General features: G+C 44.0%; 3 protein-coding genes across 7 annotated transcripts; 2 read left to right on the forward strand and 1 right to left on the reverse strand.

Annotated features, from left to right (window-relative positions):
- The first annotated feature begins 10,354 nt into the window (after nt 1-10,354).
- On the forward strand, nt 10,355-26,949 carry LOC137384838 (SE-cephalotoxin-like). The gene is made up of 5 exons (XM_068059391.1): nt 10,355-10,438; nt 12,289-12,597; nt 14,319-14,558; nt 15,394-16,038; nt 20,260-26,949. The coding sequence occupies exons 1-5, from the start codon at nt 10,390-10,392 to the stop codon at nt 22,662-22,664; spliced, it is 3,648 nt and encodes a 1,215-aa protein (XP_067915492.1). The 5' UTR covers nt 10,355-10,389; the 3' UTR covers nt 22,665-26,949.
- Nucleotides 26,950-39,158: 12,209 nt separating this feature from the next.
- On the forward strand, nt 39,159-51,305 carry LOC137385027 (regenerating islet-derived protein 4-like). The gene is made up of 5 exons (XM_068059767.1): nt 39,159-39,212; nt 41,285-41,382; nt 43,867-44,004; nt 48,434-48,548; nt 51,104-51,305. Exons 1-5 carry the CDS (start codon nt 39,191-39,193, stop codon nt 51,169-51,171), a joined length of 441 nt encoding a protein of 146 aa, XP_067915868.1. The 5' UTR covers nt 39,159-39,190; the 3' UTR covers nt 51,172-51,305.
- An 18,712-nt stretch (nt 51,306-70,017) lies between these two features.
- On the reverse strand, nt 70,018-119,308 carry LOC137384839 (peroxisomal succinyl-coenzyme A thioesterase-like). 5 transcript variants are annotated; one of them, XM_068059395.1, is made up of 13 exons: nt 119,180-119,305; nt 115,718-115,809; nt 114,483-114,615; nt 109,407-109,607; nt 107,903-108,002; nt 106,260-106,450; nt 102,714-102,889; nt 100,580-100,699; nt 98,573-98,655; nt 98,139-98,232; nt 82,093-82,173; nt 81,841-81,982; nt 70,018-71,065 (listed from the first exon to the last, which is right to left on the reverse strand). In XM_068059395.1, the coding sequence occupies exons 3-13, from the start codon at nt 114,574-114,576 to the stop codon at nt 70,932-70,934; spliced, it is 1,416 nt and encodes a 471-aa protein (XP_067915496.1). In that variant the 5' UTR covers nt 114,577-114,615; nt 115,718-115,809; nt 119,180-119,305; the 3' UTR covers nt 70,018-70,931. The 5 variants fall into 5 exon arrangements, with proteins under 5 accessions (XP_067915496.1, XP_067915494.1, XP_067915497.1 ...); XM_068059393.1 differs by having other exon boundaries at nt 115,718-115,830; XM_068059396.1 differs by lacking the exon at nt 115,718-115,809.
- Nucleotides 119,309-141,494: the final 22,186 nt, after the last annotated feature.

Below are 141,494 nucleotides of genomic sequence, written 5' to 3' on the forward strand. Positions count from 1 at the left end.
AGTTCCGATTTTGTTGGCTCAGTGAGATGTATTGAAAAGAAAAAGAGAGAATTTGCATTTATACAGGGTCTTCGATATCCTTACGATGCCCTGAATCACCTCATGGCCAATAAATTACTTTTTGATTTGTGGTCACTGCTGTTATGTGGAAAATTTGCACACAACAAGGGGCTGAATTTTACCAGCCCCCTGATGTCATGAGCCATGGCAGGGGTTTGGTGGTGGGGGGGGGGGGGTCGGGGTCTGGAAAATACCTTCGGGAGATGCCTGCCATGTTCCCGGGCCCATATTGCCGGCGGCGATGAGGCCTTGGGGCGGCACCCCGCCACTCGGTGATGGGAACCCCATTTCAATATTCAAAGTGCTACTTACCTTGCCGCATTATGCATCCCGCTGTCTCTTCCTAAATAGTTTTGCTTATTCCAGTGAACGTGCATCTCTCACTTCCCACTCCCGACTAATATAAGCCGGCGGAACAGATGTTGCAATGCTTGGAGCCTGTGAAGGTTAGTCTTGCAAGATGGGGGCACAACTCTACATACGTGTGTAGAGAGGTAGGAGGGGGGATGGTATTACTGGGGGCACAACTCTGCAGGTATAAAGGGAGCAACTGCGTACCCTCCCTCCATAAAGAGGGGCACTCTGCGCCATTGAATGTGAGTGAACCAGCAAGAAAATTGAAGAAAATCTGGCTGGTGGGCCAATCGATGCATCTGCTACAATCTGAATGTGGTCATGTGTTCCTTACTTAGTGGAAGCTAAGACCAGCAATGCCATGCCATGCCATGCCACATAGTTGATGCATGAAAGCACCTGATGTACCAGTCAACATCAATCTCTGTCCAAAAACAAGAAATGCTGGATTCACTCAGCAGGTCTGGCAGCATCTGTGGAAAGAGATGTTAGGTACCTTCAAAGAAGTGAAGGAGTCAAGTTTAATTGCAACTTGGAGATGGAGATGGTACACTCTATATTAATTGATCTGCTTGTCGTGGGAGTCATATGCGCTGCAGGCAAAACCAAGAGGCAGGTGCTGTCCACTTAGAAGCCCCCGGTTGTGAGCAGCAGCAGCCCTCAAGGTGAACTGGCCATGACAGATCACCGTGCATCTACAGTTTCTGCATGACATACCTGCAGATGTTAGAGCGCCAGTGTCAGAGGCGACTGCGGATGTCGAGATAGGCAGTGACACACCTCTGTGCCTAACGATAACCTGCAGCCGATGGGCTTTCTGGACATCCTATGCCTGTGGCCCTCAAAGTGATAGTTGTTCTTAACTTCTACGCCTCTGCATCATTTCAGGGACCCACCGGTGACCTATGTGGGGTAACATAGTCAGCAGTGCACTACCCCATCAGGGAGGTCACTGATGCCCTGCACCAGAGGGCCGTTGACTATGTCCACTTCAGAACAGATCCTGAGAGCCAGGCCCAGAGGGCCATCGGTTTGGCTCCATCACAGTTGCAAGAGGTCGTACATTGCACTCATGTGGCCATCAAGACTCCCACCGGGCGACCAGCTGCATATATAAACCAAAAGGGCTTCCACTCGCTCAACGTGCAGCTAGTATGTGACCACCGTAAGCACTTTATGCAAATCTGTGCCCACTTTCCAGGCAGCTGCCATGACGCCTTCATCCTGCAACAGTCCCAGGTGCCCCTGCTGTTCACTGAACTGGCTCAGATGGAGGGGTGGCTTCTTGGAGATGTGGCTCCTGACCCCAGTGAGAAACCCCACCACTGATGCAGAGGAGAGATACAACGCCAGCCACGGAGCTACAAGATCGGCATGCTTAAAATGTGCTTCCACTGCCTGGATGATCAGGTGGTGCCCTGCAGTACGAACCGGAAAGGGTAGCTCGTATTGTTGCTGTTTGCTGTGCTCTGCACAACTATGCACTCAATAGTGGGGAGGCCTTGCAGGATGAGGAGAGATATGAGCAAGACTCATTCTCAGACGATGAGGACGCTGAGGACTTACAACCGGAAAGGCACAGGGAGGACAGAGATCATTCAGGCAGCACATGCAGGGCGAGCAGCAAGCTAGGGAGGCACGACAATGCCTTATTGGTCAATGGTTCTCCTCGCCAAAAAAAACACCATGTGCTGTGCAAGCCACACAGCACTCTTGTTCATCGATTGTGCAGTAGTCCGCATCTGCAATACCTTTGTCTCCACCATTACTGGCAGCAGCAGACTGGGTCATTGTCCATATTACTGCATCTTCATCGGCTGGCTGGGTGAGTCCTGCATCAGCGCAGAACTCTCCTCAGATGTCGTTGCTGCTGGAGCTTGACTCACCGGCGGAGGGGCCAGTGTCCACATTGAAATCTCCTTGAGGGGCGACCATAGATATGACGTGCAGGGTCATTTCCTCCATCTCAGGGCTCATTAGAACCCCTCTGCTCTTCTGGAAAGGACCAGGGGCAGAGACAGTCTCCATGCCCCAGATCCCTCTTTTGCCTTGCCAGTGATTTGAGGATCTAATGGCCTCGGCGAGGGATTGCAGGTCAGCATGTATTAATGGAATCTGTCTCACCAGGAGGGCCACCGTCATCTCTATGTATGACGCCACATGCTGAAATGTCTGGGACATGGCAGCTGTCATGACCTGATGGATTCCCTTATCGTCTGCTCAAGGCTGCGCATGGCCTGTGGCATCTCCACCAGATGTTGCCACGACTGCTGCTGCAGCTCCAGCATGCCCTGTGCTGTCCACAACAGAGGGTCATCAGTAGCCTGGGGCTCAGCATGGGCATGGTCACCCACAGCCCTCCGACTGTCAGAGGCTTCGGCTGTCTCAGCCTCAGTCAGCTGCTCGGGCGCGTACACGGTGCTTTCACCAGCCTGTGACCCAGACTCTAAGGCTGGTTGGATTCCCACTGAGGTGACTGTATCTGCGCTGGTGGAAGGTGTGGGAGTATAATGGAATGCTGTTTCCTCTGAGGTGTAGGAGGAGTCCTGGGCTGCTGGGTTTGATCCAGATGTTGACCTGCAAGATACAATGAAAAGAGCACACTGCCAGTCTTTATGCACATAATGATTATGACAGTATTGTCTCAAACCATAAGATTTTCACAGTGATTATTGTGGATATCAGATGGCTGCATGTTCACCCAGGACCCTGAGCTCAACGTCACTGACTGATCGGTACACAAGTATCACTGCCAGTTCCAGGGCATCCTCCTCAGCCTGTGGCTGCACCCAGAGATCTGGCACTCCTCCACCAGTCCGATTTGGCTCCCGAGCACTGTGGGCCCTCTTTGTCTGGAGGACCAAGGAGGCAGAGATTAAGCATGGCAAAGCAACAACAGGACACATGTCACAATAGGAGTGCTGGACCCAAAGGTGGGGAGGACTTGGTCTGCACTACTGAGTGAGCCACTCATGTAGGTGCCATGCTCCGAGCAGCAGGCAAAGGTGAGTTCTTTCATACTTTCATCCATTCATGTCATGTCATTGCTCCCTGCCTAATCTCCCTGTCTTTGGCATGGCACTGGCACACACGTACCATTCTGTGGGGACACCCAGGTTCAGTGGAGCCATGATACAAAGTGCCACTTACTTTTGCAGTGTGAAGCAGATCATCCATCCTCTTGTGGCATTGGACCCAGTCACGCCAGATGACCCCATGGCTACTAACCTTTTCTGCCACCTCCACCCAGGCTTGCTTGGTCAGGCGGGAGGGCCTCTTCTTACCATCGTTGGGAAAAGGACCTCCTGCCTTGTCCGCACAGCCTGGAGGAGAATGAGTAAGGAGGCATCACTGAACCCTGGTGCCACCCTAGAGCACCCCTCTGCTACCTTTGGATTTTTGTCTGGTCCTTTAAATGCACAGGTTATTCCACAGTCTAACTGCCCTCACTTTTGGCTGCAAGGTTTTTTTCAGCTTCTTAAACTAATCAGGACTGGCTGCCCTTTAAATAGGGCCTGCACCAGCTCATCATCTGACCCGCCCCGACTACAGTGCCGGACGTCCTGCCCCCTCCATGTCATTCGTGGGGAGGGGGTGCAGCGTGTCGCGCTTATGATAATGAGCCACTGCGTTCAATCTCGTGTTGGTTCCGCGACAGGTGGTCCACACGGGCGGACTGACATTTTTAAAACTCATCACCGAGATTTTAGATTTAGAGATACAGCACTGAAACAGGCCCTTCGGCCCACCGAGTCTGTGCCGACCATTAACAACCCATTTATACTAATCCTACACTAATCCCATATTCCTACCACATCCTCACCTGTCCCTATATTCCCCTACCACCTACCTATACTAGGGGCAATTTATAATGGCCAATTTACCTATCAACCTGCAAGTCTTTTGGCTGTGGGAGGAAACCGGAGCACTCGGAGAAAACCCACGCAGACACAGGGAGAACTTGCAAACTCCACACAGGCAGTACCCAGAATTGAACCCGGGTCGCTGGAGCTGTGAGGCTGCGGTGCTAACCACTGCGCCACTGTGCCGCCCTTGGTAGTGAGCTCGTAAAATTCAGCCCAAGATCCCATGATCAGTGAGATAAGTGACATGTTCATCTGTTTTTTGCTTTTGTTGGTTGGGCCTGGCACACTTGGAGAACTCATTTGCTCTTCTTCAAATAGTGCTATAGGTTCTTTCACATCCCATCTGAAAGGAAATACCTCCGATAATGCAACATTCCTCAGTAGTGCACTGAAGTATCAGCCTAGATGACATACTCACACACTCACAGCCCTTAAAGCTAGAACATCATTTGACTCAGAGGTGAGAGTATTACCCTGAACCCAGGCTAACACTGGATCAATGAACAGCTGAACTGTACAAACACTTGAGCTTACAGACAGTAAGGACGCTGAGTATGTGTTCAGTAGGTGTGGCTATCATATAAGACGTGTAATAACCTGCAAATAATAGGGTGGTCCAGCAGATCAGCCCTCAGTCAACATGAACAGATGTTATATGTCATGCATCTTGCAAACACAATCAAAAAAATTGATAGCCTTTATCTCAGAATCTCCTGCAATGCTATCTACTTTTATTATACTTCGAATAACAAGACATAACCATAACCAAAGGATCAGATCTAAGCTCCGCAGTCCTGCCACATCCAGTCATGAATGGTGGTGGACAATTAAACAACTAACTGGAGGAGGTGGCTCCACAAATATCCCCATCCTCAATGATGGGGGAGCCCAGCACATCAGTGCAAAAGATAAGGCAGAAGCATTTGCAACAATCTTCAGCCAGAAGTGCCGCGTTGATGATCCATCTCTGTCTCCTCCTGAAGTCCTCAGCATCACAGTTATCAAGAAACGACTGAAGGCACTGGATACTGCAAAGACTATTGGCCCTGACAACATTCCGGCAATGGTACTAAAGACCTATGCTCCAGAACTTGCCGCGCCCCTAGCCAAGCTGTTCCAGTACAGCTACAACAATAATATCTACCCGGCAATGTGGAAAATTGCCCAGGTATATCCTGTACCCAAAAAGCAGGACAAATCCAACCCACCAATTACTGCTCCATCAGTCTACTCTCAATCATCAGTAAAGTGATGGAAGGTGTCATCGACAGTACTATCGAGCAGCACTTGCTTAGCAATAACCTGCTCAGTGACACTCAGTTTGGGTTCTGCCAGGGCCACTCAGCTCCTGACCTCATTACAGCCTTGGTTCAAACATGGGTAAAAGAGCTGAACTCAGGAGGTGAGGTGAGAGTGACTACCCTTGACATCAAGGCAGCATTTGACCGGGTTTGGCATCAAGGAGCCCTAGCAAAACTGAAAAGTCAATGGGAATTGGAGGAAAACTTTCCGCTGGTTGGAGTCATACCTAGCGCAAAGGAAGATGGTTGTGGTTGTTGGAGGTCAATCATCTGAGCTCCAGGACATCACTGCAGGAGTTCCTCAGGGTAGTGTCCTAGGCACAACCATCTTCAGCTGCTTCATCAATGACCTTCCTTCAATCATAAGGTCAGAAGTGGGGATGTTCACTGATGATTGCACAATGTTCAGCACCATTCGTGACTCCTCAGATACTAAAGCAGTCTATGTAGAAATGCAGCAAGACCTGGACAATGCCCAGGCTTGGGCTGATAAGTGGCAAGTAACATTCGCGCCACACCAGGCAATGGCCATCTCCAACAACAGAGAATCTAACCATCTCCCCTTGACATTCATGGCATTACCATCGCTGAATCCCCTACTGTCAAACATCCTGGGGGTTACCATTGACCAGAAACTGAACTGGAGTAGCCATATAAATACCGTGGCTACAAGAGCAGGTCAGAGGCTTGGAATCCTGCGGCGAGTAACTCACCTCCTGACTTCCCAGAGCCTGTCCACCATCTACAAGGCACAAGTCAGGAGTGTGATGGAATACTCTCCACTTGCCTGGATGGGTGCAGCTCCAACAACACTCAAGAAGCTCGACACCATCCAGGACAAAGCAGCCTGCTTGATTGGCACCCCATCCACAAACATTCACTCCCTCCACCACCGATGCATTGTGGCAGCAATGTGCACCATCTACAAGATGTACTGCAGCAACGCACCAAGGCTCCTTAGACAGCACCTTCCAAACCCGCAACCTCTACTACCTAGAAGGACAAGGGCAGAAAATGTTTGGGAACACCACCACCTGCAAATTCCCCTCCAAGCCACACATCATCCTGACTTGGAACTATATCGCTGTTCTTTCACCGTCGCTGGGTCAAAATCCTGGAACTCCCTTCCTAACATCACTGTGGGTGTACCTACCCCACATGGACTGCAGCAGTTCAAGAAGGCAGCTCACCACCACCTTCTCAAGGGTAATTACGATGGACAATAAATGCTGGCATGGCCAGCGACTCCCACATCCCATGAATGAACAAAAAAAAATTATAATTGTCGTGCAGGCCCCCACCTGCCAAGAATGAGGCACATTAATTTCACCACATGGATATTTAATTTCAAGTTGTTGCTGAGATGAAAAGAAGGCCTATTACAAGGGGGTTGTCAAGCCCCTGGCTGGAAGGACATTTTTTGCATATTACTAGCAGTCAGTGTTGGAACAAAGGAGTTATCCCCTGCTCCCAATACACAGAACAGACGTGGTCAGACCAGTTTAGTCACATGACTAACTGGCTGTTGCAGAGTTTTAACTGAGAGTTTTAAATTGGAGAAACAGTGTTTGAAGGCAGAAAGCTCTTGGCTCCTGGGTTGGAAAGACCTCCTCTGCTGTCTGCTCCCACCGCTTTCTCACAGATCTCCAAAAACCAACTGAAGACGCATGAACCCAAGAGAGAAAAGTCTCATACAGTGTACAATGTTTAAGAAGAATACTGGGCCCCAACGAAAAGCAAGATCAACCTACAAAAGGACTCTACAGTGAGCTCAAAGAACCATAACAAACTCTTCAGATATTGCCTCAAAACTTTCCACTTTATCTTTTCTTTTGCTCTTTTCTGTTCCGATCTGCATGTTTGTATCATGTATGCATGCTAGCGTGGGCGCTTCGTGTATCCATAGGTGTTAACCGAAATAGAGTTTTAGTTTAAGTTTAATAAATTTCACTTTTCTTCTTTAAATCTAAGAAGGCCTGTTCGTGTTCATTTCTTTGCCTTATAATTGGAAAGCAGTGAACAAGGATTCACCAAGGGGAAGCGCAAAACATGATGTGTTAAAAATCAAAACCATTACTGTAAGATCAGGTAAAGGCTGAGAGGGACCCCTAGACCCCTTTCTCACCTGTTGGTAACAATAACAGTTATTGGAAGGAAGAATGTGATACAACAGGAAAAGGATTCACCTCTCAATCCTCTTCTGCCATTGAATCAAATCGTGGATGATATGTTTCTCAACTCCATTGACTCACCTTTGCTCCATATCCCTTGGTACTCTTACCCAACAAAAATCTATTCATCTCAGTCTTGTAAATTCCAGTCCTTCCAGCATCCACAGCCATTTGGGAGAGGAGAGTTGCAGATTTCCACTACTCTTTGTGTGAAAAAATGCATGTTAACATCACGCCCAAACAGCCTAGCGTTAATTTTAGGATTGATGCCCAAGTTTCTGGATTCCTCCACCAGAGGAAATAGTTTCTATGTCCCCACCCTATTGACTCACAGAGTCATTATGGCACAGAAGGAGGCCATTTGGCCCGTTAAGTCCACGCCATCTCTGTAGAACAATCCAGTCAGTCTCATTCCCCTGCTCCAATCCTGTAGTCCTGCAAGTTTATTTCCCTCAAGTGCCAATCCTTTTGAAATTATTAATTGTCTCCGCTTCCACCATCCTTGTAGGCAGTGGGTTCCATGTCATTGCCACTCTTGAATCCTTACATCATTTTAAACACCTGGATTAGATCACCTCTCAACCCTTTAAATCTAACCAGTTTTTTATTGGGACAGTATAAAGGGATCTTTACTCTGTATCTAATCAGTGCTGTACCTGGCCTGAGCGTGATTAATGGGACAGTGTAGAGGGAGCTTTACTCAATATCTAACCCCATGCTGTACCTGCACTGTATTTAAAGAGACAGTGTAGTGGCAGCTCTACTCTGTATATGACGCATGCTGTACCTGCCCTGGGGGTGTTTGATGGAAAGTGTAGGGGGAGCTTTACTCTGTATTCAAATTGTGCTCTACCTGCCCTGGGAGTGTTTAATGGGACAATGTAGTGGGAGCTTTTCTCTGTGTCCAGCTCATGCTGTACCTGGCCTGTATTATTTGATGGGGACAGAAGAATGAACTTAACCTTACAATTAATCCCTGTTATGCCTGACCTGGGAGCACTCCGCTGACATTTAAGAGACAGCTGTCAAGTGCTGAGAGCACTTGTCTACCTGGTAACCCAGCTTTAACCCTTAGACTGCCAGCAACAGTTTTGGGATCACACTCCATAACATTAAAGCAATCTCCATTAATACAGTGAAAGGCTTACTGAGATGAAGAGTGAAATATTTGATTAAAAGCTGGTTGATTGATTTTCAACAGTTGAGCGGATTATGGTGAGGCAAACAGCTCCAGTAGTAAAGGCAATGGATTTCGAGAATGTAAGTGACAATTTTCTGGAACCGTATGTTTTAGAAACAAGAGGAGAACAGGCTATACCAGATTTAAGGATGAGGAACAAACCAAAATTAATCAACAATTCAACGGCAAGGGCATGGCTTTTAAATAGCAACAATAATGTGACAGAATTTGATAGTAGGTTTGACCGGAAAAGTTAGAGTCACAAACTAAGGTTTTAAATTTAAGTAAAGCAGATTTCAAAGGAATGAGAAATGAATTGATCACAGTAAACTAGACTGAACCAATTCCACATCAGGAAGGAGCTATTGCACCTCCTCAGAAAACATCAGGTGATTTGTGTATACCCATGAGCAACAAACCAACCACCTTCCAGGATGATGTTCATGCTCAACATTCTAGTGTGAACTTGTTTATTCTGACATAAAGGACAAAGTTGGACTTAAAATTCACAAATCTCTAGGACCTGACAGTTTTCACGTCAGGGTATTAAAAAGAATACATAAGGAAATCGCAGGTGTTTGTCATAGTTTTCCAAAGCTGTCTAGATTCAGGAATTATCGTCTTGGATTGGAAAATTGCAAATATCGCTTCATTATTTAAGAAGGGATGGACAGAGAAACCAGATAATTACAGGCCTTTCAGTTTATCGCCATGTGTTGGGTGGTTACTGAAATCTGTCATCAGGGACAAAGTGATTGAGCACTTGGATAAGTATCAGCTGATCAAAGGGAGTCAGCAAGGATTTGTGAAGAGTGGTTCAGGTCTGACTAATCTATTTAAACTTTTTTGAGGAGGTCACAAGTATAGTGGATCGGGGAGTGTTTATGCTATATCGATATAGAGCAAAAGTGTGTAAATGAAATTGATGTACAGACCAGCCATTACCTGCTTGAATAGTGGAACAGGCTCGAGGGTCTGAATGAACTACTCCTGATCTTATGTTTTTGGAAGGAAGCATCTTAAAACCAATCCCAAGAGTGGTATATAATACAGATTGTATATTAACACATTTCTGAAAATAATCAACTTCTCCACGAAGCTCAATTCCTGGGACACAATATAGACCAAAGTCAAAGGCAAAATGAAAAGAACAGGATTCACATCAAATACAACCCTGTGATCCTGTTTATAGGTAACTATAACTATGTAGCATAATGGTGCATCTTGTCTGTCTCTGTCCTATTATTTATTGTCTTAGTAACACATTGAACGTTCTGAGTCACTGGGGCACTGTGGCCAGGTGTCTGGTACAATTGCTTCTGTTTGGCTCTGGATCTCCTCGTTGGTAACAGGTTATCTAGTAACTTAGAGGAAATGGGCAGGGCTGGTTTCAGGTTTGATGGGTAATAGGCAGTTTGTCTGGTGATTTCTGATGAGTAACTTTACCATTGTGTGACATGGCGATATTATTTTGCCTTTTTCTACAGCTGCTGATCCCGTTTACAGGTATGGGACCCAATGATAATAATTTAATCAAAGTTTTAAATGTCAAAGCTAAGGGAGCAATAAAAAGGCTTGTTAGTAATACAAGGTTAGTCAAGGTAGGATTACTGGGAGCTGAAAGAATGAAACTTGTAGTAGGGAGTGAGGGAATGGCAGAGATACCAAAGAATTATTTTACCTCGGGGGTTCATGGTGGTGGGGTGGGGGGGGGTGGGGGGGGGGGTGGGGGGCTCGATATTGAAATTGTAGACCCACTGGAGGTGTGTGTAAAACAGTGAGTGGAGGTTACTATTCAAACAGAGATGGTATTAAAGACATTACTGAAACTGAGGAAATCAGATCAGAGACCTGCTGGTTTACATGCGAGGATCTTGAGGGAAGCTGGGGAGGAAATAGTAAAGATCTCAGTATAATTTTTCCAAAATCCTGTGGAAAGGAAAAATTGTGCCAAAGATCTAGAGGAGTGGGATATTGCCCTTCAGAAAGGGAGACTAGCATCAGTCAAAAAATGAGGATAGGTCAATTGTTTGAAAAGTACAATACATAATATGGAGTGAATTTGCAGATCACTTGGAGAGACACAAGTTAGTAAGCACAGATTTCTACAAGGCATGTCGTCATTGACCAACCTTGTCATCTTATGCAATGAAATCAAAGAGAAGATAATGCTAATGTCATTTTTATGGATTTTCAAGATGTATTTTTTGAATCAGCGTAACGTGATGAGTGGTGTTCCCTAGTGAAATCTGGAAACAGATTCATTAGTAACTTTCAAAAAGGAATTGGATATATACTTGTAAAGGATAAATTTGCAAGGCTATGGGGACAAAGCAAGGGTAAGGGACTAAATAGACTAATCAGAGAGCCAACATAGCCATGATGGAGGAATGGCCTCCTTTCATGATGCAAGATTCTATGATTCTATTTGATAAGGCAGCATGACAAAGGCAATGCATCTGGAATTAAAGGGAATTGGGCCTCAAGGATAAAGAGATGTTTTGGAGGGCAGAAAACAAAGACTAGGGTGGGGAAAGGGAAGACTGAAAATATGTGGCAAGTGATGTTTTACAAGGGTTTGTAATGGAGTCCCTCTTATTTACAATAAACATAAATGATCTCAACTTAAGAATTTAAGGGAACATTATTTAAATTAGTTGATGACACCAAATTTGACAGCTGGGGGAAGGGGGGGGGTGGTGGGGGGTGGGGGGGAGGGTGCGGTTTGGGAGGGATAGGCCAAATTCTAATGAGGTTTGTGAAGGGACATAAACATTCCTGCAGTATAGTCATTTTGGTGCCAGATGTAGCTCAATGTGTAAATAGCGAAAGGAAGGGGACCACAAACAGCAAAATTGTAAATGCAGTAGAAAAGCTGAGGGATCTTGGAATGCAGATGCAAGGTCATTAAGGGTGGTCGAACAAGTGTATAAGGCATTAAAAATGGAAAACAAGAATTCCTGATTTTATATCTACAAGCAGAGAATACAAAAAGAATGAGTTAATGTCAAATATTTACAAAACCTTAATTTGGCCTCACTTGGAGTATTGTATTCAGTACTGCATTATAGGAAGATAGTACTAAATACTGCACTGGGATAAAATATGTTAAAACATTGACTTGGTTGCTGCAATGATTTGACCGGGTTAATATTTAATGTTCTGAATTTCGATTGGATAAAAAGCAGCTTTTAGCACAATGTATCTGCCAGTTGGAGACAAGGCTAAATTAACGAATGGCAAGGATTGGCTGCTGCCTTAGTGAACTATCTCTGTAATATACGCATATTATCCTGATACTTTTAGATTGTTCTCAATGCTAATCCCTGTTGTTTGTCCTCATTTTATAATCACAGCTCATCCTTTCTCTCGGGTATTTGCATCTACTCCCGAAGGAAATGCACTTTCTCCGCCAGTGAATATCATGTGTTCAGCAAACACTTTCTACAAGGGACCCATTAAGTTGACATTTCAAGCGAACTGCCTGACTGACCATGACACCTCATTGCTACAACTCTTTGATGGGAGCCATATCACACAGACAGTGAACGTCTCCACTGGGAGCTGCACTGAAGAAGCTGAGCTCACAGTGTTGAGTCAACACCTAGCACAGCAGTCCAAGATGAACACGTCCATTCTCAAAGCTACAACCACAGCCAGGGGAGGTATTTGTACCTAGGCTATTGCAAATATAAAGTGCAGCTGGCCTCCTGAGCAGGGTGCTGAATTGGTGTGACGTTCTTTATCAAAAGGAAAACTTTGGACCGTCACAAGCTGCTTCAGTAACCTATTGTGGAGATTGTCCAGTAAAGTATAACAAACTTCACCACACAGCTATCCAGTGTCAGCTTTGGGTCAGTGGTAACACTCTTGCCTCTGAGTCAGGAGGTACCCTCTCACCACCTTTTTTTGATACAGGTGGGGTGTGTTGTTTGGGGGCGGGTGGTGCGGGAATTCCCTCTACAGGATGGCCTTTGGCTGCATCCGCACCCAGGCAGGCAGGCTTTGCCTTTAGGCCTGCCTGGAGCACTGGTGCCCCTCAGCCTGCCACTGGGTGGCTGCCTCCAGGCAATTAAACTGCTTCAAATCCCATCTTTCCTTATAATTTAATACTTTAAAGCCCTGGTAAATCTGGGCTGTACCCAATTCAAGGCCCAATATATCTTTCCTGAGGTTCAGTGCCTAGAATTGGTGGAACTGGGTCCTGCCTCAAATGCACTGCCAATGCTTCCTGCAAGCCCATGAATTCCAGGTTGTAGGATCTAAAAAACTTTCAACATTCTAGACCCATGAAAAACAAATTGTAGCCAGTTCTACCAAAGCTCTGTACCACTCCCAATATTCTGAGGTGTGTTCCTGACAAGTGGTGCTCTCTGTCAGGAGTGACAAAATGTGACCTTAAATCATTACCTGTGATTACCATTCCATTGGGGTTGGTGGTGGGGTGACTCTCACCCATTGTGGCTGGGAAATGAAAGGAGGAAAGAAGTGGAAGTATTATAATTGTTATTAGTAACTAATTAGCACTGTATCCAAGCTCTGGGGCAGAAGAGACTTCTCTCACATTCATTCCTGTCACCACTGTTACTCCTTCCTTCATTGGGATCCAGGCCTGGAACAAAATGTCCATTTTCATGCGATTCTAGAGGTGTAGGAACACTGCTCAAGATCACCATTAATAAAAGCGGTAACAAGTTAAATGGGGCTAGATTTTTGTCTCTGTCAATTGGACAGTATTCTGATAGAGCGGATTGTCTGTCCGTTATTGAACCTGCCTGGTATGTATGCCATTGATTTCTTTGGAATGAAAATTGAGTGGTTTCTAAAACAGCAGGCAATCCAGTCTACCAGGTTACAGCCTGGGCAGTGAAGATAGAAATCGACTGCTTTATGTCTTTCCCCCTCTTTTCCCTAAACTGTTTAAACTCTATTTCAAGAGGGATGGCAATGCTTAGATCAGTTCCAAATATGACCATTTACTTTCGATATTCCACCACTCTTCATTCACATTTATTTTGTCACTAAGAGGAGCATATACTGAAATATTAGGCCCTCGATAATTTGCATTCTGTAAATGAGTGCATGTGTCTGTAGCTGCCTAAGCCCAAAGCTTTGGAATTTCCTTCCTAAACCTTTCTGCATTTCCAACTTTCTCCTCTTTTAAAATTCTCTTTCAATCTTAACTTTTTAACCAAGCTTTTGGTCACCTGTCCTAATGTCTTCTTTGGCTCATTGTCAATTTTGTGCCTGATAACATTGGGTCATTTTACTACAGTAAAGGCACCATATAAATGTGAGTTGTTGTAGTTGACCTCAAGGCATCAGTCTGATCCAGTTGGATTTTATCCCTGTGTTAATTCTCCTTGCTGTTCTATTTTATAACCAGCTCGTCCTTCCCATTGGATGTTTGAACCTGTCCCAGAAGAAGTGGCTTCTTCCCCAACAAATACGATCATTTGCTTGGAAAATGGTCCCGATCCAAAAACTGTCCGGATGAGTTTTCAGACAGCCTGCCTTAACCCCAGCTTCGCTAGCAGAGAAAATTCCACTTTGGCAAGAAATTCTGATGGAACCTACAACATCTCAGCAATTATGGAAGTTGCCCATGAGAACTGTACGAACTGGGGTAATTTCACCAGTTATATTATATTTTCTTAATACGCATTTTCTTAATATAATATAAACCTATGGAAGCCATATTCGTACCAGGCTACTATATTTATAAAATGGAACTGATTTCTTGAGCAGGCTGGTGAACACCCTTTATAATGGCGATACTTAAGATCATCGTAAACCTCCCTCGTGACTAGGTTTTATGCAAAAGCTTTCCTCTTGAGCTGACTTTCTGTTTAAGAGGAAAGGAATCACAGTGCTAGTTTTATTTATCTTTACTGTTGTACGTCTCTCAGTCTTTGCTATTTTCCATAGTCTTGTGACTTCAATGTTTTTATCTCATTATTCAGCCACCATCATCTGTCACTTGGTGTTCTTCTCATAGGATTCCAGTGGTATCACTGCTTCTTAATCCATGTTGAAATTTGGTTGTGATTGTAAAAGATAGAAATATTCAAGCCTTAACAATATCGTCCAGAAGTTTCATCATTAAATAGATATAGAAATGGCTATGCCAGAATCATACAATGCAGGAGGAAGCCATTTGATGTATCATATCCATGGCTCCTTGGAAGAGCTATCCAATTGGTCCCACAGCCACTACTCTTTTACCCCCTTCAGTAGTGCGTTTATGATCATAACTCACTCCACCAAAAAAATTCTCCTCATCTCCATCCTCATCATCCACGGGAGATGTATAATGGGTGGCTAATGTACATCACCCATTTTACGCTGTTGTCCAAAGTTAGAATTACCCACGATGCGGCAATACATGACTCTAACTGAAATTATTCCCTGTATTTTATACTGACTGAAAAAGCTATAGCTTTTTTCTTTATTTCTTCCAGATGACCAAGTGAAGATAGAAACTGAGCTGGAGCTCATTGAACTGACCTTGCAAGAGACAAATCGTCAACATTCAGAGAAGATGCAGTTTGTAACTGATGGCATGAACGTGGCTGATTACCAAAGTCAAACAGAAATATTACAAAAACAACTTGAATTGGTGGACTTTGCTTCAAATATAGAATCAGCTCTTCAAGTAATTCAACCCGCTGCCACAATAGCCAATTTTATTTTTTCCCACATTATGCCGAGCGAGTTGATTCTAATCACGGATCTAATTCAAGTAAGGTTCAATCAGATCAATGAGAAAATGGACAAGTTGTTAGATAATTTAAACGACATGGAAACTAATATCAAAGCTTCAATAGCACTTAACACATTCATGTCAACCTACATCAATTGGGAGTATGCCATTAGGAATGGGATGGTGAAACTGAGAGATATCAGACAGCAGTTGGGACAAACGCAAGACAAGAGGAGACAGAAGAACCTTGCTTTAGATTATATAATGTTCCACGATAACAATCAGCTGGAGGGGAAAATGATCAACTTGTATCGCATTGCAGTTACAGCAAAAAACCCAACCAACCGAAACCTGTTTGAGCTCTTCATTAACCAACACTCCTGTGACGTCAACCAATTATCAGGTGCACAGTGCCACTCCTATTATTTCTTTAAGTGAATGTTCAGCAGATAATAGAGGGATAAATTCTATCCTCCACCCCCCCTTTGGCTCTCAAACCCCAAAAGGTTTTGCGCACAAAAGTGGCGATGCAGGTTCTGAACAGGCCCAAACCCGGAGGGAATCAAGGGATAAGGGGATAGGAAGAGAAAGTGGAGTTCAGGTACAGGATCAACCATGATTGTATTGAATGGCAAAGGAGGCTCCTTTTTCTTGTGTTCTTATGAACTGGGAGGCCCAAGGCAGGCCCAAAATTGGGCTTTGATTCTCATGAATAATAATTGGGTGAAATGCCAGCACCAGTCTCGCAGCTCAACCATTTGACGAATTGATTATCTGCTCTTTGGCGTTGAAGAAGCCTTGCTCTTTTTGCGAAGCAAGTCATACTAAAACATTGAAGAAACCAACCCTTGTAGTTGCTTGTGCCAAAGTTGGGAGAGCTGTCCCACAGACCAGTCAAGCAACAGCCTGACATAGTTATACTCATGGAATCATACCTTACAGACAATGCCCCAGATTCCTCCATCACCATCCCTGGGTTGAGTAGACCCACCAGAGGTGGCGCACAGTGTTATACAGTTGAGAGAGAGTTGCCATTAACTATGGACCCCATAAATCTCTTAGCACCAGGTCTAACATGGGCAAGGAAACCTCCTGCCGATTACCACCTATGACCATCCCTCAGCTGATGAATCAGAATCCTCCATGTTGAACACCACTTGCATGAAGCACTGAGGGTAGCAAGGGCACAGAATATACTCTGGGTGGGACACCGCCATTGTCTTAAATGGGAAAGATTCAGATTGATGAGGCACTTGAGGGCCATCAGCAGCAGCTGAATTGTATTCAACTACAATCTGTAATCTCATGGCCCGGCATATTCCTCACTCTAATATTACGATCAAGCCAGGGGCTCAATTCTAGTTCAATGAAGACTGCAGGACAGCATGTCAGGAGCAGCACCAGATATATCTAAAAGTGAGATGCCAACTTGGTGAAGCTACAACACAGGACTACATGTATGTTAAACAACAGAAGCAGCATGCAATAGACAGAGCTAAGCAATCCCACAATGAATGGATCAGATCAAAACTCTGCAGTCCATCCAGTTGTGAATGGTGGTGGACAATTAAACAAATAACGGGAGGAGGAGGCTGCACGAACATCCCCATCCTCAATGATGGAAGAGACTAGCATATTAGTGCAAAAGACAAGGTTGATGCATTTGTAACCATCTTCAGCCAGAAGTGCCGAGTGGATGATCCATCTCAGCCTCCTCTTGAGGTCCCCAGCAGCACAGATGCCAGACTTTGGTCAATTCAATTCACTCCGTGTGATATCATAAAATGGCTGAAGGTACTGGAAACTGCAAAAGCTATGGGGCCTGACAACATCCTGGCAGTAGTACTGGAGACTTGTGCTCCAGAACTAGCTGTGCCCCTAGCCAAGCTGTTTCAGTACAGCTACAAAATTAGCATCTTTCCAACAATGTGGAAAACTGCCCATTTATTTCCTGCCCACACAAAACAGGACAAATCCAATCTAGCCAATAATTACCCCATTAGTTTTCTCTGAATCATCAGCAAAGTGATGGAAGGTGTCATTAACAGTACAACAACTGGCACTTATTCAGCAATAACCTGCTTAGTGATACTTAGTTTGGGTTCTGCCACGGCCAATCGGCTCCAGACCTCATTACAGCCTTGGTCCAAACATAAACAAAAGAGTTGAATTCAAGAGGTGTGGTGAAAGTGACTGCCCTTGACATCAAGGCAGCATTTGATCAGATGTGGCATCAAGGAGCCTTGAAGTCAATGGGAATCAGGGGAAAACTCTCCAATTGTTGCTGTCATACCTCGCACAAAGGAAGATGGTTGTGTTTGTTGGAGGACAAACATCTCAACCCTGGGACATCGCTGTAGGAGTTCCTCAAGGTAGTTTCCCAATCATCTTCAGCTGCTTCATCAATGATTTTCCCTCCATCATAAGGTCAGAAGTGGGGATTGCACAGTGTTCTGTACTATTTGCAACTCCTCAGATACTGAAGTTGTCCCTGTCCACATGCAGCAAGATGTGGACAATAGTCAGGTTTGGGATGATAAATGGTAAGTAACATTTGGACCACACAAGTGCCAGGCAATGACCATCTCCCCTTGACATTCAAGGGCATTACCACGTTGAATCCCCCTCCATGTGATATCAAGAAATGGCTGAAGGCACTGGAAACTGCAAAGGTTATCGGCCCTGACAACATCCCGGCAATAGTACTGAAGACTTGTGCTCCAGAACTAGCTGTGCTCCTAGCCAAGCTGTTTCAGCACAGCATATCAACCTCCTGGGGGTCACTGTTGACCAGATACTTAACTGGACCAGCCATATAAATACTGTGGCTACAAGAGCAGGTCAGAGGCTGGGAATTCTGTGGTGAGTAACTCACCTCCTGATTTGCTAAAGCCTGTCCACTAAGTACAAGGCACAAGTCAAGTGTGTGATGGAATACTCTCCACGTGCCTGGATGAGTGCAGCTCCAACAACACTCAAGAAGCTCAACACCATCCAGGAAAAGGCAGCCTGCTTGATCTGCATCTCATCCACCACCTTAAACATTCTACAGCAGCTGTACAATGGCAGCAGTGTGTACCATCTACAAGATGCACTGCAGCAACTCGCCAAGGTTCCTGTGATAGCACCTTCTAAATCTATGGCCCTTTATGGGCCAAATGGCCTCCTTCTCTACTGTATTATTGCATGATTCTACGATTCACTGGTTCTGCCTTTATGAGCAGAGATGACCTCAATGTAGAGGTTGTTGGATGGGTGGCTGGCTAAAGAAGACAGAAATGTTCAGTGACGTGTGATGAAAATGCAGCTGCTCTGACACGTCAAAGTAAATAGGCTACGCAGATGGCTTCTTAGGTAATCATGGGAGCACTGAGCTCTCCTCCAGCGCTGGCACATCTGACTGCAACATTCCTCTTCGCAAATACAAAGGGAATTCCCAATGTAACAGCCACTCTCTGCAAAGAGAGCTGTTGCCTATTTCATTTAAATTCTGTTTCGTTGTGAAAAAGGACCAAGTTTTAAAATGGCTGAATAAAAATGAAACACCAAAAAATGCTCTGAAATTTTTACAAAAAAGGAACTCAGAATCCTCTAAAAAAATTACTCTCCAAAAAGGATGGAGCGCACTGCCTAAGAATGCCAGGACATGCCTTCTCCTAGTTGTAGGCCAGTTAACAGTACTTTGAGCCCCTTTATACAAGAGCACAGTGTTTTCGTGGGACGAGGCAGTAAATGGTCAAATGAATCTTTCATGTAGGAAGAGCATAAGGCTGCTGTTCATTCAACACTGCAAATACCAGGTAGTGAGCTACCAGTGCATTTCACATCTCCTCCTCATTTTCCACCCCATGCAGCCATCTGTACCAATGGAGCACTGGCATGGAAAATGTACTGTTAGTTGCCCATGAATTTCACTTTGGGGGAACACCAAACAACAGTAACATCTGAATTGTGGTAAGTGTACATGTTTGGGAGGACTTGTGGTTCCCAATGCTCTCCATCATTGGGTTTTCCTCCTGACATTTCTGAGTCTGTTCTTGACTAATTGATAGAGAATAATTGTTAAAATTAGTCAACAACTCCATTAGTGTTGTATTATGCAATGACGAGGATGATAGAAGGCGAACTAGATAATCTTTTTCCATTTACCAATTCCCATATTCTTTCAGAGCATAAAGTGCTGGATCTTGTCAAAGGTTTTGGAGATGTCCAATGCACTAACAATAGAGGTGTGTAAACAAGCTAAGAATATCACTAGTGAAATGGACAACCTACCAGCTGGAATGACGTTCATGGATTCCTTCCTGATATGTAGGATTCAGTCTCACAAGAAGGGTAGATTTTAAAGTCAATGAAAAATGAGATAGATGAAAAACAGGCTGCTGATCTACGATTATCTGTTTTACCCTACCACACAAAATCAAAATCTAAGCATGGGCTAGATAACATGCAATTGTCAGTGAATAGTGCTGTATAAGATGAATCATAATGAAAATGGAGATGTGCGTGTTATAGAGATAGAGACAGATAAGGATTAAGAGACAGTCTCCTTATCTTAAGGATTAAGATGTCTATTGCTTTCTTCATTTTTTCCCTTTGATTGCATTAATCTCATCTTTTCTAGGCCTCATGATCATTCTTAAAGGCCTGATGACAAGTGCCGCCCAGCAGACCCTGACTTACTACTACTTCAAGGGTGAGAAAACTCGCGGCAAGAGTTGGTATGAAAAAATAAGAATGTATCTCTACGAAATACGCCAAGAGTTCCAAAAACGTGTCTATTCCTGCAAGAAAAACTCAATCGACAATGCAAAGAATGAAGTGGTAAAGATACTGGAAAAAAACTTTCTCCCCATGCCTGAGGTCTTGGTGCAGCTTATATTACAGAGACTGACAAACCTGTTTCCCTGGTACGCCTGGGGAGTTGCTGAGTTTCAGAAGATTGGTGGGCCATCTTGCAATTCAGAATTGGAAATTAAAGGCTCTAACTACTTCACTGTTAAGAACTATGGCGAGCAGACGAGAAACATCCTGGTAACATGGCAGGATGCCAAACAACTCTTGAGCTGTAGTGACATTAGTCAAGTCAAAACACTAGTCCCCTACCAGCGCTGTGATATGTGTAATAATAATCATGTCGCTGCTTCACAGAATATCCTGACCCAGAACGACTGTCCACACAGTTTAAACTTACAATGTTCCAGGAATAATCTAAACGTGATGGAGCAATTGCACTGGGATTGGATTGCAGTTGATGCTGAGGCACACAGTGATAGGTGTCATCAATGGCAGGCCTGTAGTGGACACGGTAGTTGTTTCTCTGTCCCTGGTACAAATCAATTCATGTGTATCTGTCGTCCACTGTATGAAGGTAAGATTTGTGGGAAAAAAATAATTTCCAACAATAGGATTTTAAACCACATGACTACACTGCGCACAGAATTCATGACTGCTAATGGGGTTCCTACTGTAGTGGACATTTACTTTGAACTACAGCATGGATTGAAAACTAGTTTGAACAATCTAAAAGATGCTGTATCGCACACACAGGCCTTGGTAAAACACTCAGACATACTGTACAAGGCCAGCTATATCGTGCAACTTTTCCTTGACTTACGACAAGGAAAGATTAATCTTGATACATTTGCAGAGATGTTGGAAACATTTTTGAAGGTTAATTCTGAGAATTATATTATTTTCAGACTGAGAGGGATCTTGCTTAGTGATGGGATAGCAGACGTAGAAGGAGAGGATTTTTTTAACACCTTCAAGAAAAGCTATGCTTCTAAGTATACCAATGCATGTACTCAAACATATTTCAATGTAGTAAACAATTTGAAAACAAATCTGGCTTATCTTGATGAGGCCGTTGGTGAGGCATTCTTAATGCTTAAACATTGGAGGATTGAAAAAGGAGATAGTACTGCAATGAGGGGTCTTGAATCCTTTGTTGAGAATTTCAAGACTCGACAGAAGAAGTATCATATTTATTGGAAGAGGACAAGTTGTCCTTCTCTAACAGTTCCAAATTTAATTCAAAATTACTGTACTGAGGAGCTTAGTTATGAAAATATGGAAGTCAATCTCAGTTGCTCAGATCACAAGGTCCCATCTCCCAGTTCAGTGCGATGTGTCAGGAAGCAAGGTGAACTTGTGTGGAGTGCAATTCCAAAGTGCAGTTACCAATGGGCTGCGTGGGGAAGCTGGAGTGCCTGTCCTCATACCTGCGGTAGTGGTAAACAGTATCGTACACGTAGGTGTACTGGCCATGAGACACATCTCTGTGGCCCACTGTCCAGACAGGAAAAGGTCTGCAATAATGGGAAGTGTTGCTTGTCAAGCGATGGAAATTATAAATGTTCAAATGGACAATGTATCCTTCAGTCACAGTTGTGTGATGGGAATAATGACTGTTGGACTGGAGAGGATGAGTCCAGATTGAAATGTCCTCAAATAATCCAATCTGGTGACACCATAGCTCTCAAAAGCTCCTGCACAGAAGATCACTGGGTGAGTTGCTACTGCCAGTATTGTCCACTTTGGTATAAATGCAAGGTCCACTCTTGTCCAGGACTTAAAATAGAGTCAGATGAATGGGATCATGGATGTTTGCACGAGAGGTTTACCATAAAGTCATTGAGAGATGGTCCCATTCGCCATGGTGATGAGATTGCTATATATTCCCAAGCAATGGCTGAGTGGTTGAGTTGTGAACCTGGAGGGCGGTGGTGCAAAACCAGGACATGTCCAGGCAGCATTGATAGACCCAGATTACATTCTTGCACTTGGGAAAGATTTATTATTTTCTCAGCTGCAAGAAAAGGACGCTGCTCTTCAGATACATTCTCTTTATGTATAGGGGACAATATTCATCATGGCGATATTGTATTCATAAAGTCTGCTGCTGATAGCAGGCAATGGCTCAGTGAGGATTTCAAATCAATTAGGACCGGGAAATGTCCTGGGAAATATATTCCTGCTGCAAAAACATGTCCTTGTAAGAGCTGGAAAATCTTCAAAAGATATTAAAAGACCATGTTTTTCCTCTACCTATCGTCTGCTCTCACTCTGCAACCAATCTGTTGTCATTCACTTAGACTCTTTGAACTTCTGCGATAGTTCTACCTGTTTCCTACTGTATATTTGGATGCTTTGCATTTCTGGCAGTTCATGATTTATCCTGGAAAGGGAGCAACTTCTTTTCTCGCCCTCCCCTCCCCTCCCCCGCCCCATATGCACAAGACAAATGATGGGCTGAGGGATTAACAGGGAGTTCCAACTCCTGCTGCTCCATGCAGACCTGGTGTTTCAGTGGTAGCCAATACACTGAGATACATGAGGTTTACCTCATACATTTTGTTGAAAACAACAAAATACCAGGGGTACAAAGGAACCTAAATATAAATCAAAGGAAGGAAGTAGATTCAATATATTTCAAAATGATAATGCAGAAAATAATGGGACATAAGGTAGACAAATCTCCAGGATCTAATTGTTTTCACATCAGGGTATTAAAAGAAACAGGTGGGGATATTTCCGATGCATTTGCCATCATTTTTCAAAGCGCTTTAAATTCGGGAATTGTACCCTTGGATTAGAAAATTGAAAATACCACTCCATCATTTAAGACAAGAGAGAGAGAGGGAAAGAAACCACAAACTACAAACCTGACAGTTTATATCAGTTGTGGAGAAGTTACAGTTACCTAGCATCAGAGACAGAATGACTGAATGCTTGAACAAGTAACAGCTGATTAAAGAGAGTTAGCATGGATTTGTGAAGAGTCGGTCATTTCTGACTAATCTAGTTGAATTTTTTGAGTAGGTCACTTGCAAGGTGGATTGGAGAGTGTCAATAGATGTTGTCCAGATGGACCTCTAGAAGACATTTGATAAAATTCTGTGCAAGAGATTATTAACACAAATTCGAGTGCATGGCAAACTTAGGAGGTGCGTTAGTAATTTGGGGAGATAATAGTGGTAATGTCACTGGCCTATTAATCCAGAGGCCTAGGCTAATACCCTGGGGGTACAGGGTTAAATCCCACCTAGCAGCTGATGGAAATTAAATTCAATTCATTAATAAATGTCATTGAATAATAAAAATCTGGAATTGAAAGCTGCTCTCAATAATAGTGCCATGAAGCTATTATTGATTGTTGTAAAAACCGATCTCATTCGGGAAGGAAATCTGCTGTCTTTACTTGGTCTGGCTAATGTGTGACTCCAGACCTAGAGCAATATGGTTGACTCTTAACTGTCTGAAATGACCTATCAAGCCACTCAGTTATCAAGGGCATTTAAGGATGGGCAACAAATGCTGGCCTTGCCAGTGATGCCCACATCACCATAAAAGAATAAAAAATACTAGTTGAGAGATAGGAGATTAACAGTAGGGATAAAAGGAATGTTTTCTGATTGGAGGTATGTGACAAGCAATATCCCATGGAAATCTGTAATAAGATCTCAGCTTTTTTTTATTGATTCATGGGATGCGTGCGTCGCTGGCCAGGCCAGCATTTATTGCCCATCCCTAATTGCTCTTGAGAAGGTGGTGGTGAGCTGCCTTCTTGAACCGCTGCAGTCCATGTGGGGTAGGTACACCCACAGCGCTGTTAGGAAAGGGGTTCAAGGATTTTGACAAAGTGACAGTGAAGAAATGGCGATATAGTTCCAAGTCAGGATGGTGTGTGACTTGGAGGGGAACTTGCAGTTGGTGGTATTCCCAAGCATCTGCTGCCCTTGTCCTTCTAGGTGGTAGAGGTCGCGGGTTTGGAAGGTGCTGTCAAAAGAGCCTTGGTGTGTTGCTGCAGTGCATCCTGTAGATGGTACACACTGCCGCTACTGTGCGTCACTGGTGGAGGGAGTGAATACTTGTGAATGTGTGCCAAACAAGCAGGTTGGTTGTCCTGGATGGTGTCGAGCTTCTTGAGTGTTGTTGGAGCTGCACCCATCCAGGCAAGTGGAGAGTATTCCATCACACTCCTGACTTGTGCCTTGTAGATGGTGGACAGGCTTTGGGGAGTCAGGAGGTGAGTTACTCGACATAGCCTGTGACCTGTTCTTGTAGCCACGGTATTTATGTGGCTACTCCAGTTCAGATTCTAGTCAATGGTAACCCCCAGGATGTTGACAGTGGGGGATTCAGCGATCGTAATGCCATTGAATGTCAAGGGGAGATGGTTAGATTCTCTCTTGTTGGAGATGGTCATTGCCTGGCACTTGTGTGGCGCGAATGTTACTTGCCACTTGTCAGCCCAAGCCTGGATATTGTCCAGGTCTTGCTGCACTTCTACACGGACTGCTTCAGTATCTGAGGAGTCATGAATGTTGAACATTGTGCAGTCATCAGTGAATATCCACACTGGTGACCTTAGGATTGAAGGAAGGTCATTGATGAAGCAGCTGAAGATGGTTGGGCCTAGGACACTACCCTGAGGAACTCCTGCAGTGATGTCCTGGTGATGAGATGACTGATCTCCAATAACGACAACCATCTTTCTTTGCGCTAGGTATGACTCCAACCAACTTTCCCCCTGATTCCCATTGACTCCAATTTTGCTAGGGCTTCTTGTTGCCATACTCGGTCAAATGCTGCCTTGTGTCAAGGGCAGTCACTTTTACCTCACCTCTGGACTTCAGCTCTTTTGTTCATGTTTGAACCAAGGCTTTAATGGGGTCAGGAGCTGAGTGGCCCTGGCAGAACCCAAACTGAGCGTCACTGAGCAGGTTATTGCTAAGCAAGTGCCGCTTGATAGCACTGTAGATGACTGATGGGGCGGTAATTGGCCGGGTTGGATTTGTCCTGCTTTTTGTGTACAGGACATACCTGGGCAATTTTCCACATTGGAGGATAGGTGCCAGTCTTGTAGCTGTACTGGAACAGCTTGGCTCGGGGTGGGGCAAGTTCTGGGGCATTGGTCTTCAGTACTTTTGCTGGAATTTTGTCAGGACCCGTAGCCTTTGCAGTATCCAGTGCCTTCAGTCATTTCTTGATATCACGTGGTGTGAATCAAATTAGCTGAAGACTGGCATCTGTGATGCTGGGGACTTCTGGAAGAGGCTGAGCATCCACTCAACACTTCTGGCTGAAAATTATTGCAAATGCTTCAGCCTTATCGTTTGCACTGATGGGCTGGGCTTCCCCTATCATTGAGGATGGGGATACTTGTGGAGCCACCTCCTCCAGTTAGTTGTTTAATTTTCCACCACCATTCATGGCTGTATGTGGCAGGACTGCAGAGCTTAGTTCTGATCCATTGGTTGTGGGATCGCTTAGCTCTGTCTAACACACATTGCTTACGCAGTTTGGCATGTAAGTAGAACCATTAAACCATAGAAAAGTTAGGCCATTCAGCCCATCGAGTCTGTGCTGGACAAAAAATCTAGCCACCCAGTCTCATCCCACCTTCCAGCAGCTGGTCCGTAGCCTTGCAAGTTCAGTGCATGTCGAGATACCTTTTAAAAGAGTTGGGGATTTCTCCCTCCACCACCGCTCCTGGCAGTGAATTCCAGACACCCACCACCCTCTGGGTGAAAAAGTGTTTCCTCGTGTCAGCTTCCATCAATCACCTTAAATTTGTACCCCCGGTAACTGACCTCTCCGCCAGGGGAAACAGGTCCTTCCTGTCTATCTAGGCCGCTCATCATTTTGTACACCTCAATTAAGTCACCCCTCAGCCTCCTCTGTTCCAAGGAAAACAACCCTAGCCGATCCAATCTTTCCTCATAGCTGCTATTTTCAAGTAGTCTTGTGTTGTAGCTTCACCAGGTTGACACCTCATTTTGAGGTATGCCTGGTGCTGCTCCTGGCATGCCCTCCTGCACTCTTCATTAAACCAGGGTTGGTCTCCTGGCTTGATGGTAATGGTAGAGTGGGGGATATGCCGGGCCATGAGGTTACAGATTGTGGCTGAGTACAATTCTGCTGCTGCTGATGGCCCACAGCGCCTCATGGATGCCCAGTTTTGAGTTGCTTGATCTGTTCGAAATCTATCCCATTTAGCATGATAGTAGTGCCACACAACACTATGGAGGGTATCTTTAATGTGAACACGGGACTTTGTCTCTACAAGGACTGTGCGATGGTCACTCCTACCAATACTGTCATGGACAGATGCACCTGCGACAGGAAGATTGGTGAGGACGAGGCTAAGTATGTTTTTTCTCCGTGTTGGTTCCCTCACCACCTGTGGGAGATCCAGTCTAGCAGCTATGTCCTTTAGGACTTGGCCAGCTCAGTCAGTAGTGGTGCTACTGAGCCACTCTTGGTGATGGACATTGAAGTGCCCCACCCAGAGTACATTCAGCACCCTTGCCACCCTCAGTGCTTCCTCCAAGTGGTGTTCAACATGGAGGAGTACTGACTCATCAGCTGAGGTGGGGGGGGTGGGGTGCGGTGGTAGGTGGTAATCAGCAGGAGGTTTCCGTGCCCATGTTTGACCTGATGCCATGGGGGCCTGAGTTGGTGTTGAAGACTCCCAGGCAACTCCCTCCCAACTGTATACCACTGTGCCGATGGGACAGGACAAACCCAGGGATGGTGATGTTGGTGTCTGGGACATTCTCCATATATATCATTGACTTTGATGAAGGAATAGAAAGTTTTATGTCAAAGTTTGCAGATAACACTAAATTAGGAGGAACGGTAAAATATGTAGTTGGGAGCAGAACATATGAAGTAGGAGCTGGAGTAGACCATATAACCCCTCGAGCCTGCTTTGTCAATCAGTATGATCACAGCTGATCTTCTGCCTCAACTCCACTTTCCTGCCCATTCCCCAAATCACTTGGTTCCCTGTGATACCAAAAATATGTCTAAGTCAGTCTTTTTTTTAATTCATTCATGGGATGTGGGCATCACTGGCTATGCTAGCATTTATTGCCCATCCCTAATCGCCCTTGAGAAGGTGGTGGTGAGCTGCCTTCTTGAACCGCTGCAGTCTATTTGGGGTAGGTACACCCACAGTGCTGTTAGGAAGGGAGTTCCAGGATTTTGACCCAGCGACAGTGAAGGAATGGCAATATAGTTCCAAGTCAGGATGGTGTGTGACTTGGAGGGGAACTTGCAGGTGGTGGTGTTCCCCATTTATTTGCTGCCCTGTCCTTCTAGTTGGTAGAGGTCGTGGGTTTGGAAGGTGCTGTCTAAGGAGCCTTGGTGCATTGCTACAGTGCATCATGTAGATGGTACACACTGCTGCTACTGTGCGTCAGTGGTGGAGGGAGTGAATGTTTGCAGATGGTGTGCCAATCAAGTGGGCTGCTTTATCCTGGATGGTGTCGAGCTTCTTGAGTGTTGTTGGAGCTGCACCCATCCAGGCAAGTGGAGAGTATTCCATCACACTCCTGACTTGTGCCTTGTAGATGGTGGGCAGGCTTTGGGGAGTCAGGAGGTGAGTTACTTGCCTCAGGATTCCTAGCCTCTGACCTGCTCTTGTAGCCACGGTATTTATATGGCTACTCCAGTTCAGTTTCTGGTCAATGGTACCCCCTAGGATGTTGATAGTGGGGGATTCAGCGATGGTAATGCAGTTGAATGTCAAGGGGAGATGGTTAGATTCTCTCTTGTTGGAGATGGTCATTGCCTGGCACTTGTGTGGCGCGAATGTTACTTGCCACTTATCAGCCCAAGCCTGGATATTGTCCAGGTCTTGCTGCATTTCTACACGGACTGCTTCAGTATCTGAGGAGTCACGAATGGTGCTGAACATTGTGCAATCATCAGCGAACATCCCCACTTCTGACCTTATGATTGAAGGAAGGTCATTGATGAAGCAGCTGAAGATGGTTGGGCCTAGGACACTACCCTGAGGAACTCCTGCAGTGATGTCCTGGAGCTCAGATGATTGACCTCCAACAGCCACAACCATCTTCCTTTCCGCTAGGTATGACTCCAGCCAGTGGAGGGTTTTCCCCCTGATTCCCATTGACCTCAGTTTTGCTAGGGTTCCTTGTTGCCATACTTGTTCAAATGCTGCCTTGATGTCAAGTGCAGTTACTCTCACCTCACCTCTTGAGTTCAGCTCTTTTATCCATGTTTGAACCAAGGCTGTAATGAGATCAGGAGCTGAGTGGCCCTGGCGGAACCCAAATTGAGCATCACTGAGTAGGTTATTGCTAAGCAAGTGCCGCTTGATGGCACTGTTGATGACACCTTCCATCACTTTACTGATGATTGACAGTAGGCTGATGGGGCGGTAATTGGCCAGGTTGGACTTGTGCTGCTTTTTGTGTACAGGACATACCTGGGCAATTTTCCACATTGCAGGGTAGATGCCAGTGTTATAGCTGTACTGGAACAGCTTGGCTAGGGGCGCGGCAAGTTCTGGAGCACAGGTCTTCAGTACTATTGCCGGAATATTGTCAGGGCCCATAGCTTTTGCAGTATCCAGTGCCTTCAGTCATTTCTTGATATCACGTGGAGTGAATTGAATTGGCTGAAGTCTGGCATCTGTGATGCTGGGGACTTCAGGAGGAGGCCGAGATGGATCATCAACTTAAATATACTCAGCCTCTCATCATAGGATAACCCACCCATCCCAGGAACCAATCTAGTGAACCTTTGCTGTACTATCTCTAATGCAAGCATATCTTTCCCTAAAAATGGTGACCAAAACGGCACACAGTATTCCAGGTGTGGTCTTACCAATGTCCTGTAAAATTGTAGCAAGACTTCTTTATTCTTGTACTCCAACCCTTTTGCAATAAAGATCAACATGCTAATTGCCTTCCTAATTGCTGGCTGTACCTGCACGCTAACTTTCTGCATTCCTTTTACAAGTACACCCAAGTCTCTCTAAAGATCAACATTTAAAAGATTCACATCTATTTATCTATTTGCAACCTCTTTGTGTCCTCCTTAAGGCTTACTGTTCCATCTAGCTTTCTATTGTCAGCAAACTTGGATTCATTACTCTCGGTCTCTTTGTCTAAGTCATTAATATATATTGCAACTAGCTGAGGCCCCAGCACTGATCCTAGAGGCACTCCACTGGTCACATTCTGCCAACTTAAAAATGCCCCGTTTATCCTTACTCTCTGCTTCCTGTCTGTTAAACAATCTTCTATCCATGCTAATATATTACCCCCATCTCCATGCACCCTTATCTTCCATATTAGACTTTTGTGTGGCACCTTATTGAATACCTTTTGTAAATCCAAGTATACTACATCTACTGGTTCCCCCTTATCTACCCTACTAGTTACAAAGGGATAGGGACAGATTTAGTGACTGGTCAAAATTGACAGATGGAGTTCAATGTAGGGAAGAATGAAGATAAACTGACGTATTTAATGGTGGGAGACACAGAGTTGTGGAAGAGCAAAGGGATTTGGGTTTCCAGGTACACAAATCACTGAAAGCTATTACACAGATACAAAAAGAAATCAAAAGGCTAATGGAATGTTGGCCTATGTTTCAAGCAGACTGGAATAGAAAGGGGAGGAAGTGATGCTTCAGTTGTACAGAGCCTTGGTCAGACCCCAGCTGGAGTATTACATTCAGTTCTGGGCACTGCAGTTCATGAAGGATATATTGGCCTTGCAAGGGGTATGCTGCATACTAACCAAAGTGATACCGTGGCTTAAAGTATTAAATCATGACAGTGGTGAGTTGTTATAATCTGGAATACACAGCCTGAAAGGGTGGTGGAAGCAGATTCAATAACTTTCAAAGGAAATTGGATATAAAATTGAAAAGGAAATATTTGTAGGGCCATAGGGAAGGAATAGAGGGGATATAGGGAATAGAGGGATGTAATTGGTAGTTCTTTCAGAGACATAGCACAGGCACAATGGGCAAAATGGCCTTCTTCGGAGCTGTGTGATTATTCCTACTTTCACTTCCATAATATTACCAGCCTCTGCCCTTGCCTCAGTTCATCTGCTGTAGAAACCCTCAGTCATGCCTTTGTTACCTTTACACTCAACCATGCCAATACACAGTGGCTCGGTTGCTAGCACTCTTGCCTGTGAATCAGAGGATTTTAGGTTCAAGTGTCACTCCAGTGGAGTGCTGCACTGTTGGAGGTGTCATTTTTTGGATGAGATGTTAAAATTGAGGTCTCTGCCTACTCTCTCAGTGGGTGTAAAAGATCCCAGAGTGCAATTTTGAAGAAGAGCGGGGGAGTTATTCCTGGTGTCCTGCCCAATATTTATCCCTCAATCAACATCACAAAGACAGATTGTCTGGTCATTATCACATTGCTATTTGTGGAAATTTGCTGCAAATTGGCTGCCGTGTTTTCCTACATGGTGACCACCTTTCAAAAAGAACTTCATTGGTTATGAAATGCTTTGGGACATCCGGTGGTCATGAAAGGTCCTACATAAATTCAAGCCTTTCTTTCCTGGCAGGCCTCCCACATTGCACCCTCCATAAAATTCAGCTCATCCAAAACTCTGCTGCTTGTATCCTAACTCACACCAAGTCCTGTTCACCCACTACCTCCTTTCTCATGAACTACATTTGACCTGGTCCAGCATCACCTCAATTTAAAAATTTTCGTGCTTGTTTTGAAATCCCTCCGTGGCCTTGCCCCTCTGAGGCATTAGAGGACATGCAAGACATGATATAAATGCAAATTTTTTATTTTATTTCAACGTTGGTTTTTGGCACAATGGATAACGCATTGAGCTTCAAGTCAATGCCAGACAAGGTGTTCAAAAGCTTTGGGTTTGTGTCTCACCAGAGTCAGATTTTGGGTCGGGGTTTGGTGTTTCCAGTGCTGGACAGTGAAATTTTATTGAAGTAAGATAGCATAGTAATTATGTAACTGAACTAGTGATCTAGAGGCCTGGACTCCAGTTTTGTGTACAGTTCTGTTCTCCCTACCTAAGGAATAATATACTTGCCCTAGACCAGATGCAACAAAGGTTCACTGGATTAATTCCTGGGATGGAAGCTTTGTCCTAAGAGGAGACATTGAGTATAATGAGCCAATGTTTTCTGGCATTTAGAAAAATGAGAGGTGATCTTGTTGAAATGTATCAAATCATAGGGAATTGACATGGTAGATGCTGAGAGGTCGCTTCCCCTGACTGGAAAGTCCAGAACAAGGGGTTATAGTTTCAGGATAAGGGGTCGGCCATTTAGTACAGAGATGTGGGACATGGTCTGGTCTAGGGGAAGACATGGAGCTGATCATTTCTGGTTACAACAGATTCAGGAGGGATACAATAGGAAGAGGGGGAGGATGGGTGGCAGAGTTAATCAGATTTCACGACAGCACTAGAGTATAATAATAGAGGATTGTGAGAAAGCTGAAACTATTCGATTAGAGTCACGGAATAACAAAGGGAACTGTTAATCTGTTAGGAGTATATTGTAGACCATCAAACAGTGGAAAGGAGGAAAAGGGGATGTGCAGGCAAATTAATAGAAGTATGTTGAATCAATAGCACCATGATACTGGATGAGTTTAATTCTCCAAAGAGACTGAGGTCAATGTAATGTGAGTGGCAAAGCAGGAGTGAGGTTTCTGCAAGTGGGAAATGGTAGCAACACTCAGCTAGTAATCCAGCAGCCTGGCCTAACACTGCGGAAGCATGAGTTCAGAATCCTATTTATGGAGCATGTGGCCACAGCTGGAGGAATTTTAAATCAATCAATTAATAAATCTGAAATGAAATGCTAGTCTCACTAATAATAATCATGAAACTGCTGGATCGTTGTAAAAACCCATCTGGTTCACTAATGCCCTTCAGGGGAGGAAATGTGCCGTCCTTACCTGGTCTGGCCTACACATGACTCCAGACCCACAGCAATGTGGTTGAATCTTAACTGCCCTCTGAAATGGCCTAGCAAGCCACTCAATTGTAGGCGGCTCATCACCACCTACTTGGGGGCAAGGAAGGATGGGCAATAAATACTGGCCTTGTAGGCAATGCTCACATCCCAGGAACAAATAAAAAAAAGTGTCTAGGGTTGCCCTCTACATCAGGAAGTGGTTAGACAAAAGGAAGGAAACTACTCAATCTAGTTCTACAAAATGAAGTAGAACAAATAGGTGCTGTAAGGATAGGGGGGCACCTAAGGAACAGTGTCCATAACACAATTAGATTTGATATGAAAATTCAAAAGGAGAGGGAACAGTTGTGGACAAAAGTACTCTGTGGAGTTTAGAAGAATGAGAAGTGATCTAATTGAAACATACAAGATTCTGACGGGGCTTGACAGGGTAGACACTGAGGGGTTTTTTCCCCCCTGGCTGGGGAATCTAGAACAAGGGGGCACAGTCTCAGGATAAAGGGTCGGTCATTTAGGATGGAAATCATGAGACATTTCTTGACTCAGAGGGTTGTGAATCTTTGGAATTGTCTACTCCAGAGGATTGTGGATGTTCCATCGTTGAGTATATTCAAGGCTGAGATAAACAGATTTTTGTTCACTCAAGGAATCAAGGGATATGGGGAGAGGGTGGGAATGTGGAGTTGAAGAAGATCATCCGTGATCATATTGAATGGTGGAGCAGGTTCAAGGGGCCTTACGGCCCACTCCAGCTCCTATTTCTTATGTTCTTTGGGCCACCACAGAGAACCAGTGGGTGGCTTCTCGGTGACAAAGGCTACCCCTATACATGCGGCTCATGACCTCCCTCTGTCACCTGACCATGTGAGGACCATGCACATGTAATGAGAGCTACGGAGCCAACAAAAACATTGTCAAGCAGACCACTGGCGTGCTCAAGCATTGCTATCGATGTCTGTGCCCCTGAAGGGGAGGCCTCCAGTACATGCCACAGCGGGTATCCAAGTTTGTGATGATCTACTGCACCCTGCATAACATCATCATCATAAGGGTGCAGCCACTGCCATCAGGAATTCAGAGGCCACCTCAGGAGGAGGAGAAGGAGGTAGGGAGGATGGATTCCTAACCCCTTTACTCCGTACGGTCTGCCTGAGAGCTCCTGCTTATACTCCGATTTCCATAAATCTACTTTCCTTTACCACCATGGATCCACCATTCCCCAACATTACATTCACTTGAGACGACCTATCAGAGCAACCCCTCAGCCACCATTCTACAATAAAAGCCACAGACTAAAATCTTTTCATTAACATCTTCATCCAACAACAAATCCAATTATGCACAAAAATGAACTATTCACCCTTGTGCATTTCCTTAGTGCCTGTCTTGCAGGTGCACTTGCCTGGCCTGGTGCTTTGACACAGTGCTACCCCGGTGACTGCAGTATGGCTGGTGGAAGGCTGCTGACATCCAGTAGGTAAAACTGCAGATGGCCTTGAAGGATGATGATCTCAAGCAGCTCTAGGCCTTAAGGGCCCAGCTTCAGACTGCACGACCTCTTCATGGATGGCTGCAGTCTGGGCTGGCTGAAAGGCAACAGCAAGGACACTGGCAAAATGGCAGTGGTGGAAGCACAACTGCTGTCATCCTGAGAAAGGACAGCAGGTTTGGGCTCTACGGTGCCACTGCCACTCCTATGGGGTAGCACCTCACTAATCTGCTGGAGCACAGACAGCTAGGCTGTCATGACAGCCTGCATGTCCCTTTGAACACTGAGATCCACAGCCATGTTGGCAGCAGTCAGCAAGCATGGATCTCATGACGTCAGTCTGAGCTCCCACTGCAGCATTGAGACACTGGGTGACCTCTGCCTCTGCTGCAGCTGCATCACGGCTGGTCTGGTAGTACTGTCGTGGTGCTGGCCACCATTTCCACAGTGAAAGAATGGACTCCAAGTTCTGTGCAATGCCCTGTGCCATGTTGATGCTGATTCCTCCATGCTCCTGACAGTGATGTGAAGCTGTCTGACAGGCCTGCCAATACACCAAGCATCTCGGTGTGCATTGTCATCAGAATTCTCCATATGCCACCCTGTCGAAGTCCTCATCTGTGTCCCCTGTAGAAGAACTCCTCTGCAATCTCGCCCTCTGGTGAGCTGGCACATGCGCTACTCTTTCCCCCGGCTTGTCTGCAACCCACTATGCCCAGTGACTCACCGCATGCAGATCCTGTCTCTATACTATTCTCTAAGGTATGCCAGTGCCAGTATCTGAGCAGGTGGTTGCAACTGTCAGAACAAGTGACAGTGCTTCCTCATCATTGGTGTGGGGTGCTCTCTCTCTTCCTCCTGGGTGTGCTGTGACTGGGCAGGTAGCAGTTCTTGGGTATCTGAAAGTATGAAATCAGAGAGGATGGAAATGGGGTTAGGGTGGTGGGGTGGGTGTATAGGAAGACCCCCATAGTCGCACCATCTGCAGCTTGCACATCATGTCAGATAGCAGGATGAGGCTGAGGTGACATTTGAGAAGGGCTAAAAGGCAATACTGTTATCCTGAATGGTCTTGGGAATGCCAGATGCTGCAGGCTTTGTCCATGGCCACCAGCTCCTGTTCTCTTTGGAGGGTGTTCCTTGAGGGTCTGACCCTGGTGGAAACATGGCCTCTCTCCTATTGGCCTCTTCCACGATGAGGGCCTCCTGTTCTGCATCCATGAACCACGAAGCCCTCTCTCTGCCCTGGTGTTCCATTTCCGCTGCTTACAGTAGTAGCATTGGTGGTCAGCAGCAGCCTCCTTTCATTCACTGCAGCTTCTTGTTAAGAGGATAGACTGCTTTTAAGAACTGGAGGCTAGCTGGAACACATGCTAACCTCACATGCTGTTAGGCTCCTTGTTGAGCGTGCAGCCAGCAAGCAGTGTGAATCGTGCTGGTCAGCACACTGAAATAATTCAAATGAGGAGGCAGGACAAAGTTTGCTGCTACGAAAGCAATATATTGTGGATGCTGGAAATCTGAAACAAAAACATAAAATGCTGGAAATCTTCAGCATGTCAGGCAGCAATTGTGGAGCGAAAAACAGAATTAATGTTTCAGGTTTGTGTGACCTTTCAGCAGAACAGTTCATCATCAGTTCTGATGAAAGGCCACATAGACCTGAAATGTTAACTCTGTTTTTTCTCTTCACAAAGTTTGTTGCTACCTGAATCACGACCACAAATGGGCGCCAACTAATTTTTAGCCATTAGGGTCCAAACTCAACACATTCCTTTCTGAAACAAAAACAAGAAATGCTGGATTCACTCAGCAGGTCTGGCAGCATCTGTGGAAAGAGAAGCAGAGTTAACGTTTCGGGTCAGTGACCTTTCTTCGGAACTGACAAATATTAGAAAAGTCACAGATTATAAACAAGTGAGGTGGGGGTTGGGCAAGAGATAACAAAGGAGAAGGTGCAGATTGGACCAGGCCACATAGCTGACCAAAAGGTCACGGAGCAAAGGCAAACAATATGTTAATGGTGTTTTGAAAGACAAAGCATTAGTACAGATTAGGTGTGAATATACTGAATATAGAACATCAGCAAGTGCAAACCTGAAGAAAAACAACCTGAAAAAAACAGTGGGTAAGCAAACTGAACAAACTAAGATGAAATGAAATAAATGCAAAAAATGTAAAAAGGAATTCCTTTCTGATCTATTCTCTCCTTCCTGAAACATTCATGACACACGAGGTAGCGTTCTGCTCCATCATTTACATCTAGCCATGTTTCAGAAATACCGCTAAAATCTACACTCTCCAATTATGCGTCAGATTGACGTTGGATGTTTCCTACAGAGGAATCAGAAACAGACCTATCTATTCCAACCCTCAGTTCACTTAGTTTAAATTCACACTAGAGGCTGCTTTAAAATTCCCAGCTAACTTCTGAACACCCAAAAAATTAAGAGTGATAACGTCCCACCTAGAATCCTTCATGTTTTCCTTGGAAGATTGTCCAGTTGTCAGTGAAAGTCAGTCTCTCCCTCTTGCACAGATCCTCTAACCACATATCGAATCAGAGGATGTGATCAAGTTTTCAGGAAAGGCACTCTGCACTGGGAGTTGGTCTGAGATTAAAAGGCACTATAGTGCAATCTGTTGTTGTAAGAGCTGTCAGTGCCCCTACCTTAAGCACTAGCTCACAACACTCCACTTAAATGGGGACAAGCAGGACCTGCCCTGCAATTGGTGGGTGCACATACAAATGCCTCCTTGAATGCCAACGGTCTGCTGGCTATAAGGGTTTGGGGAGGGTAGGAGCAGTGTTGTAGGAGCAAAAGAGAATTGTAGGGGGTAGTGCCTAATATTTTCAAATTATTGCACCTCAGACATTGTTCCTAAATCCAGGAAAATTACTCCTCAAGTTTTGGACTGCTTATCTTCAATTGAGTTGCAACAAAAACATGATACCACATTTCTTTGATTAAGATATGTGTGTGCAGGTTTATAGCTGTTGAATCTGGGTGTATAAAATATTATGATCGGTTTAGTGAGGGATCAACCTTGTCATCTAGCTCTTTCCTGGCTTGAATTACAAATATGTAATAGACGGTTCCCTTGAAAGCCAGCTGTGTTTTATTTTGCATGATATCTTAATTTGGGCATTAGAATCATGGACCAGGTGTTCCTTCTGTTTGTCCACTTTCTATTCTGGGTTCCTCCCAATTACCTCAGTCCTCTTGGAGAATAGTATATAAGAATCTGAATAGGATTGTTCTCACATCCAACCTACAACAGAGCAACACAGAGTGAGCTTCCTTCGAAGAACAGTCACTTCTCTCTAGAAACAGGTGAGAATAGAAAGTGTCTGAGGTAATTTTCAATTTCTTCACAGTGTTATTGACTTGTGTATCACAGTGGATATAAGATTGGCCAACAAGCAGCTATCTTGCTGGGCTGAGATGGTGTAATGTTGATACAGGATGGAACGATTGCTGATGGAAAGTTATAACTTAGTCAATATCTGTGGCTTGGTAACTAATATCTGAACCAGCAAAAACAGCCTCAATTTAATACAAGACGAAGGAGAAGAGGTTCAAGCCCATTTAACGGGTGCAAAACGAGACAAGAACTTACCAAAATTGGACCAGGATCTCCCACGCCTGATTTGCTCCTCAGGTTTAATGGCCACCATTTTGGATTGGGCAACTTAGTTGCTCAAGAAGCCCACCTGAAACAGGCATTAGGGGGCCTTGAATGTGGCAATCAGAGGCCGATTCAGGATTCCAATGTCAAATTTGGCAAAAATTGGACCAAACATCTTCTGCTCAGTTCTTCCCTGTCTTACAGTGGCAAAACCAAGGGTCCTTAAAAGGTCCAAGGAGGGATGTCTAGTTCATTTTCTGAATTAAGCTTACCTTAACGTGGAGCCAGGAAGAGCAGGAGTGCTTCTCCTTGGCTCCACATCAATAATGCAGGGTGTCCATGACCCTCGTTCAACCTCCCCATCAAATCCTTCCTGCACACCTGGAGTCTCACCCCCTCCACATACTATCCTCGAGGTGGCTGTGGTGGGGAAGAGACTGTTGCCCACCTCCTTCTGGGATGTGTCTTTGCAAAGCAGGTGTGGAAAGAGATGCAGTGGTTTTTGTCGAGGTTTGTCCCAAGCAGCTCTGTAACACAGGAGTCTGTGCTCTACAGGCTGTTCCCAGGGACGCACACTGAGATAAATATCAACTGCTGCTGGAGGACCATGCATTCGGTGAGAGACGCTCTTTGGTCTGCCCGAAACTTGCTGGTCTTCCAGCGCAAAGAGTTGTCCACAACCGAGTGTTGCAGACTGGCACATTCCAAGGTCCAGGACTATGTACTGAGGGACGCACTAAAGCTTGGGGCAGCAGCTGCAAAGGCTCAATGGGGAAAGACCATTATGTAAGGTCCTCCTGCCACAGTGAACTGTGGGACTGGACCCATGGGAAACCCCTCGGGCTGTATACACCAAATATGGGTTTGCTGTAAAATGTACCTGGCAGGTAAAATGGAATGGAAGGGTTGTGAGGCAACTCACTCCTGTATTGAAGAAAACCGATTTCCTTTGCACTTTTTGGATGTCAACTTGGTGCTGTTTTGAACTGTTTTGTGGTGTGTTTTTTTTTTACAGATTTTTATGAATAAAGTATATTTTTGGGGAAAAAACCTCCTCCTCCTTCCCCACCCGCCTTCCCCAACTACTCCTGGCCTGACTCAGTCACCTCCTGTTTCCTTGGCCCCATCTATCCAACACTAACTGCAGGCTACTCTTGGCCTGTGTTCAGCCAACTCCCATCACCTTCCCCTTCCCCTTCCTCTTCCTCACCTGACCCTCACAGCATTTACCTGTAGGCTGATTTGGCAACTAGACCAGCTAATTTTTGGAAGCACTGGACCAACTTGCTCCATCAGCACACCTATCTGATTAGCATCTGCTGCTTGCCAGAGTCATGAAGACGCAGCCAAAGAGCCAAGTTGGGAAAATCTTCTTCCTCTATTGTCGGGTTATGTGCTTTCAATGTGTCGCCACTTTTGCGTTGGTTAGGGATGAGAAGCTCCATTTCTTCCCCACAGATTGTAAATAATTCCAGATGGTTCCATTTCTTTGTAAAAATTTGGCTGTAACTTTACTTAAAAAAAAGTATTTGTAATTTAAAAAGAATTAAAACACGGTCAATGTACATCCAAAACTGAAGGTCCACTGGCTTCAAAATGTTTCAAAAATATTTGACAAATTTAATGTTGGCTGACAGGTACAGCAGTCAGAATGAAGTTTGCCATCATCGCCATTTTACTATGCGGCTGTATGTTCCTGAATACAGCGAGTGGTAAGTCTGTCTTCATATTTGCTGGCGTAAGATTCCTTATCCCCTTGTAGGTGTCGTGATAGTGGAGGTTTGCAAGGTTATTCCTCAGCTGTGCTATTTAACTGATTAAAATGTTTAATATTCCCTATTTACGTCCAACACTGAAAAGGAGGAATTCTTGAGATTTTGAAAAGCATTTCTTTCCTGAGGTTTAGTACTGCAACCAGTTCTAGGAACTGAACCACAGAAAAAATATATTGGCCTTGAAGGGGTTGCAGCACATATTCAGACAAAGGGGTAAACTTATGAAGTAAGTTTGCATAAACTTGGCTTTTATTCCCTTGAGTATAGCAGATTGATGAGTGATCTGATCAAGGTGTTTAACATTTTAAAAGGAGTTTATAGGGCAGATATATAGAAACTACCTCCTCCAGTGTGGGAGCCCAGAACAAGGGAACATCTTAAAACCAGGGCTATGCCATTCAGGAGGGAAATTAGGAATCACCTTTTCATACAAGGGTAATTAGGGATGGGCAACAAATGCTGGCCTTGCCAGTGATGTGTAGTAGAAATCTGGAATTCTCTCCCCAAAAGGCTGTGGATGCAGGGACAATCGGAGCTTTCAAGACTGACTTTGCTAGATTTTTGTTGGGTGAGGTTATCAAGGGATATGGAATTGAGGTGCACGTCAGCCCCATTATCCTGTTCCAATAAGGGCAAACTGTGTGCCCAGACCTCCAATGAAATGCATTGTTTCCTCCCACTCCCACTTGCTTCCCATCAGCTGGGCCACTATAATAAACCTGGTGAGTTCAAACTCTGTTTCCTACATCCAAATAAAACATGAGATTTTCTCCTCCTCTTTAACTGCCTGAACACCAAATTCCAAACCCCGAGAATGAATAAATATCCTTCTATTCAAAAATCTAACTTTTTTCCAGCCAAGAACTATATTTTTTCATTGCCTCACTCCCCAATTGCCTTACTGTAAATCTCATGACTGTTAGTTACTCTTCTGGTCCATAGGTCACCAGCTAACGTCTATTTCCTGGGTGCAAAAACCAGGAGCAATTTTTGGTTTCAATTCATTCTCTGGATGGAGACATTGCTGGCAAGGCCAACATCTATTGCCCATCCCTGGTTGCCCTGTGAAGGTGTTGGCAAGGCAATTGAATAGCTAACTAGGCCACTTCAGAGGGCAGTTAAGAGTAGACCATGTTGATGTGGAACCAGATTGTTTTGTACATGAGGTTTCCTTTTCTAAATACTGTGCCTGTGCCACTTAATGCAGGCGCAACACTTCTGTGGCTTCTGCTGAGAAGCTAAGCAGGACTCTTGCCTGCAGTAGCTGTGGATCAAACATTCTCATTTAATCAGGGCAAAGGGGTTGTTGCTGGCCCATTCACCAATTTCCTGTGGTTGGCCAGCAACACAGGAGGGCCTAGACATGCCTCAGATTGTAGGGTGGGAGTGGGGGAAGGAGTGTGGATGATGAGAAGACACGAAAATAAGTGCCACCTTATAGTGTCCTCAAAAATCATCAAGCTAAAGGCCCTCTGGATCTCCATCAGCAGCAAGAAAGTCCTGCCCATGCAGCCATTACCACTGCAGCGAGCTTCTCCTGGACCACTAAATCAATCAAAAAGAGCAGTGGTGGGGGGGCGGAGGGGGGAGCAGGTTTTAAATCTCAAATACAGCACAGCCCAACTTCTAGGTAAATAGTGATGCAGCTGCTATCTTGCTGAGGGCCTTTAAAGAACCTTAAGCTGTTGTCTGTAAGAAGGATTTTAAGTGGATGTTCTGCCAGCCCACTCCCAGATCAATGAGTTGCTCCAAATGCACAAACAGCTTTGTCGACATGGTTCAAATTAGAACCGGCCATGAAAATCGTTTGGTCCTCTGACTGCTTCTATCAGGCAAGACATGGACTCCCTCTGCCTGCCTGCCAGTCTTGTCTGATGGAGGCAGTCCCATCAAAAGCGGCCCCACTAGTGTCATACAAAGACTTGACTTGGTTGACATTCACCATCTCCAATTGCAGTTATCACTGTAACGATGAACTCTTCTCTTTGTTGCCATGCATTGCGATGAAGCTGGTAGAGCCAGGTCCATGTGTCCTGAGGGATGGTTCTTTTACGCATCTTCTTGCTACGGATATTTCACTTTCCAATTAACTTGGGCCCAAGCCGAGGTACATGTATATTTATTAAAATCAATGTGTGAGTTTCAAAGATGCAGATATGGTATTAACTTCTAAAGGAGCATAGCTGCTGAGAATATTTGAAAGGAACATCAGAGATCCATCCAATAATGTATTGGCATTAAGGAAGCAACCAGTTAACCAATGACCATCACTTTATCATACTTAAGAAAGAACTTAGGTAGCACTTGCATTGCTCCTTTCATGACCTCAGGACACCCAGTAGCCTGGGTTCTTTAATGCCCTCCTGAAAGGGCATATGGAATCTCCGTTTAAAGTCTCACCTGAAAGACATTGCAGCACTCTTTTGGTACAGCACTGAAATGCCAATCAAGATTACGCACTCAAGACTTCAGAGTGGGACTAAAACTCATGTCCTTCTTACTGAGAGTCGAGAATGCTACCACTATATCTTTTCTTTTTATCATATTTGGGAATAGCCAATACTCTTGTCACTGAATAATGTGTTAAGGAGAGTTATCATACTTCAGTGAATGAAGATTGCAAAAATAACAACAACTTGTAATTACATAATGTTTTTAACATAATAAATGTCCCAAGGCAATTCACAGGAGCATTATGCAATTTGACACTGAGCCACCTTAGGATGAAAATAGGGTAGATGGCCAACAGCTTGGTCAGAAAAGTACGTTTTAAGGGACATCTTAAAGGAGGAGAGGTAGAGAAATGGTGAGTATTAGGGACGGATTTTGAGAGCTTAAGACCTTGGCAACTGAAGGAACAGCCACCAATGGTGGAGCCATTAAAATTGGGAATGATCAAGAGGCAGAATTTGATGAGTGCAGACACCTCGGAGGGTTGTGGGGCAGAGGTAGTTACAGAGATAGGGAGGGGCAAGGCCATAGAGGGATTTGAAACAAGGAATTTTAAAATTGAGATGTTGCTTACCAGGGAGCGAATGAATGTCCGTGAGTACAGTGACGATAGGTGAATGGGACTTGGTGCAATTAAGGACACAGGCAGCAGAGTTTTGGATGACCTCAAGTTTAGGATGGATAGAATGTGGGAGGCCGGACTGGGGTGTGTTGGAATAGTCAAGTCTCATGGTAACAAAGGTATGGATGAGGGCTTTGGTAGCAGGTGAGCCGAGACAGGGACGGAGCCAAGTCGGTGGGGTGGCATCAAGGCATTGTTACGGAGGTGATCATAGTGATGGTGCACCAAAGTGGTTCGAAGCTCCTCTCATGGTCAAATACGACACCAAGATTGTGAAGAATCTGGTTCAGCCTCTGACAGTGGCTATGGTGAGGGATGGAATCGATGGCTAGGGAACAGAATTTGTACTGAGGACCAAAGACAATGGCTTCAGTCTTCCTAATATTTAATTGGAGGAAATTTCTGCTCATCCATTACTGATAAACTGTCTGACAATCTAGACACAGTGGAGGAGTCAATAGAGTTGTGGTGAGGTAGAGCTGGGTGTCGTCAGTGTACATGTGAAAACTGATGCTGTGTTTTCAGATGATGTCGCCAAGGGGCAGCATGTAGATGAAAAATAGGAGGAAGCCAAGGATAGATCTTTGGGGGACACCAGAGGTAACAGTGTGAAAATGGGAAAAGAAGCCATTACAAGTGATTCTCTGGCTATGATTAGATAGGTAAGAATGGAACCAGGCGAGTGCAGTTCCATACAGCTGGATGATAGTGGAGAGGTGTTGGAGGCAGTTCCAATTTTTTCTAAATAAAATTGTCCTGAAAGCTGGCTCCAACTCTACTGTTTCTCCCTGAAATGCTGTAAACACAGAAAGAAGCCCATTTATCAGGGTCCCTGCTGCCCCATTGCTGGATTGTACCAGAGCAAGCTGCAGCCAGTTATGGTATTAATGTAGCCCGGGGACATACCTGGTGCAGGCTTTCTCCCTACAGGAAAGCAGCAGCAGGTGAAGGACACAAAGATCTTGTGGGCCCTTAACAAGGAAAAATCACTTTGACTTGCAGATTCTTAGATTCTCTGGTCTGGTGATTTTCCTGGAGTGAGCCTTCCACCATCTTCTCACTGCGTCCAATGGCGGTATCAAAAGGAAGTAGATTATGGGGGAGCAGGGGTAAACAGGAGAATCCGCTCCCTCTTTGTTTACATATTGGCTCAAACCTGCTAAGAAGTCCCAGAAAATCAGGGGCAACGTTAAGAGGACTAAGACTGTATGTAATGGGTCTCTGTTCCCCTTGTTTTTGACCTTTGCATCCTGGTGACCTCAATGGTCAGGAAAATGTGCTCAATGGAAATGTCAGACAGGTTGAGTTAGGAGTGCTGTGTTAAAGATTGGCTTAAGGGACATACTCAGCTTCAGGTGTGCAGCTGAAACACCAAATAAAAGTAAGCAGTGTGGCATTTCTGAATGAATCCTGAGGGTGAAGGACAGAATTTAGTCATGGTGACACTATAAATCAATGAGTTAGACTTTGGCTTGAGAGTCCACAATGCAATTCTTAATTTTTCTTCCTTTCTTCCAGAATGACTGTATGTCATATGGAAATGGAGGTCACCTTGCCTCCATCCACAATAACAGAGAAGCTGATATAATCGCAAACAATCTCAGTGCTTTCCCCAAAGAAGCTGATGTTTGGATCGGAGGGCATGATCCTCAAGAGGTAGAGAAAGATTAATGTGTATTGCATCTTCAATGGAATAAGTGCAGAACCAGTGATCATCTAATACCCTGCAGGAGAATTTAACATGATCCACTCAGCGTAAACAGGGCAGTAACAGCCTGGAAATGACCATTTACAATGGAGCTCCAGTTGATGCCATCTCCAAAGGGGCTGACTGCTGGGTGGTCAGTTCCTAGAGGGCAGTTTTGCCCACAGGGTGTCCATATCAGAAAATTGGGAACACAGTGCCCCATGATTTTCTGGGTGTTCATTGCAATGCTTGGAGAATTATTGGCATTGCTCGCCCAACTTTCCACCATGGGTTCCCCACTATCTGGCAGTGCAGACACATTTAATTTTTGATTTGTATGAGCATCTACATACGGGTTTTGGATGTGGTGGTGTAGTGGTTATGATATTGAGCCAACAAGCCATACTTTCAAATCCCACCAATAGAATTCAGTCAATCAGGTAATTTATGACCTGGCACGAGGAAATATTACCATGAAAGCTGACAAATTTTCTTAAGAACGTAACTAGTTCAATGTTTTTCAGGCAAGGGCCACCAATCCTGGTCTAGCCTACAGATGAGTCCATTCCACATTATGTGGTTAACTCTTATTGCCCTGTGAAGTGGCATAGTCAGGCACCTGATTATAAAATGTTGCTTCAAAATTTCAATGAAGAGAAGAAAATTGGACACACCTATCAGCAATGACCCATGCAGCGTGTAGGGATGAAAGCAATCCCAGCCCAGTCAACCCTACAAAGTTCTTCTTGCTAATATCGGAGGGCTAGTGCCTAAATTGGAAAAGTTGTCACACAAAATTAGTCCAACAACAGCCTGGCATAGTTGTACTCACAGAATCATATCTATCAGCAGACCTGGGGGCTTTGTGGTAACTAGTTGGATGGGGGTATTTGGGAGTCATCAACATTGGCTCCAGAACCTATGAAGTCTCTTGAAATCCACATTAACAAAGCTAAGGAAACTTCCTGCCTTCCCCCCAATTTATGAATCAATGCTCCTGCATGGTGAACACCATTTGAGGTCATAGATTATGCTGGTATACAACTCTTTTGTGCTTGATGACTCAGTTGACAAGTCTTTGTTTCAACACTGAAACAGAACAGGAAGAGTGTGCAGGACTGTGAGTTTGGAGTTTAGCCGGTACTGGCAAGTGTCGGGACCGCTTTACTGTTCTATTTCAGTTTGTTACTTTAAACACCAGAGTACACAGGCATCAGTTGTAACAACCACAGAATCAGGTCTTTAACAAGCTCTTGTTACATGATCCTGTTCCAATAAAGGCTTTGACTTGGATGGTTTCGAGCTTCTTGATTGTTACCAGAAACCACAGACTTGGACACCTACCACACCTTGAACTCTTACCCTTTACCTTCTATCTCTCTTCTCTTGAGTGTGTTGTGAACATTTTGGGGAATGACTATTGTTCAATAAATAGTTAATCTTCTATTTTAAACCGACAAGAAAAGCTGTCACTGTCTGTTTATTTGGCAAGTAAAACACAGGGGCTAATTCATAATTTTAAACAAAGCACAATTGGGGTCAGTTGGGAGGTGAACCACACACCTGTCTGTAACAGCGTCCTCAAACATTGACTCCAGATCCCACGAAGTCTCATGGCATCAGGCCAGACACAGGCAAGGAAACCACCTGCTTATTACCACCTACTGCCCTCCCTCAGCTGATGAATCAGTACTCCTCCATATTGAACACCACTTGGAAGAAACACGAAGGGTAGCAAGGGTGACTTCAATGTCCATCACCAAGAATGGCTTGGTAGCACCACTGCTGACAGAGCTGATAGAAACTTCTAAGTAGGACAGTCTCTTTCAAAGGTGCAGGCCTGGGTATTTTTAGTCTTAAACTTGTTGAGGTGTTGTAGATTTCTGGTGTTAAGATTTCAGACTGGAGGTGTTGGTCACTTACAGTTCTCTGCTGCACCAAGTTGAAGTGTAAAATCAGCAGCAGGGCTTCTTCTTGTTTAGACTGGGTCTTTCCACAGCCCCTGGCTTGACTGCCTTCTGTGATGTGTCTGTGATCTCTCCTCTCTCTCCAGAGAGCTACCTTTTTAAGGTAAAAATTTCTCACATTAGTTTCTGTTAGGACATGCATGGCCGTCTCCCCTGTTGTGACCACACAATGGGACAAGATATGATAACCATTGCCATTGCTTGAGGTTTGAATGGGAATCATTCTGTTATAATGTTGCTGCTTCACACCTTATTCATCTAGGTTTGGCTACAAGCTTGACTGTCTCCAGCATCCTGTGTTAATCCAGTCATGTCGATCACAGTCATTAATATGCAATAGCTCCTTTCAATTTCAAAGGGGTTCTCTCCAGAGCTAATTCAGATGAGGTTAACAAGCCTCATCATTGCAGATGAGTTTGTGGATTTCCAGTACAGGAGGGGTCACATGGCCACTACTCCATTTGGGCTGTGTTTAAGTGTCCATGATCTGGCGATTTTGTTTAGCAGTTGACCTTTTCAATTCATAATTCTTCCATTTCATTGTTTATTTCATCACGGCTCCTTCTGTACATGACAACTCTTAGGGCCACTCCCTCCTGACTTTATACCACTGTGCTGCCATCTCTGGTGAGGGAGCATTGGCTGTAAGGTATGGTTTGGTGAGTATGTCAGGCTGTTGCTTGACTAGTCTGTGGGACAGCTCCCAATTTTGGCACAAGTTCCCAGGTGTTAGTGAGAAGGACTTTGAAGGGTCATCTGGGCAGGATGTGCCTTTATCATTTCCAGATGGTCCTTTTATTTTTATTCTTTTCTGACTTTTTTGCAGCTGTTTGAATGGCTTGCTAGGCTATTTCAGAGTCAACCACATTTCTGTGGATCTGGAGTCACATGTTGACCAAACCTGGTCAGGATGACAAATTTCCTTCCCTAAAGGACATTATTGAACCAGATGGCTTTGTATAACAATCCAGTCATTTCATGGTCGCCATTACTGAGACTAGCTTTTTATTTCAGATTTATTAATTAATTGAATTTAAATTCTAGCTGCTGTGATGGGATTTGAACTCCTGTCTCTGGTACAATAGTCCAGGACTCTGGATTACTAGTCTAGTAATATTGCCACAATGCTACTATTACCATTCTGTTTCAGTACTCTGAAAAGGAGAGAGGTGCTGCCAATGGAGGTAGCATGGTTGATTCGTTATCCAAATGCCTGAAATAGTAACCCCTAAGCCTAGACTAGTAATTTAATGACCTGAGCAAGTAACCCAAAGCCTGGACTTGTAATCCAGAGGCCTGAATTAATAAGCCAGAGAATGTGAGTTAAGGGGAAGATAGATGAGTTCACGAGACAGGGGATATGCTGGCAAGATGAGATGACGTAGGGTGGGAGGAGGCTCATGTGGAGCATAAACCCTGGCATAGACCATTTGGGCACAATGGCCTATTTCTGTACAGTAAATTCTATTTATTTCTCCATAAAAGTCCCATTATGGAAATTTGAGATTTGAATTCAGTTATTAACAAAAACAAGGAAATAGTGAAAGCAATTATCTGTAAAATGACCATGAAGTTGTCAAATTGTCGTAAAAACCCAACTGGTTCACTATCTCTCTTAGGAAAGGAAATAGGTCATCCTTACACTGTCTTGCTTTTATGTGACTCCAATCTCACATCAATGTGATTGAATTTTAACTGCCCTCTAAAGTGGGCCAGCAAGTCACTCAATTGTATCAAACCACTGAGTACTTTCACCATATGGACCAAAGTGGTTGAAAGACACCACCATCTTCTTAGGGCAACTAGGGTTGGGCAATAAATACCTGCGATCCCCATATCCTGAAAATGAATTAAGAATGACTCCCTGCAGTGCATTAACTCCATGTTCTTTATTTTTATTTATTAAGAGATACAGCACTGAAACAGGCCCTTCGGCCCACCGAGTCTGTGCCGACCAAGAATCACCCATTTATACTAACCCTACTGTAATCCCTTATTCCCTATCACCTACCTACACTAGGGGCAATTTACAATGGCCAATTTACCTATCACCTGCAAGTCTTTGGCAGTGGGAGGAAACCGGAGCACCCGACGAAAACCCACACAGTCACAGGGAGAACTTGCAAACTCCACACAGGCAGTACCCAGAAGCGAACCCGGGTCCCTGGAGCTGTGAGGCTGCGGTGCTAACCACTGCACCCACTGCGCCACTATCATTTGAAATCATATAAGAAGTAAATGACATGCAACAGACACAATGTTTGATATGGTTACTCCAGTGCAAGGCAGTAAATGATGTGTGGCACATCGCTTGATGTAAAATGGTTTACATTTCAACTTGCATGGTTTTACTTTGATTTAAATATTGCTGTAACCTTCACCCCAAATGCATAAGCAAATCACTTCAGTGTAAATTTGATTCCAATTTCAGAATCGTCGCTGGAAATGGACTGATGGCTCCATGTTTAACTACAAAAGTTGGGCTTCTTTCGAACCAAATAACGTAGACAACCAGGAGTACTGTATGGAGCTCGAACAAAGATATGGTATGTCACCTTTCAAATGTCCCTTCATTAATATAGCTTTACCCACTCCCCTTTACTGTCGGTCTATTATTTATCTTTGGGAAAATGTTAGAACCTATTATTAAAGACGTTATAGCAGGGCACTTAGAAAAATACAAAGTAATCAGGCAGAGTCAACACAGTTTTGTGAAAGGGAAGTCATGTTTAACCAACTTATTGGAGTTCTTTGGAGAAGTAACATATGCTGTGGATGTACTGTACTTAGATTTCCAGAAGGCATTTGATAAGGTGTCACATCAAAGGTTGTTGCAGAAAATAAAAGTTCATGGTGTAGGGGTAACATATTGGCATGCATAGAAGATTGGCTAGATAACAAGAAGCAGAGAGTAGACATAAATGGGTCATTTTCTGGTTGGCAAGATGTAACGAGTGGTGTACCACAGGGATCTGTGCTGGGGCCTCAACTTTTTACAATTTATGTAAATGACTTCGATGAAGGGACTGAAGGTATGGTTGCTAAATTTGCTGATGACCCAAAGATAGGTAGGAAATTAAGTTGTGAAGAGGACATAAGGGGACTACAAAGGGATATAGATAGGTTAGGTGAGTGGGCAAAGATCTGGCAAATGGAGTATAATATGGGAAAATGTGAAATTGTCTATTTTGGCAGGAAGAATAAAAAAGAAGCATAGTAACTAAATGGTGAGAGATTGCAGAACTCTAAGATGCAGAGGGATCTGGGTGTCCTAGTGTATGATTTGCAAAAGGTTAGTATTTAATTTCAGCAAGTAATTAGGGAAGCTAATAGAATGTTATTGTTTATTGTGAGGAGGATTGAATACAAAAGTAGGGAGGTTCTGCTTCAGTTATGCGGGGCATTGGTGACACCACATCTGGAGTACTGTGTGTACAGTATTGGCCTCCTTATTTAAGGATGTAAATGTGTTGGAAGCAGTTCAGAGACGGTTTACTGGACTAATACCTGGAATGGGTGGGTTGTCTTATGAGGAAAGGTTGGACAGGCTGGGTTTGTATCCACTGGAATTTAGAAGAGTAAGAGGCGACTTGATTGAAACATATAAGATCCTGAGGGGATAAAAGCAAAATACTGCAGATGCTGCAAATCTGAAATAAAAACAAGAAATGCTGGAAATACTCAACAGGTCTGGCAGCATCTGTGGAGAGGGAAGCAGAGTTAACGTTTCAGATCAGTGACCCTTCATCAGGACAGAAGATCCTGAGGGGTCTTGACAGGGTGGATGTGGAAAGGATGTTTCCCCTTGTGGGAGAATCTAGAACTAGGGGTCACTGTTTAAAAATAAGGCGTCGCCCATTTAAGACAGAGATGCGGAGAAACTTTTTCTCTCTGAGGATCGTGAGTCTTTGGAACTCTCTTCCTCAAAAGGCAGTGGAAGCAGTCTTTAAATATTTTTAAGGCAGAGATAGATACATTCTTGATAAGCAAGGGAGTGAAAGGTTATCATGGGTAGGTGGGAATGTGGAGTTGAGGTTACAATCAGATCAGCATGATCTTGTTGAATGGCAGAGAAGGCTCAAGGGGCAGAATGGCCTACTCCTGCTCCTACTTCATATGTTCACATGTTCGTGTGCTCAGAAGGAGCAAGAGTCATTTTGATTGAGGAGTTCAGTGTGGTCCATGTTCCGTGATGATGTTGATAGACACATAAAGCAGGCTTGAAAATATTCCAAATTATTTAACACATTCTTCCATTTTCTTACCCTCATCTCCTCCCCTCACCCATCTCTAGGCATCCCCCTGAATTTCAGTTGGGAAGTAAACTGATGCTACTGCCCCTTTATGCTCAATTTAATGAGGCACATGCCTCTCACAATTAGGAACATAATGATGCTCTGCTGCTTGCTTAGCCATGGCAGTACTTTATCTCTTTCATCCCAATTCCATATCCTTTCTCTATATCCATTAATATTCTTACTTCCCAAGTAAGTATCTATTTCCCTTTTGACAATTCAATTAACTCTGCATCCACAACCCATTCTGTGAAAAATCTTTTTCTAGGTTGGCTTTTGACTGGATGAGTTCTAATTTAAAGCTGATGTTCTCCTTCTTCTGTATTCTCCTAATAGGAAATCATTTGTATTGATCCTGTCAAGGGCATTAGTCAGATCACCCCATAACTTCCTAATCTCCAGGCAATATAGGTCAAGTTTATCCAGTCTCTTGTCATAACTATGGGGGCTGTGAACTATAGAAATACAGAAAGAAAGACCTGCCTTTATATAGCACCTTTCACAACTTCACAATATCCTAAAGCGTTTTACAGCCTTTGATAAATTTTAATGTTTTTTCTGTCAAGGCTGTAGGAAGACCATGGGGTGTCCTAAATAGAAGATCAGTCAGCCTTTAGCAATGAATTTTTGGCAAATTGTGTTAGTCATGGATTGAGTGTCCTGATTGGAGCTGAGGTACATCCCACAGTGATAAGAATCAAGTGATCCTAGCCGTTACACTACTGATGTCAAATGAAAGCTGCAGTAATGCTCTCCATTCATCTCCAGTGAAGAGGCTGCTGAGATTTTAAAAATTTCTCTTACAGGTTTCCAGAGATGGAATGATGTCCCGTGTAATACAAAAAATTATTATATTTGCAAGTACAAGTCATGATTTGAAACCAGAACTCCTCTCAAAACTGATGATCATGATCGGACTCCAGCAATTTTGATCAGTAGAGAAATACAGAGCAATTGCAACAATTTAATTTGACTATAATTTGTATCTTCATCCATCCAATAAAACATAAAGCATTCAAATAAAGATTTTATTGCCTCAATGTTGTAAAGAATCCTTTAGTAATATCGACTCCACAAATTCTTATTTGTGGGGGTCGCCAGCAAGGCCAGAATTTATTGCCCATCCCTAGTTGCCCTTAGTGATAGGCCTTCTTCTTGAACCCCTTTGGACCGTGTGGTGACGGTACTCCCACAATGCTGTTAGATAGGGAGTTCCAGAATTTTGACTCAGGGACAATGAAGGAACAGCAATATATATCCAAGTCAGGATGGTCATTCCTATGCATCTGCTGCCCTGTCCTTCTAGGTTGCAGAGGTCGCAGATTCAGGAGGTGCTGTGGAAGAAACCTTGGTGAGATGTTGCAGTGCATCCTCCAGATAGTACATACTGCAGCCACAGTGCATCAGTGCTGGAGGGAGTGATTTCTTTAGGCGAGATGTTGCAGTGCCATTGAAGTGGACTGCTTTGCCTGAATAGTGTGGAGCTGTTTTGCACCAACAAAAACACACTCAAATGAAATAAATTTGAGCTGATATCAGTTACTATTAAAATGGAGAGAGTGATCTTATAAGAACAACAGAATTCTAATGCCTTGACCAGTGGGAAGAGGGCAGGTTTGAGTCAGACACCTATTATATACCCCAAGCGACTTTACTCACCATTTACTTCAATAGAGAGAAAAATTGGACCAGATAGAATAACAGAGTTGAACTCGACCCTACAGAGATTCCGCCAGTTTGGTTAATTTAAAATAAAAACAAGAAATGCTGGAAATACTCAGCAGGTCTGGCAGCATCTATGGAGAGAGAAGCAGAGTTAACGTTTCAGGTCAGTGACCCTTCTTCAGAACTAACAGTTATTAGAAATGTGAAAGGTTTTAAGCAAGTAAAGTGGGGGTGGGGCAAGAGATAACAAAGGAGAAGGTTTAGATAGGGAAAGTTCACAGAGAATAACTGACCAGAAGGTCATGGAGCAAAGGCAAACAATATGTTAATGGTGTGTTGAAAGACAAAGCATCAGTACAAATAGGGTGTTAACGGACTGAAAACTGAACAGCCACAAGTACAAATATGAAAAAAACAGTGGGTAAGCAAACTGAACAAACTAAGATAAAATAAAATAAAATAAAATAAACACAAAAAAATATAAAAAAGAAAAAGGAACTGAAAAAAAAATAAAAAGGGGGGACCCGCCATGCTCTGAAATTACTGAACTCAGTGTTCAGTCTGGCAGGCTGTAGTGTGCCTAATCAATAAATGAGATGCTGTTCCTCGAGCTTGCATTGATGTTCACTGGAACACTGCAGCAATCCCAGGACAGAGATGTGAGCATGAGAGCAGGGGGGAATGTTGAAATGGCAAGCAACCGGAAGCTCGGGTCATGCTTTCAGACTGAGCAAAGGTGTTCTGCAAAGCGGTCACCCAGTCTGCGTCTGGTCTCCCCAGTGTAGAGGAGACCACATTTTGAGCAGCGATTACAGTATACTACATTGAAAGAAGTACAAGTAAATCGCTGCTTCACCTGAAAGGAGTGTTTGGGGCCTGGGATAGTGAGGAGAGAGGAGGTAAATGGGCAGGTATTACACCTCCTGCAATTGCATGGGAAGGTACCGTGGGAAGGGGACGAGGTGGTGAGGGTAATGGAGGAGTGGACCAGGGTGTCACGAAGGAACGATCCCTTCGTAATACTGACAGGGGAAGGGAGGGGAAGATGCGTTTGGTAGTGCATCATGCTGGAGGTGGCGGAAATGGCGGAGGATGATCCTTTGGATATGGAGGCTGATGGGGTGGAAAGTGAGGACAAGGGGAACCCTGACGCGGTTCTGGGAGGGAGGAGAAGGGGTGAGGGTAGAGGTGCGGGAAATGGGCCGGCCACGGTTGATGGCCCTTTCAACCACAGTGGGGGGGAATCCTCGGTTGAGGAAAAAAGAAGACATATCAGAAGCACTGTCATGGAAGGTAGCATCATCAGAGCAGATGCGTCGGAGACGGAGAAACTGGGAGAATGGAATGGAGTCCTTACAGGAGGCAGGGTGTGAAGAAGTGTAGTCGAGGTAGCTGTGGGAGTCAGTGGGCTTGTAATGGATATTAGTAGACAGCCTATCCCCAGAGATGGAGACAGAGAAGTCGAGGAAGGGAAGGGAAGTTTTGGAGATGGACCATGTAAATGTGAGAGAAGGGTGGAAATTAGCAACAAAGTTGATAAAGTTTTCAAGTTCCGGGCGGAAGCAGGAAATGGCACCAATACAGTCATCAATGTACCGGAAAAAGAGTTGGGGGAGGGGGCCAGAGTAGGACTGGAACAAGGAATGTTCGGCATATCCCACAAAAAGACAGGCATAACTAGGACCTATGTGCATACTCATAGTAACACCTTTTACTTGAAGGAAGTGAGTGGAGTTGAAGGAGAAGTTGTTCAATGTGAGAACAAGTTCAGCCAGGCGGAGGAGGGTGGTGGTGGATGGGGACTGGTTGGGCCTCTGTTCCAGGAAGAAGCGGAGAGCCCTCAAACCATCCTGGTGGGGGATGGAGGTGTAGAGCGATTGGACGTCCATAGTGAAGAGGAGGCGGTTGGGACCAGGAAACTGGAAATTGTCAAAATGACGTAGGGCGTTAGAAGAGTCAGGGATGTAGGTGGGAAGAGACTGGACCAGCGGAGAAAAGATAGAGTCAAGATAGGAAGAAATAAGTTCAGTGGGGCAGGAGCAGGCTGACACAATGGGTCTGCTGGGACAGTCCTGTTTGTGGATTTTGGGAAGGATGTAGAAGCGAGCTGTCCGGGGTTGCGGGACTATGTGGTTGGAAGTTGTAGAGGGAAGATCTCCAGAGGAGATGAGGTCAGTGACAGTCCTGTGGACAGTTGCTTGTTGTTCGGTGGTGGAGTCATGGTCCAGGGGGATGTAGGAAGAAGTGTCTGAAAGTTGGCGCTGAGCCTTTACAAGGTAGGGGTCGGTACGCCATACAACAACAGCACCACCCTTGTCTGCAGGTTTGTTGACCATGTTGGGGTTAGACCTGAGAGAACGGAGTGCGGCAAGTTCAGAGGGGGACAGGTTAGAGTGAGCGATGGGGGCAGAGAAATTGAGATGACCAATGACTCGCTGACAGTTTTCAATGAAAAGATCAGGAGTGGGTAAGAGGCCAGGGGGAGGGGTCCAGGTAGAGGGAGAATGCTGGAGGTGGGTGAATGGGTCTGCTGGTCGGGGGAAGGACTCCTGGTCAAAGAAGTGAGCCCGGAGGTGAAGGCGATGGAAGAAGAGCTCAACGTCATGCCGAGTGCAAAATTCATTGAGGTGGGGGCGTAAGGGGATAAAACTGAGACCTTTGCTAAGTACAGAATGTTCAGTGTCAGAGAGGGGGAGGTCAGAGGGTATAGTGAATACATGGCAAGGGGTCAGATCAGAAGGGGTGGGGTCAGAGGGACGGGGAAGAAGGATCTGGAGGGGCATTAGTCCCCATCAGCTGCTGGAGCTTGCGTTCCTTAACACCTGAAAGGAAGAGAAAAAGTTTTTTGTTAATGCATCGGATGAGACGAAGGATGAAATGAAACAATGGAGTAAAACAGCTTTGAGATAAGGTGAGGCGGTGCTGCTGGAGAGAGAGGTACAGTGTGTGCATGTGGCGGCGCATAGCACTGAGTGTGGATCTCAGGATGCGGCGAGCATAGCATTTCGAGGAATGTTGTATTTCTTGGAGATACCTGTAATCCTGGGTGGATTCAAAACATGATGGGTGAAACTGCAACTAAAACAAGAAATGCTGGAATCACTCAGCAGGTCTGGCAGCATCTGTGGAAAGAGAAGCAGAGTTAACGTTTCGGGTCAGTGACCCTTCTTCGGAACTGCAGTTGGAATCCACATGGAACGGTTGGAGCCGGAGGCAGTCACTGAGGAAGGAGATGTGGCTAAAACAGGTTTTGGTAGGCACTTTATCAAACACCAGGAGGGAAATAGAGAGCAATGAAGGTGAACGAGGTATAAGAGACAAACGAAAATCCCGTCGGAGAGAAGAGCAGAACATCTTCAAGGTAGGCATTCCTGGATGAGAAGTGGCAGTGAATTAAACACTAAAATAAAAGCAAAATACTGCAGATGCTGGAAATCTGAAATAAAAACAAGAAAAAGAGTATTTCCAGCACTTCTTGTTTTTATTTCAGATTTCCAGCATCCGCAGTATTTTGCTTTTACTTTAGAGGTTAATTTCAAATTTGGGCTTCGGTATTTGTTTTGTTAAGCTATGAACGAAGATTTTTAAAAGAAAAACAATCAAATGAATGAACTGCACAGCAAACGAAAAAATTTTACATTAAAATTTTCACCTAATGCCACACACTGTTAGTACTGGAAATTCAAATAATTCAGTAATCAAAGGATATAGAATTAAGGTAATTCCATCTCCCCTTGACATTCAATGGCATTACCATCACTGAATCTCCCACTATCAACATCCTAGGGGCTACCATTAACCAGAAACTGAACTGGAGCAGCCATATAAATACCATGGCTACAAGAGAAGGTCAGAGGCCTGCAGCGAGTAACTCACCTCCTGACTCCCCAAAGCCTGTCCATCATCTACAAGGCACAAGTCAGGAGTGTGATGGAATATTCCCCACTTGCCTGGATGGGTGCAGCTCCAACAACACTCAAGAAGCTTGATATCATCCAGGACAAAGTAGCCCGCTTGATTGGCACCCCATCTACAAACATTCACTCCATCCACCACTGACGCATAGTGACAGCAGTGTGTCCCATCTACAAGATGCACTACAGCAATGCACCAAGGCTCCTTAGACAGCACCTTCCAAACCCGTGACCTCTACCACCTAGAAGGTCAAGGACAGCAAATGCATGGGAACACCACCCACCTGCAAGTTCCCCTCCAAGTCACACACCATCCTGACTTGGAACTATATTGCAGTTCCTTCACTGTCGCTGAGTCAAAATCCTGAAACTTCCTTCCTAACAGCACTGTGAGTGAACCTACCTCCCATGGACTGCAGCAGTTCAAGAAGGCAGTCACCACCACCTTCTCAAGAGCAATTAGGGATGGGCAATAAATGTTAGCCAAGCCAGCGATGCCCACATCCCATGAATGAATAAGAAAAAGTAGGCAAAAGAACCAGAGTGGAGATGAGGAGAATTTTTTTTTGAGTAATGTTACAACCTTGGCGGGAGGAGTGCACTGTTAATTCAGTCCCACTTCTCCACAGGTCACAACATATTATTTAAAATCTTCCCACTTATCGTATACTCTATTTTTTATCAGAATAGAACACATTAATCAAGTTTCTTTAATGGACAACAAAAAATTAACAGATCATTATAGAACAAGTCTTAACTAGCAATGAAGATTAAAATTTTTAAACTCCCAACATTAAATTTTAAAGTCCCCTTTTCTACCTTAGCATGTCACACTCATGCTCACACATATATACGTATATCGGTTAACCGAAAATAGGAATTTTTGGATCAGAGCTCTATTACAGACAAAAAATGGCAGATCACCTGCCCACCCATGAAGAAAACAGCAGGTGAGACACACTTCCCCAAACTGGCACACAGTTCAACCTCCAAGCACATGCAGGCAGGCCACTGAGATCCCCCTAGAACAGTTCTCTTCAGACGGTGTTGAGAATTATTTTTAGCAGGCTTTCTTTGAATATAGGAAACAAGATGAATCGACACAGTGGACTTCACAGGGTCTTTTATGGAGTTTCTAGGAAGTGAGGTGGGTTGTGGTCTCCTGTTCTTTCTTGCCACTTCAGCAGATTTGACTTTATTGTCTTCCAGAAGGTAAAACACACACACACTGACACACAACCAGAAAGCTTGTCAGTTTTCTGCCCTTCCAGGTGCTGTCTGGTTCTACTGGGCTTGTCCAATCAGAGGAGCACTTGCTACTTCTCTACCCCTATTACCAGGGTTTTTGTTCCAAGCTTAACCCGAGCCATGTGACAACCAGCAATGCTGTTGCCAATCCGGCTCCCTCAGTGTCCTCTTGATGGCTCTCTTTTTTTAAAAAAAAACCTGGTCCAACATTTATTCAGCTTAACTATAAATGCCTTTAAAAATATTTTGAACAAGAAACAGTATCACTTTCATAACAGCAGTGAGTTGTTATCATTTAGAACTCACTGCCTGAAAGGATGGGGAAAGCAGATTCAATAGTAATTTTCATGAGGGAATTGTTTAGATACTTGAAAAGAAAGCATTCGCAGGGCCAAGGGAAAGGAGCAGGACGAGTGGAACTAATTGGATAGCTCTTTCATAGAGTTGGCACAGGCACAAAGGGCTGCATGACACCTTCTGTGTAGAATTTTATACTCGTAATTCTTTTAAGATGCTGAAGTGGGAGAGAAAGCTTCAGCTTGGTACAGTTAGTAGAACTTTTGTTTACACGAGTAAAGATTCTAAAAACTTAATGGACTGGGGTAATTTTAACCTTCATTACTTGGGCAGTAACCTGAAACAGTGGATCCCCTATTTCCCCATTCATTTTACCCTCCCCTTCCCCCATTGACATTTTAACTCTCAGTTTTTCAGAAACAAGGAGGCCACCCTCCGCAGGTAAATAGGGCTGTTATATCTCTAATAGCCAGGTAGTGAAGGATAGAAATGGAGACTAATCTTTAAGCTTATAAGCTTTTATGTATAGACACACATTACAAACATGCACCTCCAAAACCCAACCAACACAGTTTCAGTCTGCACTTAAATTTAGGAGGACGATTCAATCCCCAGTTAATGTACACTGCCTGAATACAATTAAAAACTCAACTATTATACAATTAACAGATTTCCTTCATGTTTTTTATTTTTTTATGGGATGTGGACATGGCTGGCAAGTCCAGCATTTGTTGCCCATCCCTAATTGTCCTTGGGAAGGTTGTGGTGAGCTGCCTTCTTGAACCACTACAGTCCATCTGGTGCGGATATTCCCACAGTGCTATTAGAAAGAGAGTTCCAGAATTTGATCAAGGGATAAATAAGAATTAGGAGTTTAGATGTACAACCAAAAAGTTTTCAAAGACTTCCATTTTCTGTACATTGCAAGACCTCCCTTCTCTATGACCCCTAATAATTTCTTTGTACATGTATTTCTTTCATAAAACAACCCAACAGTTGATGATTTGCATTCACGCATTTAATTTTAGAGACTTCCTTTCTCTCCAGCATTTATTTCAAGCAGTATTGCCAAGCCGCAACCTTTTCTCACATACACTTTTTGTAGAGTATATATTATCCCACAGTGAACGATTATCTACATAACATTCAATGCATATACTATCTTTAATATGCCTATTGTAGAGAATCTCACTAAAAATATTTGGCAAATAAAATCCCTTATCCACTGCCTCCACAAAAGCCAGTGTTTCGGCAGCCAGAGTACTTTTAATAATGCTTTTTATTTTCTTAGCCTCACAAGATTAAGGACATTCCCATTCTCGCCCATAAGAAATACTAAGAAACCAACTGCACTTGAATACCCATCAGGAAGATTACTGTGTGAAGCATAGATAAAAATGGCTAGCTTCATGTTCTTTGGATCACCTACGGATAGGAAATTATGTATGCATTTATCCCTAAATAGGATTGTTGATTTAACATTATTTCTGACCTACTTTGCTTAATATTGAAACCAATATATTTTAAAAATCTACAAGCCTGACTCCCAATTTTAAATTCTACTCTAATTATTAACACATTTCTCAAATTTCGCAGTACCACCCATAAGAAATCATCAACTTACATCATGAAGATGCCTGAAAGTTTTCTAAGAAAACATTGCAGGATCTGCTTTTAGTTGAATATAACCTATTTTCAGCAAAAAAAGATCTCACTGAAAAATACCACACCCTGCTGTCTCTTTGGACATTTTCAGAAACACTTCTCTCTAAAACGGATCACCCTGCAGAAATGTGGCTTTTATGTTGATTGACATATACTCCCATGAATATGCAGCCAAAAAGGCCAGAAAGATTTTAAAGATTATTTTTCCAGCTGTGGGAGAGTCCACTCTAACATCTGTACCACCCAGGCACTGTTCAAAACCCCCCTCCAAATTGATGACCTCCAGGCCCGCCATCCAATTAAGGACTGAGGGTGGGCTCCTGATGCTGCTAGCCTAATCAGACAGCCAGCAGCTCTGAAGCCTCCGCAGTGACACCGGGATAAGTGACACTGCAGAGGAGGGTAGGAGACCTTAGGGGCACAGTAGGTTTTTAAAATAGAACTCAGAGGGTCTAAGCAGGATGGCCTACTGGGATAGCCCATTGGAGCCGTCGGCATGACCTTCCCTTCCCGCGGCCCCTTCTTTGAGCCATGGAGCCTCCAGCTCCAATGACCACTCCCCCCATCCTGGCCTGTCACTGGGTGGCCTCCCTATGCTTCAGGGGGCCACTCAGCCACCAGAAAAACGCCGACAGCCCCAGTTAATCCCCCGCTATTGGGGTCTTAAGTGTTTAAATTGTCTGCCTACCTCTGTGGGGCAAGCAGCTGATCCGGCATGCAGCCCACCATTGGGAAACATCCCCGATGGCGACTGCATCAGCAGCTGTCCCAACGCAGCTCCCTGGCATTTTACCAGAATCCGTCTCTGCTCCTGATGCCGAGGGGCCGTTAAAATTCAACCCTTTGTGCCCTCCTCAAAACTTGCTTTCCCACCAATTTTTGTATCGTAAGCAAGTTTTGTTACAATACTCTCAGACCCATTATCCAAGTCATTAATGCAGATTGTAAATGGGTGAGGCCCCAGCACAGATCCCTTTGGCACCCTACTAGCTACAGTTTGCCAATCTGAAAATGACCCATTTATCCAAACTCTCTGTTTTCTATTAGTTAGCCAATCCTCTATCTATGCTAATATATTACCCAACACCATGAGCTCTTATCATACCTTTTCTGTGGTATCTTATTGAATGCCTTTTGGAAATCCAAATACACCACATCTCCTGGTTCCCCTTTATCCACCCTGCTTGTTACATCCTCAAAGAACTTTGATAAATTTGTCAAACATTTCCCTTTCATAAAACTATGTTGACTCTGTTTGATTTGTATTGTGATTTTCTAAATGTCCTGCTACTACTTCCTTAATGATGGATTCTTGTATTTTCCCAATGACAGCTGTTAGGCTAACTGACCTATAGTTTCCTGCTTTCAGTCTCCCTCCTTTCTTGAATAGGGACATTATATTTGTGGTTTTTTTAATCCACTGGGACCTTTCCAGAATCGAGGTAAATTTGGAAGAATACTACCAATGATCCAATATCTCTGCTGCCACGCCTTTCAGACTCTAGGAAGCAGGTCATCAGCTCCAGGGGACTTGCCAGCCTTTAGTCCCATTAATATGCCTAGTTCTTTTTCTCTAGCAATAATGATTGTTTTAATTTCCACCCTCTCATTTGCCCCCTGATTTTCCAGCATTATTGGGTTGCTTTTAGTGTCTTCTGCCATGAAGACAGATACAAAATATTTGTTCAAAGTCTCTGCCATTTCCTTGTTTCCAATTATTAATTCCCCAGTCTCATCCTCTAAGGGGACAATACTTACTTTAGCTACTCTCTTTTTATAGACTGTTACAACCAGGTGAGGAAGTGGTCCCAGGCTCCCCTTTTGCCCCTTCTCTGGTTTGACTGCAATAGGGTTTATTCTTTTAACATAGTGATTTAACTTACCACCTCAGTGAGCACTTGCTCCTGTTCCTCTAATTATAATTGCAAATGAACCAGACAGGTTTTCTTTAATTTAAGCAAGAAAGATGTAAGTTTATTAACCTTATCACTCTAAATTGGTTAAAATTACTAAAATACACAACGCATCCACGCTCACATTCACACAAGAGGAACACACACACATGCACAAATAGGCTACAGAGGAAAAAAAGAGTTGGGAGGTTGGAGTAGAGTCTTTAAAAGAAATAGAATTTAAATACTGAATCTCAGTGTCTTTAGTTGAAATTAAAGTCTTGAAGTCCTCGCTAGGCCACGTGCACAATTCGGGATTGCTTCTCTGGTTCTGGAAGGCTGAAGAGGGGCTTTATCCATGTTCTCTTTGTTGCTGACTGTCAGGATCTGTGGCTTTGAGGTTTAGGTGCAGCCAAGGCTTCCCTCGGACTTTGCTGGAGAGGGAGATAAAAAGAGTGGTGCTGTTCTCTTCCTGGGTCTCAGTTACTCACTGTCTTCTGAATCATCACTCACAAATCTCCAGTGTGACCCAAGCAGTCATGTGATGTGACCACCTCTTTGTGTTTGAAACAGAGGTTTCTGGAAGGGTTTATTGAAATTCAAAGTTCTCCTCACAAGCTGTTCATACATACTTGGTGGGGGTGGGGGCAGTTTAGCTCTTTCAAAATCAATGGGTGGCAATGGTGTTTGATGATCAACATTGACAAAACCATTCTAGATAATTTAATCACAGAGTACCTCCATTGTTGAGGCTAGACTGGGTAATCACCTCTGTCTCCAGGCTGATTCTTTAGGTTTTCACATGCAAATACATGGCCATCTTGGCTGCTAGCAGTTCTGTTTGCTTTTAAAAGTTATTTGTAACAATATCTAGTAAAAAGTCTGAGGCAAAGTTCCATATGGTGAAATTAATATTTCCAGTTGGCGTGTGAGGTTTCCATTACCAAAATTTGTAGAAGCTCTTACTGTCGGTGTTTATATTTCTTGCTAGTTTACTTTCATGATCTATTTTCTGCTTATTTTTAATTTTTGTTATCCTTTGTTGGTTTCTAAAATGTTCCCAATCGGCTGACATACCATGAATCTACACAAGATTGTATGCCTTTTCTTTCAATTTGCTATCTGTTATGATCCTGTAGTCTTTTTTTCAGGAAGAATGCAGTGTTGCTTTAAGGCTGGAAAAAGGAACTGTACTGCTTTAAGGTAGCAAGCTCCAAAGACTGAATCAAAGAATGCATTCTCAATGCCCTGGGATACAGTCATTTGGAGACTGTGATGCAAAGAGTGCTTTCTCGTTGTCCGGGATACAACTACTCGGACTGAGCATCGAGAGCTACATTGTTACAATTTAATTTTGAACAGGCTTATAGTGGAAACAGACTGTTCTAACTCTCACAGACACAGACAGCTGGGCCAGCAGGAACGGAACAGAGATCTCTGATAATTTAAACTGAAGGAAGTAAATTAGACTATGACAATCTTTTATCCCTGAAAAATTCTAAAGCCAAATTGATTCATTAAAAAGTGTTTGCAAGTTGTTAATTGTTGAAATTCATCACTGAAGAAGAAAAGCATCACTTAATGCTGAATTAGATGACGAACTGTTCTACTGTTGAAGGACTTTTTTTCTCCCCCCATGGGAAGACTGTGAAGACTTCAAGCAACCTTGTACTATTCCACATTGGAAGATTTCACTTCAGCAGGAGTGTTAATATGCAAGGACTCTAGTTTTTCTATTTTAAATATTGTTTATATCTTAGTAGTGTTTAAGAATTTGGTTTTTCTAATTAAACAGTTAATTTGTTAATTTAAAGACATCTGGTTTGGTTAGCCTCATTCAGGGGTTAATAGGTGGTACAATTTGGCTGGGTCTTTCTTTAATTTGGAAAGTTTAAAATGATATGTTAGGTGATCTGTGGAGGGATCGGATTGAATTAACAGTGCATTTCTCCCACCACAATCAGAATCGGATATTTCGATTGGGGGCTTTGACTGGAGCAGTCGGTCGTAACAGTATCATCCTTAACTTCCTTAGTTTCCTTAATGACCTCATGTGTGTAGTCAAGGTAAGTGAATGCATCTGCACAGACAACTCATACCCACCATGCTATCAACCACTCACACTGCTCAATGTACTAGATCCCCATCACTCACCCAATAGCAGTCCCTAGAACTCAGAACTCATACCTAACTTTCACATACTCCATGTCATCCTTTTTTTAATTCATTCATGGGATGTGGGTGTCTCTAGCAAGGACAGCATTTGTTGCCCATCCCTAATTGCCATTGAGAAGGTGGTGGGAAGCTGCCTTCTTGAACTGCTGCAGTCCATCGTGTGCAGGTACTCCCACAGTGCTGTTAGGGACGGAGTTCCAGGATTTTGATCCAGCAACAGTGAAAGAACAGTGATATATTTCCAAGTGGGGATGGGGTGTGACCTGGAGGATAACTGCAGATGGTGGTGTTCCTATGTGTCTACTGTTCTTGCCCTCCTAGGTGGAAGAGATCACAGGTTTAGAAGGTGCTGCCGAAGGAGGCATGCTGAGTTGCTGCAGTGCTTCTTGTAGATGGTACACACTGCTACCACTGTGCGTCAGTGGTGGTGGGAGTCAATGTTTAAGGTGTTTGATGGGATGCCAATCAAGTGGGCTACTTTGTCCTGGATGGTGTTGAGTGTAGCCAATGCATTGTTTACCTTAATTGTATTAATCACTCAATCATGTAAACCATGCTTTTATTTCTTTCACATTATTGAATGTAAGCTGGCTGTGGTGAAGTCCTGTGGGCAGAGGCTGTCTCATGGTGATGAGAAGATGGAGCTATGGAGGGAGAATTCTGGTCAAAGACATTATTGCTGGACAATTTTAACTAAAACAGACACACACACACAGAGACATGTCAGGGTATGTCCCTGAGGTAGTTGATTGTCACAGACTCTTAGTCTACAGAAGCTGAACTAGACAATGGCCAGTTGGGAATCTCTGAATGGCCTTCTTCCTGCCCATTATTGGCATGCACCCGGAGACAGCCCCTACTGATGGCAGGATATGACCATGTGTGGGTGGTCCTAGATGGCCAGGGTGAAATTAATAACCCAATTGGACGATCCAATTTAAAGTATTGCCTTATATGCCAAGGGCCAAGGTCAGGAAGGTGTATAAAGCAACAGCCCTCAAGGACATTGTTACTGCAGTCTGTAGAGTGGCCTGGTCAGCCATTCCAAAATCGCACCTAGAGATCTGTCGAAGGACTAACCACTTGAGACAGACCCTAGCTCATGCAATCCCTTAGTAACCAGTATCATTGTATGTGCTATTGCTTAGAGATTTAATGAAGGTGCATCACATTTAGTGAAACAATATCCAAGTTGTTGTGTGCCACTGATATCAAGAGTAAAGACAAGAACCTTTAGACCAGAGAGATGGTCTTACACGAGCTTCCTGAGTGTTGTTGGAGCCACAGTCATCCAGGCAAGTGGAGAGTATTCCATCCTTACACATCTTCCACTGATCTCAACCTCACACCCACCTCTCACTTTGTCCACACACCTCTAGCTAGTCAGCTATGGCAGGCACATCACTCATACTTATCATGATGGTATGATTCTGCCCAATGGGCCTTCTCAACTCCCACCTCCTCCTCATCTAGCTATCTGATATGATGTGCAAATGGCAGATAGTGTGACGATAGACTTTTTGGATTTACACCCCACCCCACCTCCCTAACCCTCCCCTTCTGATTTTATGCTTTCAGATACCCAAGAGCTGTTGCCTGCTCACACACAGCACACGCAGGAGGAACACAGCGAGCAACCCCACACCAGTGATGAGGAAACACCGTCACGTGATCTGACACTCACATCCACCAGCTCAGATACTGGCGCAGCCTGTACCTTAGAGACTAGCAGAGTCAGATCTGTACATGGTCAGTCACCAGGCATGAGTGAGCTGTAGGCAGGCCAGGGGGAAAGAATAGCACACTGGAGGGCAAGATCACAGATGGGTTTTGCTAGAGGGGATGATGACTTTGATGAGGCAGCATCCAGGAAAACGCAGATGAGGATGTACACCGAGTGGATTGGCAGGCTTGCCAGACAGTCTTCTGCCAATGTCAAACAGGATGGAAATGGTGGCCATCTCCATGCAGCTCTACCAGACACAGCCTTGATGCAACACCACTGCCTCAACTTCCACTGCACCACAGGCGGAATCTTCCCATGCATCTGCTGCCCTTGCCCTTCTAGGTGATCGAGGTTGCAGGTTTGGAAGGTGCTGTCAAAGGAGCCTTGATGAGTTGCTGCAGTGCATCCTGTATTTAGTACACACTGCTGCCATTGTGCATCAGTGATGGAGGGAGTGAATGTTGAAGATAGTGGATGGGGTGCCAATCAAGCGGGCTGCTTCATCCTGGATGGTGTCAAGCTTCTTGAATGTTGTTGGAGCTGCACTCATCCAGGCAAGTGGAGAGTATTCCATCACACTCCACACTACCACATTCGTGCTGGACTCCTCCATGCTCTTGCCAGTGACATGAGGCTGTCTGGCAGGCCTGCCAATGCACCAAGCATGTGTGTGTGCATTATCAGAATTCTCTATATGCCACCCTGTTGAAGTCCGCATCTGTGTCCCCTGTAGAAGAACTCCTCTGCAATCTTGGCCTCTGGTGAGCTGGCACATGAGCTACCCTTTCTGCCTGGCTTGTCTGCAGCCCACTCGTGCATGGTGACTCACCACATGCAGATCCCGTCTCTATACTATTCTCTAAGGTATGCCAGTACCAGTATCTGAGCTGGTGGTTGCAATTGTCACAACAAGTGACAGTGCTTCCTCATCACTGGTGTGGGGTACTCTCTCTCTTCCTCCTGGGTGTGCTGTAGCTGGGTAGGTAGCACTTCTTGGGTATCTGAAAGCATGAAATCAGAGGAGATGGAAATGGGGTGAGGGTGGTGGGGTGGGTGTATAGGAACAGCCTCATGGTCGCACCATCTGCAGCTAGCACATCATGCCAGTAGGATGAGGCTGAGGTGGGATTTGAGGAGGGCCATAAGGAAGTACCATTACCCTGAATGGTCTTGGGAACGCCAGATGCTGCAGGCTCTATCATAGCCAGCCCCAAGATGCAGAGCACCATCTCCTCCATTGGGCTCAGTGGATGAAGACATGCCTGGACCCTGTTGGTTCTCTGCTGCTTCCTTATATATTGCGTGAAAGTATCCTGCAAGAGAGGGGGAATAATCCCAGTGATTGTGCAGCTCTGAGTTTGGGTGATGTGCCTGCCATAGCTGAATAGCTGGAGGCATGTGCAGGCAGAGTGAGGTGGGTGTAAGGTTGGGATCAGTGGAAGGTGTGCGAGGGTGAGGTAGAGTATGTGAAAGTTCGGCGTCAGTCCTGGGGACTGCTGCTATGTGAATGAGGGTTTGTGGTGCCCTGCATCACATGAAAGGCTGGTGGAGCAGTGGGTATGAGAATATCATGTGCATTCACTTACCTTGACCACTGTTGTGAGGTCATTAAACCTCTTCCTGCACTGCTGCCAGGTCCTCAGGGCAAGAATTCTTGCATTAACCTCACTGGCCACCTGCTCCCATTCCCTTTGGAGGGTGTTCCTTGAGGGTCTGATCCTGGTGGAAACATGGCCTCTCTCCTCCTGGTCACTTCCATGATAAGGGCCTCCAGTGCTGCATCCATGAACCACGAAGCACTCTGTCTGCCCTGGTGTTCCGTTTCTGCTGCTTGCAGTAGCAGCATTGGTGGTCAGCAGCAGCCTCCTTTCATTCACTGCAGCTTCCCGTTAAGAGGATAGACTGCCTTTAAGAACTGGAGGCTAGCTGGAACACATGCTAACCTCACATGCTGTTAGGCATCTTGTTCAGCGTGCAGCCAGCAAGCAGTGTGACGCGTGCTGGGCAGCACACTGAAATAATTCAAATGAGGAGGCAGTACAAAGTTTGTGTGCTGCCTGCCTCAATGGGAACGGGGGTAGGCAGGTCGTGAATCACGACCTCTGCACCCACAAATGGGCGCCAACTAATTTTTAGCCATTAGGGTTCAAACTAGACACATTCACTTCTGATCTATTCTCTCCTACCTGAAATATTCATGACACATGAGGTAGCATTCTGCTCCATCATTTACATCTAGCCATGTTTCAGAAATACCGCTAAGATCTACACTCTCCAATTACGCATCAGATTGAAGTTGGGTGTTATGTACTGTAAAGGAACGTGAAACAGACTTTTCTATTCCAACCCTCTGTTCACTTAGTTTAAAATCACTCCAAAGGCTGCCTTAAAATTCCCAGCTAAACTCTATATTCCCAAAAAATTAAAAGTGACACCATCCCACCTAGAATGCCCATGTTTTCCTCAGAAGATTGTCCAGTTGTCAGTGAAGGTCAGTTTCTCCCTCTTGCGCAGATCTTCTGGCCACATATTGAATCAGATGATGTGAACACGTTTTTCTGGAAAGGCAAATCTGCACTGGGAGTTGGTCTGAGATTAAAGGTGACAAGTTGTTGTTGTAAGGGCTGTCAGTGCCCCGCCTTAAACACTGGCTCACACCACTCCATTTAAATGGGGACAAGCAGCATACATTAAAGACCTGCTCGGGTCTGCAAATGAGACCCGACCTGAGCCCAACAGAGCCCCATCCGACCCCGACCAGAGTCATTTTTTCCTGCGGCTGACATGACCATCAGTTAACTTCCCTTCCATTTTTCACTTTGTTCCTTATCTGCACAAGCTTAAAATAACTAACAAAACCACCTTTAAAGTCCAAAAAGCAAATTAACATTAAAGTCACTTACCTGAGGTGGTGATGGAGCGTGTCTGACCCAGCCCAACCGGAGCCCGAATGCCGGACCCGGAAACGCGACCCGACCCGAACCCGACACATGACGCGGGTCCCATCGGGTTCAAGTCGAGTAGCAGGCCTTTAGCATACATCTCAATAAAATAATCAATACAATTCAACTGCACCTCAAAGTAAACTTGGCATACCATCACAGCCCTTTCTCTTTCATCTTTATAAATGATGACCTATGGGCTGATTTGCTTGTGCTTTGTGTCCAGAGCACACAGATGGCCAATCGAGGCAGAGACTCAGGATATTGGGCTTCCACCTCTTTTATATTAGCTTGGGATTCCAGGGCTTTGCTCAAGCGCAGAGAGCAGGAAAGGAGAAATTATCATTGCAATAGGTTCAACATAAGAGCAGGCATTTAAATAAGGCGGGAGGGAATGTTCTTGGCTCTCTCACCTCATTTTCCTGTGTGGAGGGAGTGCATTGTGAGGTGGCAGAAGTGAGTCTCACTCCAATTAAAGGATTAGTGAGGAGTCGACAACAAACACACTGGAATCAAAGCTTAAACCTTTATAAAAAAGATGTCAAACCTATTTTTGGACAACAGGAAAAAGGCCCTGACCAAGGTGGCACTTAGCTCTACCATACGGTGGGGTCCTGTAGGGATGCATTACATTCTTGGTGCACAAGCACAGGGGCTACTGGAAAAAAATTTCTAATAATTTCTAATGAATTAGGACACTGTAATGTTGCTATTTTAATGTATTGACCTTGTGCCCATTTGATGTAATAAACAAGCACCAAGTATGCTGCAAGCACAATATACTTGACTGGTGCATGTTCACACACTCAAGGAAGGTGACTGGCAGCTTGGGCACTTGAGTGGTACCCATCTCTGGCATTCTCTAACCCATATCCCTGTTGCATTTGCTTCCAGAAGGCTGCACACAATAAGAGGTTATGCACAGACAGGAAGGTGGGGGTCACCAAGGCTGCAAGTCATGACACTTTATCTGCAAAGAGTCATGGACATTCTCTGTTTGGAAGCAACAGGAGGAATAGAGAAATGTGAAATCAGAGGCTTGTCTAAAGCTCATGGCTAGTTTCTTTTGCTTTGCCTTTCTTATCTCTTATTCACTTCTTCACTCCCACAACCAGACAGAAATTACAGCTGAACATCTTGCAAAGTGAAGCTGTGTTTCCTGGTGTGTCTTACTGACATTCTAAAAAAATTGTTTTACTTCTCTGCCTGTTTTAATTACCCAGGAGATGGTAAAACCAGTGGAGTACAACACGTGAATTGATGCAAAGAGCAATTGGTGAAGCCCAGAGGGCCCATGAAAAGGTGGAATTGTAGTAAATATAACTTGCAGACTGGATGGCCAGTTTGGGAATTCTTTTAGCTACTGAACACAAAGATTTGTATGTCAGACACATTTGCACAAATGCACTTGATAGCCCAGCATTAGCACTCCATGCAATCACTCAAGAGTGTGCCAAACAACCTGTACAGTTGGAGATATCAACAAAGGACTCCACAGCTTGCATCTGTACACTGTTGTATGACTGCCTGGTTGAGGGGCAGACCACCATGAAAAATATGGCTACCAGGGCCCTCTGTAATGGTGCCTTCCCCCATCTCCTCCCCACCAGAGTGGAGCCCTCATCCTGCCATTGGCTGAGTTCATTAGTTCAGGCAATCCTCACAATGCCATGACTGGAGCTCTACAATCTACAGCAGCCTATCTTATTGGAAAATCAGATTGAGGTAGCAATAATTCAAAATTCAACATAGATTTCTAGCTGTTCTGAGATTGTCAGGGGATTGACTGGAACTGGCACAGATAATTGAGATGTCTCCCTGGCCAACCCAACATAATTCATGTCTATCATCCTCTTTTGGCACATTTCACGCAATAATTCTGTGATCCAATGCTTCCAGAATGGAGCTTCGGTTACAGGGAGCGTGGGCCAAGAATCAAAGCAACAATGTTGTAGTCCTATCTCTGCACTCCATGCAATTGCACCTCTCCCCTTGAGCATGGGATTGTGAAGGTACAGTGGTCCTTGTGCTGACTGTTAGCAGTGCCAAGAATGGGCTACAGGTAGCACAAAGCAAGGCAGATGGATTTTATATTTTTTCTGGAATTAGATGAATGGCACTTATAGAAAGGATGTTACACAGTTGGCAGCAGGATACGCTATTTGAAAGAAATAAATAAATTCAGCTGCATAACAATCATGATTAACTATTTATAAAGGTTAACTGTCAAGAACACTTACTAAAAGGTTTAAATAGAAAATAAGAGCCTTGCATCGAGAAGCATCACAACAATAAAGTAGCGTAAGCACTGTGATTAATCCCACAATCCCGGTGGTGAATTAATAGATTGTAGCAGCATAATGAGAGTCAGAGAAGAGAGTGGTGTGTATAAAGATAAAAAGATGTGACACAAGCCAAAGAATTAAAAAGGGGTCTAAAACAGCTTGGGGATCCTTGACTTTATAAATAGAGGTACAGAGTACAAAATCAAGGAAGTTATGCTAAATCTTATAAAATACTGGCTAGTACTTAGCTGCAGTATTATGGCCAATTCTGGGCACCACACATTAGTAAGGATGGCAAGGCCTTAGAGAGGGTGCAGAGGAGATTTATTATCATGTTAACAGAGATGAAAGCCTTCAGTTATGCAGTGACTAGAGAAACTGGGGTTATTTTCCTTGCAGCAGAGAAGGTTATGGGGTGATTTGATACAAGTGATCAAAATCATGAAGGGTTTGATCAAGTAAAGAAAGAGAAACCATTTCCAGTGGCAGATGGGTCAACAACCAGAGGAGACAGAATTAAGGTAATTGGCAAAAGAACCAGAAATGACATAAGAATTTTTTTTTTTAAAACACAGTGAATTATGATGTGGAATGCCATGCCTTTCTGAATGTGTGGTGGAAGCAGCTTCAATAATAACTTTCAAAAGGGAATTCGAATATATTGGTGCCAAAAAAGGCAAAATGTAGATCAAAATAAAGGCACACAAAAGTCAGAAAGTAACAAGATTGTTCCCTTCAATCCAGAAGAAGGCACGATTGGTAAATTCTCTCAGTACTAATAGAAGTACAGAAAATGAAATGGGATATTGTCCCTCTCTCTCTCTCTCATAGTTTGGATTGGGCAATAGCAGCTGGGTGTTGAAGCACAAGGTGCTTTTCTAGAAATGCTAGAATCTTTTTCCAGGAGTCCTCCTGAGCATCTGAATGAGGTTTAGCTTCTCCTCCCCACAACACGGTCACTGTAGAAAGAAAGTGTAAAATAAAGAGTCGTTAGTTAGTAGATTGAGATGTTAGGAGGTCAGCATAACTGTCAGATCTGGATTATTGCGAGCCAAATAACTGAATAAATTCTCACAACCAACAGCTAAATTTTAATCTTTGTTTGGAAAAATAAATCTTTACCTCATTGCAGGAAGACCTGAAATTTGGATTCTGTAAGCCATCACTGGCATTTCTATCTGCAAAACACTAACCTTCACAAAGGAGGAAGTTATGATAGGAGCTGAGTTAGCCTGAGCCCGATTGCTCAACTGCAAGCTTAAAAACATTATTTGCATAGGTTGGGAGTGGATCTCTATGCACTCTCAATTGAGTTTTGCAGAGGATTTGTGCTAATCAAACCTGCAAGGGCTGGGCAGGTTAGCAGTGGGTGTTGTAGAATGTTGGGAAGGGTGCAAAAGGAAAATATCCAAAATAGTACTGGAGTTTTGCTTGGAAGTGGAACAAGGCATCTCTGTTCCACTTTCCTCTGCCATCTGGATTCAAGTTCCACTCCAGGACTTAAGCACAAAAATCAAGGCCAACACTCCAGTGCAGTACTGAGGGAGTGCTGCACTGTTGGAGATGGCATCTTTTGGATGAGATGTTAAACCCAGCTCACATCTGACTGCTCAGGTGGATGCACAAGATCCCATGGCATTATTTCAAAGAAGAGCAGAGGAGTTATCCCCAGTGTCCTGGTTAATATTCATCCCTAAATCAACATCACAAAAACAGATTATCTGGTCATGGTAACAGTGGGGTTTGTGGGAATTTGCTGTGCGCAAATTGGCTGCCGTGTTTCCTACAACAGTGACTATATTTTAAAAGTACCTGATTGGCTGTAAAGCACTTTGAGAGATTTGGTGACCATGAAAGGCACTATACAAATGCAAGTCTTTCTTTCGTGTATCCCAAAATGAGGGGGTGGCGCTAAGCAGGATGAAAATCTAGGCTGAAATTTCTTGTTTAAGGAAACAAAGCATCACTTACTTGATAAATCTAAAGACAGAATTTGTTGTTATATATTGGGAAAAACCATAGGGCAGTAATAGTAGGGGATTTTAACTACCCCAACATTAACTAGGATAATTTTAGTGAGAAAGGAATTGAAAGAACAGAATTCTTGAGGTGCATTCAGCAGAACATTTTTGGCCAGTATGTAGCAAGTCCAACAAGAGAGGGTGCAGCTTTAGACTTAGTTTTGGGAAATGAAGATGGGCAGGTGGAAGGAGTGGCAGTGGGAGAGCATTTTGGTGGTAGTGATCGTAATTCAGTCAGTTTTAACAATTATGGTAAAGGACAAGGAGAAAACAGGAGAGTTCTCAATTGGGGCAAGGCCAATTTTACTAAACTGAGGAGTGTTTTAGCAAAAGTGGACTGGAAACAGCTATTTGAAGGTAAATCAGTGTCAGAGCAGTGGCAGGCATTCAAAGAGGAGATTCAAGGGGTTCAGAGTAAGCATGTTCTCACAAAGAAAAAGGGTGAGATGGCCAAATCTAGAGCCCCATGGATGTCAAGGAGCTTACAGGGTAAGGTAAGGCAGAAAAGGAAAGCTTATGTCCGACACTGAGAACTCAATACTACAGAAAGCCAAGAGGAGTACAGAATGTGGCGTGGTGAAAGCAAAAAGGAAATTAGGAAAGCTAAGAGAGGGCATGAAAGAATATTGGCAAGAAAAATCAAGGTGAACCCAAAGATGTTTTAGCAATACATTCAGAGTAAGAGGACAACTAAGGAAAGAGTAGGCCCATAAAAGACCAAAAAGGAAACCTATGCGTAGGGGCGGAAGATGTTGGTATGGTTCTTAATGAATACTTTGCACCTGTCTTCACAAAAGAGTGGGACGATGCAGATATTGTAGTTAGGGATGAGGGGTGTGAAGTATTGGATGCGATAAACATAGGGAGAGAGGAAGTTGATAAATCACCAGGGCCGGATGAAACGTACCCCAGGCTGTTAAAAGAAGCGAGAAAGGAAATAGCGGAAGGTCTGACCCTCATTTTCCAGTCCTCACTGGTGTGGTGCCGGAGGATTGGAGGACTGCTAACATTATAACTCAGTTTAAAAAGGGAGTGAAGGATAGAACAAAGAATTACAGGCCAGTCAGTCTAACCTCAGTAGTGGAAAAAATATCGGAATCAATTCTGAGAGACAGGATAAACTGTCACTTAGAAGGGCACAGATTAACCAAGGATAGGCAGCATGGATTTGTTAAGGTAAGATCTTGTCTGACTAACTTGATCGAATTTTTTGAAGTAACAAGGAAGATTAATGACGGTAGTGCAGTTGATGTGGTCTACATGGATTTTGGCAAGGCTTTTGACAAGGTCTCACATGGCAGATTGGATTAAAAAAAAAGCCTATGGGATCCAGGGAAATGCAGCAAGGTGGATACAAAATTGGCTCAGTGGCAGGAAACAAAGGGTAATTGTTGACGGGTGTTTTTGCCAGTGACGTTCCGTGGGGCTCAGTACTGCGTCCTCTGCTTTTTGTGGTATATATTAACGATTTGGATGTAAATGTAGGGGGCATCATCAAGTAGTTTGCAGACGATGCAAAGATTGGCCATGTGGTAGATAGCGAAGAGGATAGCTGTAGGCTGCAGGAAGATATTGATGGTCTGGTCAGGTCAGCAGGAAAGTGGCAAATTTAATTCAACCCACAGAAGTGTGAGGTGATGTATTTGGGGAGGTCAAAGAAGGCAAAGGAATACATGATTAATGTGAGAACGCTAAGAGGTGCAGAGGAAGTGAGGGACTTTGCGGTGAATGTCCACAGATCCCTGGAGGTAGCAGGACAGGTTGATAAAGTGGTTAAGACGGCATATGGAATCCTTTCTTTTATTAGTTGAGGTATAGAATATAAGAGCAGGGAGGTTTTGCTGGAACTGTATAAATCATCGGTTAGGCCACAACGTCAGTACTGTGTGCAGTTCTGGTCACCTCATTACAGAAAGGATGTAATTGCAGTAGGGAGGGTACAGAGTAGATTTAAGAGGATATTACTGGGACAGGAATTTTTTTTTTATTACTGGTTCATGGGATGTGGGTGTCGTTGGCTATGCCAGCATTTATCGTCCATTCTTAATTGCCCTTGAGAAGGTCTTGGTGAGCTGCCTTCTTGAACCGCTGCAGTCCATGTGGGATAGGTACAGTGCTGTGAGGAAGAGAGTTCCAAGATTTTGATCCAGTGACAGTGAAAGAATGGCGATATAGTTCCAAGTCAGGATGGTGGCTTGGAGGGGAACTTGCAGGTGGTGGTGTTCAAATTCAGCTGTGAAGAAAGACTGGATAGACTGGGATTGTTCTCCTCGGAACAGAGAAGGCTGAGGGGAGATCTGATTGAAATGTTCAAAATTGTGAGGGGCCTGGATAGAGTGGATGTGAAGGGCCTAATTATGTTAGCAGAGAGGTCAGTGAATGGGGGCACAGATTTAAAATGATTGGTAGAAAGATTACAGGGGAGATGAGGAAAAGTTTTTTCACCCAGAGGGTTGTGGGGGTCTCGAACTCACTGCCTGAAAGGATAGTAAAGGCAGAAACCCTCAATTCATTGAAAAGGTGTCTGGATATGCACCTCAAGTGCCGTAACCTGCAGGGCTACGGACTAAATGCTGGAAGGTGGGATTAGACTGGGTGGCTCGTTTTTTGGCAGGCGCAACATGATGGGCCAAGTGACCTCTTTTTGTGCTGTAAACCTTCTATGATTCCATGATCCTTACGGAGACAAATACTCAGGCCGGTTGTGACCTTGACAACAACAGATAACAAGCATTTGGTGAATCTGGGCTGCATGTCTGGTTGCAGCATGTAGCATTACTAACAGCAGCTATTACTAACACAGGCATTGCTGCTCAAATATGGGAATTCCCAGGGAAAATCCACTGCAGGACCATGCAGCAGGAGTCAAGAAAATTTTTATTTTCTCAGTGAGAATAAGGGATTAGAATGGAAGCATGCCCAAATTGTAACAATTCTTTGAGCAGGTCTAACCAGTGCCCAAAATAACCCAGAGGAGTTTCACATGATCAATTCTCCATGTTGAACGCCAATTGGAAGAAGCACTGAGGGTAGCAAGGGCATAAAATGTACTCTGGTGGGGGACTTCAATGTCCATCACCAAGGGTGGCTCAGTAGCACCATTATTGACCAAGCTGGCTGAATCCTAAAGGGCATAATTGCTAGACTGGATCTGCGGCAGGTGGTGAGGGAACCAACAAGTGGGAAAAACCTACTTGACCTCATCCTCACCAATCTACCTGTTGCAGATGCATCTGTCCATGTCAGAACAAAGAACAGTACAGCACAGGAACAGGCCATTCAGCCCTCCAAGCCTACGCCGATCTTGATGCCTGCCTAAACTAAAACCTTCTGCACTTCCGGGGTCCGTATCCCTCTATTCCCATCCTCTTCATGGAATAGTCAAGATGCCTCTTAAACGTCTCTATGGTACCTGCTTCCACCACCTCCCCCGGCAACAAGTTCCAGGCATTCACCACCCTCTGTGTAAAGAACTTGCCTCGCACATCCCCTCTAAACTTTGCCCCTCTCACCTTAAACCTATGTCCTCTAGTAACTGACTCTTCCACCCTGGGAAAAAGCTTCTGACTATCCACTCTGTCCATGCCACTTATAATTTTGTAAACCTCTATCATGTCGCCCCTCCACCTCCGTCGTTCCAGTGAAAACAATCCGAGTTTATCCAACCTCTCCTCATAGCTAATGCCCTCCAGACCAGGCAACATCCTGGTAAACCTCTTCTGTACCCTCTCCAAAGCCTCCACGTCCTTCTGGTAGTGTGGCGACCAGAATTGCACGCAATATTCTAAGTGTGGCCTAACTAAAGTTCTGTACAGCTGCAGCATGACTTGCCTATTTTTATACTCTATGTTCCGACCGATGAAGGCAAGCATGCCGTATGCTTTCTTGACTACCTTATCCACCTGCGTCGCCACTTTCAGTGACCTGTGGACCTGTACGCCCAGATCTCTCTGCCGGTCAATACTCCTAAGGGTTCTGCCATTTACTGTATACTTCCCACCTGCATTATACCTTCCAAAATGCATTACCTCACATTTGTCCGAATTAAACTCCATCTGCCATTTCTCGGCCCAAGTCTCCAACCGATCGATATCCTGCTGTATCCTCTGACAATCCTCATCACTATCCGCAACTCCACCAACCTTTGTGTTGTCTGCAAACTTACTAATCAGACCAGCTACATTTTCCTCCAAATCATTTATATATACTACAAACAGCAAAGGTTCCAGCACTGATCCCTGCGGAACACCACTCGTCACATCCCTCCATTCAGAAAAGCACCCTTCCACTGCTACCCTCTGTCTTCTATGACCGAGTCAGTTCTGTATCCATCTTGCCAGCTCCCCTCTGATCCCATGTGACTTCACCTTTTGTACCAGTCTGCCATGAGGGACCTTGTCAAAGGCTTTACTGAAGTCCATATAGATAACATCCACTGCCCTTCCTTCATCAATCATCTTTGTCACTTCCTCAAAAAACTCAATCAAATTAGTGAGACACGACCTCCCCTTCACAAAACCATGCTGCCTCTCGCTAATAAGTCCATTTGTTTCCAAATGGGAGTAAATCCTGTCCCGAAGAATCCTCTCTATTTGGCAGGTTTGACCACCACACAGACCTTGTGGAGACAAAGCCCTGTCTTCACATTGAGTGTACCCACCATTGTGTTGTGTGGCACCATCGCCATGCTAAATGCGATATAGATTTCAAACAGATCTAGCAACTCAAAATTGGGCATTCATGAGGCGCTGTGGACCATCAGCAGAAGAATTGAATTTAACCACAATCTGTAACCTCATGGCCCGGCATATCCCACACTCTACCATTACCATCAAGCCGAGGGACCTGGTTCAATGAAGAATGCAGGAGGGAATGCCAGGAGCAGCACCAGGCATACCTAAAAATGAGGTGCAAACCTGGTGAAGCTACAACACAGGACTACTTGCACGCCAAACTGCAGAAGCAGCATGCAACAGACAGGGTAAGCGCTCCCACAACCAACCGATCAGATCTAAGCTCTCCAGTCCAGTCACATGCAGTCGTGAATGGTGGTGAACAATTGAACAACTAACAAGAGGAGGAGGCTCCACAAATAACCCCATCCTCAATGATGGGGAAGTCCAGCACATCAGTGCAAAAGACAAGGTTGAGCATTTGCATCCATCTTCAGCCAGGAGTGCCAAGTCAATTCTGGGTACTGCCTGTGTGGAGTTTGCAAGTTCTCCTTGTGTCTGCGTGGGTTTTCTCCGGGTGCTCCGGTTTCCTCCCACAAGCCAAAAGACTTGCAGGTTGGTAGGTAAATTGGCCATTATAAATTGGCCCTAGTATAGGTAGGTGGTAGGGAAATATAGGGACAGGTGGGGATGTGGTAGGAATATGGGATTAGTGTAGGATTAGTATAAAATGGGTGGTTGATGGTCGGCACAGACTCGGTGGGCCGAAGGGCCTGTTACAGTGCTGTATCTCTAAACTAAACTAAACTAGATAATCCATCTCGGCCTCCTCCTGAGGTCCCCAGCATCACAGAAGCCAGTCTTCAGCCAACCCGATTCACTACGTGCTATCAAGAAACGGCTGAAGGCACAGAATACTGCAAAGGCTATGGGCCCTGACAACATTCCAGCAATAGTACTGAAGACGTGTGCTCCAGAACTAGCCGCGCCCCTAGCCAAGCTGTTCCAGTACAGCTACAACATTGGCATCTACCCAACACTGTGGAAAATTGCCCGGGTATATCCTGTGCACAAAAAGGACAAATCCAACCTGGCCAATTACCGCCCTATCAGTTTACTCGTCCTATCAGTCTCTTCCCGATCATCAGCAAAGTGATGGAAGGGGTCGTCGACAGTGCTTTCAAGTGGCAGTTGCTTAGCAATAACCTGCGCAGAGAAGCTCGGTTTGGATTCTGCCAATGCCACTCAGCTCATGACTTCATTATAGCCTTTGTCCAAACATCGATAAAAGGGTTGAACTCCAAAGCTGAGGTGAGGGTGACTGCCCTTGACATCAAGGCAGCATCAAGGAGCCTTAGCAAAAATGGAGTCAATGGGGAATTGGGGGAAAACTCTCCACTGGCTGGAGTCATACCTAGCACAAAGACGGTTATGGTTATTGGAGGTCAATCATTTCAGTCCCAGGACATCACTGCAGGAGTTCCTCAGGGTTGTGTCCTAGGCCCAACCAGCTTCAGCTGCTTCAACAATGACCTTCCCTTCATCACAAGGTCTGAATTGAAATGTTCACTGATGATTGCACAATGTTCAGCACCATTCGCGACTCCTCAGATACTGAAGCAGCCCATGTCCAAATGCAGCAAAACCTGGACAAGATCCAGGCTTGGGCTGATAAGTGACAAATAACATTCACACCACACAAGTGCCAGGCAGTGACCATCTCCAACAAGAGAGAATCTAACCATCTCTCCTTGATGTTCAATGGCATTACCATCGCTGAATCCCTCACTATCATCCTGGCAGTCACCATTGACCAGAAATTGAACTGGACCAGCCACAGAAATGCTATGGCTACAACAGCAGGTCACAAGCTGGAAATTTTGCGGCTGGTAACTCACCTCCCGTGTCCAGTGCCTGCCCACCACCTACAAGGCACAAGTCAGGAGTGTGATGGAATACTCTCCACTTGCCTGGATGGCTGCAGTTCCAACAACACTCAAGAAGTTCGACACCATCCAGGACAAAGCAGCCCGCTTGACTGGCACCCCATCCATCACCTTCAACATTCACTCCCTTCACCACCTACACACAGTGGCAGCAGTGTACTATTTACAAGACGCACTGCAGCAACTCACCAAGACTTCTTTGACAGCACCTTCAAATCCCGTGAACTTTACTACCTAGAAGGATAAGGGCAGCAGATGCATGGGAACACCACCACCTGAAAGTTCCCCTCTAAACCACATACCATCCTGGCTTGGAACTATATCACCGTTCCCTCATGGTCGCTGGGTCAAAATCCTGAAACTCCCTTCCTAACAGCACTGTGGGTATACCTATACCCCAAGGAGTGCAGCAATTCAAGAAGGCAGCTCACTGCCACTTTCTCAAGGGCAATACAGGATGGGCAATAAATGCTAGCCTAACCAGTTATGCCCACATCCCACGAAATAATTTTTAAAAATTCTTCATTTAGATATGCCCTCTATTAAAGAGAATCTAGGAAATCTGTGGTTGCACATCGTGCTTACGCAAGACACAATTAGGAAAACACACAATGTGTAAATAAATGACTCTGAATGCTTATGAAATACATCGGTGTGTATCCAAATTGAATTCTTATCCAATCACAGAAGGGAACCACTCAAAGCCATTACCACTTTGCTATGTAACACACTTATGGGTAGACTAACTTGTTTGGATCTTAAGTATTGCTGAGAATAGAGTTATGTTGTCAAAGTTTTTCGTCTTGCACTCCTCAGGACAATCCACAAGAATACCAATGTAAGGGAAAACAACTTTATGCTGTATGAGAAGAGAGTGCTGATTGGTTGGCAAGTGAGCCCTGATTGGTAGAGGCTTTGCCATGGAAAATGCACCAGTTTACAGTGACTGACAGTTAACTGCAAAACTTTGTTTAAAATTTAAACTAGGCAGCTTGATTCTGATTGGTCAAGGCATTGTCCTGAGGAATGAACCAGCAAACTTGCGTGTACTGGAAACTACATATATTAATACACAGGCCCTGTTCTTTGCATACAGAATATGTACAAACATTGCTGTCATTATTTTGTTCAGCTGAAACAGACACAATGTTTGTACATATTCTGTATGCAAAGAACAGGGCCTGTGTATTAATATATGTAGTTTCCAGTACACACAAGTGTGCCACACTGCAAGCCCTACTGACAATCTTAAATTGGCTGTCAGCATAATTCTTAGCACACTGTGGATTATTTAGCAAATGTTGTCCAATCGTGGAATCACATCTAATGTTGGACACTGTGTTTTGAGTTTTGCAAGCACGGGCTGGTTGGGTACGGCCTGTAACTTGCCTGTTGCAAACAGCGGAAGGGACATGTTGTTTGATACGATCCGCCAGTCTTTGGGACATATGGCCAATATACCTAGCATCACACTGGCATTGAAATTCATATATTACTCATTTGTGTGATAGGCAGGACGTCCTTTTGGCTTGACGGCAGCATCCTGTTAGTGGCAAACACTACACGTGCTGCTACTGCATAGTAGCAGCGTGAAACAGCTAGCTTTACCTGTTGCTCAATGTTTTGGGATACATTACCCTTCCAGGGTACTTTTCAGGGCCGAAAAATACGGCCTTAGGCCCATTCCTAAGTTTGCGTGATATACAACGAGAAATGATCTGATCAGGGTAGGCATTATCATGTAGGATGTCTTTGATTCACCCTATTTCAGCATCAAGCGTGCATGGTGAGCAAATGGCTCGGGCCATATTTATGAGGTTGCCAATAAGGCCAATCTTCTAGCGTGTGGAACTGTAAGAATCCCAACACGTGTATTGACCAGTGAAGGTAGGTTTGCGGTAGACGTGGTAGAGAACCCCTTAAGAGATTTCTCAACTAGTACATCCAGGGAGCTCATTTGACTGTTCCATTTCAAAGGTGAATTTGAGTGCAGGATGGAGCCCATTAAGACGTGTAAGGAAATTATTGCATGCAGCTGTGGATTCAAATATATCAAACGTATCATCTACATATCAGAAACATGCAAGAGGTAGGAGGTTAGTGACATTCCATCAAGGACACGTTTCTCATGGAACCCAACAAAGATATTTGAGAGAGCTGGGCCTAGAGGGGATCCCATGGCAACACCATCTATTTGGGCATACAAGGTGTTGTTAAAACTGAACTCAACTGTGCGAGTTGCCAAGTTCATAATGTCAAGCCAAAAAGACGTTCTGCCTATCACACAAATGAGTAATGTGATATATGAATTTCAACGCCAGTGTGATGTTAGATATATAGGCTGTACGTCCCAAAGACTGGCGGATCGCATCAAATAGGTCCCTTCTGCTGTACACAATGGGCAAGATACAAGCCGTACCTAACCGGCCAGTGCTTGCAAAACTCAAAACACAGTGTCCAACAATAGATGTGATTCTGCGATTGGACAACATTTGCTAAATAATCCAGAATGTGCTAAGAATTACCTTGACAACCAATTTAAGATTGTCAGTAGGGCTCGTAGTGTGGCACATTTGTGCATACTGGAAGCTACATATATTAATACACAGGGCCCTGTTCTTTGCAGACAAAAGAATATGTACAAACATTGTGCCTGTTTTAGCTGAACAAAATAAGTGACAGTCATTTGCTGGTTCATTCCCCAGGACAATGCCTTGACCAGTCAAGCTGTCTGGTTTAAATTTTAAACAAAGCTTAGCAGTTAACTCTCAGTCACCGTAAACTGGTGCATTCACCATGGCAACACCTCTACCAGAGTTCACTTGCCAACCAATCAGCACTCTCTTCTCATGCAGTATCAGTTGTTGTTTTCCCTTACATTGGTATTCTTGTGGATTGTCCAGATGAGTGCAAGATGAAAAGCTTCAACATGTCTCTAATCTCAGCAACACTCAAGTTCTGTACTACTAAACGACTATTCTTTGGATCTAACTAGTGAGGATAAGACTACCTAAAAATGTTTGAATTATGAGTAGTAATATAATATAGTGCATCAGTACTCAGAGGTTTAATTCCATTTTTCGTATGAGCTCACCTGTTCTGTTCAAGGAATGCATCCTAAACTTGGATTCCCTGCAGTGGGGGCTATATGGAGGCTCTATCAGATGTCCGGCTTGAGGGTATGAGATTGTTGTGAGCAAGTGATCCTTTCCTGCATTCTTCATCATCTTCTGGATCTGAAATTGAAAAGTAACCATGAACACTTTTCAATATTTCTGGTCAATACTTCAAATCACATATATAAATCAATGAATTCATCACAAAATTGAGCATAATATGCAATTACCTCAATGGCTGATTCAGCTGCAGGCCAGTTCTGATCATCCTCCCCAAAAATAAGCATCAAGGGGCATCTGATTTTATCAACCTGCCAATCAAACACAAGAGTTTGTTCAGTGGGGAGTTAACAACAGTTTATACAGGTGTATCAAGTCTTTAAACTGCAAAATCTGGCAGGGATGAGAAAATAGAAATATCCAAATATGACTGCCATTTGAGACCTTGGAAGCTACCTCACCTCAGAATCTTCTCTGCCTTTGTTTCCCTAAAAAGGAATCTTTTGAATTCAACCAATTGTTTTGCAGCACGAATTTGCAACAAATGTCATTAAAATCTTTGAGTTCCAATAGACAAAACTGACTTGAAATTTTGGTTCTCCGATTATATGCAGTTGGGTGTTACAAGTGAAAAATTACGTTCTATTCCTATCTGAGATTTCAGTTTTTAATAGCTAATTTACAAGTTGAAATCAAGCTACCCATGCATATGAGGTACTTCAAGAGACACTTTATTGTATATTAAAAATAGTTTTAATATGGATGTCGTGTTACAGTTGGACTTCCACAAACCATACTCAACTTTCCCGTGTTTATGACCAGACAAGTATCCCTAAGCAGACCTAGTCTCTTATAAGCCAAAGGCTGGAGAGGTTCCAGAAGGCATTTGATAAGGTGCCGCACAAAAGGTTAATACACAAGGTAAGTTCACATGGGGTTAGGGGCAATTTGTTAGCTTGGATAGAGGATTGGCTAACCAATAGAAAACAGAGAGTCGGGATAAATGTTTTTTTTTCTGGTTGGCAAGATGTAACTAGTGGGATGCCACAGGGTTTGGTCCTCGGGCCCTAACTATTTACAATCTATATAAATGACTTGGATGCAGGGATGGAAGGTACTATAGCCAAATTTGCAGATGACACTAAAATACGTGGGACAGTAAGTTGCAATAAAGAAATAAGAAATCTACAAATGGATATGGATAGATTAGATAAATGGGCCAAAATTTGGCAGATGGATTTTAACGTGGATAAGTGTGAGGTTATCCATATTGGTTGGAAGAATAGAAAAGCAAATTATCTAAATGGAGAGAAACTTCAGAGTGCTTCGATGCAGAGGGATCTGGGTGTCCTCGCACATGAATCGCAGAAAACTAATTTGCAGGTGCAGCAGGTGATAAGGAAGGCAAATGGAATTTTGGCATTTATTGCTAAAAGAAAAGGAGTATAAAAGTAGGGAAGTGTTGGTGCATTGTACAAGGCATTGGTGAGACCGCACCTGGAGTATTGCGTACAGTTTTGGTTACTTGAGAAAGGATGTAGCTGCATTGGAGGCAGTTCAGAGGAGGTTCACTAGATTGATTCCAGAGATGGGGGGCTTGTTTTATGCAGAGAGATTGAGCAGTTTAGGCCTTTACTCTCAAGAGTTTAGAAGAATGAGAGGAGATCTAATTGAGGTGTATAAGATGATTAAGGAGATTGACAAAGTAGACGTAGAGAAGATGTTTCCTCCGCTGGGGCAATCTAGAACAAGAGGTCATAGTTTTAGGATAAGGGGTAGCAGATTCAAAACAGAGATGAGGAGAAATTACTTCTCTCAAAGGGTCATGAATCTGTGGAATTCACTACCCCAGAGTGCGGGGGAGGCCGGGACATAGGGTAAATTTGAGGAGATAGACAGATTTTTAATTAGAATTGGGTTGAAGGGTTATGGAGAATGGGCAGTGGAGTTGAGGCCAAGATGAGATCAGCCATGATGGTATTGAATGGAGGAGCAGGCTCGAGAGGCTGAATTGCCTACTCCTGCTCCTAGTTCTTATGTTTTTATTGATGGAAGGCATTCCAGAGCTTATGACCTTGGCAGCTGAAGGCACGGCCACCATTTGTGGAGCAATTAATGTCAGAGTGCTCAAGAGGGCAGAATTAGAGCAGCACAGATATGAGTGTTCTGGGGCTGAAGGAGATTAGAGATAGGGAGGGGCAAGGCCATGGAAGGATTTGAAAACCAGGATGAGAATTTTAAATAAAAACTGGAAATACTCAGCAGGTCTGGCAGCATCTGTGGGGAACGAAACAGAGTTAACGTTTCAGGTCAATGACCTTTCATCAGATCTGGGGAAAGTTAGAAATGTAACAGATTTTGAACAAGTGAAAGGGGGAGGGTGGGAAGAAGAACAAAAAGGGAAGATCAATCATAGGGCAGGACAGATTAAATGAAAAAAAATCATGATGCAAGGCCAAAGGGAGTGGTAATGGAACAAGAAACCAAAGATGTGCCTAGAGGACGTGCGAATGGCAGGATAGCTGGCGCCCAAACACAAAGTAAAGGAAGCAATACAGAAACGAGAAAAAAAAACAACAAAGAAACATGAAACAAAATAGGGCCAGAGGTTAGGACGTAAAATGGTTGAACTCAATGTTGAGCCCAGAAGGCTGTAAAGTGCCCCCAGAGGTGCTGTTCTTTGAGCTTGCATTGGAACACTGCAGCAGGCCAAGGACAGACAGGACAGAGTAAGAGCAAGGTGAATTTAAATGACAGGTGACTGGAAGCTTGGGATCACATGGGCAGACTGAACAGAGGTGTTCGGCAAAATGGTCACCCAGCCTGTGTTTGGTCTCCGCAAAGTAGAGGAGACCACATTGTGAACAGTGAAAACAGTATACTAAGTTGAAAGTTTTACATGTAAATTGCTGTTTCACATGGAAGGAGCATTTGGGGCCTTGGACGGTGAAAAGGGAGGAAGGAGGAGGACAGGTGTTGCATCTCCTGTGCTAGCATAGCAAGGTGCCATAGGAAAGGGAAGGTGTTGTGAGTGACTGAGGAGTGGACCAGGGCGTCACAGAAGGAACTGTCCCTTCGGAATGCTGAAAGGAGAGGGGAGGGGAAGATGTTTTTAGTTGTGGCATTACACTGGAGGTGGCAGAAATGGTGTAGGATTATCTGTTGAATACAGAGGCTGGTGGGGTGGAAGGGGAGGACAAGGGGAACCCTTTTGTGGTTCTGGGAGGGAGGGAAAGGTGCGCGAGAAGTGCATGAAATAGAAAGTATACAGTCGAGGGCCCCGTCAACCACAGGGGCAGGGGGGATTCCTTGGTTGAGGAAAAAGACATATCAGAAGCGCTAATATGGAAGGTTGCATTGTCCGAACAAAATCACAGAATTCTTACAGCGCAGAAGGAGGCCATTTGACCAATCGTGTCTGCACCGGCTCGCCAAATGAGCAACAGATGCGATGGAGACGGAGAAGCTGGGAGAATGGAATGGAGTCCTTACAGGAAATAGGGTGTGAAGAAGTGTAGTCAAGGTAGCTGTGGGAGTCAGTGGGCTTATACTGAATATTGGTTGAATGTCTATCTTTCTAGGGATAGGCTAAAAAATCAAGGAAGGGAACGGAGGAGTCAGAGATGGACCATGTGATGTTGAGAGTAGGATGGAAACTGAAAGCAAAGTCAATGAAATTTTCCAGTTCAGGGAAAGCGCAGGAAACAGCACTGATACAGTCACCAAGGTACCAAAAAAAAAAGAGATGAGGGAGAGGGCCTGAGTAGGACTGGAACAAAGAATGTTTCACATAGCCCACAAAAAGGCTAAAACACATACAGATAGCCACAGAAACACCTTTTATTTGGAGCAAATCAGTGTTGTTAAAGAAGTTGTTCAATGTGAGAGCAAGTTTAGCCAGGCAGAGAATGGTGGTGGTGGTGGACGATGACTGGTTTGGCCTCCGTCCAAGGAAGAAGCAGAGAACTCTCAGACGGTCCGGTTGGATGTCCCTGGTGAAAATGAGATGGTTAAGGCCAGGAAACTGAAACATAAGTGAGATAGGGCATCGGCAAAGTCACAGATGTAGATGGGAAGTGATTGGACAAGGGGAGAAAAAACATATAGTCAGTATAGGAAGAAATCAGTGCAGTGGAGCGGGAACAGGCTGAAATGATGGGTCTACCAGGGCAGTTCTGTGGATTTTGGGAAGGAGGTAGAAGCAGGCTGCTTGGAGTTGGTGGATTATGAAGTTGGAGGCCGTGGAGGAAAGATCTTTAGAGGAGATGAGGACAATGAGTGTCCTAGAAACAACGGCTTGATGCTCAGTGATGGAGTCATGGTCCAGGGGGATGTAGGAGGAAGTGCCCAGAGAGTTGGCACTCAGCCTCTGTTAGGTAAAGGTCTGTACGTCTGAGCACAGCAGCACCACCCTTGTCAGCAGGTCTGATGACGATGTTAGGGGTGGACCTGAGTGAACAAAGTGCTGCAAGTTCAGAGGGAGACAGGTTAGAGCGAGTGAGGGGAGCAGAGAAATGGGACGGCCAACGTCACGCTGGCAGTTCTCAATGAAAAGATCAAGAGAAGGCATGAGGCCAGAGGGAGGGGTCTAGGTGGAGGAAGAATACTGGAGATGGGTAAAAGGATCTGCTGAGTGGAAGGAAGACTCCTGGTCAAAGGAGTGGGTGCAGAGGTGAAGGTGATGAAAGAAGAGCCCAGTGTCATGCCGACCTCAAAATTCAGAGGAAGGGATGTAAGGAGATGAAGCTGAGGATTTGGCTAGGGACAGATCATTTAGGGTCAGAGAGAGGAAGGTTGGAGGGTATTGTGAATACATAGCAAGATAAGAAGGGATGGGGTCATTGGGAAGTGATGGGGAAGAAGGGTATTGGTACGCATGAGTTGTTAGAAAGCATGCGAACCTTCACATCTGAAAGGAAAATAAAAAGTTTTTTTGTGAAAGTTCTGGATGAGGCAAAGGATGAAATGAGACTCTGAACCAGGACAGCTTTGAGATAGAGTGAGACGGCACTGCTTAAGAGAGAGCTCACGAGTGTACATGTGGCAGCGTATGGTGTTGAGTGTAGATCTCAGGATGTGGCAAAAATGGTTTAAGGAATGCTTTTTTTTTTAATTCTTTCATGGGATGTGAGCATCATTGGCAAGGCCCAGCATTTGTTGCCCATCCCTAATATCCTCCAGAAGGTGGTGGTGAGCCCCTTTCTTAAACTGCAGCAGTCCATCTGGTGTAGGTACACCCACAGTGCGGTTAGGAAGGGAGTTCCAGGTTTTTGACCCAGTGACAGTGAAGGAAAAGTGATACAGTTCCAAGTCAGGATAATCTATGGCTTGGAGGGGAGTTTGCAGGTGGTGGTGGTCCCAGGCATCTGTTGCCCTTGTCCTTCTAGGCAGTAGGGTCACAGGTTTGGAAGGTGCTGCCACAGGAGATTTGGTGAGTTGCTGCAGTGTATCTTGTATATGTTGCACACTGCTGCCACTGTGTGCCAGTGGTGGAGGGAATGAATGTTTAAGGTGGTGGATGAGGTGCCGATCAAGCAGGCTGTTTTGTCTTGGATGGTGTCAAGCTTCTTGAATGCAGAATTCCAGCCTCTAACCTGCTCTTGTAGCTACAGTATTGTAAGAAAAAGGGCCTTTCATAAATCCTACTTATAATAGTATAGAATTCTGTGTGGTGGAGGGGGGTAAAAGGGATGTGGTATGATTTAGGATATGAATAGCAGAGTTTTGCATGACCTCAAGCTTACACAGGGTGGAAGATGGAAGGCCAGCCAGCAGTGCAATGGAATAGTCAAGTTTTGAGCTAACAAAGGCATGGATGAGGGTTTCAACAGCAGAAAACGTTGAGATGGGGCGCAGTGGGGCAATGCTACGGAAATGGAACTAGGCGGTCTTAGTGATGGCACGGATATGCGGTCAGAGTCTCATCTCGGGGTGAAACACGCTTTTGAACGGCAGCTGTTTTTCATTCTGCCATTCACACCTCCTCTAGACACATCTTTTGTTTCTTCACTTGTCCCATTCCTCCCACTCCTTTGGTATGCACTACCAACGCTTTTGTCTTGCGCCCCATCACAGACTTTCCCTATTGTTCTTTTTGCCATCCTTCCCCTTTTCACTTGCTTAAAACCTACTATATCTCTACCTCTTCCCAGTTCTGATGAAAGGTCATGGACTTGAAATGTTAACTCTGTCTCTCTCTCCAAAGATGCTGTCAGACCTGCTGACTGAACACAAAGGAAGATGGTAGTTGGTGTTGGAAGCCAATCATCTCAGCATCAGGTCATCACTGTAGGAATTCTTCAGGGCAATATCATAGCCTCAACCATCTTCAACTGCTTCAATGACCTTCCCTCAAATATAAAGTCAGGAGTGGGGATATTCGCTGATGATTGCACAATGTTCAGTACCATTTGCGACTGCTCAGATACTGAAGCAGTCCATGCCTGCTTGCAGCAGACCTCGACAACATTCAGGCTTGGATTGATTAGTGGCAAGTAACATTCATGCTACACAGGGGCCAGGCAATGACCATCTCCTCTTGACATTCAGCGGCATTTGCATCGCTGAATTCACCAACATCAACATCCTGGGGGTGTTACCATTGACCAAAACTAAACTGGACCAGCCACATAAATACTGTGTTTACAAAAGCAGGTCAGTGGCTGGGAATTCTGCGGTGAATAAGTTACTTCCTGACTCTCCAAAGCCTGTTTACCATCTACAAGGCACAAGGAATACTCTCCACTTGCCTGGATGCGTGCAGCTCCAACACTCGAAACATTCAACACCATCCAAGACAAAGCAACCTGCTTGATCAGCACCCCATCCACCAGCACCACACAGTGGCAGCAGTGTGCACCATCTACAAGATGCACTGCAGCAGCTCAGCAAGGCTCCTTCGACAGCATCTTCCAAACCCATAATCTCTCCACCTAGAAGGACAAGGGCAGCAGATGCCTGGGAACATCACCATCTGCAAGTTCCCCTCCAAGTCACAAACCATCCCGACTTGGAACTAAAACAGAAAGTGCTAGAATTCTCAGCAGGTCTGGCAACATCTGTTGAGAAAGAAAGAGAGTTAACATTTCAGGTCTGTCAAGTCAGAAGAGTTCTGATAAAAGGTCATAGACCTGAAATGGTTAATTCTGTTTCTCTCCCCACAGATGATGGCAGACCTGCTGAGTATTTCCAGCACTTTCTGTTTTAATTTCAGATTTCCAGCATCCACACTGTTTTGCTTAGATGCTGACTTGGAACTATATTACCATTCCTTCACAGTCGCTGGGTAAAAATCCTGGAACTCCCTCCCAGCAGCACTCTGGGTGTACCTGCACCACATGGACTGCAATGGTTCAAGAAGGCAGCTCACCACCACCTTCTCAAGGGCAATTAGGGATGGGCAATAAATTCTGGCCTTGCCAGGGAGTTCACCTGCGAAGAATGAATAAAAAGAAGGGACTACCAGCATTTTCTGATGTTGTTACATTACTTACAAACTAGATTAACTGCTTAAAACAAAGATAACACCATAGTTCTTATAGCTCCTCTCAGCAAGTTCCTGGAAATCACCTATTCAAACCACTATACTGAGTACAATGTGTTAACCATCTGGGAGACATGCTTTCTTTGTGTTCACACCTTTTTAATTAGCTTGACTCTTAGACGGAAACATTCCTTAGAAGGAAACCTGCCAAATGGAAACATTAACTTTGTCATATGGGACACTGCTTGAAACTTTTTTAACCAGACATTGCAAATAACTGGTTTAAAATAGCAGAACTACCCAGCTGAAAACATGGTTGCACATTTACATTCTGAGAAGACAAGGACTAGCTGAGACACAGTTGAATACAGAGCCAATAGGAGTGCTCACTGATTCAAATGGCGAGATGGATTTTGTCAATAGTGATGATCAAAAGACATCGACAGCCTTTGACTTTGTAAGAGCCAAAACTCCACCCCCCACCGAGTATGTCTGGAAGGCTCTAAAATCCAACAGCCCTGTAGGAAATTGCTGTTTTAAACAAAGAGATGGTCACATGATCTAGTTGCTGGTAAGACTGGAGATTTTTGAATTGCGCCTCACAGAAAAGAAAGACTGTAACTGGACTGGCAGAAGAAAAGTCTCTCTCTATCTCTCTCTCCAGCGAAGTCCCAGGGAACTCACATTGGCAGCTTAAACTTCAAGACTACAGACAAAGCCCCTCTTTGGCCTTCTGGTACCAAAGAAGCAAGCCCAAAGTTGTTCACCTGGCCCCAGGGAGGACTCCAAGACTTTCACGTCAATCAAGGACCCTAAGAACTGTATATATATTCCATTTCTTACAAATTCTACTTCAACCTCTCTAATTTTTTCTTCCCCTCCTAGATCATGGTTGATATGATTATGGTCTTAACTCCACTGCCTGCCCCCATAACCCTCGACTTCCTTGTAGATCAAAAATCTGTCTAACTCAGCCTTGAATATATTTAATGACCCAGCTTCCACTGTTCTCTGCAGAGGAGAATTTTAAAGATTAACAACCCTCAGAGAAAAAATTCCTCATCATCTGAAAAGGGAAACCCCTTATTTTGAAACTGTGCCCCCTAGTTCTAGATTTCCCCAGGAGGGGAAACATCCTCTTAGCATCTACCCTGTCATGCCCCCTCAGAATCTTATATACTTCTGTAAGATCGCCTCTCATTCTTCTCATCTCCAATAAGTATAGGCCCAACCTGCTCAACCTTTCCTCATAAGACAACACCGGCAATCAGCCTAGTGAATCTTCTCTGAACTGCTTCCAATGCAAGGAGACCAAAACTGTACCACAGTACTCTAGGTGCAGTCTCACCAATGCCCTGTACAGTTGTAGCAAGACTTCCCTACTTTTATACTCCATCCCCCTTGCAATAAACGCCAACATTCCGTTTACCTTCCTAATTACTTGCTGTACCTGCATGTTAACTTTTTGAGATTCATGGACAAGGACACCCAGATCCCTCTGTACTGTAGCAGTCTGCAGTGTCACTCCATGTAAATAATATTCTGCTTTTCTATTCTTACCTGCAAAGTGGACCTCACATTTTCCCACATTATACGCCATCTGCCAAATTTTTAACCTATCTATATCTCTTTGCAGACACTTTGGGCTGGATTTAGTTATCACACCACCAGGAGTGGTGGCGGGTGCGCAAAATATCAGCTGTCCTGCCTGCGCGCCATTATTAAATGATGGGCAGTCACTTAGCATAATGACGGCAGTCACCCCCCCCCCACCAAATCATGTGGCAGGGTGGCATTGGTGGCACCATTTATGGTGTCTCCTGATATTGGATTGCAGAGTTCAACCCTCCACCAGCTCCACCCTGCCCCCCATCTCCCCCCCCCATAGTACCCACTTGCAGAGTTCCCCTTTCCCCCGCCCCCAAAGTACCCACTTGCAGAGTTCCCTCTCCACCCCCCCATAGTACCCACTTGCAGAGTTTCCTCTCCACCCCCCCATAGTACCCACTTGCAGAGTTCCAACACTCACTTACAGATTGACCTTAGTAGCAATGTCCGATGTCAAAACAATTCAACAGGATCACAGTGCATAATTTAGCTAACCTTTGCAGGCACTGAGGACTCTCGTCTCGGTGGTGCCAGCTTTTCAAAGGCAGGAAATTGAAGGCACGCGAGTGCCACACGTCATGCAGAAGATTGCCAACAGCTGGTAAGATCTCGGCGAATTACATTCTAATTAATGCAAAACGGTATTTAACATATTTAAAATACGGTGTCATCGCAGAGCGTTGGAGGCGCTGCCATGGAATTTCGCCACCTCCGAGAAAATCGAAAAACGGCATGACTATGTTGGATTCCATGGCAGACAAATCTGCACCAATTCTCTAGCGCACCCCCCCCACCCCTTTCTGCACCCCCCCCGCCATAGAACCCGTCTTCAAACCGAGCACAAAATCCAGCCCTGTGTGTCCTCCTCACAACATGCTTTACTACATATCTTTGTAATATCTGCAAATAAAAAAAAATTCTGTCCCTTCATCCAAATCATTAATATCGGCGTAAATATCGGCCCCAACAATGATCCCTGTAACACTCCACTAGTTAGTTTGCCAACCTAAAAATGACCCATTTATCCTGACTCACTGTTTCCGATTAGCTACCCAATCCTCGATCTATGTTAACATATTATCCCCAACACCAAGAGCTCTTACCTTGTGTAGTAACTTTTCATGTGGCATTATTGAATGTCTTTTGGAAATCCAAATACACTACATCTACTGGGTGCCCTTTCACCATCCTGCTTACATCCTCAAAGAACTTGAATAAATTTGTCAAACACAACTTCCCTTGCATAAAACCACGTTGACTCTGCATGATTGCATTATGATTTTCTAAATGGCCTGCTACTACTTCCTTAATAATGGATTCGAGCATTTTCCTAATGACAGACGTTAGGCTAACTGGCCTAAAGGCCTGCTCAGGTCTGCAAATGAAACCCGAGCCAAGCCCGACAGAACCACATCCGACCTGAGCCCTTTCATTTTTTCCCTTGCCAGTCCCAACCCGACCACCGGACTAAAGTTGATTATATTAAAAGAGGTTGTGGTCTACCTCGGATAGAATCGCTCACTGCAGACTAGTGTGGAGTGCATCTCGCCTTGACGTCCTGGCTGTCACCGTGTCCGGCCCGGCCCAACCCGACCCAAGCCGAATGTCGGCCCTGGAAGAGCAACCTGACCCGAATCCGACACATGTCGTCGGGTCCCGTCGAGTTCGGGTCGGGTAGCCATGCTCTAAACTGGCCTATAGTTTCCTGCTTTCTGTCTCCCTCCTTTCTTGAATAGGCATGTTACATTTATGGTTTTCCAATTCACTGGGACCTTTCCAAAATCTAGGGAATTACGATTTTAGGATGCAGGCCATCAGGTCCTGGGACTTGTCAGCCTTTAGTCCCAGACGTTCTTCCAGTACTTTTTCTCTAGTGATAATGATTGTTTTAAGTTCCTCCTTCTCTTTTGCCTCTTGATTTTCTACTATTCTTGGGATACTCGTTGTGTCTTCTAACATGAAGACAGATATAAAATAAAAAAAGGAATCCTGCGGCAAGTAACTCACCTCCTGACTCCCCAAAGCCTGTCCACCATCTACAAGGCACAAGTCAGGAGTGTGATGGAATACTCTCCACTTGCCTGGATGGGTGCAGCTCCAACAACACTCAAGAAGCTCGACACCATCCAGAACAAAGCAGCCCGCTTGATTGGCACACCATGCACAAACATTCACTCCCTCCACCACTGACACACAGTGGCAGCAGTGTGTCCCATCTACAAGATGCACTGCAGCAACAGACCAAGGCTGCTTAGACAGCACCTTCCAAACCTGCGACCTCTACCACCTCAAAGGACAAGAGCAGCAGATGCATGGGAACACCACCACCTGCAAGTTCCCGTCCAAGTCACACACCATCCTGACTAGGAACTATATTGCCATTCCTTCACTGTCACTGGGTCAAAATCCTGGAACTCCCTTCCTAACAGCACTGTGGGTGTACCTACCTCACATGGACTGCAGCGGTTCAAGAAGGCAGCTCACCACCACCGTCTCAAGGGCAATTAGGGATGGGCAATAAATGCTGGCATAGCCAGTGACACCCACATCCCATGAATGAATTTTAAAAAATTTGTTCATAGTCTCTGACATTTCCTTGTATCCCATTATTAATTCCCCAGTCTCATCCTCAAAGGGACCAGCACTTACTTTAGCTACTCTTTTCCTTTTTAAATATTTGCAGAATCTTTTGCTGTCTGTTTTTAAATTTCTTGCTAACTTACTCTCATACTCTAATTTCTCCCTTTTTTAAGTCATCCTCTGCTGGTTTCTAAATTTTCCTACTCTTATGGCCCATCATGAATCTTCGCACTGTACACTTTTTTTCAATTTGATACCATCCTTAACTTCCTTCAGATGCACCATCTGTGGCTACCTTCTCATGTCTTTCTTTCTCAATGGAATACATCTTTGTTGAGAGTTTGTAAATATCTCCTTAAATGTCGGCCACTATTTCTCTACTGTCTTACTTTTAACTTATTTCCCAGTCCACTTTAACCAACTCTGTCTTCATATCCTTGTAGTTGCCTTTATTTAAATTTAAGACACTAGTTTCAGACCTAAATTTCTCACCCTCAAACTGAATGTGAAATTCTAACATGTTATGATCACTCTTGCCGAGAGGATCATTTACTCTGAAGTCATTCATTAGGCCCATCTCATTACACATTACCAAGTCTAAAATAGCCTGCTTGTGGGTTGGTTCTAGAACATATTGTTGTAAGAAATTGTCCCTAATACACTCTATCAACTCATCCTCCAGGCTACCTTTGCCAATTAAATTAGTCCAATCTATAAGATTAAAGTTGCCCATGATACCTTTCCTACAAGCCCCCATTATTACTTGATTTTTTACTCTGTCCTACAGTGTAGCTACTGTTAGAGAGCCTATAAACTACTCCTACCAGTGATTTCTTCCCTTTGCTATTTCTTATTTCCACATAAACTGATTCCACATCTTGATCTTCTGAGCCAAAATTATTTCGTACTATTGCACTAATCTCATCCTTCATTAAAGGAACTTACCCCACTGGGGAGTGGGACTGACTGCATAGCTCCGTGCAGATCCAGCATGGGCCAAACAGACTCCTTCTGTGTTGTAAATGACTCTGTGACTTCCTTTTCCTTTCTTCCTATCTTTCCAAAATGGCAAATTCCCTTGAATATTTAGTTCCCAGTCTTGGTCACTTTTTTTTATTCATTCATGGGATGTGGGTGTCGCTGGCTAGACCAGAATTTATTACCCATCCCCAATTGCCCTTGCAGTCCATGGGAGGTAGGTACACCCACAGTGCTGTTAGGAAGGGAGTTCCAGGATTTTGACCCAACGACAATGAAGGAACGGCAATATAGTTCCAAGTCAGGATGGTGTGTGGCTTGGAGGTGAACTTACAGGTGGTGGTGTTCCCATGTATTTGCTGCCCTTGTCCTTCTAGTTGATAGAGGTCGCAGATCTAGGAGGTGCTGTCTAAGGAGCCTTGGTGCGTTGCTGCAGTGCATCTTGTACACACTGCTGCCACTGTGCATCGATGGTGGAGGGAGTGAATGTTTGTGGATGGGGTGCCAATCAAGTGGGCTATTTGTCCTGGATGGTGTCAATTTTCTGGAGTGTTGTTGGAGCTGCTCCCATCCAGGCAAGTGGAGAGTATTCCATCACACTCCTGACATGTGCTTTGTAGATGGTGGACAGGCTTTGGGGAGTCAGGAGGTGAGTTACTCGCCACAGGACTCCTAGCCTCAGACCTGCTCTTGTAGCCACGGTATTTATATGGCTACTCCAATTCAGTTTCTAGTCAATGGTACCCCCTAGGATGTTGATAGTGGGGGATTCAGCGATGGTAATGCCATTGACTGTCAAGGGGAGATGGTTAGATTCTCTCTTATTGGAAATGGTCATTGCCTAGCACTTGTGTGGCGCGAATATTACTTGCCACTTATCAGCCCAAGCTTGGATATTGTCCAGGTCTTGCTGCATTTCTACACGGACTACTTCAGTGTCTGAGGAGTCGTGAATGTTGATGAACATTGTGCAATCATCAGTGAAAATCCCCACTTCTGACCTTATGATTGAAGGAAGGTCATTGGTAAAGCAGTTGAAGATGGTTGGGCCCAGGACACTACCCTGAGGAACTCTTGCAGTGATGTCCTGGGGCTCAGATGATTGACCTCCAACAACCACAATCATCTTCCTTTGCGCTAGGTACGACTCACAACCAGCGGAGAGTTTTCCCCTTGATTCGAATTGACTCCAGTTTTGCTAGGGCTCCTTGATGCCATACTCAGTCAAATGTTGCCCTGATGTCAAGGGCAGTCACTCTCATCTCACCTCTTGAGTTCAGCTCTTTTGTCCATGTTTGAACCAAGTCTGTAATGAGGGCAGGAGCTGAGTGGCCCTGGCGAAACCCAAACTGAGTGTCACTGAGCAGGTTATTGCAAAGCAAGTGCCGCTTGATGGCACTGTTGATGACGCCTTCCATCACTTTACTGATGATTGAGAGTAGGCTGATGGGGCAGTAATTGGCCGGGTTCAACTTGTGCTGCTTTTTGTGTACAGGACATACCTGGGCAATTTTCCACATTGCAGGGTAGATGCCAGTGTTGTAGCTGTACTCGAACAGCTTGGCTTGGGGCGCGGCAAGTTCTGGAGCACAGGTCTTCAGTACTATTGCCGGAATATTGTCAGGGCCCATAACCTTTGCAGTATCTAGTGCCTTCAGTCCATCCAAGTACCTTGCAACCATGTCTTTGTAATGGCTACCATATCATATCCATTTATTTCTATCTGTGCTATCAATTCGTCCATCTTGTTATGAATGCGGCGAGCATTCAAATAAAGAGCCTTTAATTCTGTCTTTTTACCATTTTTCCCTACTCTGACCTTATTTGCTGGTACACTGTTATGTTCGTACGCTCTGTCCATTCCTGTCACACATTGATTAGCATTACCCATTTCGCTACCCTGTGCTATTACCTTATCCTTTCTCATTAGCTTTCTAAACTTCCCCTCGCCTGAACCCTTTCCTCCCGCCCACCCCAACTATTTTGTTTGAAGCCCTCTCTACCGCCCTAGTTATATGATTCGGCAGGACATGGGTTCCAGCGTGGTTCAGGTGAAGGCCGTCCCAACAGTACAGCTCCCTCTTTCCCCCGTTCTGGTGCCAGTGCCCCATGAATCAAAACCCATTTCTCCCTCACCAATCTTTGAGCCACGCATTCAACTCTTTGATCTTATCTACCCTATGCCAATTTGCTCATGGCTCAGGAAGTAATCCAGAGATTATTACCTTTGTGGTTCTACTTCTTAATTTAACCCCTAGCTCCTCATACTCCCTCAGCAGAACCTCTTTCTTCATCCTACCTATGTCATTGGTACCCACATGGACCACAACTGATCTTTCCCCTCCCACTCCAAGTTCCTCTCCAGCCTCAAGAAGGTGCCCTTAACCCTGGCATCAGGCAGGCAATACAGCTTTCAGAACTCATGCTCTTGGCTGCAGAGAACAGTATTTATCCCCCTAACTATACTGTTCCCTACTACTACATTCCTTTTTACTCCTCCCACTTGAATAGCCCCTGCACCACAGTGCTCTGGTCAGTTTGCTCATCCTCCCTGCAGACCCTCATCCATACAAGATGCAAGAACCTCGATCCTGTTAGACAAGTTCACCTAATTAATGCCTCTGGGCTTCAGTTCTCAAGTCTCACCGTCTCCAGATCGTTCACTTGGGATCATTCCTTGTTTTGTAAAAGACCAGGAGAGCACCTCCTCCTTTACTGTATTGAATTCTCACACTTACCAAATTTCCAAGTTAAGCACTTGGTGTTGCAGGAGTCAGTCGAGCTGAACTTCGTGCTACTTACTTTGTGTGTTAGCAAAAGCTTTTGTATTTATACCAGCTGCAATTCCAGAGACTGGAATCAGGCCCTGCTAACTAGGGAACCAGTTCGAACTAGTTACCTAATTAACTAAAAGCAAAATACTGCGGATGCTGGAAATCTGAAACAAAAACAAGAAATGCTGGAATCACTCAGCAGGTCTGGTAGCATCTGTGGAAAGAGAAGCAGAGTTAACGTTTCGGGTCAGTGACCCTTCTCCGTTCCGAAGAAGGGTCACTGACCCGAAACGTTAACTCTGCTTCTCTTTCCACAGATGCTGCCAGACCTGCTGAGTGATTCCAGCATTTCTTGTTTTTGTACCTAATTAACTAACTGTGCAGCTTGTTTGCCACTGGCTAAGACTGAAAGAAACTACAATTTAATGTTAAAGTTAAGTGCAATGCTAAATGCAAACTTGACTAGATTTTAGAAAGAGATCAACCCTTGAAATTCCCAAACTTACCACATTCCCAAGTTAAGCACTCTGGCTTGCAGGACTCAGTCGAGCTGAACTTTGTGCTACTTACTGGATGATGTGTGAATCATGTGTTCCCATGCAGCTGCTGCCCTTGTCCTTCTAGGTGGTAGAGGTTGCGGGTTTGGAAGATGCTGTCGAAGGAGCCTTGGCCAGTTGCTGCAGTGCATCTTGTATATGGTACACGCTGCTGCCACTGTGCATCAATGGTGGATTTAAACAATTTAAAGTCATACAAATCACACAGAAATTAATATTTTCCATTGCAATCTGCTCTGCAGTTTCTATTAAACTAAATGTCTTTTATCATTGCTATACATTGCAGAATATTTTACCTGCACCATCAACTTTGGATCATCTGGGAATGGCAAGGGAATCTCTCTCCATATCATAGCACCATTTTCTGTATATTTAATTTTATCTGATATACTGTTGTGGAGGCAAAAAACAGAAAAGTGAATGGCTGAACAATGAAACCCAACAATAACAGGTAACTTTTCTGTTAAATCCATTAACTGTCCCAGTTTTTTTAAAGAAGTTTTTCAGAGATTTACGTAGCCTACTGATTTCAAAACAGTGGAGAATGCATTTGTGAACTTATCAAGACCATTCAATTTTTCTTGCAGAAGACAACCACTTCCCCCAACTTTCAACAGCACCACCCTCACATTATACATTTTGCAACCCAAAGGAAGGATATTTAGCTATGCCAATATGAAGAGCAGTAAATAAACTAACATAAAAACACCAGGAAATTAGATTAACTTACAGGCAATTGTCAATAAATATAGTGCTTTTTCCATCCTGGAGAGGGTTATAATGACTTCCACTGATGCAGACTAAGCACTTGGGCTAAGGGAAAAGCAGATCATTTTTGAATTAAATGGATCAACTGCAGTAGTTAAATAAAAAGTATTTGTGGTAAAGAAAAAACTATGGGCAAGATGCTGGGTAATTATTTTTTATCCGTTCATGGGATATGGACATTGCTGACAAGGCCAGCATTTATTGCCCATCCCTAATTGCCCATCCCTAATTGCCCTTGAGAAAGTGGTGATGAGCTGCCTTCTTGAACCGTTGCAGTCCATGGGGTAGGTACATCCACAGTGCTGTTGGGAAGGCAGTTCCAGGATTCTGACCCAATGACAGTGAAGGAATGGCGATATAGTTCCAAGTCAGGATGGTATGTGGATTGGAGGGGAACTTGCAGGTGGTGGTGTTCCCAAGCATTTGCTGCCCTTGTCCTTCTAGGTGGTAGAGGTCGCGGATTTGGAAGGTGCTATCGAAGGAGCTTTGATAAGTTGCTGCAGTGCATCTTGTAGATGGTACACACTGCTGTCACTGTGCATCAGTGGTGAAGGGAGTGAATGCTTGTGGGAGGGTGCCAGTCAAGTGGGCTGCTTTGTTCTGGATGGCATCGAACTTCTTGAGCGTTGTTGGAGCTGCACCCACCCAGGCAAGGAGAGTATTCCATCACATTCCTGACTTGTGCCTTGTAGATGGTGGACAGGCTTTGGGGAGACAGGTGGTGAGTTACTCGCCACAGGATTCCTAGCCCCTCACCTGCTTTTGTAGTCACGGTATTTATATGGCTACTCCAGCTCAGTTTCTAGTCAATGGTAACCCTCAGGATGTTGATTGTGGGGGATTCAGTGATCGTAATGCCATTGAATGTCAAGGGGAGATGGTTAGATTTGCTCTTGTTTGAGATGGTCATTGCCTGGCACTTGTGTGACAGGAATATTACTTGCCACTTATCAGCCCAAGCCTGGATATTGTCCAGATCTTGCTGCATTTCTACACAGACTGCTTGAGTATCTGAGGAGTCACGAATGGTGCTGAACATTGTGCAGTGAACATCCCCAATTCTGACCTTATGATTGAAGGAAGGACAGTGATAAAGCAGTTGAAGATGGTTGGGCCCAGGACACTACCCTGAGGAATTCCTGCAGTGATGTCCTGGGGCTCAGATGATTGACCTCCAACAACCACAATCATCTTCCTTTGCGCTAGGTACGACTCCAACCAGCGGAGAGTTTTCCCCTTGATTCCTATTGACTCTAGTTTTGCTAGGGCTCCTTGATGCCATACTCAGTCAAATGCTGCCTTGATGTCAAAGGGCAGTCACTCATCTCACCACTGGAGTTCAGCTCTTTTGTCCATGTTTGAACCAAGACTAATGAGGTCAGGAGCTGAGTGGTCCTGGCAGAACCCAACCTGAGTGTCACTGAGCAGGTTATTGCTAAGCAAGTGCCACTTGATAGCAATGTGGTTAATGGATAATATGATCAATGTTCAGAAAATAAATTAATTTCAAAAGCCAAAGTAATAACCATTAATGACCACAGAAGTGCACTAGTTTGTTGGGAAACTGTTGCTCAGAGTGTCCTATCGGATTTAATTTCCCTTGCACAAGGGCAAGACTTGCTGAATAAATCCCCACTGCAAAATACATGGTATACCATGGGTTCTCAGCTACAAGTTTGAAGGCTACAAAAAAAATATACAGATCAATTTTTATTTTGACCCTTGGCACTGCAATTTTTTTCCACAAGCTTCTTTTACCTATCAGTTGTTTCAAAACAAATTATACAGGAATTGCTCTGTAGGTAATAATTACTGAGAATACACAGAGTGAATAGATATAAACTTGGTTAAGATCTCGAAGTAGTAAGACAACTGAACCTGACATACTGTATTCTTCTACCAAGCTTCCATTATATCGGAGACTTAATATTCTTCTTGTCTAAGTATGTTTCATGGCTGGACAACTTACATGAATATTTGGGATCCTTGTTGCCATTAGGAGTGCAAGTGTGAATCCAAGTGACAACCCCAAAAGAGCAACTCTGCCTTTTGCGACCTTTGGATGGTTATTCAGGGCATTGAAGGCCTCCTGTGAATCAGTAAATACAATGTTCAAGTGCCCTCTGTGACTTAACAGCAACATCTCTATAAATATGACAATAGTAAACACTAAACGCTTGAACTGCCTTTGCTGCAATGGTGCTGGATCTTCAGCAGGGCATGACTTCAGCCATCCCTTGCCTAAGCCTCACTTTGGCCCATTTCCTAGGTTGGGGTCATTTATACACTGAGCTCAGGTACTCGTGTCCTTTACAGTACTGCTAGAGTAGCTGCCTTTGTTGATCGATGATGGGGAAATGTTGCAGCGCCTTCCTGGCTTTTTTTTAAAAAAGGACTAACTTCTTAAATTCGAAAATTTACTTAATGAATGTGCTCAGAGAGCAAACTGGTCAATTATTTAACAACCACCCGCACACCCTCCCAAATCTGCTATGTCACAAATAACAGGAAATACATCTTACAAAACCATTGTGTTACTTGTGTTCCATTAGAATAGACAAGCCAAGATGTGGGCGGATATGCTGTACAGCCAGCATTACTTTGGGTAGAAAACCCCATAAGTAGCGTTGGCTGGCAGGGAGCTAGATTTTTTTTGCCTGCCCAAGTTTAGGCACAACCACAGAGGAAATGCAAGGCCCAAAGCTCCAAGTGTTTTTGAGAAATAGCATACATTAGATTTAAAAAATTATCTAGGATTGTTAACATAGAAAATTGAGCAATTCCAAATTGCTAGACGTAATCAAAAATTATATTTTGTTTTCTGAGAATACTAACTTTCCCCAAAACGGGCACAAATCACTGTAGCCACATATCGTCAGAAATGGACAGTGAACAAAAAGCGTGCCATCTTCAGCACTGAGAAACCCAAGTCATCGCACTGAGAAAGAGAGATCTTGGTACTGCCCATGCAGATTTATTCTTCAGTTACAAAGATTCAGTTCCTTGGCTTGGTAATCACATCCAATCCATACTAGGGCAAGCAAGTGACAAGGTGGCCGTGGTGTGTTACGGTCAACAATTACAAAAGCCTACATCTGTCCAATAACAAATATTGTAAAAGCAAAATACTGCGGATGCTGGAAATCTGAAATAAAAACGAAATGCTGGAACCACTCAGCAGGTCTGGCAGCATCTGTGGAAAGAGAAGCAGAGTTAACGTTTCGGATCAGTTTCGGAACCGAAGAAGGGTCACTGACCTGAAACGTTAACAAATATTGTAGCCTTCTTTATCAGACAGAAGAGAAAACTCCTCTTTTGCACCTGAATGTAATATATTCCAATGTAATTTAAACCAATGGGCATGAAGAGCATGAGCACAGTCTGATCCATACCAGTATCCATTCTCTACAACGAGGAGGAATACAGCGAGGGAAGGAGGTGCCATGATGGTGCAAAGGAGGTTATAGATGGGGCATGGGAGGAAGCTGACAGCCAACACTGCAATGGGGTGTTGGGTTCTTGGGCTGAATGCAACTTGGGTCCCACTCTGCTTGCCACATCACATTTCCAACCACCCCCCACCTCTTTCACAGGGCTCTTAGACCCTGCCTTCCAAATACTGCCAGGTTCCAGTGCTCCCTGACTTTGGAATCTCCTCTGAAAGTATTGGGATACCATCCCATTACTGGCAGACCCCAGATTCCCCCAATGCTGATAATACAATTTGGCATTACATCTTTTTCTTACAAAACCTCCAACTGATCATGGGAGATCTGACAGTATATAAAATCAAAATACTGTAGGAAGAAAATGGGATCCATAAGAAATAACAGAGTTGAAGTATAAATTCAATTATGTAAAGGTTTACCCTAGCTAAAAATTACATATGTTTTCCGAATTTAATGTCTCTGAATTATTCAGCGATTAATCTGTGGAATTATGCATATGACAATCAATGTAGATTTTTACAATTCTTTGGCACATTAGTACTTTTGGCATTGATGTTTTCCGATAGTGTAATGTGGTATCTGCCAACTACCGAAATATCACATTTTTAAATCCAAAGTAGTTGAATCACTGCAACCCATTAAAATTTTCTTTACCTCAAAGTAAGAGAGTTTTGAGTCAAAGGTTTGCAGTGGCTGTGGGACGCCCTTATGTCCCAAATAAGCCAAAGCGAAGGTCGCAAATCCTCGTGATGCAAGAAGAGCTGCACGGTATTCAACCAGACCTCCTCCACCACCCCACATATCTAGAACAGCAGGAAATGGTCCAGAGCCTAATAAACACAACAGTAGGTATAGTTCTAAAATGCAGCTAACAGGTTGTTGTAATTCAGTAGGGCATTGTGTACTACAGCTGAATGATGATTAATGCACACTGAAAGTAAATTTTGTAGAACAACTTGCAAGCACAAAGAATCTTTAGATGCTTCACAAATGGCAAGAACAGACATTTACATAGTGAAATGCACAACTGCAGGGTATCCTAAAGCACTTTTCACATGTCGCCACTGTTGTATGAAATGCAGCAGCCAATTTACACACAGCAAGAACCAAACAACGACAGTGGGATATGTGGCCAGATCATCTGTTTTTATGTGCTGCTGGTTGAGGGATGAATGTCAGCAGGATATTGGGGAAAATTCACCTCATCTTTAATCCCTCTATTCAAGAAGGGGGGGGGGGGGGCGGGGAAAGAAGGTGGCGGGGACAGGAGAGGCAGAAAACAGGTAACTATAGGCCAGTTAGCTTGACGTCTGCCGTGGGGAAGGTGTTAGAGTCGATCATTAAGGAGGTTATAGCTGGGCACTTAGAAAAATTCAAGATAATCGAGAATAGTCAGCATGATTTTGTGAAAGGGAAATCATGTTGAACTAATTTGTGGAGTTTTTTTTAAAGGAGTGACATGTGCCGTGGATAAAGGGAAGCCGTTGACACACTACACTTGGATTTCCAGAAGGCATTTGACAAAGTGCCACATAAAAGGTTATTGCACAAAGTAGGAGCTCATGGTGTAGGGGGTAACATATTAGCACGGATATAAGATTGTCTGGCTGACAGGCAGAAAACAGAGTATGCATAAATGGGTCCTTTTCTGATTGGCAGGATGTGACGAGTGGAGTCCCGCATGGGTCTGTGCTGGAGCCTCAACTTTTTACAATTTATGTCATTGCCTTAGATGAGGGCAGCAATGGCATGGTAGCTAAATTTGCAGATGACAGAAAGATAGGTAGGAAAGTATGTTGTGAAGAGGACATAAGGAGGTTGCAGACCAATATAGATAGGTCTATAGGCCTGTATAGGTGAGTGGGCAAAAAGCTGGCAGATGGAGTATAATGTGGGAAAATGTGAAGTTGTTCACTTTGGCAGGAAGAATAAAACAAAAAGAGTATTACTTAGATGGAGAACGACTGCAGAATTCCAAGGTGCAGAGGGATCTAGGTGTTCTAGAGCATGAGTCACAAAAAGTTAGTATGCAAGTACAGCAAGTAATAAAAAAGGCTAATGGAATGCTATCCTTTATTACAAGAGGAATTGAAAATAAAAGTAAGGATGTTATGCTTCAGATATACAGGGCATTGGTGAGACCACATCTCGAATACTGTGGGCAGTTTTGATCTCCTTATTTAAGGAAGGATGTAAAGTCGTTGGAGGCGGTTCAGAGGAGCTATGATTGCGTTAGACTAATCAAATTTGAAGTCAAGCAAATATTGGAAAAGCACGAAATTCAGGAGTACCAAATAGGAGTGAAATCAAATAGACTTGAAAGAAAGACTTGGATTGCAGCCAATAAAGTACTTCTGAAGTGTAGTCACTGTTGTAATGTAGGAAACCAATATGCAGCCCAACAAGCTCCCACAGACAGCAATATGATAATGACCAGGTAATCGGTTCTGTTTTTGTGATGCTGATTGAGGGATAAATATTAGGCCAGGATTTTAATGAGAACCCCACTAGTTTTCTACGAAATAGTGCCATGGGACTTGGTACAAGATGGTTTTATATTTAGATCAAAATAATCCATTCAACTGGAATTGGGAGTTGACCATATTAGCTTTGCATGAGAAGCAAGTTCCTTTCAACCTGCATTACACATATAAACATATACAATTGACTATATACAGCAATTTGACCATACAAAACCTGCTAAGACACTTTACACAGTTGTAAAAGCAAAGAGATATAGAAATGTGGGGGGTTTTGGGAGAGTTCCAGAGAGCAGGGGCTAAGACAGCTAAAAGCTCTCCTGTCAACTGCGGGGTAAAGATAGTAGGGTGCACAAAAAGGCCACAAAAAGAGATGCAAAAATTTGACACCGTGCCACATAAAGCGATATTATGGCAGATGGCCAAAAGCTTGGTCAAAGTGGTAGGCTTTCAGGACCGTCGTAAAGGAGGAAAGAGCCAGAGAGGTTTAAGAAGGGAATTTCAGAGCTTCGGGCCCAGGTAGCTGAAGGCACAGGCACCAATGGTGGAGCAATTAAAATTGAGGATGCTCAAGAGGCCAGATTTAGAAAAGCACAGATATCTGAGAGTCATGTGGCTGGAGGAGATTACAGGGATAGAGAGGGGCAAAGCCATGGACAGATTTGAAAGCAAGGATGGGTGTTTTAAAATTGAGGTGTTGCTTAACAGAGAGCCAATGTGGGTCAGCGAGCACAGGGATGAGGAGTGAACGAAACTTGATGCAAGTAAGGACATGGATAGCAGAATTCTGGGTGACCTCAAGTTTATGGAGGGTGGAAGATGAGAGGCCAGCCAGGAGCGTTTTGGAATAGTCTAGTCTAGAGGTAACAAAGGTACAGATGAGGGTTTCAGCATCAGATGAGCTAAAGCTAGGTGGAAATAGGCGGTCTTAGTGACGGTGCAGATAAGTGGTCGGTAGCTCACCAATGGGTCAAATTTTTTTTTAATTTGTTCGTGGGATGTGTTGCCTATCCCTAATTGCCCTCGAGAAGGTGGTGGTGAGCTGCCTTCTTGAACCGCTGGAGTCCTTGGATTGTAGGTACACCAATAGTGCTGTTAGGAAGGGAGTTCCAGAATTTTTACCAAGCAACAATGAAGGAACAGCGATGTAGCTCCAATTCAAGATGGTGTGTGGCTTGGAGCGGAACTTGCAGATGGTGGTGTTCCCAAGCATCTGCTGCCATTATCCTTCTACATGGTAGAGGTCACGGGTTTGGAAGGTGCTGTCAAAAGGAGCCTTGGTGAGTTGTTGCAGTGCATCTTGTATATGGTACACACTGCTGCCACTGCGCACGGTGTAGAGGGAGTGAATGTTGAAGGTATGACACCAAGGTTGCGAACAGTTTGGCTCAGCCTCAGACAACTGCCAGACAGAGGGATGGAGTCAATAGCTAGGGAATTGAGTTTGTAGCGGAGATCGAAGGCAACTGTTTTGGTTTTCCCACTATTTAATTGGGACAGCCCGAGACACACAATGAATGCTATGTATTGCTATTTTTGCCTCACTTTTTCCATTGTAAGGAATCAGGTAGGGAAGAGAGAAGGTTATATCCATTAGTGGTCAGATATAGAAAGTCACTGAGAAAAAGTCATAACTGCAAAATGACCATGTCATGCTGGATACAAAAGAAGTAAAGATAAATAGTGAAACGTTATTATCTTGCAACATAGCTCCCGTTACCTGGTGGAAAGAACATCGTTCCAATGATATGATGCTCTTTAATCTCTAATCTGGTGGTGCCAGGGGCCATATAAAAACGTTCTAATACAACTGATGCCAATACTGCCTGTTTGTCAAAATTACTGGAAATCCATCCATTATACACAGAAATGGTGACCAAATATGGGACTGTAACATCCTTCTTCCTCAGCCTAAAAGGTAAATTGACGTATGCAAAAATTATAACATAGCTAAAAGTCAAAATAGAATTAAAAACGTGATGGCATACATTTTCCTGTTTTAGTAGAATTGGGCCTTTTGCCTGTCCCCATGCGATTTTTCTGCCCCGGGGCTATTTCTGAAACTCGGGCAGACTCACTTCCCTCAGTGGAGGAAGCCACATGCCATAAAGTTGGAGAATGGCTGCAGTAGACCTCAGAGTTCAGTTGTCACAGAATCACAGATTTGTTACACACACTGATACCAGTATAAAACAGAAAAATAATTTTTCTTTTCAATTCAACACTAAAGCTTGTGCAAGCAATTGCTCAGTGTTGTCCATGAGAATGCTGATACGAACTATTACACTGTTAAATTTCACAGCAGATGATCATATGGAGCAATAGTTATGATCAGATTCACTTAATTCAACTAGTACAACATGCCTTCACATAATACAAAACAAATACACCTCACTACTCACTTCAATTGGTCATCTTACTTGACTTAAAAGTAAATTTCTAACTTCTATCTCTGGTATTTCTTCCTCCTCACAACCTATTGCTGCTTAACTGCCTCTTCCAAAAGCTTGTCTGCCCACCAATATTTGGAACCCTGCTTTATTTCTGGCTACTCACAAATGAGGCTAAAACCTTCCATCACAACAGATGCAAGGTATTTTCTGATTACTGAAACTAGCTATCAAATTACTTATTACTTGCAGTCTGAGGAAACAAAAAAGACAGCTAATCAGCATTTTAATTACCTGTCTCAGACCCTCTTTTTGTCTTGCAGACATACATTATCCATTAAAAGGTTAAAATACCTCCTCCCATCCCCAATTGTTTTTTTTTAAAAATGGCGCAAAGATTGCAAGCCATCAGAATTCTGACCATTTATCTCCAGCACCAGGATTTAAATCCAACCCATACTATGGAATTAAAATTTTCTATCTGTTGACTGTTTTAAATAAAGAAAGCTTTAGCTGACTCAATTATGCCCTGAGTGTAGATGGCCCCATTAGAGCAACACATATGGCAACTTCACCTCAGAATGATTGCTGTGTGAAATCAGAAAATTGTCAGTGGTATACTAGGAGGTATTGTGGGGTTGGGATTGAAGTACAATATTTACGATGAGTAGAGCATGCTTCAAACTAGAAAACCATTTCTCAGCCAACTTGATTACAAAATTCACAACAAAAAAAAATAGGATTTATTTTTGTTATATGGAGATTACTAAAATGAAAATAAAATAAGGACAAAAAGAAGTAAGCACAGACAGAAAAGGTTTTCTTCCAATTTATAAAAATGGTCACAGGTTTATTTGCTTCCAAAAAGTTAAGAAAAACGCACAAATATAAAACAAATATAAATATAAGCAGTTCCCTATTTTCTAACAGATCAATATGGGTTAATGCCCAAAGCATTTTAGAAACAGTGTACCTCATTGAAGGACGACTACCAGGTGCAAGCATCATGCTCCATATTAAGCCCATCGGTTCCCGGCCAGTGTAAGTGCCTCCCAACGATTCATCTCTGGTGACTGAACAATACCATTAAAGGATGTTTACAGTAGGCTTCTGTTAATGACATTTCTATCTAGATACTGAATACTATTCAGGTGAATATATTTTTAAAAATCACACTTTTTAAACATAAGGCATTTAGCAAATGTTACAAAAGTTAAAGGTTACATAATTAATAGAGGCAAGTAACATTCACACCACACAAGTGCCAGCAAGGACAATCTCAAACAAGAGAGAATCTAACCATCTCCCCTTGAGTTCAATGAGATTACCATCACTGAATCCCCTATCAACATCCTGGGGGTTACCAATGACCAGAAACTGAACTGGACCAGCCACATAAATACTGTGGCTACAAGAGTAGGTCAGAGGCAGGAATTCTACAGTGACTAACCCACTTCCTGACTCCCCAAAGCTTGTCTACCATCTACAAGTCAGGAGTGTAATGGAATACTCTCCACTTGTCTGGATGAGTGCTGCTCTAACACTCAGGAAGCTTGACACCATCCAAGTCAAAGCAGCCCGCTTGATTGGCACCCCATCCACCAACTTAAAACATTCACTCTCTCCACCACTGCGCACAGCAGCAACAGTGTGTACCATATACAAGATGCAGCAATTCATCACACCTCCTTCAACAGCACATTCCAAACCCATATCCTCTTCCGTCTAGAAGGATAAGGGCAGCAGATGGATGGGAACACCGCCATCTGCAAGTTCCCCTCCAAGCCACACACCATCCCGACTTGGAAATATATCGCTGTTCCTTCACTGTCGCTGGATCAAAATTCTGGAACTCCCTTCCTAACAGCACTGTCTGCATAGCCACACCAGATGGATTGCAGTAGTTCACGGCGGCGGCTCACCACCACCTTCTCAAGGGTAATTAGGGATGGACAATAAATGCTGGCCTTGCCAGCAATGCCCACATTCCATGAAACGAATAAATAAACAAAATCTCCCTTTTCTTCAATTGGCTTGGAATCAATTACATTAACAATTTCAGTGAAAGCTTTTCTAGATTCATACAAGGCCCAATAAGTCAAGATATTTAAATTGCGTGTAATTTTTCATTCCAACTGTTCTTTTCTAATTTCTCCCTATTTGACCCTTGCAGGTTGTAAGGGCAATCCTGACTGACATATTATGGAAGAAAAGCCTGCACAAAAAGTCTTCTGGCCAGAATCAATGCAGAGAAGGACAGAGGAGATGATGTGTAAATTTCTAAAACATAGGGTATATATCAAAAATTACAAAATTTGTAACATCAAGATGGCATCAACTATAGTTGGGGATGGGGGTGCGTTCAGAGACGGTCCGCAATCCACTCGTCCTTGAGAGTTAAAGCCCTCTTCAATGTTTCAATGAGAAGAAATTACTTTGTAAAGGTAAAAGTTGCATAGTAACTTAGTTGCACAAACCTCGGACAATTCCCTCTGAATCACTGACATAGTGAGCATACGCCTCCCACCAGTCGGCTTCCTCAGACAGCAGCCTTGATTGCAATGTGACTTGTTGGTTGGGCACTAAATGTACAATCTCAAGCTTTACTGGCTCATCTATAAGTCCCCTTGTCGGTTCCACTTTGATCATGGGTGCCACACTGTAACTTCTCACAGCACCTAGATTTTAAAAAAAAGTGCATACAGGCAGGTCTGTGTATACTCTAGTAATAGAAATAAATTTTAAAACAATTCAACTTCCACCAACTGAATCTGATCATGTAGAATGATAATTTGCATGTCTGGTGCAATGAACCAATCAGCAAAAACAACTTACATTTATACAGCGCACTTTATATAGTGCACTTAATGTAACGAAACATCCCAATGTGCTTCACAAGAACATTACCAAACAAAATCTGACACCAAGCAACATTAGGAGATATTAGTTCAGGTGACCATAAACCTAATGAAAGAGGTAGGTTTTCAGGAGTGTCTTAAAGGTGAGAGGTGTAGAGATTCAAATCGGGAATGCACAAATGGCCAGTACTGAAGGAGCGCAGAGGGTTGCAGAGCATTACAGAGATAGGGAGGGGCGAAGACACAGGGGGATTTGGAAACAAGGATAAGAATTTTAAAAATTGAAGCATTGCCAGACCTGGAGTCAATGTAGGTAAACAATCAAAGGGAGAATGGGTTAATGGCACTCAGTGAGAGTTAAGATACGGGCAGCAGAGATTTGGAAGGGTGAAAGTTTAAGAAGGGTGGAAGATGGGATGGTGGCCAGGAGAGCAATGGAATAGTTACGTTTAGAGGTAACAAAGGCATGGATGCGTGTTTCAGCAGTAGGTGAGCTAGGGCATGGGCTGAGACGGGTGATGTTATGGAGGTGGAGGAGCAGGTGAAGTAGGAAATTCATTTCGGTTACAAATGTTCTAGTTCAGCCTCAGACAAACACTAGGGAGAGGGTTGGAGTCGGTGGCTAGGGAACAGAGTCTGTGGCTAGGGAACAGAGTCTGTGGTGGGAACCGCAGACAATGGCTTTGCTCTTCCCAATATTTAGTTGGAAGAAGTCCTGCTCATGCAGGAATGGATATCAGAGAATCAGCCAGACAAATCACAAACAATGGGGGGGGGGGGGCGGGCGAGAGAGGTGGTGGTGAGGTAGACCTGGATGTTGTCAGCATACATGTGGAACCTGGTGCTGTGTTTTTGAATGATTAAGTCGAGGGTCAGCATGAAGAGGAGAGATAGGAGGGAGCTAAGAGAAGATCCTTAGAGCACTTCAGAAGTTAACATTGCAGGAGCAGGAAGAGACGCAATTGCAAGTGATTCTTGGGCTATGACAGGATAGGTAAGAATGGAACCAGTGTGTCTAGCCCGACCTAGTTGGATGACAATGGAGAGGCGTGGGGGGGGGGGGGGGGGGGGGTGTGGACGATAGCCTGGTCAATTGCGTGAAAGGCTGCAGACAGGTCAAGAAGTATGAGGAGGGATTGTTTACCATGTTCACACTGACACAGGATGTCATTTGTGACATTAATAAAGGATGTTTCACTGCTTTGCAGGGGTGAAAACCTGATTGGAGGAATTCAAACATGAAGCTACAGGAAAGATGGGAACAAGTTTGGGAGCAACAAGACATTCAAGGACTTTGGAGAGAAAAGAGAGATTGGAGATGGGCAGTAGTTTGCAAGGACGGAGAGGTCAAGGGTGGGTTTTTTGAAGAAGTGGTGATGACAACAGATTTTTTTTATTTGTTCACAGCATGCGAGCATGCTAGCAAGGCCAGCATTTATTGCCCATCCCTATTTGCCCTTGAGAGGGTGGTGGTGTGCCACATTCTTTAAACAACGCAGTCCATCTTGAGTAGGTACATCCACAGTGCTGTCGAGTTCCAGGATTTTGACCCAGAGACAGCGAAGGAACTGCAATACAGTTCCAAGTCAGGATGGTGTGTGACTTGGAGTGGAACTTGCAGGTGATGGTGTTCCCATGCACCTGCTGTCCTTGTCCTTCCAGGTGGTAGAGGTCACGGGTTTGGAAGGTGCTGTTGAAGAAGCCATGGCAAGCTGCTGCAGTGCATCTTGTAGATGGTACACACTGCTGCCACTGTGCACTGGTGGTGGAGGGAGTGAATGTCTAAGGTGATGGCTGGGGTGCCAATCAAGCGGGTTGCTTTGACCTGGATGGTGTCAAACTTATCGAATGTTGTTGGAGCTGCACTCATCCAGACAAGTGGAGAGTATTCCATCACATTCCTGGCCTATGCCTTATAGATGGGGGACGGGCTTCAGGGAGTCAAGAAGTGAGTTACTCACAACAGAATTCCCAGCCTCTGAACTTTTCTTGTAGACTATTTACATGGCTGGTCAGTTAAGCTTCTGGTCGATGGAAACGCCCAGTTGTTGATGGTGGAGCATTCAGCGATGATAATGCTATTGAATGTCAAGGGGAGGTAGTTTGATTCTGTCTTGTTGGAGATGCTCATTGCCTGGCACTTGAATGGTGCAACTGTTACTTGCCACTCATCAGCCCAACCCTGAATATTGTCTAGGTCTTCCTGCATGCAGACATGGACAGCGTCATTACCTGAGCAGTTGAAAATGGTACTGAACACTGCAATCATTAGCAAACATTTCCATTTCTGACCTTGTGTTGGAGGGCAGGTCATTGATGAAGCAGTTGAATATGGATGGGCCTAGGTCACCACACTGAGGAACGACTGCAGTGATGTCCTAGGGCTGAGATGATTGGCCTCCAAAAACCACAACCATCTTCCTTTGTGCTAGGCATGATTCTAACCAGTGGAGTGTTTTTCCCTCGATTCCCATTGACTTCAACTTTGCTAGGGCTCCTTAATGCCACACGGTTAAATGCTGCCTTGATGTCAAGGGCAATCACTCTCACCCCACCTCTAGGAGTTCAGCTCTTTCGTCCATGTTTGGACCAAAGCTGTAATGAGGTCTGGAGTCAAGTGGCCCTGGTGGAACCCTAAATGAGTATTTGAATGGGAGGGGGGGTAGTACCTGAGAGGAGGAAACCATTAGCAGTATCAGCTAACATGGGCACAAAAGCAAAATACCGTGAATTCTGTGAAATAAAAACAGAAAATGCTGGAAGTACTCAGCAGGTCAGGCAGCAGCTGTAGAGAGAAACAGTTAATGTTTCAGATTCTGCCTGACTTGCTCAGCATTTCCAGCATTTTCTTTTTTTATTGCAGCTAACATGGGCATTAGGAAGTGAAGTTGGGTAGTCAGCAGTTTAGTGCGAATAAGGTCCAGCAAGCAGGAGGTGGGTCTCATGAACAAGATGCATTACGAGAGGGAAAAGTCTCAAGAACTGCTACAGGACACAAAGGGTCACAGATTGTTCAAAAATAACAATTTGCAAACAGAGTTGTTTCAGTTCAATTAGCTTGGGAATGGCCTGCATGCAACTAACATTTTCTAGCCTCTTATCTCCGGGCATAATCTTTCTGAATCTAACCACTATGCTTCAATGTCTGTTCTATAATGGGGTCCCAAAATTGCCACTGTATTCTAACTACGGTTTAACTTGTACAAATTTATTACCTCTTTGCTCATTTGGCTATACTAAATACGATTGGCCTTTTTAATGACTTTCAAGGAATTATGTATTGGCACTGTTAGTCACTCAGCTCTTCACATTTTTTGTACATCTCAACTGATTTATATCCCAATCTTTGTTTCATTTATCAAAATGCATTAAACTCACACTTCATGCATTAAATTCTATCTACCACTAGTTTGCCCATTCCATTATCCTATCTATATCCTCCTGATATTTTTACAAGAGCCCTCCTAACCTGCAGTTAAAATTTTCAATACTATGATCCCTATGCTCCTATGGTCTATCAGTCTGAATAACACCCATTAATCCTAAAGCTTTATATCCTGTCTCCCAATTTCTTACCTATTCTGCTGCATTTCCTCTTATATGATATGCCTGGAATTTTGTAACAAGCCTTTTGTGAGATGCTGTCTGAAAATCTGTTTACACTATATCTACTGCATTACCTTTATCTATACAATCAGCACACGTGCAAAAAGCTTTCTTAAATTTGTCCAAACAAGGCTGTCCTTGATTATCGAACATATTCTGAAATGCTGACTAATTTGATTTCAAATCATGAATTCTAATTTATGACTCTAACAGATATATAGTTCGCCAGTTTATCCTACGCTTCTTTGGATTGAAAAATTGTGATCAGAATCTCTGCTATCTCCTCTATAACCTTTTTCAAGAGCTTAGGGCTCATGCCATCAGGTTCCAATGATTTGTTCACTTGAGTTCTGCTAAAATTTTCAGAACCAAATCCTTTTCTAGTTACTTTTAATACTTGTACGCACACACTTTTCCAGAACACATACATATGATTTCAATGAAAATAACATTCTGTAGGTGTAAAATGGGCTGCCAATTCTTTGTTGCCCATTTAGTGCTACCGACAAAGTTAAATTTTACCCCTATTGTATCCTAATGAATATATGAGAAAGTAATATTTTCTGAGGAAGACTTAAATGGAAATGTGGGTTGAATTAACATCCTGAAGCTTTGATAAGTCTGCCTTTAGAAATCATGGAATATTTACGTGGAACTCCTTAGTATACTGAAGAAGTGATTATGGTAAACAACACAGCAGAATATACATGGTCTGTGAAAGGAGTAACTTTTTTTTTTCATTTGTGCTTTTTATAGATATAGTAACTATAATGCTTTAGGTCACACTTTCATTAATTTGACCTATTTATGTTGGGGGAGAGGTTATTGAACAGCAGTTCCTTAACAGTCATTGATAGTGATAGAACCCCAACACAATGATTTCAGTAAATTGGGATTTTAAAAAGTTATTTTAGAAACAGCAGTATTCTGCTGGTGTTGCCTTTCCCAGCACGGACAATAGCAAACCATACATTATACAAAATAATTGACAAGTAGACTACAGACCCAAAAACCAAACACAGATAATATCCATCACTGTGCACTTAATCTAAAAAGGTTACAATAGTAACATAGAATATAATACTGTACCTGAAGAGAGCTGTCTTCCAATAGAAGGTATCATCTTGCGGCTACCATTAGAATAGCATCCGCTAATGAATCTTTGCATCCAAAAGTATTTCATAACTTAATAGATTAAGCAGTGAAGCCAAGAAAAGTGCAACTGTGAAAATATCCAAATAGGAGTAAAATATCTAACAATAATGATCAAAGTTAAAAATCACTAGCTCTATATGTTGACTTGCTACAAGCATCACTTGTCTTTGGCTGATCTACACAATTCTAGGGCATAAATGAATAACTCTGAATGCATAACCTATGTACAAGTTTCTTGGTCACATTTTAAACAGAACTACCAAAGCAGAAAAATATGCTAAAAGTGACTAAAATGATGTTTCCTAGTGGCAACAGGTGCCAGAATTCTGATGGGAACAGAAATCTTTATTTCTCATCCTAAGTTCTGCCTGGTCTTGCTCCTGGTACGCGCTTGCATTCTCTGCAATGATCCAGGATTGGTCCCCTGGCTTAATTTCAAGTCGAGCATTTACCACTTTTCAACTTATGTCTGAACTTTCTATTTATGTAATGCAACCTTTCTATAGTAAAAGAGATTTTATCAGCATCAATGCACAGATAAGATCTCTGTTATATATAAAAAGCAGTGACAGCAACATTCCATTGGTAGTGCGCGCGCAGATGGTGTTGTGATGGTCATGTTATGTGACCCACTGAATGCAGTGTGGTTTGACTAATCTCATGTGGCTGTCAACTATACTTTTCAATCTTCATGCTGTTCCTAGCCTGTACCAGCAGTTGTCACAAATGCCTATGCCCAAAGTGCTTCAACCACGGTGTATCTGAATATGGATGACAGGAACTAATGGTAAAACATCCAAAATCACTGAACTATTTATAATTAATCCCTCAATTATGTATCAGATACCAGATCCATAGCCATGTCTTTCCCCCAACTGTCCTATTCACAGTGTTACGCCTGACCGCTCCTGTCAAAGCCCCCAAATAAAATATACGATTCTGACTGTGGTTGGACCAACTGTTAATTCAATCGCGTCATTCCACAGATCGGCTAACATATCACTTAAAAACTTTCCCCAGCCAAATTGTACCATCTATTAACACCCCCGAAGGAGGCTAACCAAACCAGGTGTCTTTAAATCAACAAATTAACTCTTTAATTAGACGAACTAAATTCTTAAACACTATGAAGAAATAAACAACATTTAAAAATAGAAAAAATTAGAGACCTTGCAAATTTACAGTCCAATGTTGCTCGAAGTCCTCACAGGATGTTGCTTTCCTTCCCCAGCGAATTTCAACAATTAACGATTTGCAAACACTTTCAACAGAATCAGTCTGACTTTAGAGTTTATGAGGGATAAAAGATTGTCACAGTTAACCCCCCTTTCTTCAATTTAAATTACCAGAGATCTCTGTCTTGGCTTGATGTTTTAGAATTTTGAGAGATAATAATTAAACAGACTAAAACCCTCTTCCTTCAGTTTAAATGGTTGAGAGCTCTTTTTCAGGTGTGCTTATCACAGCTGTGTCCTCTGTGTCTGTTAGAACAAACTGTCTTCAACTCATAAGCCAGTTCAAAATTGAATTGTAACAAATGTATCGCATCAGGCTCACTCCCAGTGGCTATAGCTATGGTAACGAGAATGCACTCTTTGAATCACAGTCTCCAAATGCCTGTTTCTAAGGCAACGAAAATGCACCTTCCTATAACTCCTGAGGCTTGCTGATTCTTAAGCAATACTGATCCCTTGCGAGCCTTAAAGGCAAACCACATATTCCGAATAAAAACTACAGGACCATGACAACAGCCACACGCCAATAAAGTCTTGGACCATCATTGGATTAGCTTTGAATCATCTTCCTTTTTCATCAGCTGAAGCTTTCCCTCTATTGTGATCAATGAAGTCCTGGACTGGGCCTGTCCCATTTCTCATGCATCTCCCCTTCTCCGTCCTGTTACAATCATGATACAGTCCCCCTAATCCTTGCCTTACATTCCAACAGCTTCCTCATTTGCTATATCAACTTTTGCCATTTCCACCATCTACATGATCCAAGCATGTCTTGCTCCCCGCCCCCCCTCCCCCCACACCCACTTTCCAGAGGATTATTCCTTACACCTTGGCTCACTTTCCCACCATCTGTACTTACAGCTGCCCTACCTCTGACATCTTCCTGTGCATAACCAGAAAATGCACTACACCCCTCCTCCTCCCACACCACTGTCCAGAACCCCAACTGTATCTTCTATTTGATGCAGTAATTCACTTGTTCTTCTTCAAATCTACTAGATAGCATTTGATTTCCTTTACAATGAAAATGTGGCTGCTTTGTTAAACAAATATCTAATGACTGCCACTGCAACCATGAGCTACCTGACCGCTTTGATATTAGCCTTGTTCCAACAAAGCTCAATGCAGTTTCAAGGAAAGAACAACCTTGCATTCATAGATAAAAGCAAAATATTGCAGATGCTGGAAATCTGAAATAAAAACAAGAAATGCTGGAAATACTCAGCAGGTCTGGCAGCATCTGTGGAGAGAGAAGCAGAGTTAACGTTTCAGGTCAGTGACCCTTCTTCAGAACTGGCAACTATTAGAAATATAAAAGGTTATAAGCAAGTAAAGCAGGGGCAGGGCAAGAGATAACAAAGGAGAAGGTGTAGATAAGACAAGGTCACAGAATAGCTGACCAGAAGGTCGTGGAGCAAAGGCAAACAATATGTTAATGGTGTGTTGAAAGACAAAGCATTAGTACAGATAGGGTGTTAACGGACTGAAAACTGAACAGCCGCAAGTACATATATGAAAAAAAACAGTGGGTAAGCAAACTGAACAAACCAAGATGAAATAAAATAAAATAAAATAAACATGAAAAAATATTTAAAAAGGAAAAAGAAAAAAATAACTAAAAATAAAAGTAAAATGTGGGACCCGCCATGCTCTGAAATTATTGAACTCGATGTTCAGTCCGGCAGGCTGTAGTGTGCCTAATCGGTAAATGAGATGCTGTTCCTCGAGCTTGCGTTGATGTTCACTGGAACACTGCAGCAATCCCAGGACAGAGATGTGAGCACGAGAGCAGGGGGGAGTGTTGAAATGGCAAGCAACCGGAAGCTCGGGGTCCTGCTTGCGGACTGAGAGGAGGTGTTCCACAAAGCAGTCACCCAGTCTGCGTCTGGTCTCCCCAGTGTAGAGGAGACCACATTGTGAGCAGCGAATACAGTATACTACATTGAAAGAAGTACAAGTAAATCGCTGCTTCATCTGAAAGGAGTGTTTGGGGCCTGGGATAGTGAAGAGAGAGAAGGTAAATGGGCAGGTATTACACCTCCTGCGATTGCAGGGGAAGGTGCTATGGAAAGGGGATGAGGTGGTGGGGTAATGGAGGAGTAGACAAGGGTGTCACAGAGGGAACGATCCCTTCGGAATGCTGACAGGGGAAGATGCGTTTGGTAGTGGCATCACGCTGGAGGTGGCGGAGGATAATCCTTTGGATATGGAGGCTGATGGGTGGAAAGTGAGGACAAGGGGAACCCTGTCACGGTTCTGGGAGGGAGGGGAAGGGGTGAGGGTAGAGGTACGGGAAATGGACCGGACACGGTTGAGGGCCCTGTCAAGCACAGTGGGGGCAAATCCTCGGTTGAGGAAAAAGGAAGACATATCAAAAGCGGTCATGGAAGGTAGCATCATCAGAGCAGATACGTCAGAGACAGAAAAACTGGGAGAATGGAGTCCTTACAGGAGGCAGGGTGTGAAGAAGTGTAGTTGAGGTAGCTGTGGGAGTCGGTGGGCTTGTAATGGATATTAGTAGACAGCCTATCCCCAGAGATGGAGATAGAGAAATCGAGGAAGGGAAGGGAAGTGTCGGAGATGGACCATGTAAAGGTGAGAGAAGGGTGGAGATTAGTAGCAAAGCAGGTAGAGAGAGGGAGGAAATCAGCCAGGATTCCTGCTCCCGATCACTCTTCAGTGATCCCTGGGTTAGAGAGAGGTGGAAATCAGACAGGGTTCCTGCTCCTGATCATTGTCCAGTGAACCCTGGGTTAGTGAGAGAGGGGGAAATCAGCCAGGGTTCCTGTTCCTCATCACTGTCCAGTGACCCCTGCGTTAGAGAGAGAGCAGAAATCAGCCAGGGTTCCTACTCCTGATCACGGTCCAGTGACCCATGAGTTAGTGAGAGGGGGAATCATCCAGGGTTCCTGTTCCTGATCACTGTCCAGTGACCCCTGCGTTAGAGAGAGAGCAGAAATCAGCCACGGTTCCTGCTCCTGATCACTATCCAGTGACCCCTGGGTTAATGAGAGAGGGGGAAATCAGCCACGGTTCCTGCTCCTGATCAGTATCCAGTGACCCCTGCTTTAGAGAGAGAGGGAATCAGCCAGAGTTCCTGCAGAATTGATCCTTCTCGAGAGAAAAACTTGGCAAAAGCAGGATCCAAAGAAACTGAGAAACGGCTGCTGTATGGGCAGAGGAAAATGGGCCCCGTTAATGCAAGTTTCTAGTCCTGCAATTTTTAACCAGGCTGCGATCACATCTCACCAATGGACTAGGCCATGCAGAGCTGCTGCACAGAGACTGTTTACCTCTTACAGGACACGAACAATTGGACTGGTAATTTTGACCGAGATTTGCTAAAGTTTAAGGTTATGAAAAACAAGCCAAAAAATGCTTAAAAAGTAATTAAACCTGAAAGGGGAGAGCCATCTGTGCTCCGAGCTCTCCTATTTCCGCAAGCGCCAGTGATACCCAGGAATGCGCAGGTGCGATCGGTTCCCACTGAGTTCCAGAAATACGCATGCGCGATCGTTTCCCTGGAATGCACAGGTGCGATCGGTTCCCACTGAGTTCCAGAAATACGCATGCGCGATAGTTTCCCTGGAATGCGCAGGTGCGATCGGGTCCCACTGAGTTCCAGGAATGCGCATGTGCGATCGTTTCCCAGGAATGCGCATGTGCGTTCCTTTCCCACAGATTTCCAGGAATGCGCATGTGCGATCATCTGCAGTATTTTGCTTTTATTTAGATGCTTATGGTTAGATCGTTCTAGCAAACTAACCTTACATTAAGTTGGATGGAAGCTCAGTAATATGCAGTTACAGGATACTAACTGTGATCCTCATATCTATGTGATATTCCAGTAATCCTATTAAATACAAAAGAAATTTTATGATTGAATTTCCATTGGAAGATAGTGAATTGGCAGCCCGATGAAAGAAAATTGGGCACATTTTATACTCTGGAGTGTTTAGTTTAGAGATACAGCACTGAAACAGGCCCTTCGGCCCACCGAGTCTGTGCCAACCAACAACCACCCATTTATACTAACCCTACAGTAATCCCATATTCCCTACCACCTACCTACCCTAGAGGCAATTTACAATGGCCAACTTACCTATCACCTGCAAGTCTTTGGCTGTGGGAGGAAACCGGAGCACCCGGCGAAAACCCACGCAGTCACAGGGAGAACTTGCAAACTCCGCACAGGCAGTACCCAATCAAAGCCGGGTCCCTGGAGCTGTGAGGCTGCGGTGCTAACCACTGCGCCACTGGAGGATGGAATGTCACTGAAGGGATGGAAAGAATGGGATGGTGATAGTATGAAAGGGATGGGATGGGTTGGCATAGGAGGGAGGGATGACATGGGAGGGATTGATGAGATGATGGAATTGTTAAGTGTGGCAAGATGGCGGGGACAATTATTTAACATAAGAAGATAAGAAATAGGAGCAGGAGTAGGGCATTCAGCCCCTCAAGCCTGCCCCGCCATTCAATAAGATCATGGCTGATCTGTCCCAAGCCTCAACTCCTCTTTCGGGCCTGCTCCGCCTAACCCTCGACTCCCCATGATTTCAAAAATTTATCTACCTCCTCCTTAAATACATTTAGTGACCTAGCCTCCACAACTCTGAGGCAGAGAATTCCAGAGATTCACCACCCTCTGAGAGAAGAAATTCCTTCGTATCTCAGTTTTAAATGTGTGCCCCCTTATTCTGTAATTATGTCCTCTAGTTCGAGATTCCCCCACTAGTGGAAACATCTTCTCAACATCTACCCTCTCAAGCCCCCTTAAAATCTTATATGTTTCTATAAGATCACCTCTTTTTCTTCCAAACTCCAATGAATTAAGGCCTAACCTGTTTAGCCGTTCTTGATAAGACAACCCCTTCATCCCAGGAATCAGCCTAGTGAACCTATTCTGAACTGCCTCCAATGCTAGTATATCCTTCTTTAAATATGGGGACCAAAACTGAACGCAGTACTCCAGGTGTGGCCTCACCAACACCCTGTACAGTTGTAACAAGACTTCCCTATTTTTAAACTCTAACCCCCTAGCAATAAAGGCCAAAATTCCATTTGCCTTCCTAATTACTTGCTGCAGCTGCATGCTAACCTTTTGTATTTCGTGCACAAGAACACCCAGATCCCTCTGTACTGCAGCATTTTGTAGTCTTTCTCCATCTAAATATTACCTGCCTTTTTATTCTTCCTACCAAAGTAGATTACCTCACACCTTCCCACATTGAACACCATCTGCCAAGTTTTTGCCCACTCACTTAACCTATCTATATCCCTTTGCAGATTCTTTGTGTCCTCATCACAACATACCTTCCCACCTATTTTTGTATCGTCAGCAAATTTGGATACACTACACTCTGTCCCTTCCTCTAAGTCATTAATATAGATAGTAAATAGTTGAGGCCCTAGGACCGATCCTTGTGGCACCCCAGTAGTTACGGCTTTCCAACTTGAAAAAGACCCATCGATCCTGGCTCTCTGCCTTCTGTGTGTTAGCCAGTCCTCAATCTGTGCCAACACATTACCCCCAATACCCTGAGCTCTTATTTTGTGCAATAACCTTTTATGTGGCACATTATCAAATACCTTCTGAAAATCCAAATACACTACATCTACCGGTTCCCCTTTATCCACTCTGCTTGTTATATCCTCAAAGAACTCTAACAAATTTGTCAAACATGATTTCCCTTTCATAAAACCATGTTGACACTGTTTGATTGCATTATGTTTTTCTAAATGCCCTGCTATTTCTTCCTTAGTAATGGACTCGAGCATTTTCCCAATGACTAATATTAAGCTAACTGATCTGTAGTTTCCTTATTTCTGTCTCCCTCCTTTCTTGAATAGGAGTGTCACATTAGCAGTTTTCCAATCCGCTGGTACCCGACTGGAATCCAGTGAGTTTTGGTATATTATGACCAATGCCTCCACATCTCTGCAGCTACTTCTTTTAAAAACCTTAGATTCAGGCCATCAGGTTCTGGTGACTTGTCTGCCTTTAGTCCCATCAGTTTGTCCAGCACCTTTTCCCTCGTGAATGAGATTGTTACAAGTTCCTCCATCCCATTTACACCTTGTTCATCTATTATTGATGGGATGTTTATAGTGACCTCCACCGTGAAGACTGATGCAAAATATTGGTTTAAATTATCTGCCATTTCCCTGTTCCCTGTTATTAATTCCCCAGTCTCATCCACTAAGGGTTGTACACTTACTTTAGCTACTCTCTTCCTTTTAATATACCCGTAGAAGCTTTAACTGTTTATTTCTATATTTCTTGCCAATTTACGCTCATAATCAATTTTCTCCTTCTTTATTAGCTTTTTAGTCATCCACTGCTGGTTTCTAAAAAATTCCCAATCCTCTGGCCTACCACTCATTTTTGCCACATTGTACGCCTTTGTTTTTGATTTGATACTCTCCTTAACTTCCTTTGTTATCCATGGGTGGTTCATTGTTCTCTTCAAGTCCTTCCTTCTGACTGGAATAAATGTTTGCTGAGTGTTATGAAATATCTGCTTAAAAGTCTGCCACTGCTCATCTACTGACTTCCCCTGTAGTCTATCTTCCCAGCCCGCTTTAGACAACCCTTTCTTCATACCTCTGTAATTGCCCCTGTTTAAGTTGAAGACACTGGTTTGAGACCCGAGTTGCTCAGCCTCAAATTGAATTTGAAATTCTACCATGTTATGATCGCTTTCCCCTAAAAGATCCTTAACTACGAGATCTCTTATTAATACTACCTCATTACACAATACCAAATCTAAAATAGTCTGTTCCCAGGTAGGTTCTGCAACATATTGCTCCAGCTAACAATCCCTGAGACTCTCTACAAATTCGTCTTCCATGCTACCCTTGCCAATTTGATTTGTCCAGTCTATATGCAGATTAAAATCACAGATAATTGCAGCGCCCTTCTTACATGCGTCCATTATTTCCTGATTAATATCTTGTCCTAAAGAGAGGCAACTCCTTGGGGGCCTATAAACCACTCCCACCCGTGATTTCTTTCCCTTGCTATTCCTTATTTCCACCCAAACTGATTCTACATCACGATCTATTATCCCTATATCATTACTCACAACTGCACTGATCCCTTCCTTTAATAACAAAGCTACCCCACCTACTTTTCCTTTCTGCCTATTCTTCCAGAACATCGAATATCCTTGAACATTAAGATTCCAGTCTTGGTCATCCTGCAACCACGTCTCAGTGATAGCTATCAAATCATATTCATTTGTTTCTATTTGTGCCGTCAGCTCATCTATCTTGTTACAAATGCTACGTGTATTCAGATAAAGAGCCTTAAGCTTTGACTTTTTACCATTTTTACCTATTCTGGTTCTAATTTTGCTGTACTCTTATGCTTGTATTCTCTGTCCCTTCCTGTCACTCTCTGATTAATGTATGCTTCACTATCCTGCACCTCTGCTCTCTCATTACTTTTTGACTTTTTAAACTTCCTTTCAATTGAACCCCCCCTCCCCCCACTATTTAGTTTAAAGCCTTATCTACAACCTTAGTTATACGATTCGCCAGGACACTGGTCCCAGCATGGTTCAAGTGAAGCCCATCCCAATGGAACAGCTCTCTCCTTCCCCAGTAATGGTGCCAGTGCCCCATGAATCGGAACCCATTTCTCCCACACCGATCTTTGAGCCACGCATTTACCTCTCTAATCTTATTTACCCTATGCCAATTTGCATGTGGCTCAGGTAGTAATCCAGACATTATTACCTTTGTGGTTCTGCTTTTTAATTTGGCCCCGGGCTGCTCATAGTCCCTCAGCAGAACCTCTTTCCTAGTCCTACCTATGTCGTTGGTACCTACGTGGACCACGACAACTGGATCCTTTCCCTTCCACTCCAGGTTCCTCTCCATCCCAGAAGAGATGTCCTTACCTTGGCACCAGGTAGTCAACACAGCCTTCGGGACTCTCTATCTTTGCTGCAGAGAACAGTATCTACTCCCCTAACTATGCTATCCCTTACTACAACTACATTTCTCTTTTCTCCTCCCACTTGAATGGCGCTCTGAACCATGGTGCTGTGGTTAGTTTGCTCATCCTCCCTACAGTCTGTGCCCTCGTCCACACTGGGAGCAAGAACCTCGTACCTGTTGGCTAAGGGCACTGGCTGAGGCTCCTCCAAAGCTAAATTCTGGATCCCCATACCTGCCTCACTCGCAGTCACACCGTCCTCTCCCTGACCACTGGCTGAATTCAAGGTAGTTAATCTAAGGGGTGTGGCTGTCTCCTGAAACACAGCGTCCAGGTAACTCTCCCCTCCCTGATGTGTCGCAGTGTCCGCAGCTCGGACTGCAGCTCATCAACTCTGAGCCGAAGTTCCTCGAGCAGCCAACACTTGCTGCAGATGTGGTCACCATGGATCCACCAGCTCCTACATACTACAGCTGCAACACATCGCCTTCCCAGCCATCTCTATTCTATTTAATTAATTAATGTGGATCTCAGTATTTCAACAAAAAGAACTATTTAAGTGTACTCTTAAACTGTAATGACGTCGCCTGATTTAAATCACTTGGCCAAATTAAAAACAAAACACAATAGACACGGAAGAAAGAAATACCCTCCAATCACTTACCAGCTCTCCTGTGACGTCACACTTCGATTTTTGCTGGTCAAGCAGGTCCACAGAACAGAACAGAACAGAACAGAGCACTTTCACCGCTGCTTCTGGTCTCAGGCCCCGGCTCCTTTAATCTCCCGGCTCCTCTCGCCTGTTCCTGCTCTCGCCGCTGCTTCTGGTCTCAGGCCCCGGCTCCTTTAATCTCCCGGCTCCTCTCGCCTGTTCCTGCTCTCGCCGCTGCTTCTGGTCTCAGGCCTCGGCTCCTTTTCTCTCCCGGCTCCTCTCGCCTGTTCCTGCTCTCGCCGCTGCTTCTGGTCTCGGGCCTCGGCTCCTTTTCTCTCCCGGCTCCTCTCGCCTGTTCCTGCTCTCGCCGCTGCTTCTGGTCTCGGGCCTCGGCTCCTTTTCTCTCCCGGCTCCTCTCGTCTGTTCCTGCTCTCGCCGCTGCTTCTGGTCTCGGGCCTCGGCTCCTTTTCTCTCCCGGCTCCTCTCGCCTGTTCCCACTCTCACCGCTGCTTCTGGTCTCAGGCCTCGGCTCCTTTTCTCTCCCGGCTCCTCTCGCCTGTTCCCACTCTCACCGCTGCTCTTATTATTTTATCTTATATATTATTATAGGTGTTTATTCCTCAAATAATATTGAGCCCATCGGATGTAAACCTTCCTTTTCAACTCAGGAGAAAAGTTTCCAATTAAACTTCTATATTCTCTAACTCGCAAGGCCAGACTCTTGGCAACATTTGTATCTATATTCCTAGGCCTGTTTTGCCAAGTGTCTGGCCTTGCGAGTCAGATAATATAGAAGTTTAATTGGAAACTGTTTTCTCCTGAGTTGTAAAGGAAGGTTTACATTTGATGGGCTCAATATTATTTGAGGAATAAACACCTATCATTGAAGAAAACAGTTTTCTAAATAACAATCTTGTGTATCGGATTCAAGTCTTGTAGCAACAGTATTACATAGGATTACATAGGATATCCAGCACAGAAACCAGGCCAACGTTTATGCTCAACTCCAACCTCCTCTCATTTAAATGTACCACCGAAACCTTCTAATCCATTCTCCCTTATACGCTTGTCTAACTTCCCCTTAAATGCATCTAAAATATTCACTTCAACCACTCCCTGTAGTAGCGAGTTGCACATTCTCACCACTTTTTGAGTAAAGAAGTTTATAACTGTTCCTTCCTTCAGTCTAAGTTTGTGCAGTGGCATGCTCATTGCAGTTAGACTGTGTAGAAACTCTGGAAGGTATAGACGGTTATCATCATCTTTCATCTGTAGAATCAACGCTGATGTATTCTTTTAATTCACCTGACAGCTTTTCTAAAACCTTTACATTCAAATCTAGTGAATCTTCAATTTAGCACAAAGAGTAGCTTAAAAATAATAAGTTGCATCAAATAATTGTCCCCGCCATCTTGCCACACTTAACAATTCTGTCATCTCATCAACCCCTCCCATGTCATCCCTCCCTCCCATACCAACCCATCCCCTGCCATCCTTTTCATACTATCACCATCCCATTCTTTCCATCTCTTCAGTGACATTCCATCCTCCTCTTGCCATTCCCATCCCTCCCATCAATCCCATTCCATTCCTCACAGAAACAATCTCTTCAGCAAGGGCAACTTTGCTGTTGGGCTCTCCTTATCATCCAATGTTTTATTCTCTACCAACCCTGTCGCCCCCAACTATCAGCAGCAGTTGGCAGATACACATGCATCATGCGTTTCAGTCCTCCATGCGCCCCATGTGCCTCCGCCAGGCACCGCACACCAAATAAATGTGGCTACAAAAGCAGATCAGAGGCTGGGTATTCTATGAGTGACTCACCTGTTGACACCCCAGAACTTTTCCACCACTTACAAAACACAAGTCAGAAGTGTGATGGAATACTTTCCACTTGCCTGGACGATTGAGGTTCCAAAAATACATAAGCTTAACATCATCCAGGACAAAGCATCCGCTTGATCAACATCCCATTCACAAACTCCACCATGGCATACCATGGCTGCAGTGCATATCATCTATAAGATTCACTGCGGCAACTCACCAAGGCTCCGTCAACAGTACTTTCCAAACCTGCGACCTTGATCACCTGGAAGAACAAGGGCAGTAGCCACATGGGAACACCATCCCCTCCAATACACAACATCTTGATTTGGACAAATATTGTTGTTACTTCGTGGTTGCTAGATCAAAATCCTGGAACTCCTTGTCTAACTGTGGGAGTACCTTCACCACACAGACTACAATACAAGAAAGCAGCTCATGACCAGCTTCTCAAGGGCAATTAGGGATGGGCAATAATACTGGCCTTGCCAGTTACCCCCACATCCTGCGAATGGATAAAAATATATTTTTTTTAAACTGCAAACAATGCAGTGGAGAATTTACTGGATTTGTGTTCAGGTGCACTGGATTGTCTGGATGCAATAAATGTCAGAAAATCGGACAGGCAAATGCTTATAAAGGATCTCATCTGATTTTCCTCTATTTAAATGGATGGAGGAAATACAGATGAAATTCCTTAATAGGTGTGCACTCAGACCTGCCTAGATGATCCAGTATACCTCTGTACAGACCCAGGAAAATCTTCCCTTGCACATCTATAAGGCTTGGAATGAATGATTTTCTGCCTTTGATTATGTGTATGTATATGAATTGTGTATGTATATGAATGCTGCATGCAGACAGGCTTGAGCTTGACCTCAATACATTTTCTAAATATTCTAAATATCTGAAGAGGAGGAATGTACAGGGATGTGAGGAGGGGTCAGGGGAGTGGCAGTACATAAATTGCTCCTTTGGAGAGCCAGCACAGACACAATGGGTTGAATGGCCTTCTTCTGTGCTGTAACGATTCGATTCTAAGTCACTCTCCAATCTTACATGGGAAGATCGCCAATATGGTGAAGTATTGGAAGGATGGCTATGGAACTAGAAGCAGCATGAGCCAAGTCTTCAGGAAGAGCAAGAGTGAAAACAATAGGATGGGGGGGGGGGCAAGAAATAGCAAGTTAAAAACACAAAACTCAACTTTTTACTGACTGATTTTTCAAAAGTATTTCTAAAGGTGACTGCTCTTTTACAACAAAATCGAAGTCAAACATAAAAGGACTATAGCTACCATTAACATGACTTTGTTCCATCTGCTCACTTTTGTTAATTTTTATTTAAAACATTTTGTTAAACAGTAAATGTTGATAACGTCATTGAGGGTACGGGCTTGGAAAAATTACTGAATCTAACAGAATAAGTGAGCTATATTAACAGACAGTTATTGCTGAATCATCCTTGAGTGTTTGACTGTAGGGCCGATTCCAAGACTCACCCCAAAGCATGGGCTGTACCTGATGCAATTGAGTGCGCCATGGCAGCATTCTGCCTAAGGGCAGGTTCTTTGCCCTTTCCCTCCACACAGGAGAGATGAGCATGGCTCGGGCAGAGGGTATGTGAGGGAGTTTCCCATTGCCTTTCTCAGACCAGATCAGGAATTGAACCTGTGCTGTTGACATTATTCTGAACCACACACTAGCCATCTAAGCTACCCAGTCCTCCAGTTGTATATAGGGTTTGCTAATTCATTAAGGCAGAAGGGTGGAGAAGTGAGTGGGGTGGGGTGGGGTGGTCTTGAGCGCAGCAGCTCTTAATGTCAGCTGCTCTGACAATCTTAGTTTTGCTGAAAACTGTAGGTACTAAAGTAACTCCATCATTTCAGAATGTGTGCATGTCGTATGGGAGAAGTGGCACAGAGGAAAGTGCCCATTTTTGGGGCAGAAATGAACATTCCTATTAGAACCACTTGGCAGCCTTGCATCAGTGATAGCACTCGCAACAGCAAGCTGTAGGGTTCAAGCCACACTCCAGAGAACTGAGCACATAATCCACTGCATTATCTTATTGCATAAATAGATATTGGGCAGAGTGAGTCAATTCTGCAAAATAAAGTACCTGGGATCCACTTACAGGAGTGACTGACACCACTGAATTTGAGTAGGTATCTATGGCAGGCACTAAATTTGCAACAGCAAGGTGTTGGGAGGGAGGAGGGGTGGCAGTACTGATTAGGGAAGACATTGCAGTGTTGGCAAGAGAGGATGTCCTTGAGGGGGCAATGATAGAATAAATTTGGTTAGAGTTGAGAAGCAAAAGAGGATGGCAACACTAGTGGTGGTATTCTATTGGCCTCAAAAGAGTGAAAGGAGCAAATTTGCAGGGAATCACAAAGATATGCAAGTACTATACAATGGGGACTTAATTATCCAAATATTGATTGGGATACTATGGCAGTGAAGGGAAAGGAGGGAGAGGAATTTCTGAACTGTGTTCAGGAGAACTTCCTTGACCAGTGTGTTCTTGGTCCAACTAGGAAAGAGACATTGCTGGATCTGGTGCTGGGGAATGAGGTGGGTCAAGTGGACCAAATGTCTACGGGAGAACATTTGGGGAAGAATGATCATCATATCATAAGGTTTAGATTCGTAAAGGAGAGGAGCAAAGAACAACCTAAAGTGGATCTTCTAAATTGTAAGAGGGCTAACTTCAGTTGAATGAGAGAGGATTTAGCCAGGGTAAAATGGAACAAAAGGTTGACAGGATAATCTGTAACGGAACAAAGGATGATCTTTAAGGAAGAGATATTTCAGGTAAAGGCTATATACATTCCAACAAAAGGGAAAAATAGGGGAACCAAAGCCAGGGCTCCTTGGTGATAAGGGCGATAGAGAATAAGATGAAACAAAAGAAAGAGGGTTTATGTTGCATGTCAAGTGGGTAGTAAGAGGGGGTGGGGCCTATTCATTAAATCATAGAACAATTACAGCACAGAAGGAAGCCATTTGGCCCATCACATCTGTGCTGGCTCTCTGCAAGAGCAACTCACCTTGTCCTACTCCCCTGTCTTTTCCCCATAGCCCTCCAATTTTTTTCTCTTCAGATAATTATCCAGTTCGCTTTTGAAGGCCTCTAATGAATCTGCCTTCACCACACTCTCAGGCAGTGCATTCCAGATCTTAAGCACTCACTGCGTTAAAAGGTGTTTTTCCTCACATCACTGTTGCTTCATTTGCCAATCACCTTAAATCGGTGCCCTCTGGTTCTCAATCCTTCCACCAATGAGAACAGTTTCTTCTTATCTACTTTGTCCAGACCTCACATGATTTTGAACACCTCTATCAAATCTCCTCTTAATCATCTCTTCTCCAAGGTGATACAACCACATGGTGTGACATGGGTAGTTCCCACTGTTCAGCTCCCCACATGACTGCAGTAAGTGTGTTTGTATTAAGAGTTTAGCTCCTTGGTGTTTTATTTTTCAAATAACCAGACAGTGACAGGTTTTCTTGTAGGTTTTAAAAACAGAAAGTCAACTGTTTATTGATCAATTCATCTTATGCCAAAATTGTCACAACCGCATTCGCTTGCGCACACACACAGAAGAAGAAACAGATAGAGAATGGAAAAAGGAAGGGTTTTTTTGGGGGGTGGGGGGAGAAAGGTTACGATAAACCTGTTGAATTCTCTGAGACGCAAGTTCGAGATGGTTGCAGGCCTGAAATGATTGTAGATTTCTCTCTTGATTGAAGGTTTTGTTGAAGATGATGGGTCACTTCCAGCTCTCTTTGCTGTATAATGTAGATGTCGGATTTTTTCCAGCAGGGTACGTACTTCCTGGCTTGCTGGAATGCCAGCTGTTACATGTAGCTTCACCTTCTGGGTCAGTCTCTCTCTCTGGCTGCCCTTATTTTAAGGTAAAACTATGTCACCTTTCACCTCCTGTTAGGAGACACTCAGGTGTCTTTCCAATTGTGATCACACAATGACCCAGGACATGGCTACTTCACACCTTTGTTTCAGAAGAAGACATTCAATTCTGGAATGTTTTTAGAATAGGTGTAAGATGGGTTTCATTAATACCTTTTTGGCTTTGAAGATTTGTCCTTTCTCTTTGTCAGACTGTTTGAATACACAAAAGGCTAATCCTTTTTTCTCCAGTGGCCGTTTTGGACCATTGTTCACTTTTTAAAATAAAGGTTCCCCATTGTTTAAAGACAAAGTCCATTTTTTTCATAACTCTTCAGATTTAGTCTGTGAATGCTGTATATCACACTTTCAATGTGCTTGACAATGGAGAACAGACCCAACTTCTCCAACCTATCCACGTAACTGAAGTTCCTCATCCCTGGAACCATTCTCGTGAATCTTTTCTTCACTCTCTCTAATGCATTCACATCCTTCCTAAATTGTGGTGCCCAGAACTGGACGCAATAATCCAGTTGAGGCCGAACCAATGTTTTATACATGTTTATTATAACGTCCTTGTTTTTGTACTCTATGCTCCTATATATAAAGCCCAGGATTCTGTATGCTTTATTAACTGCTTTCTCAACCTCCCATGCAACCTTCAATGATTAGTGTGCATATAGTCCCAGGTCCCTCTGCTCTTGTACCCACTTTAGAATTGTCTCCTTTATTTTATATTGCCTCTCCTCATTCTTCAAACAAAATGAATCACTTCACACTTCCCTACATTAAATTTGATCTGCCACTTGTCCACCCATTCCACCAGCCTGTCTATATCCTCTTGAAGTTTATTACTATCCTCCTCACAGTTCACAATTCTTCCACTTTTTGTGTCGTCTGCAAATTTTGAAATTGTGCCCTGTACACCCAAATTTAGATCATTACTATATTAGGAAAAGCAGGGTCCTAACAACGACCCCTGGGGAACCCCACTTTTATCTTTCTCCAGTCTGAAAAACAACTGTTCACCACTACTCTCTGTTTCCTGTTACTCAGCCAAATTCGTATCCATGCTGCTACTGTCCCTTTCATTCTATGGGTTCTAACATTGCAGACAAGCCTGTCATGTGGCACTTTATCAAATGCCTTTTGGAAATCCATGTACACCACATCAATCGCATTACCCTCATCAACCCTCTCTGTTACCGCATCAAAAAACTCAAGCAAATTACTTAAACACAATTTGCCCTTACCAAATCTGTGCTGGCTTTCCTTAATTAATCCACTTTTGTCCATGTGACTGTTAATTTTGTCCCAAATTATTGTTTCTAAAAGCTTTCCCACCCAGGCTAAACTGACTGGCCTATAGTTGCTGAGTTCATCCTTAAGCCTTTCCTTGAACAAGAAAGTAATATTTGCAATTCTCCCAGTCCTCTGTCACCACCCCTGTATTTAAGGATGTTTGGAAGATTATGGTTAATGCCTTCACAATTTCCATGCTTCCCTCAGTATGCTTGGATGCATCTCATTCGGTCTTGGTGACTTAACAACTTTAAGTACAGCCAATCTTATCTGATATCTCCACTATCAAGTTTGAGCCCATCCAGTATCTCAACTACCTCCTCTTTCACTATGACTTGGGCAGCATCTTCTTCCTTGGTAAAGACAGATGCACAGTACTCATTTAGTACTTCAGCCATACCCGCTGCCTCCATTTGTAAATCCCCTTTTAGATCCCTAATTGGCCCCACTCCTCCTTTTACCATTCTTTTACTATTTATATGCCTACAAAAGACTTTTGGATATCCTTTTATGTTAGTTGCCAGTATCTTCTCATATTGTCTCTTTGCTTCCATCTCTCAACCTTCTATATTCAGTCAATATTATCAACTTGACATCTGTCATATGCACCCTTTATCTGCTTCATCTTTCGCTCTATCTGTTTCACCATCCAGGGAGCTCTGGATTTGTTTCCTCGTGGGAATGTACCTTGCAGCCCATTGTTCCATTGCAGTTTTGCCGGCTAATCTTTGATTCCAATTTACCTGCACCAGATCGTTCTCACCCCATTGAAGTTGGCCTTCCTCCAATTAATTATTTTACCCTGGATTGCTCCTTGTCCTTTTCCATAGCCAACCTAAACCTTATGATACTAGAAGCTTTATTTTCATGGGTTGAGTGTCGCTGGCAAGGTGAGCATTTGTTGCCCATCCATAATTGCTGCTACTGTGCACCATTGGTGGAGGAACTGCATGTTATTTAAGTATAAGATAGTCGCAAAAGGGAATTCTGCAGAATGTTCTTTGCTCAGGGAGTGGTGAGAATGTGGAACTTGCGACCACAGGGTGTAGCTGAGGCAAATAGCATACATACATTTAAGGGGAAGCTGGACAAATACATGAGGGCGAAAAGAATAGGAGGACATGCCCATAGAGTTGGATGAAGAAGGGTAGGAGAAAGTTCCTGTGGAGCATGAACATGAGCATGTACCAGTTGGGATGAATGGTCTGTTTCTGTAATCAAAGTGACTCCTGACAATGCAGCGGCCCACTGACGTCATCAGAGAGCTCCAAGCTGTGCACATGCGCCAACGGTCTCCTGCACTCTGAGATGCTGCACATGTGCAGCCTACGTCTTGCCTTGCTGGGACTAACTGGCACATGTGCAGGAAATTGCTCGCCAGTTCCTCGGCCACTCACTCCAAGCTGTTCACCACCTCCCTCATCCCTCCAGACTGCGGCGCTTCCATCCTCTTAGCCTCTCGCACCAACATTCGTCACTGCACCGCCTGAAGAAGCAAGGCAGGCCGCGAGGGGTGATGAGGCAATGTAGGAGCAAGTAGCCGAGAGGAGGGAAGCGGCGTGGCCTACAGCTAGTGTCTGGAGGGATGGGGTTAGGGGGCTTGTGGAGTGGGGGGGGGGAGGAGAGAGCGGGATGGTGGGGTAGGAGGGAGCGGGATGGCGTGGTAGAAGAGAGCGGGATGAGGGGGGAGAAGTGAGCGGCCAGAGAGTGGGATGGGGTGGGGGAGGAGTGAGCGGCTGGAGATCGTGATGGGGGGGTGAGGGGAGAGTAAGCGGCCAGAGAGCGGGATTGGGCGGGTGGGGAGTGAGCAGCCAGAGAGCAGGATGGGGATGGGGGTGGTGGGGGGTGAGTGGGGAGTGAGCGGCCAGAGAGCGGGATGGCACTGAAACCTTACTGAATTACGGACGGTGTGCAGCACTGTCAGATGTCCTGTCCTTCTGATGAGGCTTTAAACAGCGCAACATTCTCCGAGTGTCAAATAAAATATGTCCATTGTGTGCTGCCATATTTGCTTATGAAAGGACAATCACTGCTCCTAAAGTAATTCACTTTCGGTGAATTAAGATGACTAGGTACTATATAATAGGCGCATGTGCAGGAGGGAACGGGGGCTGTTGGGGGTGGGATGGAGGTGGCGATGGTAACCTTTGATGGGATTTTTGCGTGGAAGCTATTTTCCTGTGATAAATTGAGAAGTACCATCTTTAATCCTGGCAGCTGCCTGAATGTTGCAGACAGTGACGTTTCAGTGAAACAGGCTGCATTTGCACATGTGCGAGTGCAGCGCCACCAGCGGTTGCGTTGTCAGCAAACGCAGCCAAAATAAATTGAGAAAACTAGGGATCTTCATGATTGGTGCGACTCAGGTGTATTCAGAAGTAACAAAAATGCTGCCATAGGTAGTTAAATAGCAGGAAATTCAAGGCTCTTGAAGAAAAATATAAGGCTTACCCATGCATTACCCACATCAATTGTAGTAATGATAAGAAATGTCAGAGACTGAACTTAATGCAGCCAGGCCCATTATTTACAAGTTTTTATTTTTATTTATAGTAATAAGTTCATCTTTGAATTTGATAACTGAGTTGTTTCTAGGTTGAATTTTAATAGTATCTCAGAATTTCAGGTACATTTCTTATTGAACAGAGATGATCAACCTAGCAGCGTTAAAGTTCTGCTTACGACCTCCTTCAGCTATATGGGATTCATGATGTGGCCAGATTAGATTAGATTAGAGATACAGCACTGAAACAGGCCCTTCGGCCCACCGAGACTGTGCCGAACATCAACCACCCATTTATACTAATCCTACACTAATCCCATATTCCTACCAAACATCCCCATCTGTCCCTATATTTCCCTACCACCTACCTATACTAGGGACAATTTATAATGGCCAATTTACCTATCAACCTGCAAGTCTTTTGGCTTGTGGGAGGAAACCGGAGCACCCGGAGAAAACCCACGCAGACACAGGGAGAACTTGCAAACTCCACACAGGCAGTACCCGGAATCGAACCCGGGTCCCTGGAGCTGTGAGGCTGCGGTGCTAACCACTGCGCCAGTTGAAGTCCTTATTTTTTTGAATTGAGAGGAAGATTTCCTCTCAAAATCCAAATATATACAGTAATATATTGCATTTCTCCTATTTTGACATTTAAATTGCCAAGTCTTTTTGCTATCTTTGACTGAATTATCCTCCACATTAGGAATATCCTGCCTTCCCCCAGTGGCCATGTAGAGTGCTGAGCTGCACCAGTCATGAGGATCCTGGTCACAAAATTCAATCATGTAGCACCACTACAGAAATCCCTCTATGTTTGTAATGCGGGAGGTGCTGCTGGCAGTTCCCGGTAAGGTCAGTAGTGCATGCAGGGGATGCACCTGCCTGAAGAGCTTGAAAGGGCAAGATTATAACATCACAGATGTCAACAAGCTGATGCAATGCACAAATCGTAAAATCATCCAACAAATGTGCAGGGAATGCCTTTCTTATTCATTCCTGAAACAACTAGCATTAGCAAACCTTGTTCTGGGGCTATTTAAAGGGCCACAAGTTGCAGCTGAGATGCTTTTGTCTTACTTGTGCTCAGTCCAAGTTGGTGGAAGCACTGTGGTGAGTTGTTGGAGGAGGGTGAAGGGTTCCATTGACCACAGAAAAACTGAATTACATAGCCTTTGATAAGTATGGGGAGTAGTTGCAGTGCATAAGCAGGATAAGTAGAGGAGAAGGCAGAGAGGGGATCCTCTGAAAGAAGAGAGGGTCTTCCAGGAGTGTCAGTCCTCTGTTGGGATGAGCCATGAGCAGTGCCTGAGGAAACTTCACTTTACTAAGGAGGTGGCGATGGAGTTCTGTAACTTCTGTTACAAAGATCTGGAGTATCAAACCAGCACAATACTGGCCCTTCCAGAGACTGTGAAGATCACCATTGCTCATTCCTTTTTTGCAGCTTGTTCCTTCTAGGCAACATTAGATGACATTAGCAACATCTCACAGTTCGCCATCCACCAAATATCCGGGAGGTAACAGAGGTGCTTTACAGGAAAAGAGGAGACGTCATCCTCTTTTCCATGAGGAAGGAAAACCAGGATGAGAGGGCACGTGGGTTTGCCAGGATAATGGGCATCCCAATGATGTAGGTTGTCTTCAACTGCACACCTGCTTCTGCGGCCCACCCCCTATATCAACAGGGAGCAATACTGTAATTATAAGAGCTATCATCGCATAGATAAATCTTATTTTTACTATCTTTTACATACTCTTCTCCTAGTCTTTATTTTATTCCTTTACTATATAGTATTTCCTAAACAGTGGACAGATAGCCGATTCACAGGCCTTTACTAATATGGCAAGGTCACCAACTGTTGCAAGATAGGTAAGTGGTCTTTAGAACATCAACTGAATGGTAGTATTGCCTCAAGACTCCTGGATTACTAACCCTATTGTATTTCTCTGGGTAGCAAAAAGGCTTAAGGATAATTTAAACCCTTAGAATAGGTTTAAATACAGAGGAAGTATTTTTCAGTAATTAAACTGTGGGCGGCACAGTGGCGCAGTGGTTAGCACTGCAGCCTCACAGCTCCAGGGACCCGGGTTCAATTCTGGGTACTGCCTGTGTAGAGTTTGCAAGTTCTCCCTGTGTCTGCGTGGGTTTTCTCCGGGTGCTCAGGTTTCCTCCCACAAGCCAAAAGACTTGCAGGTTGGTAGGTAAATTGGCCATTATAAATTGTCACTAGTATAGGTAGGTGGAAGGGAAATATAGGGACAGGTGGGGATGTTTGGTAGGAATGTAGGATTAGTATAAATGGGTGGTTGATGGTCGGCACAGACTCGGTGGGCCGAAGGGCCTGTTTCAGTGCTGTATATCTAATCTAATCTAAAATACATAGATGCGATTTCAGCGATTCCACCCACCAGCACCCAGCCCCCACCCCCCCAACCCTCCGCATGCGATCTAGGCAGCGAAAGCTTTGCAGCCTGGTAACATGCTCCAAAGTGTTGTGTGTGGATCCATAGCTCATGTTAAGAACATAAAAACTTTTTTAAAATAACAGCAGGAGTAGACCATTCAGCCCCTCAAGCTTGCGCTGCCATTCAATATGATCATGGCTGATCTTCTACCTCACCTTCTCTTTCCTGCCCACTCCCCATATCCTTTGATTCCCTTAAAGATCAAAAAAATCTCAGTCTTGAATATACTCAACAGTGTAGCATCCACAACCCTCTGGGGTAGACAGTTCCAAAGAACATCCTCTGACTCCATCTGGTGAGATGGCAGAAAGTGGTCATGAGTCATGTGTGGAGAGGTTATCCCTCATTTCCAAGAAGCCATGCCATTGTCTGTCTTAGAGATGTGAAGACAGTGGATATTGCAGGCTGTCAAAGAATGAAAGCATTCTGGGTGCTTCCAGGATAGGAGGCATTCACCTGTAGGAATTTCTGACTGGATTGCTCCACGGAGAGCTGGCATGGACTTGATGGGAAAATGACCTCCTTCTGTGCCTAATAACTCTGTGACTCTATTATAACAGTAACTTAACTGCAAATGTTTACTGGCTGTAAAGCACTTTGGGACCTCCTGAGGCTATGAATCATATACTCACACAGCAGCTAAGGAGGCTTCACATTACGTCTGTTTTGGCTCTTGGAAGAACTATCCAATTAGTCCCACTCCCCTGCTTTCCCCATAGTCCAGCAAATTTTTGCTTTTTAAATATAAATCTATTTCCCTTTTCAAAGTTGGTATTGAATCTGCTTCCACCATCCTGGATAGTGGGAAAAAATGGTGTCAGGTAGATGATCAACCATGATCTGTTTGAATGGCGGAGCCGAATGGCCTACTCCTGCTCCTATTTCCTATGTTGTTCCTTTCAGGCAATGCATTCCAGATCATTGTAATTTACTGAGTAAAAGAAGTTGCTCCTCATCTCCACCCACCGCCCCATTGCTTTTACCAATTACCTTAAGATCTGTGACCTCTGCTTACCAATGACCTACTAGTGGAAAAGGTTTTTCCCAATCCACTCTATCAAAACCCCTCATCATGTTGAATATTGTTATTAAATCTCTCCTTAACCGTCTTTGCTCTTAAAAGGACAATCCCAGTTTCTCCAGTCTCTCCTGTCTCTCCACATAACAATTCTCTCATCCCTGGTAGTAGTAATAGCAATCTGCCACGGACAGGTCCTCTGCTCATTTCTCCAAGCCTCATGGTCCTGTGCTTTCCTCTTCAGTTGCTCGTAAGAGCTTCCCATTTTTTAACTTCTATGAGAAATGAGCAATATGACTAGGGAAAAGTTTTTCAAACTAGTTGATAATGTTGAATGTTTTATGGGCTTCCACCTTTTTAATAACACATCTGAGCTGATAAAACATATCATTATCAAAATGTGCAGGAAAAATTCATCAGTCTGAAAATTGAAGCTGGTGGAGGATCTCATGTTGTGGTAAATGATGTGATGTGTTTTGTAGGATATGATGACCTTATTAAAACTATCTTCTTGTAACTTTCCACTTGAGCTCTGTTTATACATTACTGCAGATCAGTAACTGGCTAATTGGGTGAATGCTGTTCCTGCTAGTGTTGTTGTGGTCACGTACATTTAAACAAGTGTTCCTATGGCTTGTATGAGCTATATTAAGACCTTGTTAACCTCAGGTTAAAGGATTTCCTGTATTAAAACATCTGTTATATGTCAACTGTTGCAGACCAAGGTGACAAAAATATTCCCTGATGTGCTTCCAATTTTAGTACAAGCCTGTTTAGCAAAATCTGAACATTTCCATGAGATAATTGTGAAGCCATGTTCCCTCTGCTTGTTTAAGACACAAGGTGTTTGTGAGGTCTGCTAAAGAAGCAGGGAAAGATTGGAGATACGAGGAACAGGAGAAGACCATTTGGCTCACTTATCTTTCCTCACTATAGCTGATTACAACTTTACCTTCTCACCAATTCCTTAATCTCTTTCTCAAAAAACAATTTAGTTATCTCATGAACACACTAAAGCTATTTTCTTCAATTGCCTGTAAAAGAACTAAAGAACTTGCATGTATATAGCGTCTTTCAGAATTTCAGGATGTCCCAAAGTGATTCACAGCCAATTAAATACCTTTGTAATTGCTTTTGTAATGGAGGACAATGCAGCAGTCAATTTAAGTAAGGCACAAACAGGATTGTGATAAATCTCCAGATAATCTGTTTTAATGATGTTAGTCAAAGGATTAATGTTGGCCAGGATACTGGGAGAACTTCCCTGCTTTTCTTTGAATAGTTCCATGGAATCTTTTATATCCATGATCTATAATTCTGTGATCCAACTGATTGGACCTCAGTTTAATGTCATCTGAAAATCACCACCACCCTTCCTCATTACTCCACTGAAATGTCAGCCTAGATTATGTGCTCATCTCTGGGGCAGTGCTTCAACCCACAACCTTCTGGACCACATAGCAAAATGCTACCAATAAGAAAAGGCTAACACCATAACATATTCAACAACAACAAATTGAGCTAAAAATTCATCTACGCCATTAATTGGGTGCAAGGGTCACAATTCGTAACCTGCCCATGCCAGTTCTCTTGGAGGTAGACAGCACTCAAACTTTGGCTGCTTCCTCATTTCCATGATTTCTACATGCAGCCCTACATGATCCATGCTGCTGGCTGGCTGGCTGCATAATAGGGGGCATGTGAGGCTAGCACGTGTTCCACCTAGCCTCCAGCTCTAAAGCCAGTCTGATCCTCTTAAAGGGAAGCTGCACTGTAACACTCGTCTGATAACAACTGAAGCAGAAAAATTCAAGTTGAAGGAACTCAGGGTACCGGCCCATTGAGAGGATTCCAAGATTCACCCCTGCAGCTCTGGAGGCACTCGTGACAGAGATGGATAGAAGGAGAGAGGCCACGTTTCCTCAGTGGGAGGTGTGGGGCACAGGAAGCACTCATGGCATTTCCTCAGAAGGGAGTGGGAGCAGGTGGCTAGGATAGTCAATGCCCAGAGTCTGGACCCAAGAACCTGGCAGCAGTGCAGAAAGAAATTTACTGATTTCACATGTATGGTCAAGGTCAGCGAATGTATCTTCAAATCACATCTCATACCCACCAAACCACCAGCTTCTCTCACTGACCAATGCACTGCACCCTAATCACTCACCCAGCAGGACTCAGTGGCACTCAGGACTCACACCTAATATTCACCTACTCCACCTCACTCACACACACCTTCCAATGATTCTGACATGATGCCCACCTCTTGCCGCCTCCACAGACCTGCAGCTATTCAACTCTGGCAAGCACATAACCCAGACACAGTGCCATACAATCATTGACATTCCTCTGGCTGGAGAATCTAGAATCAGGAGGCATAGTCTCAGGATAAGGGAACAGCCATTTCAGATTGAAACGAGGAGAAATTTCTTCACTCAGAGGCTTGTGAATCTATGAAATTCTCTATCCCATTGGGCTGCAGATGCTCAGTCATTGAGTATTTTACAGCCTGAGATCAATAGATTTTTATACTCGAAAGGAATCAAAGGATATGGGGCTCAGGCGAGAAAGTGGAGTTGAGACCAAGGATCAGCCATGATCTTATTAAATGGTGGAGCAGGATTGAGGGGGCTCCTGCTCCTATATCTAATTTTCTTATGCTCTTATATAAGCTCCATGGAGACAGAGTGTTCTCTCCGTGGGTGTATTCTCACAATTCCCTGCACCGTTAATCCATTAGTAATTGAGTTGGGCTCCTCCATCCTTTCTTCTTTTGTGCGCTCCCCAAAAGAATGAGATTCTCTGAGGTTCTCATGGGTATCCTGCAACACTTGTTATATGCATGATGGCTCCAGAAAACGAAAGCACGGGTTACATCACAATCTTGATAATCACCATACTCAGTTTTCTCATAGTTCAATCATTGATGAAATGAAGTCAGCATTTGTGTGTCAAACATATTTTTCACCTGTCACTGGCAATCTGTAAGATCCCTGTCCTTCCATATACGACTGCGAGGGATACAGATATGCCACTTTATCTCCAGGGCATCCTCCTCGGTATCTGTGAGGTGTATTGTTTGTGGTGGCGCACCTCCAATCTTTTCCATCTTCCTTGTGTTTTGAGCTCTCTTCTATAGAGGCTGAAGCAACAGGCCAGAAAACCCGATGGTTGCAGTGCATTTGGTGAGGATGCGTAACATGCATCACAGTGCAAGATGATTGTCATGAGTGTCAACAGTGCATTGATAAATGGAGAGGTGATGAAGTACATAAAAAGTTACGGTTGTATGCTGAATAGATGTGAGAAGTGATGCAATGGAAAACACTTAGCAATACAGAGTGAAAAATAGGGTGTGGGTTTGGGTAGGTGCTTTTAAAGCACAAGATGTAGTTGATTCAGCAAATGTACTTTTCCTGAGCTGGTTAGGTCGTTAAACCACTTTCTACATTACATCCATAATGTGGGCACAATGTTCCTGCTGCTCACCTCCCTCCAATTTTTAAAAATTCTTTGTTCTTTCATGGAATGTGGGTGTCACTGGCAAGGCCAGCATTTGTTGCCCATCCCTAATTGCGCTTGACAACTGAGTGGCTTGCTAGGCCACTTCAGAGGGCAGTTAAGAGTCACCCACATTGCTGTGTGTCAGGAGTCACACATAGGCCAGACCAGGTAAGGACAGTAGATTTCCTTCCTTAAAGGACATTAGTGAACCAGATGGGCTTTTACATCAATTTCATGACACTATTACTGAGACTAGATTTCAATTCCAGATGTTTAATTAATTGAATTTATTAATTGAATTTAAATTCCACCAGCTACTGTGGTAGGATTTGAACCTGTGTCCCCAGGACATTAGCCTGGGCCTCTGGATTACTAGCTCAGTGACATAACCACTACACCACCATCTCCCCTATATCACAACTTCTTGGTAAGAGCAGCAGGTTTTTTCCGCCTATTGCTGGGGAAAAGTACATCCCTCCTCCTCTTCCACCTCCTGACTTCATACAGCAGCCATTCCACCGACGCATCATTAAATCTGGGTATTGCCCTTGCTCTGTGTCCACCTTCCATCATGAACACTTC

This window comes from Heterodontus francisci, chromosome 27 (assembly GCF_036365525.1).
Source record: "Heterodontus francisci isolate sHetFra1 chromosome 27, sHetFra1.hap1, whole genome shotgun sequence".
In the NCBI taxonomy this organism is placed as follows: domain Eukaryota; kingdom Metazoa; phylum Chordata; class Chondrichthyes; order Heterodontiformes; family Heterodontidae; genus Heterodontus; species Heterodontus francisci.

Bases quoted from the DNA above. Each gene is read 5' to 3' on its own strand.
- LOC137385027 (XM_068059767.1), top strand. From the start codon at position 39,191: ATGTTCCTGAATACAGCGAGTG. The intron at 44,005-48,433 runs GTAGAGAAAGAT...TTCCAATTTCAG, and splicing joins GAGGGCATGATCCTCAAGAG to AATCGTCGCTGGAAATGGAC. The intron at 48,549-51,103 runs GTATGTCACCTT...TTTCTCTTACAG, and splicing joins GGAGCTCGAACAAAGATATG to GTTTCCAGAGATGGAATGAT.
- LOC137384838 (XM_068059391.1), top strand. From the start codon at position 10,390: ATGGCGATATTATTTTGCCTTTTTCTACAGCTGCTGATCCCGTTTACA. The intron at 12,598-14,318 runs GTATTTGTACCT...TTTTATAACCAG, and splicing joins TACAACCACAGCCAGGGGAG to CTCGTCCTTCCCATTGGATG. The intron at 14,559-15,393 runs GTAATTTCACCA...TATTTCTTCCAG, and splicing joins TGAGAACTGTACGAACTGGG to ATGACCAAGTGAAGATAGAA.
- LOC137384839 (XM_068059396.1), bottom strand. From the start codon at position 114,576: ATGAAATACTTTTGGATGCAAAGATTCATTAGCGGATGCTATTCTAAT. The intron at 108,003-109,406 runs GTTTGTGCAACT...GGTATTGTTCAG, and splicing joins TTCAGAGGGAATTGTCCGAG to TCACCAGAGATGAATCGTTG. The intron at 71,066-81,840 runs GTGAGCTCATAC...TTCTTTCTACAG, and splicing joins GCATTCCTTGAACAGAACAG to TGACCGTGTTGTGGGGAGGA.